The 130,474-nt window shown below is 34.5% G+C and overlaps 8 protein-coding genes and 1 pseudogene across 18 annotated transcripts in view; 3 read left to right on the top strand and 6 right to left on the bottom strand.

Moving 5' to 3' along the window:
* Window positions 1-15,803: 15,803 nt before the first annotated feature.
* LOC110623626 (myb family transcription factor PHL7) lies at window positions 15,804-17,350 on the bottom strand. The gene is made up of 6 exons (XM_021768627.2): window positions 17,014-17,350; window positions 16,826-16,902; window positions 16,687-16,726; window positions 16,526-16,583; window positions 16,376-16,445; window positions 15,804-16,276 (listed from the first exon to the last, which is right to left on the bottom strand). Exons 1-6 carry the CDS (start codon window positions 17,117-17,119, stop codon window positions 15,887-15,889), a joined length of 741 nt encoding a protein of 246 aa, XP_021624319.1. The 5' UTR covers window positions 17,120-17,350; the 3' UTR covers window positions 15,804-15,886.
* Window positions 17,351-19,189: 1,839 nt separating this feature from the next.
* On the top strand, window positions 19,190-26,440 carry LOC110623020 (LIMR family protein At5g01460). Of its 6 annotated transcripts, none has more exons than XR_002489214.2 (15): window positions 19,191-19,762; window positions 19,867-19,952; window positions 20,385-20,500; window positions 20,687-20,797; window positions 21,121-21,219; window positions 21,328-21,450; window positions 21,926-21,988; window positions 22,072-22,136; window positions 24,050-24,159; window positions 24,258-24,372; window positions 24,517-24,582; window positions 25,073-25,183; window positions 25,274-25,340; window positions 25,445-25,686; window positions 26,141-26,440. XR_002489214.2 is itself a non-coding variant. In XM_021767833.2 (14 exons), exons 1-14 carry the CDS (start codon window positions 19,413-19,415, stop codon window positions 25,490-25,492), a joined length of 1,530 nt encoding a protein of 509 aa, XP_021623525.1. In that variant the 5' UTR covers window positions 19,191-19,412; the 3' UTR covers window positions 25,493-25,979. The 6 variants fall into 6 exon arrangements, 2 of the variants coding, with proteins under 2 accessions (XP_043816037.1, XP_021623525.1); XR_002489215.2 differs by having other exon boundaries at window positions 26,134-26,440; XR_002489217.2 differs by having other exon boundaries at window positions 26,108-26,440.
* A 7,343-nt stretch (window positions 26,441-33,783) lies between these two features.
* On the bottom strand, window positions 33,784-34,320 carry LOC110623293 (FRIGIDA-like protein 4a). Its single transcript, XM_021768211.1, has one exon. It carries the CDS (start codon window positions 34,318-34,320, stop codon window positions 33,784-33,786), a length of 537 nt encoding a protein of 178 aa, XP_021623903.1.
* Window positions 34,321-37,310: 2,990 nt separating this feature from the next.
* LOC110622757 (dnaJ homolog subfamily B member 1) lies at window positions 37,311-48,347 on the bottom strand. The gene is made up of 3 exons (XM_021767381.2): window positions 48,067-48,347; window positions 47,517-47,926; window positions 37,311-38,200 (listed from the first exon to the last, which is right to left on the bottom strand). The coding sequence occupies exons 1-3, from the start codon at window positions 48,229-48,231 to the stop codon at window positions 37,762-37,764; spliced, it is 1,014 nt and encodes a 337-aa protein (XP_021623073.1). The 5' UTR covers window positions 48,232-48,347; the 3' UTR covers window positions 37,311-37,761.
* A 2,583-nt stretch (window positions 48,348-50,930) lies between these two features.
* On the bottom strand, window positions 50,931-80,058 carry LOC110622332. Of its 6 annotated transcripts, none has more exons than XR_002489085.2 (27): window positions 79,600-80,058; window positions 79,294-79,453; window positions 78,913-79,005; window positions 78,711-78,816; window positions 78,432-78,600; window positions 78,047-78,221; window positions 77,116-77,244; window positions 76,462-77,010; window positions 75,660-76,283; window positions 74,219-74,287; window positions 73,255-73,371; window positions 72,927-73,169; window positions 70,883-70,930; window positions 70,658-70,795; window positions 68,985-69,143; window positions 68,771-68,833; window positions 68,573-68,680; window positions 68,395-68,478; window positions 68,276-68,323; window positions 56,655-56,729; window positions 53,742-53,837; window positions 53,577-53,657; window positions 53,416-53,501; window positions 52,987-53,031; window positions 52,819-52,902; window positions 51,674-51,777; window positions 50,931-51,573 (listed from the first exon to the last, which is right to left on the bottom strand). XR_002489085.2 is itself a non-coding variant. In XM_021766814.2 (27 exons), the coding sequence occupies exons 1-27, from the start codon at window positions 79,806-79,808 to the stop codon at window positions 51,429-51,431; spliced, it is 3,993 nt and encodes a 1,330-aa protein (XP_021622506.1). In that variant the 5' UTR covers window positions 79,809-80,057; the 3' UTR covers window positions 50,931-51,428. The 6 variants fall into 6 exon arrangements, 3 of the variants coding, with proteins under 3 accessions (XP_021622506.1, XP_043816323.1, XP_043816322.1); XM_021766814.2 differs by having other exon boundaries at window positions 53,416-53,487; window positions 79,600-80,057; XR_002489086.2 differs by lacking the exon at window positions 50,931-51,573 and having other exon boundaries at window positions 51,677-51,777; window positions 53,416-53,487; window positions 53,577-53,650.
* A 4,666-nt stretch (window positions 80,059-84,724) lies between these two features.
* LOC110623171 (probable pyridoxal 5'-phosphate synthase subunit PDX1) lies at window positions 84,725-86,043 on the bottom strand. The gene has a single exon (XM_021768101.2). The coding sequence runs from the start codon at window positions 85,813-85,815 to the stop codon at window positions 84,886-84,888; it is 930 nt and encodes a 309-aa protein (XP_021623793.1). The 5' UTR covers window positions 85,816-86,043; the 3' UTR covers window positions 84,725-84,885.
* A 4,619-nt stretch (window positions 86,044-90,662) lies between these two features.
* LOC110623365 (E3 ubiquitin-protein ligase APD2) lies at window positions 90,663-115,903 on the bottom strand. Its single transcript, XM_021768281.2, has 11 exons — window positions 115,759-115,903; window positions 115,340-115,641; window positions 115,036-115,142; window positions 114,833-114,958; window positions 114,623-114,716; window positions 109,180-109,254; window positions 109,032-109,114; window positions 93,127-93,273; window positions 92,720-92,792; window positions 92,296-92,647; window positions 90,663-91,086 (listed from the first exon to the last, which is right to left on the bottom strand). Exons 2-11 carry the CDS (start codon window positions 115,638-115,640, stop codon window positions 91,011-91,013), a joined length of 1,434 nt encoding a protein of 477 aa, XP_021623973.1. The 5' UTR covers window position 115,641; window positions 115,759-115,903; the 3' UTR covers window positions 90,663-91,010.
* Window positions 115,904-121,563: 5,660 nt separating this feature from the next.
* Window positions 121,564-122,653, top strand: LOC122724644 (annotated as a pseudogene).
* A 7,719-nt stretch (window positions 122,654-130,372) lies between these two features.
* LOC110622927 (LIMR family protein At5g01460) overlaps window positions 130,373-130,474 on the top strand; it is a 7,980-nt gene continuing 7,878 nt past the window's right edge. Inside the window, exon 1 of the mRNA XM_021767668.2 lies at window positions 130,373-130,474. This exon is cut by the window's right edge and continues 524 nt beyond it. The gene's annotated coding sequence lies outside the window, so the exon portion shown is untranslated.

Genomic DNA, 130,474 nt, shown 5'->3' with positions numbered 1-130,474 from the left:
GGCCACCATGTAAAAATGTATTCTTGGTATCTAACTGTGGTAAAGGCCAATGCTGAGAAGTAGCTAGAGAGATGAACAGGCGAACCTAGGTCATTTTGGCCATAGAAGAAAAAATGTCAGAATAGTCAACGCCATAAGTTTTTACATAGCTTTTAGCGACAAGATAGGTCTTAAGTCTCGCTACAGAACCATCTGGATTGACTTTGATGGCAAAAACTCATTTATAGCCCACAGCCTTCTTGCTAAAGAGTAAATCAACTAGTTCCCAAGTATGACTCATTTAGAGCCTTGATCTCCTCAAATATTGTATCACGCCATCCAGAATGGGTCAGAGTCTATTTAACTATATTAGATAAATAAATAGAATCTAGAGAGACAATTAAAGAGGTAAAAGAAAAAGATAAGTGATCATAAGAAAGAAAGTTAGCAACAGAATAGGCAGACTTACACTGTCGTTTATCTTTATGAAGACTAATGGGGAGGTCAATATCACTCGATGGTGGATCTGATGACGAAGAATATTTTGGTGCAGAACATGTATCATTAGGTACTGGTCTCCGAGAGTAAACTTGAACAATTGACGGTTTAACAGGAGGCTGAGTACTAGGAAGAATGTTACCATCATATTGTGCAATAGAAGGTACACACAGAGAGTTTCCACCCTCAGATATGATTCTATAGATGAGCCACTCATCATCCTCCTCTTGACCAGTAGAGGTTTGTGCAACAGGATAAAAAGAAAATTGCTCGAAAAAGTCTACATATGTTGAGACCAGATATTTGTTGAGATCTAGAGAGTAACAACGATACCCTTTTGAAGGTGAAAATATCCCAAAAAAAATACACTTTAAAATTTTAGGATCAAGTTTAGTCACATGAGGTATGGCATCCCAAACATAGCAAGTGCTACCAAAAAGAAGTGGTTCCAGCGGAAATAATTAATAGCTTCTTAGGAAAGAGAATATTATAAGGAGTATTACCGTTTAGTACTGTGGAGGGCATGCAGTTAATGAGGAAGCATGCAGTAGAGACAGCATCAATTCAGAATTGCTTAGAAACTTGCATTTGAAACAACAGAGCTCGAGCAGTCTCAAGGAGATGTTGATTCTTTCTTTCAGCTACCCCATTTTGAGCAGGTGTATCAACACATGATGATTGGTGAAGAATACCATATTGAGTCATATAAGTCTAAAATGATTTTGACATATATTTTTTAGCATTGTCGCTTCGCAAAATTTGCATAAAAACCTTAAATTGAGTCTTGATTTCAACACAAAAGGTAGAGAAATGAGAAAACACTTCTAAGCGATACTTCATAAAATAAATTCAAGTCATTCTACAGAAATCATCCACAAAAGTGATAAAATATATGAATCTAGTCTTAGATCCAACCGAACATGATCCCCAAACATCTGAATGAACTAATTAAAAAGGGGACTTAGCTCATTTATTGACTCTAGGACTTAAAGAGCTTTGATGATGTGTGGTGAAATGACATGACTCACACTCCAATGAAGATATCTCATGAAATTGAGGATATACCTTCTTTAAAACCAGTAAAGAAGGATGTTCTAACCAACAATGTGCTTCAAATAGAGACACGACACTAAAGTAGGCAACAGACTGAGGCACCCATAAATTCAAAATGTAGAGACCTCTAAAGACATATCCTTTACTAATAACCTGCTTCGTCACAAGATCCTGAATGAAACAATGATCAGGAAAAAGAAGACACAATAACTTAGGTATTTGATAAGTTTACTCATAGAAATTAAATTAAAAGCAAGATTAGGTAAACTTAGCACAGATGATAGGGTAAGAGAAAAAGTAGGTTTAACAGTCCTAGACCCCTCAACATCATAGGTTGACCCATCAGCTATGGTAACGGAAAATGATATTTTATTTGATCGAAAGGTTGTGAAAATATGAAGATTACCTGTCATGTGATCTGTGACACTAGAATCAATTATCTATTTGTGTGAAGAGGAGATAAGGCAAGTTTTACCTGTCTCAGCAATAGTAGCTACAGTAGTAGACTTACTACTTGTATCCATGTTAAGATTCACAACAAAAAGAATACCATACAAAAGAATCAAATGTTCATACCTAAACAAGGCATAACTGTAATACCCGGCTAGAGTCCTGCATTGGACTTCCTGTAGTCCGGTGGCATCTCGGATGTCGGAACCCTCTAGAAGGGTAATACATATGTTTTCTAAGGTATTTTAACATGTTTTAATGTTTTAAAGTGTTAAAGGAAAAGAGTTGTTGAATGAAAAGCAATAAGGGAGAAATGCTAATGTTCGGCCGCCGAAGGTCACTTTCGGCCGCCGAACCTTGCATGGTTTCGGAGTCACGTTCAGCTGCCGAAGGTGGTCTGGCCAGCCACCTATAAAAGGGCCAAAGGTCGGTGAGAGGAGGGTATTTTCTCCTCCACTTGCAGCCAGAGGTGAGCCAAAACCTTCTCACGTTGACTTTGATGATTTGTTAGTTTTCCTTCAGATCTTTCAAAGTTTTGAAGGGTTTTATGTTTGTTTTGAAGGTTTTAAGCAAAAGAGCAAAGTTTGGAAGTTTGGAGCTTTGGCAGCTTGGTTCTTCATAACTCCACGTTGGGATCGTCTAATCTCTTGTTTGGAAGAGGTAAGAGAAGATCCTGACCTTCCTTTCTTGATTTTTGAAGGTTTTATGAAGTTTGTATGGGTAGTATGCATGTTTAGGTTTAGGTGAGGTTTTTGATGATCTTTGAGTTGAAGCATGTTTAAGTGGTGTTAGATGTGTTTGTTTGGGGTGTTAGGATAGTTTTAGGCCCCTTTGTGCATATCTATGTGTATATGCTAGTTGGGAGTAGTTGATATGCATGTTGAGTAAGTTTTGGGTAAGTTTTGCATGAAACAGCGGGCAAAAGTCAGGTTCGGCCGCCGAACCCCTTGTGGGCAGTTTCGGCTGCCAAAGCTTGCCCCCGAAACTTGGGACTTTCGTCTCTGGAGGCAAGGTTCGGCCGCCGAAAGTGCCGCCGAAGGTTGAGTTTCGTCTCTGGATGAGACTTTCGGCTGCCGAAGGTGCCGCCGAACATGCATGAGTTTCGTCTCTGGAGAGGGGTTTCGGCCGCCGAACCTGCCGCCGAAAGTGCCCTGTCCAGCTTTCTTTTGCATATTTTCTGTGATTGTTTGAGGATCGTTTAGAGGGTTTTTGGGGAGTTTCTTAGAGATGTTCTTGAGGTAGTTTGGTCCCTCATTTGTGTCCACCTGTGTAGGAACGGACCAGAGGAACCCCAGAGAGCAGCAGTGAGTACAGGGTCAGAACCTGCAGAGTTAGTACAGAGTCAGCCAGAGGTGAGTGGAACTTCCTTGAATGTTTTAATATGAGAAATGGATATTTTATCATGTTTCATGCATCATGACTATGCTATAGGCTGAGTGCATTAGTGTACACGAAGATGATGCATTGCATTTATCCTTGTACTTGGCATTGCTCCTTGTACATTGTTTCTATGATTGTATGGACATAGTACGGATTCAATAGCCCTCGGAGGAAAGACCTGGAACAGCCCTACGGGGACTAGGCATAAAGACCTGGAACAGCCCTACGGGGACCAAGCACAAAGACCTGGAACAGCCCTACGGGGACCAGGCATATGGTATAGAGGGAGTGTTGATCCGTCCATGCTGAGATGTGATTACTTGTGATGTGATACATTGCATGAGAGCATGTTTTATCACCTGTGCTTTATTACTGTTCTACTCACTGGGCTATAGAGCTCATCCCTCTCCCCTAAATCCAGTTGTGCAGGTTCAGCGTTCAGAGGGAGGTCAGCAGGGTACAGGAAGAGTACTTTTGTAATAGCTAGTGTGGACATGTAACTGTAAAGAGATAGTGTATGTGTACAGGATATAGAATGGTGCTTGACTTATAAGAATTGTAATCCCTTTGTAGAGTCACATGATCAGTTGATGTATGTTTGCTTTTATTAGTCTGATTATGAGAAAACCAGGCTTAACATTATGAGTTTTATCCTCCTAGAGCAATGAGGAGCTCTAGTAGGGATTGTGATAGAACAGAGACAGTGCATGCACATGTTAAGCCTTGGAATGACAAAAAGTTTTTATGTTTTACAAACATGTATGATCATGTATGGGATTTCACAGGTACACAGACAGGATAGCAGGCTTACTACGGGTCCCGGCGACCTTAAGTCGATCTGGATCCTAGTGCCGGTAGCAGTTTGATTTCCGGGCTATTACAGATTGGTATCAGAGCATTAGGTTCACATGGTCGGACCTATATAGATAGAGTTGGGCTCAGAGAGGTTTACTGGGTCAAGCATAGTAGGAAGACATGTCCACTAGGATAGGATGTTCGTCCTGTTTATCTGTTGATGTTGTGCACTGCCATGATGCATGTGTTGTTTTCCTCTATGTGTTGCTTATGTGCTCTGTGATGTGTTGTTTTGTAGGAACGGACCAGAGGAACCCCAGAGAGCAGCAGTGAGTACAGGGTCAGAACCTGCAGAGTTAGCACAGAGTCAGCCAGAGGTGAGTGGAACTTCCTTGAATGTTTTAATATGAGAAATGGATATTTTATCATGTTTCATGCATCATGACTATGCTATAGGCTGAGTGCATTAGTGTACACGAAGATGATGCATTGCATTTATCCTTGTACTTGGCATTGCTCCTTGTACATTGTTTCTATGATTGTATGGACATAGTACGGATTCAATAGCCCTCGGAGGAAAGACCTGGAACAGCCCTACGGGGACCAGGCATATGGTATAGAGGGAGTGTTGATCCGTCCATGCTGAGATGTGATTACTTGTGATGTGATACATTGCATGAGAGCATGTTTTATCACCTGTGCTTTATTACTGTTCTACTCACTGGGCTATAGAGCTCATCCCTCTCCCCTAAATCCAGTTGTGCAGGTTCAGCGTTCAGAGGGAGGTCAGCAGGGTACAGGAAGAGTACTTTTGTAATAGCTAGTGTGGACATGTAACTGTAAAGATATAGTGTATGTGTACAGGATATAGAATGGTGCTTGACTTATAAGAATTGTAATCCCTTTGTAGAGTCACATGATCAGTTGATGTATGTTTGCTTTTATTAGTTTGATTATGAGAAAACCAGGCTTAACATTATGAGTTTTATCCGCCTAGAGCAATGAGGAGCTCTAGTAGGGATTGTGATAGAACAGAGATAGTGCATGCACAGGTTAAGCCTTGGAATGACAAAAAGTTTTTATGTTTTACAAACATGTATGATCATGTATGGGATTTCACAGGTACACAGACAGGATAGCAGGCTTACTACGGGTCCCGGCGACCTTAAGTCGATCTGGATCCTAGTGCCGGTAGCAGTTCGGTTTTCGGGCTGTTACAATAACACCTGGCTTCAAATAGGAACTAGAAAATACATATCCAAACAAGGCCTTCAAACAATAGCCAGTACAATTCTAAAAACAGAATAGAAAGGTAATCCGAAAGAAAGATCCTATAACCAGCAAAGTCCGATGACAGACAAGGTACCGACGGATGGTCAAAAATATCGAGGCGATGTTAGAGATTAAACGGGAGGTCCAACGGATGTCCCACGCACGACATGTGAAATTTGTAGCAGAAATAACGAATGACGCGTAAAATCCACTCACTTGCCAGCCGGTCACCGGTCTTTAAGGATCGGCCGAAAATCCTTTTCCTCGTCTTCCTGAGGTGGTGGTGAAATGAGATATTCATCAGAATAGGAGATTCAAACAAAATAACCTCATTCTCTAAGGAGACCTAGAAAAAAAAAATAGAATAAATTCGAAAACCCAAAGTTAGAACAAACCAAGAAACTCTGATACCATATAAAACAACAAGGAACGATTGGATAATATAATGTATCTTCTCTGTTAAAATAAGTGCTTTTACGTACAGATTATAAAATTTTGTTAAGACAATTCTAAAAAATTATTAATCAATTAGTATCAATTAATTTATAATTATATAATTTCTTTTAATTATGTAAATATTACATTCACACTTTAATAATAATTAATTAAAGTGTGAGTTTAAATTTTATGTATCCAATATATATTATTTTAATCTATTTATATAAATAAAAATTAACTTTTTAAAATTTATATTTTATATAAATTATTAAACTTATATTTTTTACAATAATAATTAAATTTAAAATATATTTAATAATTTAAAATAAATTTTAAGATGAATTTAAAGTTAAATATATTAAACGGGTGTGAGTATCCATTGTCTTGGTGACAAAGAGCTATTATTCTCCAAGTAAATGACATTGGACATCTCATATCAAAGTTGAGAGCGGCGATTGGTAAGTAAACGGTTGTGAGCAGCGAAATAATTATTGTTTCTCATTATGGAAGTGGTTAAAATTTTTATCAAAGTCGAGAGCGGCGATTGGTAAGTAAACTGTTTACCTTTAGAATAAAGGAAGTGGTTCTATCTTTTGGTGGTTAAAAAAGAAAAATTAGTTTAAATTTTTAACAAAAATTTAAAAGTTTAATTTTAATTATTAAAGATATAGTTTAACGTCCTTGTGAGCGAGTAGATTGAGGTTACAGTATAATTTGGCGATAGAGGAAGGATTAAATCCGGCCGACATAAGCATAGAAAGTAACAAATTCCATAATTTGGTGAAGCAGAGAAAATAATGTATCTCACGACAAAAGGACGCCGTAACCAGCAACAGGAGCCAGCCGACAAACCCCCCGTGTCCACCTGGCCCCACTTTCCTTTTTTAACTCCTATCCTTCTTCGCCACAGCGCCTGACGAGGTCTTCACAATTCCAATATCTCTGATTTTTAAAAGAGAAATTTTATGTTATGAGAATCATTGAGTTTTAAAAATATATTAAAAATGATTTATTAATTTTAATTATTAAAATTTTTATATTTTAACAATTATTAATTAATTAATTATGTAAAAATTGAGGAATAAATAATATAAATTTAGTAAGTAATTTAAAATTAAATAACGATTTGACTATTAATTTAGTGCACCATCTTTAACACGATGGAGATGGAGTAGTAATCTAATAGCATCCAATAATTTCCCGTTCAAACGTATAAAGTTGCATGAAATCACGTGCTTAAAGTATAGATAAGCATTTGCAAGTTTGTCCTTTAAATTAAAGCATGCTCGCATTGACTTTTTATTATTTTAATTATTTTCCTAAAAACATTAAAGTTAAATAAGCAATTTAAAATACAACTAGAGGACACGAATAGGGATTAGGGTTTTGCCGTCATCTTCCTCCTTTCGGATTTTCTCTATTTCATATCTATCTCATCTTACAATTACGCATTATAAATATTTATCAGGAATTAAAAGATAAATTATAAAAAAATAAAATTTACTATTTACTTTCATTGTATATACATATTCATTAAGTTAATTTTTATTTTTAAAATATATATTAAAAATTTTTAAAAATTATATTAATTAATCATTCTATTAATTTTAATGATTAAATATTTTATTATTTATTTCATACCATCTGTTATTTAAAATTTTTACTTAAATTAATAATTTTAATTTAAAAATTTATAATAATTTATTTAAAATATTATTTTTTATCTATTAATATTAAATAACTTAAAAACTAGTAAGGGATGTATGAAAAATAAAAAATTAATATTATATTAAATTTTCAAGAAGACAAATAATATTAGATAAAAAATTCTATATAAAAATTAGTAATGGGATGTATAAAAAATAAAAATTAATGTTATATTAAATTTTTAAGAAGATAAATAATATTAGATAAAAAAATTCTATATAAAAATAATTATTGCAGCATTCATAAAGTAATATATCTGAATAAATTCAAAAGATTTCATAATAAAAATAAAAATAATTACCGTGGAATAAAAATAATATTATTTATTTAATTAATTATTATAATATAAAAAATTTATGAATTAATTTTTTAATTTTATAAAAATATTTATTAATTAATCCTTTCGTATTGAGGGTGTTTTTAATTTATTATAATATTTAACCTAAAATAAGTAATTAATATTTATTTAAAATTTTAAAGATTTTTAATTTATTTTTTAAAATAAAAAATTTAACTAATAAATTTTTTAATATTATAAATTAAATTAGAATTTATTTAAAAATAATATTCACTTTATTATATGATTTTATTTTTTATTATTATTTTAAAATTATTATATACGTTTTTATATTATAATTATATATAAATTAACTATTATAATTTTATTTTCAAAACAAATTATTTTAAGTTAATATTTAAAATATTTTTAATATTTAATAAAAATTAATATTTTAAAAATAAATATAATTAAGAAGTTTATTTTTTATTAACATATATAAAAAAATAAAATAAATAAAAATTATAAAACGAATAATACTTATCTTATATTTATGCCGCATGATACTTAAAAAAGTGGTAACGAGAGATTTTAGCAACAATCCAATAACATTAAAGTATATAAAATAAAAAATAATTAATTTTTAATTTTTGATACACTTAATAATAAATAAATATCTGCTTTGGAGCGCAGATAATGATCTTGATTTATAAAAGCAAAATAAATTCGAAAGGGACAAAACATGGGGCGCATTACGTGGAGTGACAGTGAGTCGTGAATCTAAAAGGTCCAACACACGCACACACCTCGGCCGACATCAGTTGAGAAACCAAATCAAATCAGTCACAGCCCAAACATTTCTTTTATGTCCCTCCGCAAGCCACGTTTCAAACATATCCAATCGTCTACACTTGCACGTGACATAACTCATATGACGACATCACTTGTCCCTTCTTTTTTTTCTTTTAATATCAAAACTTTCCATAAAAATTCCAATTATCATCTTCTCATTTTTTTTTTTTTTTTAATACTTCAATTTATTATTTAATATTTAAATATTTTAAAATATAATAATTTAATCCTTAAATATTTTAAATATAAAATTCACATTTTAAGTAAAACTTATGAATATAATGGCAAACTTAGCTATGGGCAAGCCTTGCATCATGGGAAGTGAATGGAGCCCTAGTAGAAATCTTGGTCAAGACTTGATTAGGAAATCTAATTTTAGACACTATTGTAGGAAGAGAAGAGCATTTTGAGATCATTCCTTCCTTTCAAAGGAGACTTTCCTTTGTTCCTCTTTAAATTAGAAAAAAACTATTTAAAAACAGACTTTTTAGGTTAAAAACTTTTTGATATGGTTTTTACATTATTGTTGCTGCATTTTTTCTTTTCATGTTGGATTTAGACAATGTACTCTTGCAATTATTTTTTTTTATTTGTCTAAACAATTTTTTAAATTTAATTTGCAATAACCGTTAGATCGAATTAATTTTATTGCTGTAATTTTATTTCTGGTTCTATGTTATATTTATATTCTTGCAATTGTTATTTATTTAGTTAATTTAATTCGATCGAGAATGAATAATATAAAATTATTTAAATTTATTAAATTTATAATTATTTAGTGAATTTGAATTTATGAAAGTAAAAGGATAAGATAGTAATTCCGCATATAAATGTTATTTTCTTTCATGTTTTTAGCTTTAAGGGAAAACAAAATTATTTTCACTCCTCTCATTTTTATTTTCCTTTGATCCAGAAGAATTTTTTTTTATTTGCCTTTCTTATTTTCTTTCTATTCATTAACATTTTACCAAATATAGGCTTATTTTATATATGTATGGGAGACAGTATTATTTTTAAATAAAAAAATAATTAAATTGAATTTATTTAAAATTTTAATTTAATTTTTTTATTATTTTTAATTTAATTCAGTTTAATTTTTATTTTTAAAAATTTTAATTATTTCGATATAATTTAATTTTAATAAAAAATTATAAAATTAAATGAATTAATTAGGAATTAATAATATATTATTTTTTATAATATAAAGAAATTTCACTATAATTAAAATTTAAATATTTTAATTAAATTTTAAAATAATTTGGCTGAAGAAAATTTTCCCTGTTATGATTAGAACAATAAAAAGGAATAATTTTGGTCCATAAATCATAATGAAAAATTTTAAAGAAAAAAAAAAGTATAATTCCTACAGTTCATATCATAATAAGACAAGCAATGGTCTCGTCTCCGAGCCAGTGAGCGAGAGCGTGGCCAACCCAAATCTCGTGGGAAGCCAATCGTGATTCACGCCAAGTCCCATTCTTTTGATCATTACAGACCTAGCCTTCCTATTCTGGACCAAACAAACAACCTTTCAGATTTTTCCACCGCTAAATTTTATTAAATTTATCAAAAAGATCATTTCTTTTTTTCATTTAAATAATAATTAAAAAATTGAAATTTTTTTATTTTATGCGTTATTTATTTATTAATTTATTATTATAATTAGTGAGGTAGGTGATCCAACATTCATTCAATCTCCTATATTCAAATGTGGTGATTAGGGTTGCGATTCACGTTTTCCAGCGGAAATTAAAATCGAAATTGAATGTTGATTCTTCAAATTTTTAAAATTAAAATTCGATATAATTTCAATATAATTTTATTATAATTTTATATATTTTTTTATTTCAATTTCATTTATTATTTTATATTAATTTTTTAATTTTAATTTTAATATAATTTTTTATTATTATAATAAAATATAAACTCAAAATCAAATACTTAAATAATATTAAATTTATTTATATCAAACGAATAATTTTTGAATTTCAAATTTAAAATAATATTAAATATTTATAATATTATTTAATAATTCAATCTATTTATAATACAAACGATTTAAATAGAATGAAATATAATTAATAAATTAAATTAGTTGAATTGTACTTTTATAAATTTTTAAAAATTGATTAGTGACTAAAATATATAATTGATACTACCTAACAATTATTCAAAAATAAAGCTATTATAGCTATGGAGTAGAAATTTGACAAATAAAAAATTAATTTAGCACCAGAAAAAAAAATAGACATCTTAACACTCAAGTTACCATTAAAATACTCGTCATTTTTTAATGTCGACACAAAATTACTGTTATGAAGCACAATTTAGTATTATTTTCATTAAGTCTATGATTACAGAATTTTAACGTATTGACTAGTAATATTCTTTATTTAAAAGATAATCATATCACTATCAGATTATAAAACATATCATATTTATCACCTCTTACTATATAAAAAAAATTATAAATATAAAAGTATACATTTTTTTAATACAAAAATTTTAAATAATTTTTTGCATTCTTTATATTCATCAATATTTATTTAAATGTTGGAATGGCCGTCCATCACCTCATGTTTTTTAATTTGCATATTCTAGATAATCGCAGCATAACTTTTATTCGGCCACATTATCAATTTAATATCCGTAATATTAATAATAATTATATATATATATACATAGAACTATTAATTATTAGTATATCTACACATATCAATTTATAAATAATTATTTCAGTAACTTATATTCTATTAATATAATTCTATTAATATTATGGTAGTAATTTTAATTTATTGAAATTATATTATTATAAATTATTAATAATTGATTAGTGAATAAAAATATAATAATTTTATATTGTTATTATATATAGATAATAATCACAATTATATATATATAATTATTTAATAATTTATATTATAATTCTATAATTTTATTAGTATATATATATATAATCTATTTAAATAAAATAAATTCTAATTAATTAATTAAATTGAACAAATAAAATGGTAAAATTTATTTTAATTATATATATTTAATTTTATTAAAATTATATAATATATAAAATATACCATTAGTACTATAAATTAAAATTATAATATTACTATAAATTATTTAAAATATATATATATATAAATCGATTTTTCAATATAATTTCGATATAATTTTTTAATAAAAAATTAAAATTAAAAGTAAAACTAAATAACTAAATAAATTTAATTTAATACAGTTAAATTTTTAACTATCAATTTTCTTCTCGTTTCAGTTTAATTCAATATAATTTTTAAACTTAATTTGAAACTCCAAACATTATGCAGTAGTGATTGTCCAACCCTCCAGAGTGCTTCCCAGTGGATGCTATCCAATTTTGATATCTGATTCTCTCATCATTTAAAAGAATTTCAATTTTTATTTCAATATTTTTTATTTAAATTAAAATATTTATTAAAAAATAAAATCCTCAATATGTAAATTTTTAATTATATTAATCAATTTAATAATTAAATAATTATCGATAAATCCAAATCTTACACCTCGTACTCATTCTTAAGCCGACTCTAAAAAATAAATATAGTTGAATTTTCATATATTGTATTATTGCGGAACGTGATTTCATATAATAATAAATTTAATAACTAGTAAATGGAATAATTGTATTAAAATTATAAGATATTTAATTTAATAGTTATTAAACTCCCTCCTAATAATACAAGAGATTAAATTTAATTATTTTTATAAAATTTAATTTTAAATAAAAATTAATATTAAAAAAATAAAATTTGAGATATCTCAAATTTACTCAGATACACTCTATTTTAGATTGAGTTTGGGAGCGTTTATTTTTATAAATTTTCATAATAAATACTTTTGTGAGTGTTTATTTTTATAAATTTTCATAATAAATGCTTAATAAAATGAGATATTTTTTTAGTGGGTCTTAATAGAAAGTTTTTTTTTTCATCTTCTATATTAAAATTTTAATTTTATATTTTTATATCTAATTTGAATTTCTAAAGATTTAATTGAAAATATTTTTTTAAATTTTTAATTTTTTTATTTTATAAATCTATTTTCAAAATTAAAATTATACGAAAAAGAAAGGGAATTTCTTTATTTTATAGATCTACTTTCAAAATTTGGAACTGTATGAAAAAGAAAGTAGAAAAATCTTAGTCAAAGACTTTTTTAATTGTACTTTAATTCCTTCTTATTTTGAGGTTTAATCACGCTGTTATTGTGCAAAACATTTTCTGACAAAAAACGAAAAAACGCATATCTCTTTGTTCACAAACTCTTTAGTCAAGGATGTTGTCTCTTTGTTCTTCTTTCTCCAATATTGCATCCATTACTCATGTGAATCAATTGGGTATGAGGTAAAAATAGCTCACATATCTAATTTAGATAATTTTTTTATTAAATAAAATTTACTATTTAATTTTTATAATATGAAAAAATTTATTAATTAATTCTTAATTTAAAAAATATTCTAAATTTTTTTACAATATTAAAAAATTTATTAATTAATTATTTTATTAAATTTAAATGTTGAGTGTTTTACTATTTAGTATCGTAATATAAAAAATTTATTAGTGACTGATGGATTTTATAAAAATACTTATTAATTAAATTTTTTCTATTAAAAATATTTTAATTTTTTTATTTAATTATGATAACATATACAATTTATAATATTATTTTAATTAAAAAATAGGTTATATAAAAAATATATCAAAATATACTCTCTAGTTTCCGTAAAATATATTAGATAAAGTGAGCAGTATTCGGTTCAAATTAAAAAAATTAACTGAACCGAATTAATTTAAAAATTCAGTTTGATTTTTTATTTATTTTGATTCGGTTTATATTTTAATTTTAAAAATTTTAATTATTTTGATTCGATTTATTTTTTATTAGGAAAAAATAAAAAAAAATCAAATCGAATCAATTAGTGATAATAAAATATTATTTTTAATAATATAAAAATTAGATATTATAATTAAAATATTTTAATTAAATTTTAAAATACTAAAAATAAAGTATAAAAAATTTATTAAAAATTTAAATGATCAAACTAAATCAAATTAATTCGATTCAATTTATAATCAAAATTGATTTAGTTAATTTTTTATAAATATTAAAATTTTAAATTTTAATTAATTTAATTTAATTTAATTTTAAATCAAATCTACCGAATACCCACAAACTAAATAAAATATCAGATGACTTCTTTTATTTTTTTTTCTTTTTATATTTGATTTGAATATTGAAAGTTTGGTATTGAAAATATATGCCTGTAAACTCTAATTATTAAGTAGATTTTTTTATTAAATTATAACTTTTTAATTAATTAATTAATATATTAAAATTTATATAATAAATAAACGTATTTAAAAATAAAGTAATTCATTGATTGTCAAGTTTTTTCTTTTTTCACATGTACTCGATTTTTTCATAGCCGCACGAAAATAAGATGGAAAATTTGCCAATTTGTTGACGTGGAGGACAAAAACTAATGCAAGCAAATGCAAAAAAGTCTAAATTGGGTGCATGTAAACAAGTTTTACAAGTAATCTTTGGATGGGATTAATTAATTCATGATAGGATTTATACTCTATTGCTTTGACCAATTAGATGTGAACAAACCCACAACACAATTAATTAATAAAAAATTAACTATTTAATGAAATTAATTCTTTTATTTTCAAAAATACAGTCACATTTTAAAAAAATTATTAATTAATATTTTTAATCGTTAAATATTATAAAAAAAATTAATAATTAAATATTATGAATTTTCATAATTAATTAATTTTTTAGATTGATTAGTATAAGTGGCGTATATTCCTTTTTAATAATTAAAGATGTGTACTAAATTACTATATGGTTGAAGTTGAACTTGACTAGACATTTTCATTTAGGTTTTAAATGATTGAGAAGCACTTTCAAATTTTGAAAATCGTTGAAATTACGTTAAAATAAATTTCGATTAAATTTCATTCCCTTGAATTATAATGCACAGCGGATATAAAGAGTGTATTATCGTGATGCAATTATTATAAAGATATATAATTTATATGAATATTTTAATTTTTTAACTCTAAAATAAATATAAAAATATATTTAAATAAAAATATGTAAATATTATTTTTTTCGTTGACATGTTAAATTTAAATTAAAATTTTAAAATAACATAACGTATTTATTTGCTAAAATATTTAAGAGAGACTCAATATTAATGGAATACGTTTTTTTAAAATTAATTCAGAATAAAATACTTAAAACATTTATAAAAAATATATTACTCTTTATCACAAATCCATATGAGATTGAATAAGAGATTAAATTCATATAATTTATAATATATTTCTCTAAAGTGTGAAATTAGATTAAAAATAATTTAATTTATTATAAATAATTTTCAGATTTATGCCCCATATTATAGAAAATAATTTGTATTTAAAAAATATTTTTTATAAAAAATATTTTCATAAAAAATATTTTCATAAAAAATTATTTTTTATTATTTATTTTTAATTTAAAAAATAAAATATATTAACAAATTTATTTATAGAGTTTAATAAAATTTTTAAACCATAGAAAATCAGTTCGTCATTTAAAAGAGAAGTCATTTTAAAATGACTTAAATTTTCTTTTAATTAAAAAAAATATTTTTATTAATTGATGTTTTTAAAAAATTTAAATTTAAAAAATATAAAAAATTATTTTCTGCTCAAACATACGGAACATTAATATGAATGTTTTGAATTCATGAGCAGAGAGTTGGTGCTTAGGGTTAGTATCACCATTTGATAAACAGGCTAAGATTCCTTTGAAAGGCCATTACTTTGAGATATTAGAGGAGTGTAAGGCCCAACTCCAATAAGCAAACCTTGAAGCCTTTTTGTTGTGGATTTTGAGCCAACCCAGTAAGCCTTCTTCTAGGGATCTAAGGTACAATAACATATTTTAATAAATAATTTATATTATTGTTTATAAAATTATTATTTAATATTATAACAATTTACATGTGATCCAATATCAGCAATGTCCAATTTCGATCTCCTTCAATTTATCTATCTTTACATTAAGCAAGATTTCAACACAACCTCATTATACATATCTTTTATTCATAGATTTTTTTTTTTTTTTGGAAAAAGTACAAAACAGTTAATATGCTAAGCTTTAGAAAAAGCTTGGGACAAGAGGCGATGAACAAGACATATTGCTCCAAGGATACAAGTTGAGTTCCGAGGTTTGATTATTGTAAGGATCCGAGTTGAGTTCTTCGAGTTTGTATCGTGACGGCAACACATCGTTTTCAGTTCTAAACCTCTTGAGAGGTTGAAACTCGTCGTCTTCATTGTAGTGTATTTGATCACTTCTGTCACCCTCGTCGTCTGATTCGAAATCCTTTGCGTTTGATTCTGAATATTCGCAGAGGAATGGCAGTGATGTAGGTGAGAAAGATTGCTTGTGTTTTTGAATGTTCACTGTTCGGTTTCTATGTTCCTGCACAATCCTCTCTAGGAATCTTCCTTGGGCTTCAATTTTATTCTTCAAGCTCTTTTGGACCTTTCAGTAATTTAGATGAACCAGAACTTGTCAGATGGGAATTATCAACACATTAAGATTTACATAACTCTCCAGAACCTAGGAAAAATAATTCAATACCTCAAGTTGATCACTGAGTCGTCTTTGCACTTCCATCTGCATCTTTAATGCTTCATTAAGTTGAGCACCTCTGCAGAAATTTTTACATAAGAGATTAAAGAAACAAGTTCTTTGACAATTAAAGAGATTGAAGAAGATGCAGTAACTTACGACGTTGCACTGAAATTTGGTAGAAGTTCTGATATATTTCTCCTCTCGAACTTGCCTTCTGAAGAGTTAAATTTTTTTTTTCAAAAATTCAATTAATAAACCTCAGATTAATTTGTTAATTGATTAATCAGTACCCAAGTGAAAATTTATTACACACTTACTGTTGTTTGATTCTGGGATAAATTTTGAGATCCTGTATTTCTGAAGAAACAAGGTTAAATAATTAGCTTATTGGTATTACATCGTCTCCAAAACTGAGAAATTTCAAGTTCCAAACATGGATTTGGATGGAGAGAGTACCTGCAAGTGGCTCTTGACATGGTAGATGGTGAGCCCAGGAATGCTCATAGCTTTCAAGATACCCTTAGGGGTCGCCCCTGCAAATTGTACAGATTCAATATTACAAAAAGAAAAAAGAAAATCATTCATAAACTTGTACAGTAAATTAAACATGCATGCATGAGCTCGCCATGCAAATCAAAACTTACTATCAGGACCACCGAGTTGATTCACAGCCCTTTCGAACCGATCATGTAGTTCTTGTGTCCAACGCAACCGCTCCTTGCCGGAGCCATCTGTTCGACTTGAACCCATTATTCTATGGAATCACCTGATCACTTAGCAGCAATCTCCAAGCAATGCCTGAGAATAATGAGGATTATAGGATTATAGGGACAGGGGATCAAATCAAACACAATTATGGAGATAAGTGTGACGATGAGAACTAAGGTAGTTTGGTCGGAAATGATGCCGAATGATGTCTCTAGTTATCGGAGAAAACCAAGTACTTATGTAGAGTCCAAGGAATTTCAAACTCAAGAGTTTGGCCAGCTAGTTTGGTTCAAGTTTGGTGTTCAAATGCTTCCAAAAATTTCACAGCTCACACGTAACTGTTAATTAACCTGTCGGACCCTGGTATTATTTTCTAGCGTGTCTGACCCGGTTTCCCAAGTCAACTATAGTTGACGCGGTCCTCAACCTTCATGCCATGGCAATAGGTCGGGTATTTTCTGAGCTAACCGTCTAATCCAACTTTAATATAACAGGTTTAGATAATTTTATTTTTAAACAGAAATCGAAAACTGAAATAATAAAATTTAAAATTTTTTAGATTTATTTAAATATATTTATTATCATATTAAATTTATAAATATAAAATTTAAATAGTTATAATTAAATTTAAAATATATTTAAATTAAAAAAAATTTATATAGATAAATTTAAATAATTATAATCAAATTTAAAATATATTTAAATAAAAAAATTTATATAAATTCGAATGAAATTTAAATTTTATATATATAGTATTTACTGTACTGAGTTTTTATATAAATAATTAATATAATATAAAAATATTTTTTATATTAATATTTATAATTTTTTATATATTTTTATTTAAAAAAATAAAAATTAAATATTTTAAAAAATATTAAATTTTTTAAATAAAAATTATTAATAAAAAATATTTTTTTATATAAATTATTAATTAAAATATATAAAACTAAATGATTTAAATTTATTCGGATAATAATAATTGAATAATTTAAATTAATTTTTAACCGTATTTAAAATAAATTTAAATATTATTAATAAAAATCAAATTTAAATTCGAATAATTTATTTTTTATAATACCCTACCGATTTACATTGCCATTATTGCAGTCAGCTGACCAAAGATCATTATCCATAGATTGAGCTAACCAAAGATCATAATCCATAGGTTTCTAATTTGCAAAATTCTTAATTATATATATTTTTTTAAAATGAAAAATTCTTAATTATATATACCAGCTAATAAAAAGCTAAGGAAATATATTTATAAGCTTACATTTTATTTATAAATTAATTGGTTCCATACATCCGGGTGTAGGAAAAATTTACAGGGTTTCTTAACAATAACCTTGTATTTGAGGTGAAGTCATTTTCTAAGATATTAGACATTTCCTAAAAGCTTAGGGAGTAAATTAAATTAAGGTTAGGCTAGTTACCTCTGAGTTATGTTCACTAATTGTAGCCGATTAACGGAGGGAACATGGATTATTACAAGAGTCATTTAGTAGAGAGAAGCTAAAACCTTTTTAGCATTTATTATGAACAAAATATTTTAATATATAAAAAATTATACAAGGAAATGATTTTATTATGATGTAATAAATGGATAGAAAATAAATAATTATATAAAAATATTTTTAAAAAAATAATTAGGTATATTTTTTTTAAATTTTACTCATTCATAGCCGAATTATATTTATATAATTGTCCATAGCTCTTTACTATTTAATCATCACTTTATTTTTACCATGAAAAAATCCAGATATTAGGTTTATTTTTCAGATTTTATAGAAATTTTTTTTATTTTAATTCAAAATAACAAAAAATCAAAATAAATTTAATATAAAAATATTTTTTTCATTCCATAATTTTTATATAGATAAAAAATAATTATTTTATTTACATTTATTTTAAAAATATTAAATTTTATTAAATAATAATGGCAGCCTACTTCTTAAAATAAAATAGTAATAAATAGGGGTACATTGTCCTAAGTAATTGAAAGTTGAAGTAAAATGCCTCGTCTAGCCTGTACAAGGCTGTCCGATTAGACTCACGAGGCATAATATGCAACTACTCTTAAACCCAACTCCAGCTTAACCCTCAGAGCACATCCTTGCGTGTCACTGTTCTTTTTTCATTAGGACACATTAGTAATTTTATGCCTACACATCATTCAGCTCTCAACAAACGACCTCACCGGAGCCAAACCTCCTCTTTCCCTATTCTCCTCGAGAAACCAGATCTGCAAAATTCAAACGTTCAATTCCAAGAAAAAAAGCCCTAATTTTCGAATATCTCAGATCGATTCGTCTTCGAATCGACTGTTTAAGCGATGGGCGATTTCAATCTCGCTCTAATTATTGTCGCTATAGTGGTGTGCATTATTGTTTTTATCTTTAATGTGTACCTTCTTGTCAATTACCAACATCCAGATGACAAGAACCAGGCCTATTTCCCCAAATTCGTCGTTGTTTTGGGTCTATCTGTCGCCCTCATTTCAATATTGATGTTACCGGCAGACGTCGCTAACCGGCAGGCCTGTCGCCGCGCGATATACAATGGCGCATGTAATCTCACTTTACCAATGAAAGATCTATGGATCGCTGTCTATATTATCGATGCTTTGCTTGTGTTTTTTGTTATCCCCTTCGCGATGTTCTATTATGAAGGCGACCAGGACAAGTGGGTCTTTTTTCCCTCTTATTGTAATACCCCATCGGTGCCCAACTGCCATAAGTGTTATAATGGAAAGCTTTCTTAATCTCTCTGCGATTTTTTGGTCGCAGGACTATTGGCCAAAGGATGAAAAGCTCGTTATTGTGGGTGATAACGACGGCAATTGTTTGCGGTCTTTTACTTGGCATTCTATATGGTCAGTACTTTGTATTTTCGCACGTTTCATTCTCTATAGCACCTTGTTGCTTTTGTAATTACAGCTTATTAGAGGTGGGATATTTAGCTGAAAATGACATACAAAAATTCATGCTCATAGTTTTGCCTTTCCAGTTGTTATTTAGTTCGAATATGCTCTTTATCTTGCATGTTCTATGTGTTTTGTTAGAGAAATTGTCATTTCTGTTGCTTAGGTATGCAATTTGAACTGCAAAACGAAGTGTTTCTAACTTTTGAGGGCAGACTCCATATTTAATGTCATTAATTGATTTTTAAAAACTTGCATAGATGTGCCACATCAGTTTAGATGATAATTTGGAGGCATCTATAATTTTTTTTTTTATCATTTGTTATGTTGAATTAAACATAATTTTCTTCCATTGAGGTTATATGATCTTTGATGGTTTATCAGGGCTAGTTGGAAAGGTGGACTTCACTGTCATGCACCTCTCTTCAACCACTACCAACTTTCCTAGTAGTTGGGACTTCTCTAGCAATCAGCCATGCATTGGAAGTGGCGTGCACCAGGTTATGTTTCCTTTTATCAGTTCTCTGCATATTGGATTATTAATATAGTAATAGCATGCTGTTCATTCCGCATTTGCTTTTTGTATAATAGTTTTACAATACAATGAAGAATTATTGTCCTCTTTCTTTTGCTTATGTTTTTCCTTGTCTCTTCTTTCTCTTTCCTAACATTTTGACTGGATACAGTGCTCTGCATATCTTGCAAGTCCTTCCTCAGAGAAAACATGGACTATGCGCACCACCTTTCCTGAATATGTTGTTGCGCTGGCTACAATTGTTGGATCTGTACTTTTTTCGGTATATCAATTAATCACTCTGTGTCGATTTTTTTTTAAAATTTTTTTATTTTGATTTAGTTTTGAACTTTCCACAATCACATGTTGTCCTTTATGATATTCATCATCAGAAGCCACTGGTAGAAAACTGTCAATGAAATATGCTGAAAAACCAAAGATTACGTTAGGACATATATAGGTGGTGTATATATGTATCTAATCTTATATATGAACTACTCAAGTGCACAAGGAAGTTAGGATAAAGATGTTTCTAGTGTGGATTCCATCCAGCATTATTTTCTTCACCAGCATATTCCTTACCATTATTTTCTCAATATTTGTCAGATATTTGGAGGTGTTGGTATTGCTTGTTTGCCACTGGGACTTATATTTTCTTTCATCCGGCGTCCAAAGGCTGTCATAACCCGCTCACAGTATATTAAGGTGATCATTTGTTTCACATCATGTGGCCACACAGAACTAGAAAACCAAATATTTCAGGGGTTCGATTTGTAATCTCTGGTGCTTATTAATATTGTTAATATTCTGCAGGAAGCAACTGAACTTGGCAAAAAAGCAAAAGAATTGAAGAAAGCAGCTGATGCACTCCATCAAGAAGAAAGAAGTGGTTCTAAGGGTAGAAAATGGCGTAAAAATGTCAAGGCTGTAGAGAAGGTATATGAAGCGATAGAGTATGCAGTATGGTTTTAGTGGGTAGAGGTGCACTTTTTGCATGACATACACAAGTATAACTTTTGAGAAGTCAAACTTATGTTATCTCCTAAGAGTATGTGGCTGTTTTTTTTTTTTAAATTTTTGTTTGTGTGTTGCATAATTACAAGCTTTGAGACAACTTGTGCATATACTTATGCTTTTTCAATATTTAATAGTTTTGTTTCATGTTAATCAAAATATGAGATTGTTTAAGCGAATTATATACATGTTTAAATATAATAAATTTATTTGGCTCAGTTATGGGTTTTTTCCCCCAATGGACTTGTTCTAATTCACAAGCCTTGGTGCAAGGTGAAGGGTAGAATATGAGTTGGTTGGCTGTGACTTGTTTATTAACTATTTAATAATTCATTTCATCAGCTTCAATTACTTTCATGGTCAGTGAAACTTACTTTGTGGATGCTTAAACTTGTAGGAGTTGCTCCAGTTAGAAGAAGATGTCAACTTGTTAGAGGAGATGTATCCTCAAGGAGAAAAGGTGATGATTTTAACATGCCAATTGTGTGGCAAGAGCATACATTTTTCTATCTCTTTGTTGATTTTTTTGGTCATTCTTTTCAGGCTGAGACAGCTTGGGCTTTGACTGTTCTTGGGTACCTGGCAAAACTTGTGTTGGGGATCTTAGGGTGAGTGCTGACAATCCAGCATCTAATGACCTCCTTAAAATTATGGTTAAAAAAATGCAACTTGATTTTTTATCTATACATTCGGAGTATCTTCTCTCATCCAGTGTTTTCACATATTCAAGTAAAATGTTTTGAATTTGTTCATTTCCATGCAATATATAGGAGACGGTAATTCATGAATTGGAGTTTGTGACCAAGATCCTTGAGAAGTTTTGATCAGAGATCTTTCATTCTGAGGCATGTTAGGGTTTCTAAAGTAAATAAAGGAAAATACTAACAATTGAAAGTCATATAATAGTGGAAGAACAACAGTAAAATTTGAAAAGAAAAAAGCTATTTCCCCAGAGAAAAGTCTGCAGCTTACATTGTTGCATGTGATGTTATGAGATAGTTGTTGATTGTGCAGGTGAGACAACTTGTACATTATTGTTCATTATAATGCTAGCATTACAATTGATCCATTAGGACGTTCCCACACCAATCAAAGTTTCAACTTTTTTTGAGAGATGGATAGTATGAATAGAGCAATTGTGTGGACCCATGAAAAATATGAAAAGCTATATTAGCAGCCAAAACATAGGAAATCCAAGAAGGAAAAATTCTAACATCCGGGAAGTTAATAAACTATTATGTTTTGTAATCTGAAAGATAGTTCAGTTATCCAGTGCATTTGATTGAAGGATTTCAAAACTGAACTGAAAATATTTTTCCCCTTTTCAAAGTTTACTTTGCTTGCATAATAATCTTGCAAAGTAACCAAAAAGTGTTAGTTCAGTAATTTGATTGAACTGAATAAGGCTATCCATATGCTGGTAAATGGATGTTAGGGATTTTAATTGGCAGTAGAGCATTATCCTAAAGTAAATGAGGTACTAAAGGAGAATGATATTCCCTTAAATCTGATTTAAGTGTATATTTTCTAGCTATGTTACTTGGACTCGGATATGGGTGTTAGGAATGGGTGCATATCCCTATTTCTTATTAACTTTCTAAATAGAAAATACGGGGATGTAGATCTAAGTTTAGACACGGCTGTTTGGATACGTTATGTTATATAAATAAACTAGAATAAAAAAATATAAAGTTATATAGTAATAATTATAATTTAAATTGATGATGAAATACAATCAAATACACCATTCAAAATATAACCAAATAACTATTTTTATCTAACTACATGCTCTTCATATAAAGAGAAAAGAATGCTTTGTTGACTATGCATGAATATGTCAATCAAGCATCCGAGTGTACAAATATGTGTCGGACATATATTCCATGTCATATCCTATGAGTGTCGTATCGATACGGGTATGGCGTGGCAAAATGAAGAGTCAGAGTATCAGAGTTTTCTAGGAATGCTGAGTTGAAAAAGACCTTGTGATCCTGCACTAAATTGGAAGTTGGATAAAATGTTAAGGCAAAAGTGATCCATGTGGCAGACTGGTAGTCAAAATGGGACATGGCTCTTCATTGTTAGTTTGCAGCTCTAGTAAAAAGTACAGACATTTACATGCATGTTTCTGCCTAGGATCTTATACATGAAAGGGTATGTTTTGAATCCATGATTTATGAATATTTTGTCTTTATTTTGATTTCCTCATTTGTTGTTGTTGTTGTTTTTATTATTATTATTATTTTCATTTTTATGGCCTAAAATTAATTGGAGAATCCTTTTTTCCCCAGTCAAAATCATCAAATCTATACAAATTTCTTGTGACTTATATTTTAACAATTTAAAGTCTCAGTGGATTGGGTCTTACAAGGAAAATTATTTGTTGCACATTTTGTACTGACTGTTGCTCTCTGGTTATCTTGTCTTATCATGAATTACCCTGTTATCTATTCAGTGCATATGGAGTTTGAGAAGGTCCAACCAAATTTTGTTGACAATATTTTGTTTGCTTGTTTATTAGGTTGATTGTTTCAGTTGCTTGGGTGGCTCATATTGTTATATATCTACTAATTGATCCACCTCTTTCTCCTTTTCTGAATGAGGTTTTCATCAAGTTGGATGATATATGGGGTAAATTTGATATTTTTTTATTTTTTATTCTCTTAACTCTCTTTTCCAAATTTCTTGATGAATCTTATCCCTCGACGTCTGCTCTGCAATTATGCTAGGTCTTCTGGGTACTGTGGCATTTGCATTCTTCTGCTTCTACCTTCTGCTTGCAGTGATAGCAGGGGCAATGATGCTGGGCCTGAGATTAGTTTTCATCACAATTCATCCCATGAAGTAATAAATTTTGTGGAGGCAAAATATATTCGTTACTATTAGTTTTACCATGTGCTGTTTCTAATTATTAATAATTTGTTGGCAGATTTTTTTTATTATGTATTTTTGACGGCTCATTTATTGAATCGTTTTGTTGTCTTACAGGTGGGGAGCCACTCTAATGAACTCCTTCCTTTTCAATGTTGCACTCATTCTTCTTTGCTCTATTAGGTTTGCATCTTTTTTCCCTTGAAAAGCTCATCTATGCTACGATTGTTGTGATAATCTATGAAATTGCCAAAAGTAGCTTGTTTCGAGTAATTACCTAATGAGACAAAAAAACTTGGTAACTCTGATTGAATCCCTCCACCGTTTCCTTAAACCATTGAGAATGGTGATCTTAGCAACTGGTATACTTCTCTTTCCATGTTCCCCATCTCAACATTGATTGAACTCAACACTTGCCTCTCGAATTGGAACCAAATGCTTGAACTCCCAATCATTTTCATCCCTAATCAAGGACAAGGAAAGAAGTAGTGAGCTAAATTCTCTCTCTCTCTCTCTCTCTCTCTCTCTCTCTCTTAACTTCTTCTTGGAGTGATGTTTATTTTTTGCACCTGAATTCTTTAGTTTGTATGTATAAAGCATGGGAGGGATTGTCATTATTATAGCATACTAGGAACTTGATGGTTCCAATGTTGACCTGTTTTTGCAATTTCAGTGTGATTCAGTTCTGCGCTACAGCATTTGGCTACTATGCTCAAGCAACTGCTGCACAGGAGATTTTTGGCCACACATTACAGTCTCTTCGGGGAATTAAATATTTGTACAAGTAAGTTGGAACATAAACATTTTCCATATGTTTTTTATTCTGATTAAGCATGTATACTGATTTTGTTGGATAATGTTTATTGGATTACAGGTATAATGTTTTCCAAATCGCGTTTATTGTTTTAGCGGGTTTGACTTTCGTGTATTATGCTGCCTTCGTAAGTATTGATATGTGATTTATAGACATTATTAGCATCAAGATCTTTTAAACTACTCTATTATTGTCTCTAAATGTTGATCCTCACTTTGGTTTTATTTTTAGGGATGGAGAAGAAAAAAGCCAAGTGGCAGATTCCAACTTTCTTCCTAAAGCACGTTTTTGACCTGAAGTGCATGCACCCATCCACTTGGATTCCTCGAGTTTTTCTGTTGTATCATACCATGGGGAGTGTTGTTTCAAATCTGGATGCATATATATGGCCTAGTTTTGTTTACATTGAAAGGGTAGAGAGATTGGCCGAGATCATCTGAGTAAAATTGGGCGGCTACAGTGCGAGTGGCATGGTGAGTGCTTCTGCTGCTGCTTTTTCTGCTTGTTTTCCACATTTTGTATGTATTATTCTTTGTATGGATGATGTTTATACAATGGCTTGGGCATGTACCGAGTTACTTTTTAGCACGCATGAGTGATGGGTTTGTATGACTTCTCATTATGTAATATAACCATTGAAGACAAAGTCTTACAGTTAACATGATCCTGTTTACCCTTAGTTGTCAATGTTGTTTTTGGTTCATTGATGTACTGGAAGATTTTGAGCTTTATGGAATGATATATTAAAACTAGAGCTGATTGTGCCTGTCCTCGTTCTCGCACTCTAGGGAGGTGATTGTTGTGATAGATGGTTATAGTTCCGAATACTTTTTTCCCAAAGAGATGACATTTGCTTGCATTATTTGCTAATGTTTTTCGCAGTGCTGATTACAGGCAATGCATCCTCTAATGCCTTTCAGATTACAGGTCTCAGGAAGCGAATAAATGGGTTGGGTTGTCGTACCTGAAATATGCTGCAGAGTGGGATTCACTTTGTGTATTATCCACAATTAATCATTGGAGATTCAATCTTTATTTTTTTCTTAAAAAAAAAAAAAGAAGTGTTTGGATCAACGGAATGTGAAATTCTTTATAAAAGGAACTTGTTTCTAAAATGAATATTGTTTCTGTTTGATATCTTGTATGTTAATTGTGGAATTCATTTTAAATTTTTAGAGATTTCACCTATAAAAAATAATAAAGCTATTTTGGTAGAATTGGGCTCAAGTTTGATCAATTTCATACAAGCATCCAATGGTTGAAGAGAGAAAACTTGATTATGGATATTATACCGGGAAAGAAAAAACAAGAGCTTATTAGGTTTGTGGCATTCTGTGGTTCCATGGACTTATAATTCTGAGCGTTCATGGTGGCACCTCTCTGATTGGCACGTTTACATCATAGGTTTCATTTGAATGCCCATATAGACACAAATTCTCCTTTCCTAATTCCGGATAAAAAAATCATCCATTTGTTTCGGTAAAAAATATTTTATGTAGTATTTAAAAAATTTAGTTAATGAAAAATATTTTCATAATTAAAGGAAAAATTAATTCATTTAAAGAAAATAACTTTTAAAAGAAAGCCATTTAAAAAATTTGTTAATAAATTTTATTTTTTAAATTAAAATTAAATAATAAAAAATAAATTATATCATTAAAAAATATTTTTCATATTTTTTAAATATAAATTATTTTTCATAAATAAACAGAATTTTCATAATGTAAGTAATTAGGAACCAAACTCTCAAATTCACTCCAAAGACTCTTTATAAAAAAATTTCATTTTACTTTTCTAATTTTTATGACCCTTCTGGAGAGAAATTTCTCTAGAAAAGGTTTTGTCTCCCTTCGTTTCTCAGTGGAGCCGAGTGTCTTTTAGCAGGGGAAGAGCTTGTTTTTTTGTTTTCTTTATGTGATTGTTAACTCTCTCTAACATCAGATGGCTGTATCTTTCTTTTTGTGTGGTATTTTGGCTCAAATCTAATGTTAAAAGGGAGGTTTTGTTTCTGATTAGAGTGGCCAAGCGTCATCTCTTCTTCTTCACTTGGTTTAAAAGGCGCAAGGACGATGTTTGGGTTTCGGGATGATTAGCTTCTGCATCTCCTTGGTAGTATTTTATCAAGCTTTTGGCTCAAAAGTCTGACCTAATAATAGTGAAGAGGAGAGACAAGAAGTAAGAAAAAGAAGAAGAGAAAGAGAAGAGAAGAGAGAGAGAGAGAGAGAGAGTTAAGAGAAGCCATTGTATAAACATCATCCATACAAACATGCATTGTACACGTTGCTTGGGCTTCCTCTAGGATTGCCCTTTCTCTTCACGGATATGGAAAGACTAGGACTACTACTAGCACTAGGGTTCAGTTTACTTAAGATCACTGAAACCCATAGCAAGAATGTATAAGACTACTACTAGCACTAGGGTTCAGTTGACTTAAGATCACTGAAACCCATAGCAAGTTTGCTATACATCCTGTTACACCTGATGTAATCCCAAATATGATTATAAAACACATAAAAACATTTCCATTCTGTAAACCAAAACTCGACATGTGCATGGAAACATTACAGAAAATATAAAATCATACTAGAGCCCTCATTAAAACTCGATATACTCAAGTATGTTCATCATTACATATATCGGTTTGATTTAAATATAGCTTAGACTTTAAAACTTTTACATAATAAAATCATGAATAAAGGATTATAAAAAAAAGAATCCGGACAAAATACAATTCTAAACTACAAAGGATTACATGTTTACAACTATAACTATTATATAAAAACTTATACCATAAAATACTACTGACTTTTCGAACTAATTTTGGTGCTGCAAGCTTGGGATTAGGGGGAAAGGGATAAAGTGTAAGAGTCTAGTGAGCAAAAACATAATCATAAAATAATTTAATAAAACATATGATCGTATGAATATATCACAACACAAACAATTTTCAATAAAATGAACTTCTCACCAGTAACCCTTCATAATTCTAATAGTATTCGGCTCACAACGGGTACTCCTCAAGACTTCCTCTTAAACATAACATAATATATTGATAGTGTCAAAGGTATAGAATGGACAATCTTGGTCTTTCCATATCCGTCGTAACATATCTTAACATGGTCACGGACTAGTGGATCATCCAACATCCATACACAACAATAATTAATTGTACATGCATCATATTAATGAATTATAATACAAAACAATCTAATCATATACACATAGCATTCATATGCATGAGCATGCTTAAAACATTTGATTTCTTTAAAATAATAGTTTAGTTTAGTTCTACTCACCCCTACTGACGCAAGCCTAACTCAAAAGTAGTTATTTCACTGCTGGCTTCTATGGTCTCCTAAGTCCGATTCTACACAGATGAACTTAAATGAGCGATCAGACATAATTTTTACAACTCTTAGGACTACCCCAATAAACTCTTATAAACCTATAAGAAAACATGCGAAAAATAAGCTGAAAACGGCTGGACAAGAGATTTTCGGTGGTAGGTTTGGTAGCCTAAAATCCCCTTACAGATTCAACAGTTAGTTTCGCAATCAAAGATGGCTGCCTCAAGTGCAAGTTTGGCTGCCAAACCTGGATTTTGACTTCATGCCAAACCCGATTCTACTTCTGCAATCTAGCCCCCCAAACGTAAACAAACCAACACATAGACTTATAAAACTACTCCAAAACATGACTAGGGTCACAAAACAACATAAAAACAATGAAAGTAACTACATGCATTCATTAAAAATGGATTATATCACATATTCAAATTTTAAACCCAAAACACTTAAAAGATCTTACATGCAAAAAATCAAACTCTTGAAATAACCTATGATTTCCTTAAAAAAACTAAAGTAACAGAAAAGAGGTAAGGATTCTAACCTAACTCTTAAAGGAACAATGATCACAACAACCAAGAACTCAGAGAAGGGGATAAGAAGAACTCAGAGGGTCCCAAAAACTAGAATTCGATCCCCAAGTTTGATTCTCCAAAATTTGTGAAGGAGAAGGAGCAAGTGACTCACCTCTGCTCGAAAAGGAGAAAGCTTGAAATGGAGAAAGAACCTTTCTCCTTTTCGAGCTGAGACCCTTTACAGGTGGGTCTGCCAGCCAATATTCGGTTACCAAACTTTGAAGGTTGGACGGCTGAACATTAAAATTTTTTATTATTTTATTTTATTTTTAAAAAAATATTATAAAATGTTTAAAATTTCATTTTATAAAAAAAAAAACTCATTTTATCCTTTTTAAATTTTCGGTTCCAAAATTTTCGAGATTTTGGATTGCAACGAAAATTCTGTTGAAAAGTTGAAATTCCAATACTGAAATTTAGCCGGATATTAAAAATTATAAAAAATTATTTTTCATAATATTTCACTAACCACTATTAAAACAACCATCAATCAGAACAAAAATAGATAATAAAACAACTACTATTATCGAATAGGGTGGTAACAGAATTCATGATTGAAATAAGTTTTTTATTTTTTAAATCCATACTACAAGTATTTTTAAAATATTTTTATGATTAATTAGTCCTTTCCTAAATAGTGATTTGTTTGTTGAAATTTAAATTTGTAAGTTGAAGTTCATAAAAAATGTGACTATCTTTGGCTGAGAGTTATTTATTTTGTTATTATTGTGATATTTGTCTATTAGAGGAGTGTTTTGTGTTATTTTGTTCTTTTTAACAGTTGTGTAAATTTTGCCAATATTCTTTTATTGAAACTTTAGTCTCTGTTACTCCGATCGTTAATAAGATCAGTGAATTCACAAATTTTGTATTTGCATGTGTAATTTCTAATTGATAATTGCCGAGCTCCGGATATCTGAACCTAATGCAGGCTAATTGAAAGGAATCAGACCAGGTAAATGCTAGACATGCAAGCCTTAAAGCATTTTGATTCAAATGGCCATCAGTCTCCATAAAAAGGCATACCCCGCAATACCCAAAATTGTGTACAAGTGGCGTTGAAAGAAATTAGATGGAAGTCTGACGAAGATAAAAATACATTACACCCGTACAAGCTATCCATGTGAATATGGCTGATAAATCTTTTTCTCCTCCTGGTCCATGATAGATCTGACTTTCTTCTTGGTCCACCATATGGCAAATGGGTCTTTCAATGTTCTACTTGATGAAAGGACCTGCAAAATAAGGAAAAACGGTCAGGGGTCTACCAGGGATGCCCCGGTGGAGACCCTCCGACGTTCAAGTCAGATTTTATGGATTAAAGCATTATATTTGGGTAAGGGTTGCAGAGAGAAAATAAAAATGGAGTCCAGGAAGGAGAGGAAGCCCCCGAGAGAGAGAGCCTCCGTTCACGTTTATAGTGTTACCTGTCTGTGTCCTTCAGGCCCGTACGTGCAGACGTGTCAGGCCCTTCTCCAGGCGGCCATTTAATTCACCCTGGCACGCATGGGAACAGGGTTGGTGAGTGATTAGGCCGACTCCCCTATTGGGCTTGTGCTCGTATCTGACCCGGATTGCCCTGGGTCGCTGGCCCAGGCTCGTGAAGTCGAGCTGTCTTTCGAGCGTATGATCTGATGGGCTTTGGACCTGTGGCCTTCTTTTGGATCCGGCCTTATTCCTGGGCTAGGAAAGATTTGGAGGTTATCAATTGCCCCTTTACCTCCTCAGCAGTTATTCCATGACTGGTGAGGGGGTAAATACTTAGGCTCCGTTAATGACCGTGTAGCTCGAGAACGGCTCTTGTCAAAACGTCCTTTACTTGCCCTTTTTATTTCTTTGTCTCTTTACTTTGATGTTTGAATGTATGGCGATCTGGAGATGTGTATTTGGTGATGAATGGTATTTCACCTCGGTCTGTACCTCACTATTATTATTTTTTACTCAGGCTGTCTTCTGACTTCGTCAATTTTACTTAATTGATGGACTAGGCTAGTTGTATTGGAACTTTGTTAGTCGAACTGACCCGGGCTAAGAGCTCGGAGTCTGATTAAGCTTATGACTTGCAATTTTTCTTATTCTCATGAGGGCATTTCTGTTTTTAGCTCATGACCTCGCCAGTGCTACGAGCTCGGATATATAATACCTAGAGGAATGTCTTATTTGCACGACTGCCCCGTTTTAGACAATTTTAAATTTTGTTCTCGCTAAGAGCTCAGACATCTTATCCCTCTGGAGGTAACCTTTTGGTGACTAGTGCGGTCTGAGTTGTGTGCTCCACTAGGATAGGGAGCTCGGTTTTTTATCATTTTCCTCTCCCGGGGTCATCTTTGCTAAGTGTTTGTTTACTGTGAGTTAATCCAAGCTGTGAGCAGGGTCTCTCGCTTTTGTTTAGCCTTTCGTGTTTTTCTGCATTTGCAGGCTTTTTTATGTGGGGAGCTCGGCTCTCTGGTATGTCCTCTATGCTCAGCTTTATTCAGCTTGGTTGTTTACTTGTCGTGAATCCGTCTGTACTGCGGATTAAGGAGCTCGGATTTTTGTTCTTTACTTAGGCTTTTAGGCCTATAACTTGTGATGTTGCCTGTGCTATGGGCTTAGGAGTTCGGAATTTCGCCTTCCTCACTTTGGTGCCCCGAGCTCTTTTGTGAAGTCAGACTTAATTTCTTGCTTTCTTGTCGAGCCTTATTCGGGCTGTGTTTCAGTCTGACTGCTTGTTTGTTCGGTTTTAACTTTTCTTTTATAGGCTTATAGCCTTGCCGGTCCAGATATGAGGCCCCTCCAAGCTTCGGGGGAGATCGACCCTAGATTGAAGAGGTCGGACTATCTGTTTTGGATTTGACCATACTGCGGTTCGATTCTTTTGTATCCTGATGAGTCAGGGCTTTCTACTGCCCCATTCGGTCGTTCAGAATGGTTTATTTGGATTTTTATGTTGCTCCTGTCTCCTTGATTCTTTATCTGAGCATTGGGCTCTCGTGTATGTATCGGTTGGTTAAGTTTTTTGCCCCCGAGTGTTTATGGGTTGTCTGCTCTCGAGCGTTTTGCGGGCTCTTTGCTGTCTGGACCTCTCTTTAGGCCAGCTGAGTTGGTTTAGTGTTAGCGGTCAATTCTCGAGGTCGATGCCTCTTATGATTGCCCCTAATTCTCTGTTTGACCCTGTATTTTGGTACGCATTTTGCTTAGGATTCGCCTTGCCTTAATTCGGTCTGCCTATTGAGTTTACCAGTACCGAGCTCATTTATGCCTCAGTACCTTCTTGAGGTCGGCATGGCACTTTGGCACTTTTGGCTATTGTGCGAGATCAAAGTCTCTTTACCTTGTGACTCGAGCTCATTTGGGAGGTCGGAGTTTAGCTTTTCATTTATGGCCTCGTGCCTCAATCTTTTATGTGAGGTCGGAACTATGTTCTTATGAGTCGTTTTTGCGTGTGGTCGTTGTATACCGCTGTTTGCTGTGAGTATGTGATACTGGAAGACCTCTGAGGATCCTGGTCTTTGTTGCTCCGGGAGATCTTTGAGATCTTCGCCGGCCGTTTTTTGCTCTGGGAGGTCTTTTGAGATCCTCGCCGGCCGTTTTTGCTCCAGAAAATCTTACGGGATCCTAGCCGTTTTTGCTCCGGGAGGTCTTTTTGAGATCCTCGCCGGCCATTTTTGCTCCGGGAGGTCCTTTTGAGATCATCGCCGACCGTTTTTGCTCTAGGAGATCTTACGGGATCATGGTCGTTTTTGCTCCGGGGAGATCTTGTTGATCCCGCTGGCCGTTTTTGCTCCAGGAGATCTTACGGGATCCTGACCGTTTTTGCTCCGGGGAGATCTTGTTGATTCCGCCGGCCGTTTTTGCTCCTTTTTGAGGTCTTGCGCAAGATTCAGGCTCATTGGTCTTACTGTCGCTTCGTTATCTCAGCTGGTTTTGTGCCTAACTGAGGTCTTGGACAAGATTCAGGCTCATTGGCCTTACTGTCGCTTCGTCATCTCAGCTGGTTTTGTGCCTAACTGAGGTCTTGGACAAGATTCAGGCTCATTGGCCTTACTGTCGCTTCGTCATCTCAGTCGGTTTTGTGGTGCCGGGGGCCTTTTGGGAGCCCGGCCACCTACCTCACTGAGGTCTTGCGCAAGATTCAGGCTCATTCTTTCTGCAAAATAAGAGCTTGCACATGGCGTATATAACGAGGATGCTCGTTGTTAATTCAATAATATTCATCAATAAATAATATGTCGCACATGTCACTTTAACTTTACATTTCAGTTTTCAATTTATAAAATATTATGCTTGAACATGTAAAATATTGTGGAAAGTGTAAGTATTATTTACACTTTATAATTCTGTAATCAATAATAACTGCAAAACGATAAATGAAAGTTGTGTAAAAGACTCTTGATTTTGAGGTTTGTCTGGTGGTGATGATGATTAATAATTAATTGCTTGCAGTAGTTGTGGATCATGCATAAGCTAATTTTAATAAATCATTTATGATGACATTATTGTAATATCTGTAAAGAATTTGGGTACTTACCTCCCAGTAATTAAGAGCCACGTCGACCACTTTTGCATGAGTTGTGTTGACGCGTCACTTTATTCCAATCCCATCAAACTCAATCTCAAAAAATTGATAATTTTGGTATTTGGCCGACCTGCTGTAATCTGAGCTCCTCTCCTATCCACGGGAAAAAACCTCTGAGATCGCTTCCAGGGCGAATCTAGCAGGACCCACACATTCCGCTAAAGCCAACGGAATTTGGCTCCTCAAAACATCAAGCTCCTTTTTCTTGGTAATTGCGAACTTCCAGAACTCCCTTGAGTGCATTTTCAAGCAAAAGGATCTCAACAGCTGTAATAGCCCATCACCGTCATCCACCTCGCCATCAGGATGATCGGAGTTCTCGAGGGACTTGAGAGCGGCTTCTCTATGTTCATCCACGCGCTCGAGCGCGATCTCCACGCTTCCGTCAATAGTAACCTCACGCTTCTTGAGAGACGCGAGCTTGGCCTTGATATCATGGCCTAGGATCTGGAGATTGTGCTTGAGAGCTTCCGATTTCTTCTGGAGGTTCTGCTCGAGAGAGGTGATGCGGTAAAAAAGCTCCTTGCAAAGAAGAGTACAGCTTGTCATAAGTGAGGTCTGACGCTGGAAGTCGTCGAAGCTGGGGCAAGTCAACTCGGCTAACTCGCCTGGATCGGGGATCGACCCCATGGCTGGTGAGAAACGGGCACCAGAAGTAACCCAGTGGAATCAAAGTTTGATTTGGTCACGTGCTTCAGAGGGAACGTCGAAGAAGAGGAAGATGAGATGTATGCATTCGAATTTTGAGGGCTGTCTGACCGTTCGACTAGAAATACGAGACCGACTACTTCTTCCGACCTGGCCAATTGATGAATCTGATGGTGTCTGCTTTAATTCTTGAAGGTTGTGGTTTCTTCCGTGTCGTGACGGCCTCACTTGTTGGAGCTCGACCAGACCAGCGACTTCCTCATTCAGGTCGGCACGTCTTTGGCAGCTCGAGCTCTTTCCACTCTTGCTATTTCTTTCCCTTTTTTTTTTAACTTCTTTACCATGTATATGCAGCCGACCTCACAGTTTCACCAAATATATATATTATGCATTCTTTTTTTCCTTTTACAAAAAAGATTAAAATTTATACTCATAAACAAATATTTCGATCTGAAATTTTGCTTCAACAGGTTTCAAAGAAAAAATCAGCCGTAATAAAATCTAATAAATATTAAAACAGACTATCTGAAATACTATCAAAATATTCTTTAACACAGTGAACTTTTCTTTTGGGATATTCGCACAAACTTTTATACCTTATGTGGATCTCAATGAGTGGATCTGGAAACTTGGGAGAGAGTAAAATCTCTTTCGTTCCCACAGACGGCGCCATTTGATAAATCTTTTCCTCCTCCTGGTCCATGATAGATCTGACTTTCTTCTTGGTTCATCATATGGGTCCATCAAATGGGTCTTTCAATGTTCTACTTGATGAAAGGACCTGCAAAATAAGGAAAAACGGTCAGGGGTCTACCAGGGATGCCCCGGTGGAGACCCTCCGACGTTCAAGTCGGATTTTATGGATTAGAGCATTATATTTGGGTAAGGGTTGCAGAGAGAAAATAAAAATGGAGTCCAGGAAGGAGAGAAAGCCCCCGAGAGAGAGAGCCTCCCTTCACGTTTATAGTGTTACCTGTCTGTGTCCTTCAGACCCGTACGTACGGACGTGTCAAGCCCTTCTCCAGGCGGCCATTTAATTCACCCTGACACGCATGCGAACAGGGTTGGTGAGTGATTAGGCCTATTCCTCTATTGGGCTTGTGCTCGTATCTGACTCGGATTGCCCTTGGTCGCTGGCCCAGACTCGTGAAGTCGAGCCGTCTTTCGAGCGTATGATCTGATGGGTTTTGAACCTGTGGCCTTCTTTTGGATCCGGTCTTATTCTTGGATTAGGAAAGATCTGGAGGTTATCAATGGTAAAAAATACAAATGTAGGACAATGATTACATATCCGAAAAGACAAAAGAAATGGGAATAAAAGAAAAGGATGAAAAAATAGAAGTCAAGCTTACCAAATTGACTTGAGACTAAACTCATTTTCGGATTTTAGTCATCGCTAATTAAATTAAATTTTTATTTCTCGGTGAAAAAGTAGTTTATATGTCAAAAATATTTTATGTGAAACGTACATTTTTAAGTGCAATACTTTATAAAAAAATAATTTATTATTTTATTTGTAATTTTAAAAAATAAAAGATATTAATAAATTTTTATATAATAAATTAATAATATTTTCAATATGTATAAAATAACTTCTTTTAAAGAAAAGGAAGTTATAGTTCTTAAAAAGTATTTAATTTTCTTAAGTGTGTAAAATATTAATAAATATAAAAAATATTTTTTAAAAATATTATCCATCAAACCAAGAAACAAAATATGAAAAATTCAAAAAATTGACGGAACACTTTTCACAATACGTTTTTCAATGGTGTATGAAGTTCGAACTCTCTTTCTAAGGGTTTAGAGGAGAGTAGTGAGCTCCGTCCACCTACTGAACGTGGGTTTCCTCCTTTATTCGAGTGGGATTGTAGTTAATTTTTTGATTTGTTTTATGTTTAGTTTTTGTGGCAAATGAGCTAAGTGAGGGAGGTTTTCTTTGGATCCTACCTTGTGTTTGCTTTGTTTTTTTTTTTTTTTTTTTAATCTTTCTTTTCAAATTTGAGCGTCCTGTTTGTTATCGACAGAAGGTGGAATGACAGTAATTCTTTAAGCACTTCCTCCTTCATCGTTGTCTTCTGATTTACAAATTTTTTGCTAGATTGTGTGGTGGTTTCTCGACGCGATTGTGGAAGTCTCTTTTCCTTCCCTTTTCGTGGCTTCGGGATCCATTGGACGATGTTACTAGTTTCTGTTGGTTGCATGTAGTATTTGGCAACTCTTCTCCCATGATGCGGTGGTGTTTTCTGTTTCTGGCACCAAAAGGGGCAAAACACCTCCTTCCCCAGTACGGTGGCTGAGTTTTGACTCAGGGTTCTTCTCCCAATAAAGCGGTAGGTTGCAAGTAAGCCTTCTTCGGAGCTCTAGTTGGTTGGTAATGCATTGGGCAACCGACAGTCTCAAGAGGAGCAAGGGAATAGGATGTTGAGACTACCGGGTTAGGCCCTTTTCTCGAATTGTCTTTCAGGCCTGAGAGTTTCTTTGAGCTTCAATCAGTTTGCCTTTACTGTATTGGACACTTGTCGTCCTTAGTTACCATGGAGTTGGCTTTTAATGGAATTTTTAATGGAATTCTATCTTAGAGAGAGAGAGAGAGAGAGAGAGAGAGAAAAAAAACACTCAAGTGAAGAATGAAGAATCCTATCCTACATATGCTATTTGTATTGCTCTAAAGTTGATAATGCAATCTCGATCTATTTGTTTGAATAAAAAAAATTCAATTAAGTTCTTGTAAAAATTTTAGCAGATCCTTTTTCTAATAATTGAATTAATATTTGTTTTCCTTTTTTTTTTTTTTCTAAAAAGAATTAAACTTAAAAGCAATCAAACTCTAGTTCTTGTATTGTGATTACGCTGCGGCTAGTGTTTCTTTTACAAAGGCTTTAGTTCTTTTTTTTCCCCTGATTTATATATATATATATATATAATTACAACTAAACAAGAAAACAGACTTCATGGGTCTATAAACAATTTAATTTTCCCAAATAAACAAAGCCGTAAAATTATTATCAAAACCATAACGAGTTATAATACAAAAAAAGAATATAGCCAAACACTTTATGGTCCTTCACAGGCTGCATACATCCATAAAATTTTCAGTCATCAATTGGCAAGCTGTTTAGCGGGGTTGGCTCAGGCTGGTTGCCAAAAACAAAATATGGGGGGGCAAAGAGGACCTCAAAGCAGAAGAATAAATCCCAACAGCACAATGAGCATTATAGCTTAATGGGTGATTTTGCAAAAATTAACACTCAGCACTACACTGCTAAAGAATGACAAAAATGAAGCATGGCAAACAATAATTAACTCCTAAATAACTGTTATAATAATGAAAACGCAAATTTTCTTCCTGGATTAGACTAGAAAAGAACATCATTGCAAGCTTACACAGATCTGGGAGATGGTAATGAGAGCACCATCATGCTTTTATGATGATATTAATCGCTTGATCCCTGCTTTCTGCTCCACGGTGAGCTTGCTAGGGAACTTTATGTTAAACTTAATCCTCAGGTTCCCTTTTCTGGAAGGCTCCTTGGGAATCGGCATCCCTTCACCTTTAACAACTTCTTCATAGGTAGGACTGATAATGGAGTTAATGGGGATCGTCAAATTCCTTCCATCAAGGGTTGTTACCTGAGCTGTGTACCCTGTTAGAGCTTCTACAAGAGACACCTTCTGAGTAACTATAAGATCATTTCCATCCCTTTTGAAGACAGTGTGAGGCTTCTCATCAATGATGAAGACTAAGTCGGAAGGTATAACACCTCGTTGTTCATTTCCCTTCTCAGGAAAAGTGATTTTTGTCCCTTTCTTCCAACCTGGCTTGATCTCAATTGTAAGAATTTCTTCCACAGTTGTTGGTCTCCTATGTGAGAAAAAAAAAGGGAACAAGTAAATCTCATGGTTGAACAAACAAGTCTTTTAATATAGATCTAGCCTGCCTGTATCTTGCTAATGGGACAACAAATCACTTGCTTTTCTATTCTTAAACCTGGCTATTCTATTGTTACATATAGGAGGAAAAGATTTAAAAAAAGAGAGGGAAAGAAGGTTATTGGAGAGGATGTTGACTAAACAAGTTGGCGGGAAGTAGTGTGAGCAGCTATTTGTGGGAATTGGAGAGAAAACAGTTAGAACAGGAGGGAAAACAGTTATAGATTGTATAAATAAGAGAGAAAATGTATCACATGATTCATTTAAGAATTTAATACAAAAAATTACCTATTTCTCTAAAAATTCTTTTCTCTCTCTCTCTCCAAATTCTTCTTTCTCTCTTCTCCCTCTCAAATCTCTTATTCCCTTCAATCCAATTTATTCTTTTTCTTAATTCCAAAACCTAAACAAGCTTCCCATTACAATTTGGTATTAGAGCCAGGTTCCGTGAGGAAATTAAGGAAATCCAGTGGATCGGGTGTCGCAATCAATAACCAGATCGGTGATAGTTAGCCAAGATATGGTTAGGGTTAATGAATTGGAGGAACAACTGCATTTGGTGCAAATGCACCGCATCGCGAAGCTAGAAAAAGAGTTAGAAGCAGTAAAAGGGGGAATTCTGAAATCCTCCAATAAGACGGACATGGTATAAGTTAGAGCTCTTATGGCTTGCGATCTAGCAGAAAGGAATAATAGAGACTCCACTAGCAGTGGTGCTGGCGCCAGTAGAACAGAGGGTAGAGCAAGTGCCGGAATTCTGCCCAGTCCTAAGGAATTGCCCTTGGCAAATAATGTTTCCAATCTTGAATCTGTCTTGCCTACGATAGAATTAATTGCTTTTGAAGGAAAAGAACCTAAAAGTTGATCGAGAAAGTGTGAGAAATATTTTGAGATGTTTAAAGTGCCTCGAGATCAGAGGGTGGGCATTGCTAGCTTGTTTTTGATGGATAGGGCTGATACCTGGTACCAAAATTGGTTCAGGGATGATGTAGGGCATAGTTGGGAAGATTTTGAAAATGGATTATATGGCAGATTTGGGGACCGAGGTTAGAGGACGTAATGGAGGAGTTTATAAAAATAAGACAGGATGGGTCAGTAGAGGAGTACCAGGATAAATTTGAAGAACAAGGGTGCATATGGAAAGGGTTATGCCCCACCTTAGGAAAGCATACTTCTTATCTGTGTTCATAGGAGGGCTGAAGGATGAGATTAGATCCATGTTAAGAATGATTAGACCCATAGGAGGGCTGAAGGATGAGATTAGATTCATGTTAAGAATGATTAGACCCATAGGAGGGCTGAAGGATGAGATTAGACCCATGTTAAGAATGATTAGACCCACAACCCTGTCTCATGCCTTTGAAATAGCAAGATTCCAAGAGCAGTTGGTGTCAAATCCCAAGAAAACTCAAAATTTTACTGAAGACATTTACTAATGCATATAGAAATTCCACTTATCCTAATACTACCTCATATTTCCCAAAACCTTATCTTTCATACTCCAACCCTGCTCTTTCTTCCAAAATTGTAGGCCCAGATACCAAAGCTTCTCAAACAGCCCAAAAGACCAATTCTCAAAGCTCTCAGCCGAAGTTCTGTAAACCAAAGTAATCCCAAAACACAATCACAGCTTGTTAACCCTATCTCTAGACCACCCAAACCCTGTTTTAAATATGGGGATAAATGTTTTCCTGAGCATCATTGTAAGCCTAAGAATTTGATGGCAATACAGGGGAGTGAAGTTTGGGATGATGATGGAGAGGAGAATGGAGGGACAAAGGATATAGTTGGGGAGGATCATAGCAGCACTGAAATTACAGAGGATATGGAAAATATGACTCTCTCAATCCATGCCTTAGAGGGAAGTCAGGGGGATGAAACAATAAGGATGATGGGGAAATATAAAAATAGGGAGCTGATAATTTCAATCGATAGTGATGGTACACATAGCTTCCTCGATATGACAGTGGCAAGGAAATTGAAGCTGTCATCAACTCCGGCCACAGCGATTTCGGTGACAGTAGCTGATGGGAGAAAGGTTGCTTGTAATAGTATTTGTGAGGGATTTTCTTGGAAAATACAGCAGCATGAATTTTCATTTGATTTGAAGGTGTTGGAGTTGGGAACCTTCCACATGATACTGGGAGTAGATTGGATGAAGGGTTTTAACTCTGTGATGTTTGATTTCGAGTCCTCCAGGGTTATATTCAGTAAGGATGGTAGAATATTAATCTTGCAAGGATTGACTGACAGTGTTAAACCTAGCTTGCAAGCTTGTGATAGCTTCCAAAAACTTATGTAGAAACAAGGTGGTAATTTCCAAACACCTCTCCTGTATCAATATGAAGGGAAAGAAGGGTCATCTCAGCTAGTCCAAACAGGGATCATGTTCAAGTATAGCTATATCTTTTGAGGAACCTAAAACACTACCACTCTTTAGAACCCACAACCATTCCATTCCATTACCAGCCTCGATCAAATCAATTAATGTAAGACCTTACAAATACCCCCATTTTCAAAAAGCTGAAATTGAGAAGCTTCCAACTGAGATGTTGTCCAATAAAGTAATCCAGCCAAGTAACAGCCCATACTCATCTCCTGTCCTACTTGTTAAGAAAAAAGATGGTAGTTTGAGGTTTTTTGTTGATTATAGCAAGCTTAATTACCAAACCATTAAGGAGTGATTGATGATCTACTTGATGAGCTCCACGGTGCTACAATTTTTTCCAAACTTGATCTCAGGGCCAAGTACCATCAGATTAGAATGGAACCACCAGACATACCTAAGACCACATTTAGGACTCACTATGGGCATTATGAATTTACTGTAATGCCCTTTAGACTAACAAATGCCCCAACAACCTTCCAAGCCCTTATGAACACATATATGCCAGCCCTTTCTCAGACATTTTGTCCTTGTTTTCTTTGATGATATAGGTTTATAGTCCTAACATGGAGGCTCATTTACAATACTTAGAAGTTGTGTTTCAAGGCTTGCAGCAGTAGCACTTATTTGTAAAAATGTCTAAGTGTTATTTTGGGGTTTTGGAAGTGGAATATCTTGGTCACATAATTTCTTGTAAGGGGGTGGCAACTGATTCAAAGAAAGTCCAAGCCATGGTTGAGTGGCCTACTCCTTCAGTTAAAGAGCTAAGAAATTTTATGGGTTCATGTGGTTATTATTGGAAATTTGTGTATCATTATGGTTTAATTAGCAAGCCATTAACGGATTTGCTTACAAGGGTTGGATGGGTGATGCTGCACAAAAGGCTTTTGAAAAGTTGAGGACATAGAGACTGATGCAAGCAGTCAAGGCATGGAAGCAGTATTGCAACAAGATGGACACCCCATTGCATATATTTCTAAAGCTTTTGGGCCTCGCAACCAAGCTTTTTCTCTTTATGAGAAGGAGCTCTTGGCTATTACCTTTGCTGTCTCTAAATGGAGACATTACCTTGAGCAAGGCACTTTCATCATCAAAATTGATCATGAGTATAAAATACTTGCTACAGCAAAGGTTACACAAACTTACAGCAGAAAGGGATTGCCAGATTGTTAGGCTTGAACTATAAGATTCTCTACAGAAAAAGGGTAGAAAACAAAGTGGCAGGTGCCTTGTCTAGAAGACCTGGTATGCAAGCCTCTGTAGCTGCTGCTGTATCTGTGAGCAAACCAGTTTGGATGGAAGCTGTGACTGCTAGTTATGAAGGCGACACTAAGGCTACTGAACTGTTCACTCAGATAGCTATTAGTCCTGATTTTCACTCAGAATATTCTATAAGAAATGGAGTACTGTTATACAAGGACAGGAAGTATGTGGGCAATTGTACTGCTCTCAGGGCAAATTTATTGCAGCCATACCATGACTCAGCTATTGGAGGGCATTCTGGAGTTGAGCCCACTTACCTCAGACTCTAGAAACATTTCTACTGGCCAAGAATGTTAAGTGATGTCATGAGCTGGGTCCAAAAATGTGAAGTGTGTACAAGGTGCATGAGAGAAACTTGTGGTTTGCCAGGATTATTGCAACCTCTCCCTATTCTGGACCAGCCTTGGAAGCACATCTCAATGGACTTTATTGAACAACTACCAAAGTCTGCTGGTAAAGATACTATACTAGTAGTCATTTGCAGAGATTTACAAAACATGATCACTTCTTGGCGCTCTCACCCTTGTTCAACTGCAACTGTTGCTAAACTTTTCATGGACTCTATTTTTAAATTGCATGAGCCCCTTAAACAATAGTCTCTGATCTAGACAAATTGTTCATAAGCTTGTTTTGGAAGGAGTTTTTTAAGCTCTCAGGGAGTCAAATTGTGTTACAGCTCTGCTTATCATCCTCAGTCAGATGGGCAGGCGGAAAGGCTTAATCAATGTATTGAAGGGCATTTGAGGTGTTTTGCATATTTGAAGCCTACTAACTGGTGTAAATGGTTGTCTCTGGCTGAGTTTTGATATAATAGTGCTTATCATAGTGCTATTAAGATGACACCTTTCAAAGCATTGTATGGATTTAATCCATCTCAATTGCCTATACTTCCCCTCTCAGATATTTCTGTAGGGTCTGTGGCTAATAAATTCACCACCAGGCAGAATGTTAATGCTCTATTATGGGAAACTCTCAGTCAAGCTCAGAACAAAATGAAGCATCAGTGTAACAAGAAGAGAATTGAGAGATCATTTGAGGTAGGGGATTGGGTATATCACAAATTACAACCCTATAGACAGACTTCAGTAGCAGTCCGAAAGTCTCTTAAATTTTCTGCTAAATATTATGGGCCTTACAAGGTGGTAGCAAAGGTGGGGACAGTAGCCTACAAGCTGGAACTTCCTGCTTCTTCTTCAGTACATCCAGTATTTCATGTTTCATTACTGAAGAAGAAATTTGAAGACAACATTACACCAATCCAGGAACTACCTGTGACTGAGGAAGACTCTACCTGGATAGTAGCACCTAAATCTTTGTTGAAAACAAGAACTGTAATTAGGGGGGACATGCCTGTGTTGCAAGGACTCATCAAATGAACTAATCTTACAGAGAAAGATGCCACATGGGAAGATCAGAGTTTCCTTCAATCTCAGTTTCCAGATTTTCAAACTTCTTGGGGGCAAGAAGGTTCTAATGGAGGATGAATTGTTACATATAGGAGGAAAAGATTTAAAAAAAGAGGGAAAGAAGGTTATTGGAGAGGATATTGACTAAACAAGTTGGCGGGAAGTAGTGTGAGCAGCTATTTGTGGGAATTGGAGAGAAAACAGTTAGAACAGGAGGGAAATCAGTTGTAGATTGTATAAATAAGAGAGAAAATGTATTACATGATTCATTCAAGAATTCAATACAGAAATTACCTATTCCTCTGAAAATTCTCTTTCTCTCTTCTCTCTTTTGCCTCTCAAATCTCTTCTTCCCTTCAATCTAGTTTCTTCTTTTTCTTAATTCCAAAACCCAAACAAGCTTCCCGTTACATCTATCATGTAGGATGTAAGTTCTACTGGCAGTGCGAGCAAAAGAAAGATGTAGAATTAATACCAACAAATGCAAAAATGAAAACACAAAAAAAAAGGTAAAAAGAATCCATGGACACACTTTTCTTGTACCTAGATGGGACAGCAGTTCAAACACTATGGATTCACAAAAGACCAAAATATCAATAGAAGAATTAAATAGTTTTTTTATTAGTTTTAGACATCTAACTTGATCAAACCAATTGACATCATAGATCCTCATCATATCTTAATATATTAGCTCCAGTATTTTATCATTCTATAAGAAAATTATTCCATTTTACCCAGTGTTACCAGCTAACAAGGATAAAAAAATAAAAAGATTATGCGTATTCAACTTGGCCCAAAAAAAAGAAAAGAAAATAATGCTCCATAACAAAGAAAACTCCATGAATACCTGTGACTGTGATTATCACAAGCTAGATGAATCCAAATCTTCATCATAGACAGATGGTAAAGCCAACAGTATCACAACAAGAACTATAACAGGCTCGTCACCAAACAGAATCTCATCTATTTGGTCACATTTGTGTCCCAGAAAGCCAAGCATTAGGAGAGTGGAGACAGTACAAGGAACCACGGGAAAGGTATAAATAGATAGGAAGATAATAATATCAGCAGATGTGGATTTGACAGTAATAAACATCTAAATGGAGAGGAAAAATAAGTTGGGAGTTTGCACAGAAGAAGATGTTTGAATTCAAGAAATGCATCCTTTTAATTATACTTCAAAGCACCTAATCACCAAGAAAATCTAAAACCATTAGAATTGTCCTTTCTCTTTCCTTTAAAAGGTTAAAAATAAAGCATTTTTTTGCATATGAATATCCTCGCACATTACTAATAGCTTGAAAAAATAGTGCTTTACATCAGCAAGAGAATTTTTATGGTAAACATTCACCTAACAAACCTCAGTATTCATTCCATTGACTATTAGGAACAAATCCTTCAAAAATTTCATCCAACAAACACAAATAGCCTTTAGTATTATGCACAAAAGCTTGAATACGCTGGCGACTGTTGTTCAGTTCCAACAAGGACCAAGGGAAGATTTCATGATAGGCATTCACCTAATAGACCTCAATGTCCTTCTTCCTTGACTAATATAAATAACAAAAGAAACCTAAGGAAAATAATGACTCAGCTAGAAAACCAATTTTCAAGGAAAAGATATCTGGAGACCCAAAAGGTAGAAGAACAACTTAACATAAGGGACTATCCAGGCGACAAAACCTTTCATACTATCAACAGACAATTTCACCCCATTTCAAAGTTTCTCATACAAAGACATGGTAGACCATGCCTCATACATCCGACAATTCATCCATTAGGATTAGTCAACTTTGTACACCAACAATGGTAGTTTGGGCAAGGGCCTTGATCCAACACCAAGACACTTCTCCCGTAAAAAGAAAAGAAAATCCAGCAATTCTGCAAGTTCTCCAAACACTAAACCATATATATCTCTCACATCTGTGATGATTTATTGAATTGCAAACAAGTATGATATATTCATAGACGCTAAGGATGGTTATCATTACTAGCACCCTCATCTCTTCGGGCATGTCAAACAACAACCAAAACATTGAGGATCAAGTCCAAATAATATTCACATAAATTACCGAACCAAAATAAATAAATCTAAGTTACTTGGACACAGATACGAGTGTCCAAAATGAGTGTATATCACTATGTCTAACTTGTCAACTTTCTAAATAGAAAATACGGAGATATGGATATAAGTTTAGTCATGGATGCTTGAATACGTTATGTTATATAAAATAAACTAGAATAAAAAAATAAAAAGTTATATAGTAACAAACTAATAATTATAGTGTAAATGGATGATCAATTACAACCAAAAAAATCATTCAAAATACAACTAAATACCTAATTTTTTCTAAATACATGCTCTTCATCTTGAGAGAAAAAAAATGCTCTATTAACTATGCATAAATATGTCACTCAAGTGCATGTACAAGAATGCTCTATTAACTATGCATAAATATATCACTCAAGTGTCCGAGTGCACGAATATGTGTTGGACACATATTCTATGTCAAATCCCATGAAGGGTCGTGTCGACACGGGTATGGTATGGCATGGTAAAATGATAAGTCGGACTACGAAATAAATAAATAAATAAATAAAGCTTGTAAGTGAATAAAGGAACCTTCCAAGAGGATAAAGGTCACTTTCTATCCAGACATAAGAAATTGTAACACACATTGAGGTGTCAATCATCCTTTAAGCACATGTTGGACATGTTCAGCGGATTTGGACTGGTAAACAGAGAACATAAATCCATGACTTTTTCTCAATGGAATAAAAACCATTATGGATAGATGTAAAGATATGATCCCTATACAACATGCAAAAGGAAAGTGAAGAATGGGAAGAAAAAGTAATATGACGAGAAATTATTCTAAATTTTTCTGCTCCTGCATCAGAAAGTCAAAACTAAAACCATTCATATATCACATGGCCAACAAAACCATTAGCTACTAGTGATGGATATTAAAAAGAAAAGATTTCAGGCTCCCATATTCTGCTTATTTAAGAATTGTTATTTTGTCAATAATCAAGGCACTTGTGACTTGTGTGATAACACCTGGTAATCAGACTAAAAAACATCACAACATAAAACACCATATCCACCTAGTTTCTATTGCAATTCCTACACATATAGCAACTATAGATTAAATACTTAATATTGACAAGATAAGCACCAAAGGACCTAACCATTAAAGGAACTAAATTCTATGTTACTTGGACTCGGATACAGGTGTCCAAAATAGGTGTATATCACTATGTCTCACTTGTCAACTTTCTAAATAGAAAATACAGGGATATGGATCTAAGTTTACACACGGATGTTTGGATACGCTATGTTATATAAAATAAACTAGAATTAAAAAAAAAGTTATATAGTAATAAACTAATAATTATAGTCTAAATGGATGATCAATTACAATTAAATAATTAATTTCATCTATGCCCTTCAATTTGAAAGAAAAGAATGCTCTATTAGTTATGCATAAATATGTCACTCAAATATATGTACAAAAGTATATGTACAAGAATGTTCTATTAACTATGCATAAATATGTCATCAAATGTCTGAGTGCACGAATATGCGTCGGACACATTCTATGCCGTATCTCACAAAGCGTCGTGTCTACACAGGTACAGCATGGTAAAATGAAGAGTTGGAGTATCAAAGACTAAATTTAACAAAGCAAGATTGCAATTAATATCTACTAAGATCCCAATCTCATAAAGTCTAAGGACGGTACACCAGTAGTTTTAACTAAAATTTCACTCAGTTCATAGCCCATATTGTATAAATGTAAGAGGGTAGATGCAGTTGCAATTATGTGACTCAGCAAAGTCTGATGGCTACAAGCCACTTGCATTGTATGAATTCACCTTTCAAGTATTGAACCAATGACTTGGCCCATAGAATTGGCATGTTAACCCCTAGTGTTCAGCCTAATCACATAATGCCTTCTGGATAAGAACAATGAATGAGTTAATCCCTACTCATGAAAATCCACCTCAAAAAAGTAATGGTTAATGTGGGAAAGATAACTTATTAAATTTAGAATTTAAAGCCAAGGTATTTTCAACAAGTCATAAAATTCACAAACCCAAAATGCATGTACCCTCCGCCAAACTGTCAAGTGTCCGGGGAAAAAAGAGCATTACGAAATGTAGTGTTAGAGAAAAAGTAACAAGCTTACCCAGTAGAATCAGTAACATCCCTGGAAATCTTCATCTTCTTAGTAGTTCCCTTGTACAGATCCTCCAAACTACACGGCAACGTCCGTTCTATGGCAGCCCCTTTACGGAGCATATTAGAGCTCTCTCCGGCTGCGCTCCTAAATGAGGAGAAGATATCGTCCCCAAACATACCTCTTGGAAAACCTGACGTGGTGGCGCGGGGGCCACCCATGTCACCCATCCCACCAAACGGGCTCGAAAATCCAAAAATCTCAGAGAATATATCATCCGCACTCCGAGGATTGAACCGGAACGTCGTGGAACCCCCTTCGTGTCCAAACCCGGAAGCACCCGGCGGCGGCACCTGCCCCTTCAAACCCTCCTCTCCATACTGATCATAAACAGCCCGCTTTTGTGGATCGCTTAAAACCTGCACTTAAACAACAAGTGAACAAAATATAAATCATGAAAAGGCAAAAAAATTGGATTTTATTTCCCAATTCTTTCTGGGTTTTTGACTAGTAGACAAATAGTGACAGATAAGATTAGGGGAAATGAGAGATTATTTACATCATAGGCTTCGGAGATTTGCTTGAACTTAGCTTCAGCTTCTTTCTTATTCTTAGGGTTCTTATCGGGATGCCATTTCATAGCGAGTTTACGGTAAGCTTTCTTCAAATCATCGTCTTTTCCATTCCGGTCTACCTGTAAAATTCTATAGTAGTCGACGCCCATTCTTCTCCTCCCCTTCTCCTTCTTCTTCTTCTTCTTCTTCTTCTCCTCCTGCCACCGGAAGTTTGCTCCGGCAGTAATCTCACTGTTCCTTTATAACTGGTTTGCTTTTACGCTTATTAGTGGGTTGGATCCGTTTTATTAATGGGCTACGATATTATAATAATAATAATAATAATAATAATAATAATAATAGGCAGAAACACAAAATTTAGTGAGGTTTTGCATTTGTTTAGAAAGTTTTTAAATTAAATTAATTCAGGCAAAGTTTCACAAATTGGAAAGAAAGAAATTATTCACAAATTAGAAAGAAATTAATCAATCCATCTAAAGAATAAAATATCTTGTGGCTACAGACATCCTTTAAAACAAATAAAAAAATTATAAAAAATTAACCTTAACTTACTATTAATATTTTTTAATTTTATTTTTGAAAAATTTCATCATAAAAAAATTGTAATTTGATCTCCAAAATCATACTTGATATTTTTTCAAACGGTCAATTGAATGTGAGTAGAGAAGGCTAACAAGTGTATTTCTATTTTATATCGTGTTCACATATGATTTAAAATATATTTAATTTTTAATTTTATTATCTTATAAGAGAATACCGGCGTAGGGGATGAGTGAGATTATGTAAATAAATAAATTCTTCTTTTTGTTTGTAGCATATCTATAGTTATCAAGGATGGAAATCCTTTGATTTGCTGTGTTTGGGTAAATGGCTTTGGTTCTTATTTATGCTGGGTCAGTTGCATGTAGGTTGTGGTCTTAGTTGCTTCTGTAAAGATAACTCCTTTTTAGGTACCGATAAAAGTTGGGCTATTCTCGGCCCCAATGCTGCTTGTGTTTCAGTATGCAGTAATTCAATTTTGGCTATGGAAAGGTCCCCTAACTTGGATGTAAAGAATCTTGGGGTTCTATTATCATCTCTGCGGTTCATTCAGGATCTGCTTTGGCTTTAGATCTAAAAGTCTGGTGCTCCAAGATGCTCTTTCTTCTCCTTTGGCAACTTGTTAACCTCCTTTACAGTATGTCCCAAGCAGTAGCTGACGAAAGTCCTCTAGCCTCCTGCAAGGTAGAGTTTTGAGTGGATTGAAATGGGTTTAGACTTTTATCTTATTTTATGTTTTGTATAGCTTATTTTTCTTATACCTGAAAGTCTATTTATTATAGCCTTTTGGAATTAAACCTTAACTCTATATTTCCTATTTGTAACCTTCCCTTATTCATGTGATTCTTCCTTTCACATTCCCGTGTCAGCTTCTCACCATCAAGCCCTTCAACTTCTTCTATCAAGCCTTATCCTTACTCTCCCTTATTTGTAGCTGCATCATCATATCTATTTCCACTATAACACCGACCACACACTATCGCCACCTTCTCACAAATCCAATAACACTGACATCCTTCTCTTAAATTCTCATCAGCGAGCTTCATCCATACTCTTTCTTAACCCTCAATCTCTCGCTACCACCATTTTCAGAATAAACAACACAAAACATTTGTTACAGTTTCACTTGTAAACTTTTTTTTTTTTTTTTTATCAATTAGCTTCAATTGAAAGTTCAAACTCGAAATTTCTTAGCCGTAAAGACGATTTCAACGTAAATAAATGAAAACTTATTAATGCAAACTTCATCTTTATTTTGAAGTTCTAGTGATTTGTCTTTTTTTTAATATTTTGAAAGTTACTTTCGTTATCAACTATTTATTGTAGTCATGATGTTGATCTTCCTTTCACTTATTTTGATCATATGGATATATGATTTGAGCCCCCGACTTTATGTTCTCTCTTGCTTTGGAATTTTCAATTTTTTTCAAATAGTTAAAAATTATGGCAGAATAACCCCAATGTTTATTTCAAAAAATTAAAAATTATGGCATGAAAAATTTATAAATTTTAAAAAGTAAAAGAAATTATTAATTTAGACATTTTTTAAATTATTTTCAAGTGAGACCACGTGACTTTAATTCATATTAGTAATTTTGGATGGCATTAGCTTAAAAGTATTTATTACTTATACATTTTATTTTTTAAATAGAAATAGGAAGAGTAGAATCTATTAAATTTATTTATATACACTTGCCATCAGACTATATGCTGTGAGTGCTTATTGCTCAGACTTTAAAAAGCAGGAGTTATCAATTTGTTGCAAATTTAATTACAGAAGCCTAATTGAAGAAGACTTCACATTTTATATATATATTTCTCTTACATATTTATGTTTTTTATTTTTATAAATTTTATTATTTAATAACAAATTTATTACCTTAATACCTTTCCGATTTGATGAATTCTTTTAGGAAAATATGATAAATCAGTAAGTGAAATTTCCATGAGATTGAAACCTCTTAAAATTATGTTTTGAGAATTATAAAAACTAATAGAGTTTTCTATAACATTGTATTGTATTGATAAAGCAATGCAACGCAAGATCAACAATATTTTTCTTTTTTTCTTCATTAAAAATTTTGGCTTCAATTCTTCGTTTCGTTAATTTTACTATTAAATTTTATAAAAAGTCTAAAATAACTCGGTACAAAAAGATTAATTAATAAATTTTTTTATAAAAATAACCAATCAACTAATAAATTTTCCAATAAGGGACTAAATAGTAACAGAACATCAATCTAAATTCTGATGGGATAACAAGGTGTACAAACTCGTTCAACATTCAAATGAATCAACAAGGAGAGAATAACCAAACTCAAAAGAAAAATTCTTGATTACAATAATGATGGGGTAAGTTTACTACCTTGCAGAAATCATCAACCAAATCGGAAATACTTGATTAAATCAATATACATCTACTAAGTAACATATGTCTTAGAAGAAATGATATTGAAGAGAAAAGAAAAATACACAACTAAGAGTCATTTTTCATTCAACTAACAAAATTTCACTAACTACATGCTTTTGCTTCATCTAGAAAGCTTTCCTAACATCTTTTCCTGATTGTCAAAAATCTTCAGCTAAGGCAGCAATTCCATTTAATGGTATTCTGATGTATAAGCAGTTAGGGGTATAATACAACACGGGGCTACCTTTGGTTCTTAGAAATCCTATTGATTTACAGAGTGAAGATGATGGCATGGTAGTTGAGAACTGGAAATTTGGTGGCACCAAAAGCTACTAACCTTGTCAACTCCCTTGAGGCAAAATTTTCTGATCCAGTAATAATTAATTCTCAGGCATGTCAACTAGCACTAGAAGATTCTTTAGATTTCTCTGCCGGCACGTCCTTATCCGAGTTGCTAGCATCTCCAGTTTGAGTTTGACTTGTTTGTGCCTGACTTGAAGCCTGTGGATCTGGAGCTATTCCCAGAACCACTAGAATAGACCTGAAATGAGAATTCTCTAGTCATGTGCCAGAATAAAATTAGGAAATCTAAAAACTTCTTCATAAAATCAAAGTGAAAAAAAGGCCAAATCTTCTTGAACCTAGGTAGTGAAGATTTGATGTTTGGTTGGCTAGCATGAGCAACCAAAGGAGCTTTCAAAGCAGCAGTTCTATTCAGTGCATTTTCCAGTTGCTGAGGAGGTAGCTGAAAACAAAAACCACAGGTTAATCAAATATGCAAAGGATAAAAACAGCTACAACGACATATTCCACATTCTCATACAGCTAAATAAAAATATGAGACAAGGCCAATTTCTTCCTCATCCTCTCCCCAACCACACACCCCCCTCTCTCTCCCCCTTTTCCAGGTTCAGCTAGGTTGCATTAACTGAATTGAACCCAAACCCTTCCCCTCTTCTCTGTTGGTGATTCTCCACATGCCCCTATGGGGTCAGCATAGTTTCATTACCAGAATTGTAAGCTTCAGTAAGTTTGAGATTTTATGGTAATTGCAAAATCAGGTAACCAGATATATTTTGATTAAAATAATTTGTTTTGCAGTTTCTTGCTTAGTTGAATAAATTCAATTCTAAAATTGAAATTGAACCCTGAATAATGGAATTTTTTTAGCACAATTCTCTCTTTTTTCTGTTTTTTGATGTTCAATATTATTACCATTAAAATATAAATATATGTTTCGCTGCTAGCTACCACAACATTGTTATCTCTAGACTAATTATACGCATATCAAAAGAATAAATTACAAATTCAACAGGCACTTTTTTCAAGGTTAAGAATTTGAAGTGTGTCGAGTTATATTTAATCACAAATTATAAATAAATCAAGAAAATAAAAATGAAAACAAAATGAAAAACAAAATGACCTAAAATGAACCTTTCTTTGGACAGATTATCCATATCAAATCCACGGTCCCATACCACTCTCTAGAAAAATTTAAGGATTTAAGTGATGAGAATCGCAAGAGTCATGAGCTCTTAACCCCATATTTCTCTCACTCTCACTTTATAAATCAACAAGTTGGCTATTCCAACCAAGTTTTCCCTCGTAGTTTTGTATTACAACTATTGTTAGGAAGCTTTCACTAACATATAACATCTTATAAAAAGATAAACTACATATGTGAAGAATCAGAGGGGGGTGTTTATAGCATGCCCTTGGTTGACAATGCAATATAGTTTAAAACGGATATAATCTAAACACAGAGAGAAAATATAACAGAACACACCTGAAGCAACACACTGAATGACTGAGGCTTTGTCAAGAGTGCACATTTCAAAAATCCTACCCACAACTTTGGGTATTTCCATATCTGCAAGAGCCAATTAAATCAATAATAATAAAGAGGATACCTGTGAACCATAAAATTGCCAGTAATATATGATAAAATATTCACCTGCTTGCTAACAAGACGAGAAAGGATCTCCATTATAAATTCCACCTGCAACAATTAAACTGCAGGTTTAATAGGAAGTCCCACGTATCTTCTGCAAATATATTAAATTTAAAAGAGCCAGGTGAGTGTGCCTCTTCGAAAGGAAGGCAACCGAACTTAACTAGGGCCAGTAGATAAAACCTATGACCCAGTTTCTCATTTCCTGAGTAAAGAAGAACATCTTCTTAACCATCTTGAGCATTGGCAACACCATCATGCACACATATTTGTTTCAGTTCGTTTCAAATGAAATGATAACTTCCTCAAAAGGATTTACATTTAACCTGTACCCTTAATTCAAATGCTTTTTCACTTAACAATTACTCAATCAGATTAAAACCATTGATTTTTCCAGAAACCAAAGTAAAACTTCAATTTTAATTTTCTTACCAGTGCTGGGAAAGCACCTATAGCTTGTAATACCGTTCGCATGAATAACAAAGGAAGAGGAATCTGCTCAACCTGCAGTAGAGAGCCTTGTTTTCATCATAAGATCAGCTATAGACAATAGAAATTTGCATTGTGAAGAAAAAAGTAAAAGGTGTACAGACCAACTGATTCAAAACTTTCGCAATAACTTGTTGAGTAAATATTTGCCGTTGCTCAAAACAAGCATTACATGCATCTGTAACCTAAACATAGAAGTAAGTGTCAATTTTGCACTTGCGCAAGTTCATTTGGTAGGACAAAGGAAAAACAAAGGGTATAAGACATGCCTTCTTCAGGGGAATTCCATCTTTGTCAGGATCAATTCCATGAATAGCTATTAACACTTCAGCTGGAGTGAGCACGGGACCAGAGTGAGGTGATCCCTACATCAAGTTGCACAAACTTCAATTGACAATAAATAAGGCCTTCAACTAAACCAGGCAGATTTTACAACCAAGCTTTAATCAAAATCTAGGTAGAGCCAGCTGTATGGATTCTTTTTCGTCATTCAGTTTTATTTGACACCTACACCACAACAATCCATATAAATTTTAGGTCTCTATGTTTCTCTTCCCATTCCATCCACCACAAATTTATCACATCTCACTGGAACATTTGATTCTCTACGCTGGATAATACACTGGTAACATGATCAAACTATCATAATCGATGTTCATCATTCTATCCCCAATGTGTGCTTCATGCCCTCATTGGAAGATGTGACCATTCCTATCTTATTTTTTATCGTAATACAAAACATCCATTTTAACATCCATATCTCTCTCATATGTTATGCCTTAGATTAGATGTTAAACATTCATTCTCATATAACATAGAAGCCTGCACCACAATTTTATAGACTTATATATTTCACTATGTCAAGGATCTTATGCTCGCATATCATTTACCTTGTTTTGATTCTATGAGTTGCAGTCTCATCTATTACTTCATTTTTTTTGGGTTGTGGACCTGGTAACCTAAATATTGGACATTAAGTATCTTCCTTTTTTATCTAAGTGTCTTTTACAGTGTAAATGGATTGAGCAATTCTGTAAAAAGGTAAATATAATAATCAGTGATGGAAGCGAGCATAATTATTTCTATTAAGAATTCATGAAAAATATGGGGGCCATGCACATATTTTACAACTAAAAAGTAGAAGAAAGGACATTAACGAGACTAAGACAGTTGAAAGAAAAACAAAAGAGAAGCTTGCAGAAAATGCTGAAAATTGATAGAAAATGCTTATATGGCTACAAGAAAATAAACAGATGACCGTGAAGAAACACCAATACATAAGCATATGTGTGAGTAATTCCAGTAAAGATGAATACCTTGATATGTCTCCCATTAACTTATGTTTGAACGGAAGAATTTAACATTGAGATATTTGTATTTGATAATACATAGATTGATCAATTCAATTCATCACTGTGCCGGCTTAGAAAAGTATGGAGAAACTTTATTTGAGTGTGTAATACCCAATAAATTTTAAACCCATCTCAAATAAATTCAGAATGAAATTTATCAATTCAATCTTCATTTAGGAATCTAATAAATTAAAGAATGGACCAACTTTCATTCAAAAAAATTTAAACTAAAATTATAAGTAAATTCCTTTCTCGAAAACTTTCATCCAAACATAACATTATAATTTTTCTATCATATGCACATTAACTAGCTCACATCGAGGATCCTTATGTAATTCAGTATAACATAAGAATAAGAAATTCTAGAAATTGTGATTTGGACAAGTTTAATTATAAATTGTCACACAAGCGCAATTATGATTATATTTGGACAAGTTTAATCATAATTGCTATTTGTAATATAAGTACAAATGGCAAGGAGAACTTCTGAGTTGACCAAAAAGTAGAAGATTTAAGTTTATAGATTTACCAAAGGAATTATAATAACAAAATTAAACTCTTATCAATATACAATTATGATTATATTACAATCAAATAATGGAATACTGGTATTGGGCACCCGTTTAAATAATATACAATAGTTTCTTATTGGGATTAAAAGCAATTTATTCATTCTTTCAATTTTCAATAACATTTTTATTAATATATTATAAATTAAGAAGAAGAAGAAAATACTAGATCTAAGTTATTCAGAAGGTATTGGGATTCAATTAATGTCCGATATTAGACTTAACTCTGATTTGGACTTGACCCTGAATATCCTATAAAAACAGCTTTTTGATTAATTTTTCTACCATTGTTTTTCATCATTGTCTCTAAGCGATGTAGCATAAAATATTAAGAGTCATTAATTATAGTGTAATAGTACAATAACTTAGTGATACTATCGTATCTGAACCTAAAACTAACACTCACTTTACCTACAAAGTGTTCACTAAACTCACTAAGGCAAAAGTCATATTAGTCCAACTAATGACGCCAAACAGTGTAGGGTCATAGGAGCTTAATGAGCAAGAGTTGTACAATTGAGTTTTTTTTTTAATAACTTTTGTTTTGTTTATATTTCATTATTTTATAATTTTTTTTATTTATTTTAAGTTTTTTTCCCTTTTTGTTGCTGTCATATTTAAGTTTTGTCTATGCAATTTCTATATACACATACTAAAATTCAAACTTTCATTCATAAATAAAATCTCAATTTGGTTAGTAGAGCTTGGAGTCTTTTTCACTAAAATATAGTTATTGAAAATGCAGATTAATTAAATATTCTATGCTAATATTAAATATTCCATGCTAACAAATGAAGAATAAACATATACAAGAAAGTTAGGAATACACGTATAATATAATTAGCATAACATTTTGGTTGAAAATTTTCATAACTTATATAATGCTTGCCCGAATATCATTAAAAAATTCCTATGGATGCTGTAAACAAGCCCAAAAAAAACCGGAAAGGAAAATAGGCATACAAATTATACTTTGTTTTTTGTTAAGAAAAAGAGGAAAGGAATTTGTAGATTGATTTCAGGGTTTGATAATAGATAGTCTTTTACGTCAATATTTTTTTCCTTTTATTTTTGTACAATGATAAAATTTTTGGATCAATTTTATTTTTATGTTTTTTTGTTTGTCAAGAAAATGAGAAAGGAATTTTGTAGATTGATTTCAGGGTTGACAACAAACAATGTTTAACTTTAGTAATTTTGTTTTTCTTTTACTGTTCTATAATGATAAAAATTGTGGATTAATTTTATTTTTATGAGATACCTGTAGTATACGTGCAAGGGCAGGTTGGAACTTGTCCAGAGGAAGATTCACAAGATGGGGAAAGGTCATCAAAACCTGAAAAATTAGCAACAAAAATAATTCATGGCAAATTCCAAAAATTTAAAACAAAAAAAATCAATGCCAAGGAATAACCTGAAAAGTGTGTGCAATGCAAGAAATAACATTTCAATTACATTAAAGGAAAAGAGAATTGACAGACTACGACTTAATAATATATTATGCGCAACTGGCAGAAAGGCCAACCCAGAAATTATGCAGCATTATTAGCAGAAAAATTGCGCAACTTAACTATCTTAACCTATCCTATTGACACTAAATACAATCAACCCCCAGCATCACAATCGTGAGTGTGAAGTTTCCATGAGTTAAAAATAACATCAAATGGGTGCCCCCAGCGTAGTTGGCCATTTTGAGATACAGACAGCTTGTGGTTATCTATCATGTGGTTAAAACAAAAATTCAGAGAATGACCAAGTTGGTAGTCTCACTCTCACATCAACATCTCCAGATTCTCCACCCAAAAGTTAAACCTCTGGTTGAATTCTCTATCATAGTACCACAGCTGAATTGGTTTGCCAGAACTCCAAAGATATGTTTACGTGCTGGGTTACAGGCTTACAGCCCATCCATTCTTGTTGAGCCAACATCAGAAGGGTAGTTGTGAAATCCCACATGAATATGGTAAAGGGCTTGAAATTGATTCATATTGTGCATTGACCTTTGTATTCTAGATTCTAACAAGGATACCTACCGTTGACCAACATAGAATGTTACTAATTAGGAGGATTCAAATTGGGAATTAGACTTGATTTAAGGGATTTTATTCTTATTGTAAATATTCCTAATTTAGATTGATTCTTTGTTTATAAATACTCAAACCTTGTAAAGATCAATTCAATTAGAATAGAATAAAAAATTCCCCCCAAAATTCTTCACCTACTATCCTTCTGACTTAACAGTCGCCCAAATTTTCATCAGCTGCAATCCAGTTTCTTCGAAAATGTATCCCTCAACATTGCCTTTCCCAATACCAGAAGTAAACAAAATATATTTTCATGAAAACATCACAATATTGACTCAAGTGCAAGAATTCACAATTAATTTTGCTTACCACCAAGCAAGTAATAGGACCAGCACAATTCACTGGTTATCATATTAGACTATATTGTGGTTTTCAAACATTCTTTGTCATATCTACTATCTAGTAGTAGTCATGAAACTCCATTATTCTAATGTGCAGAACTGCCCAGCTACATGTAACTACGTGTAGCCACACTATAGGGATTGCAATGGATAAATTTCTGTATATTATACTATTACAACGATCTTGATATAAATAGATACTATAGTCGTGTCATATTTAGGAATTTATATGCCCTAGAATCTAAACTACAGAGGAGTAAACAATTTACAAATATGCACAGCTGACATTCCATAGCAGAGATCAACTAATGTCGAAGGATCAAATTTACTAAAATGAATCAGAGGTGAGACGGGAAAGTTCAATGGAAAGGTTTTACCTGTCTTTGGACAAATATGAATGTTTGGGGGAAAAAAGGAAAAAAAAAAAGAAAAAAGAAGGAATTTTGAATTAGTTGATCATACTATCGCATAAGACCCAATAGCAAAAATCTCCATGTTCCAGTTAGGAACTAAATTTATAATGCAACAGTTTGCATGAATATGGGGAAGAAAAAGTAAACCATGAAAGATAACAGAAGACAAAACTGTAATGTCATGCATAGAAGCTGTTAGAGATCAGATTATGAACCCAAGCCCAAAGGTCATTCCGCTGAGGGTCTATTACAGGAAATGATTCAGAAATAACAAAGCAAGGGCTGGAAGCTGGGGAATTAGATGAAGAACACTTGGCAGAATAGTAGAAATCAGTTACCGGGAATCTCGGATACAAGAACAGGATAGCTGGTGAGGGTGTGTATAAATAAGTATAGTGAGAGGAGAGAGGCATGCTATGTATTTTCTTCTTCTTTTTGCTTAGGCTGGGGCTAACCTTGTTAGTCGGGAGATACTCCTGGAATCGAATTCTAAGCTCAATACAAATATTTTTCCATTTTTGTCTCTTGCAACTCTTGATTAAGTTCCTAACCCTATCAATTGGTCTGACCTACCGGAGCTCTTCCCCCATGCCCAAAACCAAAACCAGAATGGAGGGACGAGTAGATCAAATGGAGAGGAGCTTACATGATATGGAAGCCCTGTTTGCCACCCTCAAGATCAATCAAGATCAACGTTTTTCCACTTTTAAAGCAGAACAAGAGAAAAGATTTGATAGGCTGAAATCACTCATCATTTCCATGTCTCGTGGGAAAGCTATAACAGAGGATGCTACTACTTCTCACCCTTCCCCGACCTCCGGCAACACCTCTATTCCTCGATAGCAGATTGAACCCCCAAATTTTGATGGCAATGACCCCGTGGGATGTATTGCTTGGACTGAACAATATTTCACTCTTCATCAAACTTCTGAAAATTTGAAAGTCCAACTCATTTTTGTTTGTATGGAAGAGGCTGCATTACATTGGATGCATTGGTTACGCTAATATCATGCCACTTTTTCATGGAATTAATTTATTCAAGAACTCCTACTTTGCTATGGCGGAGATCGCCGTATCAATCCATATGAATGATTGGCGACCGTCCTGCAGCATACCTCCATCGATGACTATATCAATGAATTTAGTTGTTTGACTGATCAACAATATATGAAATTTTTCTTAAGCGGACTCAAGGATGAAATTCGAGTTAGAATCTGTTCTCATGAAACACTCAATATTTCCAGAACGATGACTCTTGCTCAAGATATCGAGACAGAACTGCAATTTTTCCAGCCTTCTCCTATCCACGGCAAGCCAACAGGAGATGGTGTCCATTGGTGGGCTTCTCCTTTTACCATTGAGTGAAGACATAGGTCAATAACTCAGTTTATAAGCCCAACCCAATCACCTATATTTCACCAACCCAGTCCCTACCTTCCCCACATTCTGTCACCCCCTCTACCAAAATCCCTACCACTGCCTTCCTCACAACCGCCTTCCTCACCTCATTCTTCTCGACCTTCTCCTCGTTTCAGGGGTACAAGGCACTATTCTCACTAAGAGTTCCTTGATTTAAGAGCCAAAGGCCTCTATTTACAAATGTAAACAACCTTTCCACCCCATGCATAAGTGCCCAACAAAACCTTGCGAGCCTTGATTGTTAGTGATGATGAACCCACCCCACCAGATTTAGATTCTGATTCTCCTCCTTCTAGTGTTTCTCCCGTGGTCCATATTATCGATGAAGCTAGTTTCTTTGCCATGGAACTTTCTTTCTTTTCGGTGGGAGGTATTTCTTCTCCCAACTCTATGAAATTACATGGGCAAATATCCGGTCATCCGATCTCGATTATGATTGACAGCAGGGCAAGTTATAATTTTATCTCGAGCACCTTGGCTAAAAAATTGAATCTACCTATTGAAGCGACTCCTCTTTTTTGGGTTCGATTAGGAGATGGACCCAGAGTAGAATCCTCAAGAGTATGTCGAGCAATTTCTGTGAACTTGGCAAACATGCAGATTTTGGCTGATTGTTTCATTTTTCCTTTAGGAGGGGTTGATCTAGTTCTTGGGATTGCATGGCTACAAACCTTGGGGGAAGTCAAAGTTAATTGGCTTATCATGGAGATGACGTTAAATTACCAGCACAAATCTATTACTCTCAGTGGCAAGGGTTCTCAAACAAAGGCAAGCATATCTGCATATTACATAAACTGGCAGATATCGAATATTCAGTTTTTTTGTGGCAAAGGACAAATATGGAGAAATTTTGCTTGTTCAACACTGAGATCATTGAGTTCCAACAGACAGAGATTGACTCGCTCTTGGTCAACTTTAATCCACTTTTCTGCAAATCCTTGTCTCTTCCACCAGCAAGGCCTACTGATCACATCATTCCTTTATCTGTGGGTACCACTGCTGTTAATGTCAAGGCTTATCAATATGGGCATTTTCAAAAAGATGAAATAGAAAGGATGGTTACTGAGATGTTGATTGAAGGAATTATTCGCCCAAATTCCCGTCCATTCTCCAGCGTAGTCCTACTGGTACGAAAGAAAGATAAGAGTTGGCGTTTTTATGTAGATTATCACATCTTAAACATTTGATCGATCCCCATACGCTTTTAGATGAACTGATTGGAGCACATTATTTTTCAAAGCTAGATCTCAAATCCGGCTATCATCAAATCAAGGTTTCAGGACAGCCTTTCGCACTCATTTAGGACACTATGAGTTTGAGTTTGTGGTAATTCCTTTCGGCTTAACCAATGCTCCAGCAACATTTCAGGCCACAATAAATTATCTGTTTCGCCCTTACCTTCGACGGTTTGTTTTTGTGTTCTTCGACGACATTTTTATATACGGTAAAACATGGTCATTTAGTCCATTTAAAGACCATCCTACAGCTTGTATTGAACAACCAATTCTTCATCAACAGGAAGAAAAGCTCATTTGGAAGTACTATGATTAAATATTTAGGGCATGTTGTTTCATCCATAGGGGTGGCTATGGATCCTTTAAAGGTTTATGAGGTTCTAAATTAGCCTACGGTGAAGTCATTAATAGCAGTCAAATGGTTTTTGGATTAACCGGCTATTACCGACGGTTTATTAGAAATTATAGGGTGCTTGCCAAACCACTGACTCAACTGCTCAAGAAAGAAGGCCAAGGAAGATTGCAGTGGACAGCCGAAACTCAAACCGCATTTGAAACACTTAAGCAAGCCTTGACTACTTCTCTTGTTCTCGCAATTCCAGATTTTTCCAAACAATTTATGTTGGAATGCGATGCTTCTGGATCAAGAATTGGTGTTGTTTTGATGCAAGAGCATCGACCAATTGCATATTTCAGCAAAGCTCTTTCATCTCATTTCCAAGTTCAATCCACGTATGAAAGAGATCGATGGCCCTAGTCTTAGCTGTACACCATTGGAGACCTTATTTATTAGGCCGAAAGTTTCTAGTTTTCACTGATCAAAGCAGTTTGAAGTACCTCTTGCATCAACATATTACTATTCTAGCACAAAGGAAATGGGCAATCAAGTTGTTGGGGTATGATTTTTCCATAGTATACAAACCTGGCTCTCTTCCAATTCTGCAGCAGACGCTTTATCTCGGAAACATGAAAGACATAGAATTAAATTTACTATCTTCACCTCAATGGATTGCTTGGGCTGTTGTTGTTAAGGAAATTGAGCAGGATACTCACTGTTGACAATCATTCAAAGGCTTAAAAGTCAAACCTCAAGATATACTCCATATTCCTTGGTGCAAGATCGGTTATTCTATAAGGGCCAACTTGTTATCCCTTCATCCTCTTTTTGTATTCCATGTCTGTTGCATAAATTCCATAACTCTCCCTCGGAAGGACACTCCAATGCATTTAGAACATATCAAAGAAATGTAGCAAATTTATATTGGCCTGGAATGATGATAACTGTTTAGAAGTACGTGGCTGAATATTTGGTTTGTCAAAAACACAAGTATGAGACCAGTTCATCGGCGGGATTGCTTCAGCCGCTTCCTATCCCGAATAGTGTATGGAAGGATATTTCTATGGATTTCATCCAAAATCCCAAGGTCCTGATACCATTTTGGTTGTGGTTGATCGTTTTATCAAATATGGACACTTTTTTCCTCCTAGTCATCCCTACTTAGCAAAAATGGTGGCAATTGTGTTTGTAAAAGAAGTGGTCCGACTTCATGGAATTCCCAAGTCCATATTCAACGACCGAGACCCTATATTCCTCAATAATTTCTGGACAAAATTGTTTAGACTTCAAGGCACCCAGTTGGATATGAGCACAGCCTATCATCCAAAATCTGATGGCCAGATTGAAGTGTTAAATAGGGGATTAGAAACATATTTCCGCTGCCTTACTTCGGAAGAATTGGCCCAAGAACTACAAACCAGAGATGAGTTATTAAAGCAGCTTGCTTACAATCTCAGCTGGGCACAACAAAGAATGATCAGGGCATCCAACCAACATCAAAGGGAAGTTCACTACAATGTCGGGGACTCTGTTTTTTTTCAAACTGAGACCACACAGACAAAGCTCTTTGAATGGCCCTATCAATAAAAAATTAGCTGCTAGGTATTTTGATCCCTTCCGTATTATGTATTATTTTCGCAGTAGAACCTGTCGCATATCGTTTGCAATTGCCACTAGAATCTAAAATACACCCAGTTTTTCATGTTTCTCGGCTGAAAAAAAAAATGGCCAACACCCGGTTTTAACTGAGATTCCGAAGGGATTGGAAATAATGGAAGACAATTGTGAACCTGAAGCTATCCTTGATAGTCGCATTCAATCTGGTCAAGGCCAAGCCATACAACAACTCTTAGTTAAATGGAAGAACAGAACTTCTGAGGATGCTTCTTGGATGAACTATTTCGATTATGTTCAATTTTCTAATTTCAACCTTGAGGACAAGGCCGTTCCTCATCAGATTATGAACCCAAGCCCAAAGGCCATTCTGCTGAGGGTCTATTACAGGAAACGATTCAGAAATAACAAAGCAAGGGCTGGGGAATTGGACAAAGAAGGACACTTGGCAAAATAGTAGAAATTAGTTCCCAGGAATCTCGAATACAAGAACAGGACAGCTAGTGAGGATGTGTATAAATAAGTATAGTAAGAGGAGAGAGGCATGCTATGTATTTTCTTCTTCTTTCTGCTTAGGCTGGGGCTTACCTTGTTAATTGGGAGATATTCCTGGAATCGAGTTCTTGATTACTATTAAATTTGGGCCAGATTTAACTCACCCCAAAAGCTAGCTCAAGGGAAGGAGTGCCTATAGCCTATATAAGGGGCACATTACCCCTTTCCACAACCAATGTGGGATTCAACAATTACTAAAAAGCACAATACAAATATTTTTCCATTTCTGTCTCTTGCAGCTCTTCAGTAAGTTCCTAACTCTATCAGAAGCCAATACATTATAGATACAAAGATATATACTGGCATCTGTTGACTTATTTACTAATCCTAGCTGATTTTAGAGATTTGATTTGATTTGATCTGATTAGGATCCTTAATTATCTCTGTAATTATTATTTGATTATTTGCTTCATGTTTAGATATGATTCTCTGTGTATAAATAGTCATGTAGACCAATTGTAAAGATTAAGAGTGAAATACAAGAATACTCTAAATTTTTCCCAAAATTCTTCATGGTATCAGAGCCTTTTCCTGATTTTTTGGGTCCAAATTCAATTTTTCCTCTTTAGGGTTTTAAAACCCTAGATCTACCTTTTTGGTACTAACCCATTTAGGAGCCTCTCAATCTCTCACCGCCGGCACCAGGAGAACCGCCGGACTGCCGCCGGCCGATCGACCAGCTCCGACGCCGGAAAAGCCTGCGCGTGAGGCTCACGCGCCACCCCTTCCCGGCCCGTGACCCGTCGCTTCCCAGCGCGTGACTCATCGCTTCCCGACGCGTGACTCATCGTCTATCACTACTTTGCTGCTCCGATCACTCCGGCGATGATTCCGATCATCTTTCCGGCCTTCCCGTGCTGCTACCCGGTCTTTTTGGTGAATCGATTGGACTATCTTGTGTGTACAACCTTGGATACCTCCTATTCTGTCACAATTTATAAACCTTTATCATGGCAGAAGATAAAAGGGTGTCAATGACAGAAGGTAAAAGGGTGTCGATAGCAGAAGGTAAAACAGTCTCGATTCCTAACTTTGATTCCTCATTCTTTAGTGCCACATCTGACTTTGTAAAGTCAGGTAATGCTTCATCTCTTCATAATATTCCATGGATTATCGATTCTGGTGCGAATAGACACATGACAAGTTCTTCTAAAGGCTTTCTCAATTATTTTCCTTCCCTAACCAAAGATAGTGTCAAAATTGCTGATGGCTCTCTTACTCCCATATCCAGAACAGGTTCTGTTATTTGCACATCCAATATTAAATTATCATCTGTCCTCCATGTTCCCCACTTTCCTGTCAACCTTTTATATGTTAGTGCTATAAAATGCCCTTAATTGTAAAATTGAATTCTTTCCTGATCATTGTGTTATTCAGGATCTTCACACAGGAAAGAGGATTGGCAATGGTAGACTGCATGATGGCTTATATATGTTGGAGGGTGATCCAGGTTCTTCGATATCTCAAGCCTGTTTTGGAGAAAATAAGAATGTCAATCAGGAAATAATACAGTGGCACAGACGGTTAGGGCATCCATCATTCTTTGCCTTAGAAAAACTTTATCCTAATTTGTTTGCTAGAACTCAGTTTGATTCTCTATTTTGTGATGCTTGTGAGTATGCTAAACACACTAGAACATCCTATCCTTTGAGTCATAATAAAAGTCAAATTCCTTTTGCGACTATTGATTCTGATGTTTGGGGGCCTACTCAAACTGTCTCCTTGTCTGGTAATCGATGGTTTGTCACCTTTATTGATTGTTGTACTCGAATGACTTGGGTCTATTTGATTAAAGCTAAAAGTGATGTCTTTTCTTGTTTTCAATCCTTTCATAAGATGGTTTGTACTCAATTTGATACTAAGGTAAAAATTTTGAGAACTGACAATGGAAGAGAATACATGGATAGTAGCATTTCTGCTTATTTGGAGAGTAATGGGATAATACACCAGACTAGTTGTCCTTATACTAGTGCTCAAAATGGCGTTGCTGAGAGGAAAAATAGGCATCTATTGGAGGTAGCTCGATCTCTTATGTTCACCATGAATCTACCCAAAGCATATTGGGGAGATGCAATTCTTGCATCTGCTTATCTTATCAATAGAATGCCTCTCAAGACCCTTGACTTTATGAGTCCTTTGGCGATTCTACAAGGGAAGAATTCATACGTTGTTCCACCAAAAGTATTTGGGTGTGTTTACTTTGTCCATACTAGGACGGCAGGAAAACTGGATCCCAAGGCCCTTAAATGTGTGTTTGTTGGGTATTCTCCAACACAGAAAGGATACAAGTGTTATCATCCTCCCTCTAGGAAATACTTCGTTAGCATGGATGTTACCTTCCGAGAAACTGAACCCTACTTCAGCACCACCCACTCACCTCTTCAAGGGAAGAATAATGAGCAAGAAGAGGTGATCCCGAATTCTGTGATTCTGAATGATATGGTTCAACTAGAAAGTTTGAGTTCTAGTAGACAGGGAGAGATGTCCAATCAGGGAGAGAGTACTGGTCGTTTGGACAAGCCAGATTTGAGAAGGTATTCAAGGAGAGACAAGGCAGAAGAAGCCATTATGCAGTCTACTCAGAGTCGAGAATCTTCTCCTGGTGAGTTACCCAGTCATGAATCTTCTTCTGATGAAGTTACCCACAACTCTTTCTTCTGGTGAGTTACCCACAACTCTTGAATGTTTCAATGACTTAGATAAACCTATTGCACAAAGAAAAGGGGTCAGATCTTGCACTAAACACCCTATTTCTAACTTTGTTTCTTATGAATCTTTATCTCCTTCCTATAGAGCCTTTGCCTTGTCTATTTCCTCTGTGTCTATTCCACAGGATTGGAAGAAAGCTTTTGCAGATCCTAAATGGAAGAAAGCAATGATTGAAGAGATGAAAGCATTGGCTAAAAATGAGACTTGGGAGCTTGTCACTCTCCCACCTGAGAAGAAACTCGTTGGTTGTAAATGGGTATTCACTGTGAAACACAAAGCCGATGGCACAATTGAACGGTTTAAGGCCAGATTGGTTGCTAAAGGATTCACCCAAACCTATGGAGTGGATTACCAAGAGACATTTGCCCCAGTTGCAAAAATGAACTCAATTAGAGTTTTGTTATCTTGCGCAGCTAACTTGGACTGGGACTTGTAACAGTTTGATGTGAAGAATGCTTTCCTCCATGGAGATTTAGAGGAAGAAGTGTTCATGGAAATTCCTCCTGGGTTCGCTGATGAGAAGACACAAGGAAAGGTGTGCAGGTTAAAAAAGGCTTTGTATAGGCTACAACGATCTCCCAGAGCTTGGTTTGACAGGTTTAGCAGAGCCATGCTGTCCTTTGGTTACCAACAAAGCAATGTTGATCACACTCTGTTTATCAAACATCATAAGGGTAAGATCACCCTTCTTATTGTGTATGTTGATGATACAGTGGTGACAGGTGATGACAAAGAGGAAATGGCTCAACTAAAGAGGTTATTGGCCCAGGAATTTGAAATCAAAGATCTGGGAAAACTGCAATATTTTCTAGGTATCGAGGTGGCTAGATCAGAAAAAGGAATTTTCATCTCCCAAAGAAAGTACATTCTGGATCTTTTGGAAGAAACTGGTATGATGGGGTGTAAACCAGTAGAATCTCCCATTGAAAGCAATCACAAGCTGAAAGCAGGAACTGGTGAGTCCGTGGATATTGGAAGATATCAAAGATTGGTAGGAAGGTTGATTTATCTCTCACACACTCGACCGGATATAGCCTATGCTATTAGCTTAGTCAGCCAATTCATGCATGACCCTCGCGAGACTCATATGCAAGCTGTACTTCGCATCTTGAGATATCTAAAGTCTGCGCCAGGGAAAGAGCTTCTTTACTCCAAACATGGTCATCTTCGAATTGAAACTTTTACAGATGCAGATTGGGCAAGATCTCTCGATGACAGGAGATCCACCTCTGGCTACTGCACAGTTGTGGGGGGAACCTTGTCACCTGGAGGAGCAAAAAACAAAGTGTTGTTGCTCGATCAAGTGCGGAAGCAGAATACAGAGCAATGGCCCAAAGAGTATGTGAACTCTTATGGTTGCAGAAGTTATTGGAAGAGTTGAGATTGTTCGAGAGAGACAAGATAACATTGTATTGTGACAATAAAGCTGCTATAAGTATAGCACAAAATCCAGTCCAACATGACCGAACCAAGCACATTGAAATTGATCGGCACTTCATTAAAGAAAAATTAACAGACGGTATCTTGAGCCTAGTTCATGTGACTTCTACGGGGCAACTTGCGGATGTGTTTACTAAAGGACTTAACAACAAGAGTATGTGAACTCTTATGGTTGCAGAAGTTATTGGAAGAGTTGAGATTGTTCGAGAGAGACAAGATAACATTGTATTGTGACAATAAAGCTGCTATAAGTATAGCACAAAATCCAGTCCAACATGACCGAACCAAGCACATTGAAATTGATCGGCACTTCATTAAAGAAAAATTAACAGACGGTATCTTGAGCCTAGTTCATGTGACTTCTACGGGGCAACTTGCGGATGTGTTTACTAAAGGACTTAACAACAAGATCTACCATAATCTGATTTGCAAGTTGGGCGTGTGTGACATCTTTGCACCAACTTGAGGGAGAGTGTTGACTTATTTACTAATCCTAGCTGATTCTAGAGATTTGATTTGATCTGATTAGGATCCTTAATTATCTCTGTAATTATTATTTGATTATTTGCTTCCTGTTTAGATATGATTCTCTGTGTATAAATAGTCATGTACACCAATTGTAAAGATTAAGAGTGAAATACAAGAATACTCAAAATTTTCCCCAAAATTCTTCAGCATCATATGCATAAGATAAGAGAAGATGCATTTGCATTCAGAGTATGAATTGGAGGAAACCTCATCTCTTGGTAGGAATGGCAGCACTGGAATCAGAATCTCTATATCCTGGAACAAATCAAAAGCAAACACATTAACAGATACTACAACTGTACCTTAGAAAACCAAATTTTTAATACCTTTAGTTTTGAATCATATAACTTCTTTATGGTGAACAATAATTCCGGAGGAGGAACTATCCCATCTGTCAGTGTTTGTAAAACCTGATCAAAAAAGAGAGGGGGAGAGAGAGTGAAACAGAGAGTCAATATTATTTCTTTCGTGGGATTGAGTACAATGTACATAAAATTACAATACCTGCGTCAGAAGATTTTCACTTCCAACTGGAGGATCAGAAAGTATTTCAAGAAGTTCAGATGATGATCCCATTGTGCGGACTAGTATGGGAATATGGCGATGAACTGCCTGCACCACACAACTGATAAGAAGATGAAGCTCACGGCAGAGAGCAAAGGACTATAATTCTCTTGTTAAGCAAAACATAAATCAACAAACCTGCTTAACTGCTTTTGAAGTGTTTTTATAAATAAGAAAAATCTCGCGAAATAGGGAGTGTCTCTGTCAATCAGATTACACAAGTCAAACATTAATAAACGAAAGAAACATTGGAGATGATCAGATTTTACAAACAAATACTGGTTACAAACACTTCAACTTCTAATGACTAGAAAGTAGAAATAAGAAGGCAGGCACCAAATAAAAATAAAACCTTTGTGCAAAGGGCAAAGTACAATGACATGCACTGCTGGGCCTCTGGGATTGAGCGAGATGATTCACTTTCTGATGTGAATGATTGATCAGAGGAGATGTCTTTGCCGGTGGCACTCACTGACTGATGGTCATTTGATGTTTTTTCCAAATTGAAATCCTGTTAAATTCAATTCAACTGAACTGAGCAATATGCAGTCTTAGAGGAAAGGAACAGAAAAAAAGGCCCCTGTGACAGGGGGAAGCAAATACAGTAAGCCTAAATTTGGATAGATGTGAATCTCAAAAGATGATGTATTTGAATTTGACATTATGTTGAAATTTACAAATTTTGATTTCAAACACATTTCTAATGCACACTTGTCTAAATTACAATTTCTTTTCAATGAATCACTGCACCATATCGCAATTGAGCTTATCAGCATTCCCATATAGATATTAACTTTGAATTTGTTAGCACCTAAACCCAAGTGTGCAACACACAATATGGTAACAAAGGCTCCAAATGTTCGTGGAAATTGTCTCTTGAAACTTTCTGGAGATATTTTTTTTCCAACTGTTTAGTAGCAACAACAAAAATCAAATGGAAGTTAATGTTTATACTTACAAAGACTTCACATCATATTTACTTTTAATTGCACAAAGTGGCGAAAATGGAAGAAGGAAGAAGGTTGAACAGATTTCAACAAAAATTGGTGGTGACTCACCATTTTATGGTAAATTCCTCATTGTAAAATAAGTTCGTACAAGTCCTGAAAAAAATTAGTTCCAATTTGAAATGCAGGAAGTAATTTTCCTAAAAAATTGCTTTATTTTCTTTTTAATCCCAAAATTTTTTCCAGCAACTCAATTCACATGAACCATCAGCAAATGAGAAAAAGACCAAAAAATATTTTCCACAAAATAAATGAAGCCTAAGCAGTATAATATTTCCAATCACCATTTTTTTCATTAAAACACTTAAAATTTCTGGTCTTTTGAGGATAACTGAGATATAGAAAGGCATTCTCCCTACATTCATACAGCACACCTCCTCTTAAAAAGGATGAATTTTTAAACATAAAGAAGGTACATTTTCATCTTACAAGTAGATGTAAAGGAGCACTTTCAGTGCTTCCTTAAAAAGTGGTGTAACTGGAAAATGGAGAGAGAAAAGAAAAGGATAACTAAAAGATCTTGAGAAAAAACTGACAGAATTTGGAGCAATCTGCATTTGAAAAAGAATAAAAATGAAAGAGGCAAATTGATGCCATAATGAATATAAAACAGTATTCAAATCAGAATAATGAATTCAAAAGATAGAAAAAAGAGCAAGGAACGCAGTTCAGAGGCCACATATTGCAGAACACGTTTGGAGAGTAGTACATCGAAGGACTGGCAATGGATATGATAACAAGTTGTTTAGTTCAATGGGTGAAAGCTGTTCTTATAAAAAATAATAATAATAAAAAAAAGAAGATTTCAAAAGTATTGCCTGTGGTATGGCAGAGCCAACAGAAATATATATAGCAGCTTGTTCAATATTAGCTTTTCCAACAATATAAAAATGGCGCAACACCGTGTATGCTCATTTCCAGTTCACATAAACAAGAATTTTGTAACAGACAAGACACATAATAGTGCAGAGAACAAGTGAAATTCCACTTCCATGATGAATTATGAACAAATTAATACCTTCCTTGGTTCACTGCTCAATCCTTCAGCATCTGTACCTTCTGTCACATCTCTACTGATGATACAGAGCAATTTTTCCTTCGCAAAATCTTCTATTTTTTGAGCTATGGATGATATAGGATAAAGCTTGTTTGCCACCTGTAACAGGAAAACATCTACAGTGGTAAAAGGGATAGCATAACACTCTTTTTTTTGTTCCATCAAAACCAGGTTGAGTGTAGTTACCAGGCGAATTGCCTTCATCCGCACTTCCTCCAAGTGATGAACTGCACTCTTTTAGAAGTAAAAAAATTGGAAGTTAAGAAAGAGGAGTGAACATTGTTCAGCTTAAACAATCATTACAGCTCAAGCTCAGTTTGCAACTTAGTATAAGTCCTCTAAATTTTTTATTTAGTAAGACAATTAGCATTAAACTCAATTTATTGGACAAAATATCAGAACTACCAATTTTCAGCAGGTACACACATGGAGGAATCACACATTAAGGCCGGATGAACAGTTTCTCAAGAGAGAGAAAGAGGAGTACCCTTTTATATAGTGAACGCAGCACCTACCTCAAATAGTCTAGGTCAATGTGGAATAATAACCAATATCTATACACACACATCCAATAATCCAACTTCAACCCACCAGCATGAATACCTCACAAAAATGTATATCTTAAAAAACCAATTTTCGACCAAATCTAATGCTAAAAGGATGGATTTAGCAACATAAATTTGCTCACTGATCAACTCCTATCAAATTTTAAACAACGAATTAATTAATTAGAAAATCATAAACAAGCTATACATGAAACTGCAAATTAGCCTGTCCACAAATATAATCCAGTCACACTTATGTGGTTGTTCATAATCAATTAAACTGAATAATGCATTAATATTCCAATCGTGTTCCTATCATAGTCATCAACAGGCAAAAGATGAATGGCGCACTAAGGCGCCAAAGAATCCAGAAGCCAAGGTGCATGCCTGAGTGAAGTGAGGCACAAAAAAATTTGAAACATAAAAAATTAATAAATATGAACAATAAATCAAAATTCAAATAGCATAAGTAAAATTATTTAAATTTATTTACTTTCATGGTCATAGAACTGCCAACATAATAAAATTTTATCACAAACCATATACAATTAATTGATTTTATCTCTATTAAACAATGTGATAATGAGAAAGTAGTAGTTAAAAAGACAATCATACACTTGTATTATGTCAATTTTATAAGGGAAAAAATAACTATATTTTTATCTAATTGAAAGAATTTAACAATTTCGTAAAGCATATATCCTAAACGTATTAATCACTAATCGGTTGTGCCTAATTTTGCAGAAAATAAGCACCAAGCTTCATGGTTGGCAAATCAAAGTAAAAAAGGCAGCATGCCAGCAACAAAAAGAAGAAAAATGGGCTGCAGGTCTGCATGCCACACAAGTGGGTGGGAAGAAAAGAGCAGAAAGAAGGGGAAAGTGGAGAACAGGAAAAAGGAAGAAAAAGAAGAAACTCGCAGAGAATAGGAAGAAATAAATAACAAAGAGAGAAGAAGAAGAAGAAGAAGAAGAAGAAGAGGTCAAGCAAGAAGACAAGAAGAAAAAGAAAGAAAGAAAGAAGGGAAAAAAAGAAGAGGAAAAAAAGACCTGAGAATTTTGCCAGCCAAATGCAACAGAGAAGGTACGATTTCTTCACCTCCCATTTTTCTTTCTTTGGCTTCTGGGTTGTGATTGCCTCAATAAACCTCGCCTAGCATATAGGGGTGCCTGGCTGTGCCTCGGTGTGCTTTTGGCATATTGCCAGCCTGGATGGAGCTTGACTAGGCGATCATCCATGTGCCAGCTTACCTTGCGACTCAGGTGCGCCTTTGACAACAGTGGGTGCTATATGTGGTTATAAATAATCTAGCGTTCATTTTGTACAGATCATTCAATCCTTCTAAATTTACCAAGCAGCAGTACTGTAATAATCAATTAAAACTAGAAATGAATTAAGAAAAAATTACGTCATCCAGGCATCCACAATAAGACTAGGCGATTTGAAAGAAACACCATCCATATGACTTGAATCGCTTAATAGAACTATGATCAACAACATGCCACACACCCACTTGCCAACAAGGCCAACCCTCAAGGTTACATGTACATTGATTTAAGACTAATGTGAACAACACATGAAGGTTAATGGATGTTACAATAGATGCACGAAAGCAATTTGCAAAGACATACCATTTTTCAGTGCAATGAAATCTGAGAGAGAGAGAGAGAGAGAGAGGAAAAGACCTGCAAAGCAATTCTCAAGCAGACTTCTCGCATAGGAGGCCTCTGCAAAATCAAGCTCCACACAGTGCTGAGACCTTGAGTAACTCGATCCCCACTTGGGAACTCCTTCTCAGCTTTATCATTTCCTGGAGAACACAAGGCCTCCAACAAATTCAAAACTGACTTTGGAAGAGAAGGAGCTTCACCAAGCAATCTACTTAAAGATTTGTCTGAAGGAGGAAAAGAGTCTCTAAGTGTTTCAGCCTGCATTAAGGTAGTTAATGTTGTAATACCCATATACCTCTCAGAAGAAAACAAAAGGAATTTATCCCGAGGAATGAGTACAAACCACATTTAGGAGGAACATTTCATATGCAGAAGCAGCCGTTGTAGAAGAAAAGAAGTCACGTTCCTCTTCCACCTCACCAAATAACCTGTAGAGGACACGCAAAGTCAACTCGTGTCCCTGAAGAAATCCAATTTAGTGTCAGATGCTATAGATTTGAAAACAATATAATGAGAATAGAAGCAATGACAAAGTCTTAACTAAACACCATCATAGATAGCAAGACCAGTATAAGCACAATGGACACAACATAGACCCTCCGCTTGGAATCAAGAATTTCGCAAGAATTCAATTCAATTGATTTCTTTTCTAATAATTTTTTTGTTTGGAATGAAGGAATTCAATTCTTTTTAACTTAAAAGATTTTCATTTAAAAGTAGAATCCTCGCATGATTTTGCAAGAATCCATTTGAATTCTTTTCTTGCAAAATGAATTATGCCAAAAAAAGGGGAGAAGGATTTGGAAAGAGCAAGGACCTCAGACTTTGACAAGTGTTTCTGTTATCATAATGGTATTCATCTTCAAGCTTAAAACATTCTCATTCTGACAGCTGCTGATTGCATCACAAAGCACTAAGTTGTAGTGATCGTCATAGAAGCAAGGAAACAAAAAATGCCTACCTATATAACTACATGATAGAGTATTCTAAACAAAAGCCACATAAGTAGCTCTTTCTAAAACATTTGAGCCCCAACTCATTTGAAGATTTCAAGATGCCTTTAAAAGTCAATGGTCAAATCTAATCATCTTAGATACCAGAAGAAAGTGGATACATCTGTCAGAATCCCCTCATATGCACATGAGAAGACACCATAGAGGCATAGACAAAGACACAGGGGGAAGACAACAACCATCATTCAGGGTAAGTTGGTTTCCCATATCCAGCTCAAAAATAATGATTACAGAAATTGGCATCCATTCAACAAGAAAAAAATATTTAAGCAATAAAAGGAAATACTCATTTACCTCATGACCCGTGTAATCTGACAATACGTGCTTCTGGAGGAGTTTCCATGGGTCTAACTCTGACGGAAACTACAATAATCATAAAAAGCATTAAATTATAAAAGTTAAACTTGCTGAGACAAGACAAATAATGCCAACTGAATAGAATAAGGTTATGGCCAATGTTACATTGCGTACACTCTGAATAATATCTGTGAATAATCCCAATAGAAACTCTTAAACTTTACACACACACAGAGACACATATATATATTAAAATAATAAAAATAGATATATATATTTTGCCTTATTCATATTAAGTCTTTAAATTATCAATTTCCAATAAACTTAGTTTAATTTGTCCAAAATTGGCTCTTTGTGTCAAAAATTTTGTTAAATAAACCAAAATTGAGAAAAAGGAGAATTGGATTACATATCAACAAAAAAAGAGCGATAAAATTAGACTAGAGATGCATATATTTTTCCTGGAGATAGTAGTAGAAGTATATATTTAGAGGACTATGCCACTAAGCCAAGGCACAAAGAAACCAAGCAAGTGTTAATAAACAAGTAATATAAACCCAACATCAATGGGAGTATAACTTGAGACCTCAAGGTTTTTACAGCCTTAGCATTGCCACTAGGCTAATGCCTCATGGCAATTAGAGATGTGTATATCAATAGATAAATTATATATATTATATGAAACATTTAATTGCAGTACATTAACAAGACAAGATAGCATGAACTGCCATGTTATGAACAAATTATATTCTCCCAACAACAAAATATATGTGAATAACTTAATAGGTTTTTTCTTTAGAATACAGGGTTTTGTGTATGATCATTCCTAATATCTATACAAATATTTCATGTGTTCAAATTCCTATGTATTGTACATCCAAATTGGATTAAATTTACACAACTAGGTAAAAATAAGATAAATTAAAGAGGAAAAACCAGAAATTATTTTTGCAGTGATTTTGATGCAAGAAAATAGTGTACTTTGCATAAAATTAAAGTTTAAGGATTAAAGGAGGCCTCATGCTTCCCAATTGCCACATAAGATTAACATGGCAGAATCAAAGGATATCAAACCTGCTTTGACAACATGAAAAGGCAAGTATTTATGAATAGTATCTACAATAACACTACCAAACAGTTAACCTTGAAAAACAAAAATCAAATATGCATAAGTGAGGCTGAAAGAATATTACTCGCATACATTCTTCAACAAGTTTATTGACCAGTACAATTTTCATGAATGCTTGAAATGAAGTGAAGACCACAAGAATTACTTCCAGCTAAAGAACAAGAAAATGCAGATAGACTTGGTAAAAGCAATATAATTAATTAGGCAAACCATTGCCAAGCAATCAAATTACCAAGTATAGGCAATATTATACACATTGCAAATAGCAGTGCAAAGGTAAGAAACATCCTTAAATGGTAGAATTAATACCTCAACTCCTAAATAAGCAAGCAGAGAAAAGCGGACTTGAGAACCCCCTGCAACTGCTATTTGCTTATATGCCTCAACAATGTGCATAAAGGCCAAATTTTGCAGTTCATCCTTCTGTTCTTCTGCAAGGTCGACAACAGGTGCTGACATTTTTGGCAGGACAAAAGTACAAGGCAAACCCACAGTAGTTGCTGTAGAAGAGATTAAACAATTAGACTCTGCCACAGCTGCCTTTGGACTAAGCTCATCTGACCTATCTGTTGATACTGCCGGATGCAAATCCAGGGTTGAACTTCCATCCAAACTTGTAACTTGCTCTTGACTGGCATCTTCCAGATCAGTAGAGGCTAATGATAAAGTGCCTACAGTTTCTGAACATCCATCATTATGAGCAGAAGAGTCTAAGCCAGGTATCTCACTCTCCAAATCCCCTAGACCAAGACTATCAGATGGAATATCCATCCCTGTTCGAGATGACATCACATTTGTAGGTGACGGTAAACTGGCTGGCAATGGTAAACTAGCAGGAAACATTTCATTTTCAGCTCCATGACTTATTCCAGAATATACAACAGTACTATCAGCCACAGGAACAGCATGAAGTTCTTCTACCCGTGACATCCTCTGTTTTATTAATAAAAAGACTTTAGAATAACAAATCTAAAACTAAAAACAATTTTTTTCTCAAAAAGATGAATGGAAAGAAGTCAAAATAGATAATTACAATTCATTCATAATTGGATGTGGATGTCGAAATTAAAAAGGAAAAGACCCAAGATAAGAAAGAAGATAAAATGCATACCTCTATATCATTGGAAGCTGAATGCTGAGCATTTAGCTGTGAAGCTATAGGTGGGAAAGAAGTAGAAAGAGAAAGGACATTATTCAAAAATGATGATGGATACTTGGCTTGAGTGTTACTGCCAATTATAGTCATATTCACTAGTGATTCATCGTCTTCTTCAGCTTGAGGATGGCTTGTAGGAAGGTAGCGCATGTTAGCCATCACAACTTCAGCTAACAAGTCAGCAGATATACTTGAAATAAGAATCTCCAAAGAACCAACAGCTTTTTCACCTTGAGCAACCAAGGCTCCGAACATTGCAACAAGTTGCTGTACAGGTCCAGTATCATCTTCTCCATTTACTGTAGGTCCATCTGAAGGAACATCATCCTGAGACCCAGAAACATTCCTATTCAATTCTTTATTTGGCTCCTCTGAAACACTTGGCATTGGTCTCGCACGTTTTCCAGACACATCATTGGCTTCTGCCAACTCACTACTGTCCTCTGCTCCAGATCTTTTGCTTCCCAATTTACCTTGTGCGCCATCAGATGTTTGAACCTCATTCTGTAAATGTCCAATCATTAAAAAGAAGCACCAAACATATGTGTGTTTCCCTACGTACAAAAAAACACGTCACAGTAATGGCTGAGGAAAGTACAGAGGTAATACCATGACAATGGTTGAAACTTCTTCCCTCTCCTCAGAACTCCCATTAATCTTGAGAATATGATGTAGGGCTTCATCAGCAACCCCTCCAGCTTTCATCTCTCTCAGGGCACCAACTAATCGATCCCGCCACTACAGAAATAAAAACCCATTACCAGTTGTCCAACAAAATGCTAGACAAAAGCATACATGCGAGAAGTTACTAAACATCAGTTAAGTAGATCATGTTGACACGAAATAGTTCCAAAAGTTGCAGAGAATGCCAAGTACGCAAGTGATGAAAAAAAAAAACTATACACCATTTTTAATTAACACTCCAGCAAACATATAACATCTAAGCTTTAATAACAAACTAGCTGGAGTCAGCTATATGGATCTTTTTGGCCATTCAACTATGTTTGAGACCTGTTCCACACCAATAAACAAAAATTCTAAACCTTTTCGTGACACCCAAGCAAATAGGAAATTAAATTAATGATGAACACATAAAATTTCTTCCCAATCAATTATATAATTACAATACAAAACTTGAAACGAGTTCAAGTTTACCTTAACAACTCTCCCTAACAAAAACCCAACACGTTTCAATTTCTGAAGATCCTTAATGAAAAGCATGACTTAAATAAATTTAATGATGAAAATAGCATATTTACAAGACAGCACAAATAAGAAAGAAGGAAAAATTTTAGAACATAGAATAAACAAAACTAAAGCAATGATTGCACATTAACCTAAAAGAATATTCTTGGCAACCATGTCCTTTGTTCCTGCTAACTGAAACTATTATATCAGCAAGAAATTAATATGGAAATTGATATTAACAGAAGCCCACAACAAATCAACAGTAAAATCAAATGAAAGGACACGGGCTATTAAAGAAAAAAGAATATTCAACCGTTTAATTATTCAAATACACTTATAACTAGCTACATACCGGAGAAGCACCAGGGTGAGTACATTTCAGGCAGGTGAGGAAGGCACTTTTCAAAGCATGATTCGCCCCAGAAGCATTCATAACTTCAATACCAGAACTTGATGGACCCAAACCAAGTAAAACTGGTAGGATGCGTCCATAATATGGGGGCCTTTTCTTTGCAATGGTAGCAAGACTGATAAGAAAAATTAAATTGTAACATTAACTAACAATGATAAAATTCTTCAGGAATACGTCTACTGTTCAGAGAGAAGACTGGTTAATAGCCATATTGTATACCAGCCCTACAAAAAGAGAGAGAGAGAGAGAGAAAGAGAGAGAACAAAACAAAACACTACACCAGAAGAGAAATAGCAAATGCATATGAGCACAGCTGACCAGCTACCTATTAATGAGCACCACAATCACCAAGTTATTGAGAGATTTCACTGTTGGGAGCCTAAGTTGATCTAGCAATAAACCCAATCTTTTGCTGGCCTCAATCGACAAATCTCCAACATTTAGTACTGGGTGGCCACTACGAAGCCATGATACATTGAACTCCACAGGTTCTCCTACAAGAATGATGAGTGTGACAAACAAGCACGTATAAGCAATCTAATGTTATTCCAATTGAGTACTAATGGGTGAAATATTGTCTTTGATTCTGCCTTGGCCCACGTACCTTCATGACGAGGGGGTTCTGGAGAGCCATTAGGATCAGGTGTGTAAAGAAGAATGACTGCTTCCACAAACTTCAATGCCAGCAATCTTACTCCACCACTCCCAGGCTAGAAAGCATGTCATCACAATGAATAAGAACACACAAGAAGGACAAAAAATGGATCTAGTAGTGTCAGTGTGTATTCCTAAGAATCAAGGATTACCTGAAAAGCTATGGAGTACATTTTTTCCTTGAACTCTAACATTGATGACCATGATGACTTGAGCAAATCATCCAACTCACTGGTGTAAAGACCCTGAACATCGACGAAGAAGAAGAAAAGGGAAGAAGAAGCATAAAATTCAACTTATATAATTTAGCAGGGAGCCACTGAAAAGAAAGATAAGTGCTGTAACATTATAATTTGCATGCCCTCCACGAAGTTATTGAAAAATGTAATATGGCTCAGGACAAAGACTATGAAGAGTGGAATCATGATTGGCATATATGGAACTAACAAAGAATAAGATTAGAAGGTCTCATATCATTAATAATACCCAGATGTCTCGGGTCATAGTCATATCAGGTGAGGAAAAAGGATAACCTGAAGTGCAAGTTTTTGGAGGGTAGACCGAAACAAATTAACTCCACAAGTAATGGCTTGTCTAGCAACGGCTGGTGCACGATCTTCCAAAACACTAATTAAAACGGGAACAATTTCAGGCACAAATTCCAAGTGCCTGAGTCCAATTTCTCCAATTATCCTACACAAAATAAAATGCAATAATAATACTGGGTAGAACCAACGTCGGAAAATAGCTAATTAAATTAAACCCAGGAACAAGCTAATATTCGATTCCCATTAACTGAAAAATGTATTTCTATTGAATCTGGGCAAGGGGGATCGTACTGGGCGACACATTTGCGAACCGGGGAGTGCTGATCAGACTGCAACTTGAAGAGACGAGGGAGGAACTCAGAAAGCGAACTAACATCATCTTCTTCTAGCAAATTTTGGTTTAATCGACGCAAATTTTCAAGCTTTGAAGGTATGTCTATGGAAGAACTGACGAGAATGGCAAGCCTGTCTCTCGAAGTGGGGTTCATCATCCCCACCATTGCAGAATCTGAAAGCCCTAATTTTGGCAGGTCGAGGTGAGATGATTAGAGGAGCATATTAACAATTAGTTCTGACAGAGGGAAAAGAGGAAAATTTGAATGCTAAGGCGGTCCGAAGAAAATGATTGGATGAGGTCAAAATCAGAGAAAGGGAATAGCCAACTAGGGTTCAGTTGGGGTTCAGTCACCGATTTTGGTAGAGACAGTAGTTTGGTCGTTAATCTGAAGACCAAACAAAAGAGTAAAAGCTGTAATATTCAGCCGGACCAAATGAGGGCATTGGTAGTGGTTCTGTGCGGCGTGGTTTTCGTACGCTCGTTGAATGCTGCCAAATAACTGGAGGGAAAAGTCTCCCCGTATCGTCTTAGTTGCCGCATAAAAATGATGAAAAAAATTATTATTTATTTCATGTGTTATATGAAAATTAATTAATTATTTACTGGGATTTAAAAATATTTAAAAATATTTGTAATATTTTAAAAATATTTATTAATTTTTAATTGTTATTAATTAATGTATTTTTTAAGAATTAATAAATTAATTAATGAATTTTTTAAACTATATAAAATAAATAGTACTCCAACTACTATTAATAAAAAAAATAATTAGTAAATTTAATATAATAGAAAATTTCACAAAATGAAAAATCATCAAGCGGATATTTAAATTTTAGAAATTTTTATTTTTATTTAATAGGAATCATTTTGTAAAAAAAATTAAATAAATTATTATAAAATTATTCATGATTTTATTTTTATACATGATGAATTTTTTTCAAATTAAAAAATTTTAAATTTTTTATTTTAAATAATTTTTTTTAAAAAAATCAATTAAATTTAATTTTTACAAAATTTTTTATTTCAAATAAAGGATCAGTCTATTAAGAAAATAAAAATTAAAGAAAAGGTAAAAGACAATGAAATTTATTTGAAATACTTGTTTAAGTTTCATTTATTTAAGAAAAATAATTTACATGTGCAACATATATTTTTAAAATGTATATATATTAAGAATTATTTTAGTAAAAAAAAAGTTAAATGTGTTCTTAAATTATACAAGAAAAATTAAAAATATTAAATTTTATTTTTATAATCTATATTTATCTCTAAATTATAATTAAAAAATTGAATAAAATCAAATATATTTAAAAGAGCATATACTTTTAAATTTTTATAAGTGATGATTTTATTTAACACTTTAATAATAATTAAGAAGTAAATTTAAAAAATTAAAGTTTAAATTTTTTTACTCACATTATATAATTTATTAATAAATTTGACTTTTTAATTATATTATTTTTTATTATTTAATTGTGATGATAAAAAAATTTAAAAAAATGTTACTAGGATTAATTTATATAAATCTAATGACATTGATAAATTTTTCATCAGCAAATGGAAAGAGAAACTATTTTTCTGAAAAAATAATTAAATTTTTTTAGGAAAATGTTTTTTATTATGAGTTTCTTTCCCTCCATTTATGAATTTCAGCTTCCTTCTCGATAGTTGAATCTACGATGGCTATACTTGTCGACACAAAGCAAAACAAAGCTTACTTGAAAGACTATTATTACATACGAATAAAAAAAAAAAATTTTAAAATTACTTTTTATATTATATAATTAACAGATTCATTTTTCTATTCTGTCAAAAGTTAAAATTCTTTCATAAAAAATTTCTGTTAATTCAATTATTTTCGTTTGGTAAAAAAAATTTTCTATTAAGTCAATTATTTTCATTTGGTAAACAAAGGAGAATAAATATAATTTCGGAAGAACTCGCTACTTAAAATGTCCTTAATATTTTAAAAAGTCTACTAATTAGTTTTTTTATTGATTTTATCACTAAATATTTTATTATTTAGTCTTTATAGTTTAGAAAAAATTATTAGTTGGTTTCTCAAATTATTAAAAAAATTATTAATTAGTCTTTTCATATCAGAGTATTTTAAATTTTTTTTTATAATACTTAACAACTTAAATTAACGAAAAAACTAACTAGTAAACTTTTTAAAATATTAGAGACATTTTAATAAATTTTTCAAAATAACAAACGGTGATCGACAACAACGAGTAGTATCACAAAAATAATTTATATTAAATTTAATCTTTTTATTTTTAATAATTTAAATTTTATATATTTTAATTTTTATTATTTTTACTGAATTTAAATATTAAATTTATTAAAATTTTTATTTATCTATCAGAATAAGTTTGAGATTTTCTTTTTTGAATTTTGATGAAATTAAACTTTAAAGACTAAAGTGTTAAATTTAAAAAATAAAAGAATAAATTTATTAATTATGTAATATTTTAAAGATAAAAACGTATTTTTTTCTTAAATTTTTTGAAAGAGACCTATAAATTTATAGAAATTAAATTTTAAGAACTAAAGTGTTAAATTATAAAAAGGATAGTTCGATTATTTGTCCTATCATTAACGTCATTTTTTATAAAAAAAACCACTAATTTTGATGAAATTAAATCTCAGAAATAAAAATATTAAATTCTTAAAATAGAGCAACGAATCCATTAGAAATTAAATAATTTTTCCTAATTTTTTTAAATTTAGATATTCAATAGTAAATATGCATCAGGCAAATTTCAAAGCCGAAGCAGCGTCCAATGCGCAGCAGCTTCTACCGTCAGGTGCTATTAAGACCACACCGCCAAAAGGACGCAGCAAGTTGCCCTGAATTCAGAAGCTTTTGTGCTCCTCGGCATCAGACCACCATGGGAGAGAGACAAAGGCACTGCACGAGTACCAAGATCACTACAAGTTCCATTCTTTGTCCATTACACTACAGCCCCTCAACTCTTTTGCAGAATTGGATTCATCTCGGCTACATTGGGCTGTGGACTGGCCAGAAGTAGAACTTCACCACATCAAATCCCGATTTTCTCCGCAGTCCGAGACTGCTGTTCCTGATTAGGTTTAGGATACAAAGCTACTTGTGGCTTGTAGCAAAGGGCAAAAGTAAGAATTTCTAAATGAATCTATTCCACATGACTTAACTGGCCTTGTTTTCATGCAATAACTCAGGAAGGATACATGAATCTCGGATGGTTGGCTTGAGATTCAATTGATTTCCCAGATGTTGAATGGTAAATGAAAAATAAAATGGAGGGATTTGGGAGGAGAAAGAACTGTCAAGTGTAACACTAGACAAGTGGCTCTGAGTGATAAACATTTATATGATGAATCAATTAATTGAGTCTTACAAAGATGTTATGACGGATTTTTCAGCCTGCTGCCTGCATGGGTATTTTAGATGTAAGACAAGACGAGCATTCTGATCAAACCAAAGAGTGGGTGATACCTAATAAAACATTTATACATAACTGTTGCTGCTAATGATCCATACTTCAGAAATCCAAACTGAATTAAAACTGGGAAAGATTTAGCAGTGCCACAAATTCACAAGCACTTGATCACTTTTATTTTTTTAAAAAAAAGAAACGAAACGTTTGATACCCTTTCAGATAATCTCAAAGTCGCTCACTTTCCATCCCCTTCAGGACAAAGACAAGGGTGAAAATCATCTATAATTGGAACTGGCTCTCACAACCCACCCTTGTTCACCAAAGAAAGGTATTCGTCTCCAAAGGCAAGCCTATCTAAATCTCATGGATGCCTGAGACCCTCAGAGCTTACATTCTCACACATGATTAAGTCAAATAGAAAGCAAAAATATTCCATATAATTATGTAAACATCCAAAATGCTCATTTTGAGCTCCAAACAGCTAACTGGGCATAAAAAATTGACAACTGTAAATAATACCTAATGTGTTCTTTAACACCCTCCCCCTCTCTTTCTCCCCAAACAAAAGTCCTCTTTTCATTTTTTCTAGGCCCCTTTATGGTCAACATGATGAGATTAATGTCTCAATCGTACAGAAACTCATATCCAAATAGAGCCTACTGCAATATGAATATAATTTTCATTAAAAAATTCAAGCAATGCTAATTTCTTAAGTGATGAAGAGTCAAGTCAAAACAAAAAACATTTGCTACATCATTAACGTCAAAATAGTTCAAAATACGCAATGCTCAGAATGAAATCAGCTTTGATACTAATCAATCAATATCACAAATCAACTATTCAAGCAATGACATAGCTAGAAAGATATAGTTTTTTTTTTTTTCAAAACAAAAAATTAACTTCAATGCTCAATGGAAGCAATCACCACGGCCAAACACTTGACTACTCATGAGCACAAGGTTTTGTAATTGAAAATTCTACAAAGAGACGTATTACAAATTCAAAACACAAACAAATAATGTAAGCACTTCAGCCATACTTTAGGCAGTGTAAAATAAATATTACAGAAACAAATCTAACTCTAACGTTCGGTCCTCTAGGAAATATCTTCATCATTTCAGCCTCAAAGCCAGACTCTTGGTCCATTGCATTTGGCCTTATTTGAAGGGGATACACAATACATGCATTCTTTTCCCCAAACCAAGCTATACCCTTTTGCATTAGCCATGTTTTCTCTAGAAAATATTTTCTATTAAAACAAGTTATTTTAGATTACTTGGTTTAATTTAAAAAATAAAAGAAATTAATTAAATTCATACATACAGGCAAGTGCAGAAAATAAGGAAAGTATTTTCCAGTCCCATTTTCTTAAAAATGAGGGAAATATTTTTCCAGTCCAAAACATGGAAAATATTTTCCATGAAAATAATGGATCCTTACATCCTAGTTCAATTTATTGTCCACTCAAATATGGGAGAACAAAACCAAACATTACAGGAGACTATAATTGAAATGGACAGTTAAGAGTTTGGGATGAATAAGTCCAGGAACACTTTGAGATTCTGATTAAGGCTCAAACTCAAAGCCATAGCCACAGAATCAAAAGGACTATATAATCACACATGTGTAGGTAAGTGAAAGCTACAGCTCCATATGGGTAATATAAAGAAGTAAAATTATATAACTAATCAAACAATTATTCAATTACAAAGCCATAATCAAATAACAGTTTCCAAAAACTATTAAAAAATAATTAAAAACCATAAGAGTTAACAGTCTTATACTTGACAAACAGCAAGCAAAACAACATAACACCTATTCAGACCTGTTTGCAAACCTTTCAACCTTCTTGTCGTTTAAATTGATCCCCACCATAGCTTCACCTAGACCGCAACTCACCTCTGCAAGCATGTCTGGATCGCTATAATGGGTCACCGCCTGCACAATCGCTCTGGCCCTCCTTGCTGGGTCGCCGCTTTTGAAAACTCCGGACCCCACAAACACACCATCGCAGCCCAACTGCATCATCAACGCTGCGTCCGCCGGTGTCGCCACCCCTCCAGCGGCGAACTGCACCACGGGTAGCCTCCCCAGCTGTTTCGTCTGCATAACCAAATCGTATGGCGCAGCAATCTTCTTGGCGAAAGTAAACACCTCGTCGTCATCCATGTTCCTCAAAACCCTAATATCTCCCATCACAGACCTCACGTGCCTAACCGCTTCGATAACGTTTCCGGTCCCTGCTTCACCTTTGGTTCTAATCATGGCGGCTCCCTCCCGTATCCTTCGTAGCGCTTCACCTAAGTTCCGACAACCGCAAACGAAGGGGATACGGAAGTTATGTTTGTTGATATGATTCTCCTCATCCGCAAGGGTAAGCACTTCGCTCTCATCAACATAATCGATGCCTATGGCTTCAAGAATTTGAGCCTCCACAAAGTGCCCGATGCGGGCCTTAGCCATGACAGGGATGGTGACGGACTGCTTAATTTCTTTGATTAGCTGAGGGTCACTCATTCGAGCGACGCCACCTTGAGCGCGGATGTCAGCAGGGACACGCTCCAAGGCCATGACAGCACAAGCGCCGGCCTCCTCGGCGATGCGAGCCTGCTCTGGGTTGACGACGTCCATGATAACACCACCCCGGAGCATCTGGGCCAGACCCACCTTGACGGAGAAGGGGGACTTCTTAGTTTCAGTGATTGCTCCATTACCGTAAACTGCCACCACCCCAGTTCCTGCCATTTCAATACACGGTGGAAGGAGAAGGCGCCGATATAAATCAAGAAACAGAGATTAGTGGTTTCTCCAGAGAGAGAGGAGGTGGAGGATGGAGGAGAAGAGGAGGAGGTATAAGTAGAGCGGTGGATTGAATGGTTCAGAGTCGTCACTGGTTAGTGAGGGAGGTGGAGGTGACGTGTACTTCATGATGGGGATTCGGGATTCAGATGAAGTAATTGGATCAGACGGCTAAAAAAGAGGGTGTAAAATGGTTATTCGTAGACTGTAGTTAGAGTAGTAAAAAGGACACCACGCATTTTGGCGTATGAGCGGAACCTCGGTTTGAGCAAAATCTGGAGTCTCAGAATTGCATTTTTTTTATACTTCATTGGTTGGGTTCCTGTGTTCCGCGACTAACTGTAACTGACTAATGACAACCAATACCAGTGATTGTTAAGTTGCAGCCTTTCAAATTCTCTTTTTTATTTTTTATTTTTTAAAAAGAAATATTTTTAACTATAAAAGCATAATATATTTACAATTATTTTATTTAGTGTTTGATTTTGAATTAATATTATAAATTTTATTTTATTAATATTGTAACTTAATTTTCGGAAAAAATATTGTTAATTTTTTTAATTTATGTCAAATTTGTATTTCAAAATAGCTGGATGCATTAAAAGAACATGATTTAGTTTCTTAAGCTATATATATATATATATATATATATATTAAGTTATTAAAATTATTTTTTTAAATAATTATTAAACCTAATTCAATAAATTAAAAGAAAATATAACTATATTGATATAAATAAACTGAAGCAATTGTAATTCTAACTATTTAAAATTAAACTTTTAATATGTATTATATTATATTTATTATTTGACTTAAATTTATTTTAATAGTTAAAAATATATTATTCTAATAGATTTAAATCCTTCTATTCTAGTTGATTTTGTCTAAATCTAATAATATAGTTTTAAAAATTAAAAAGCTTCCAATTTAAATATTTAATTAAAATATAGATATATTTAATGTTAAATAACATAAATTGATTATTAAGGTGATAATTAAATAGGCAGGTAAGGACAGAAAAAAAAAAAAAAAAAAAAAAGGGAAAATAAGGAATTAAATCAATGGTAATGGATGGGGCAAAGGAAAGGAAGAGCGCCGCTCATTTGCAATCCTTGTGTAAATTTCTCATCCCTACAAAAAAATATATATAAAAAAGGAAAGGAAGAGAAGAGAAGCTTAAACTTTTCTTCTTCTCTGTTGTTGGTGCAAGTGGGACTTGTAAATCTATGTATTTGTCCAATATTGTGTCCTTTTGCTAATTGCATTGGACAAAAATTCCCCTAATTATATAAAAATTAAAAATTAATTTTACATAAATTTCTAAATTAAATTTAATTCATCGAGAAAAAGACGATTTATATTTTCAAATTTATATAAATAATGTATTTATTGAATATTTTAATAATAATATAAAATTATATTTAAATTAAAAATAAAATTTAGTATTTTTAATTCTGATATATAATTTTTTAATATATTTTTTCGATTTATAATTTTTATTTATTTTATTTTTTATATATATTAAAAAATATATTTTTCATTATTAATTTTTTAATTATATTTATATTAAATTTTATTTAATATTAAAAAATATTTTTATGACCGCTTACCTTTTATATCTGACGATTCGAAGTGAGATCGGATCCTAAAAAGAAATATAAGTTCAAGACCCATTTAGCCATTCTAAAGTGGACCGTCCTAATCTCCTATGTTTCAATTCGGTGATGTGAAGCAGGTCAAACTGACTATATGCATAGATCTACTAAAAGATAATTTAGTTTGGTGACATAATAAGAAATAGGAGAGCAAGTCTAATCATTTCGTAACTCTAAATGACCGCCTAATAAAAAGAAATATGTTAGACACATCCATAAATATGTATTTGAATGATAAAATCGACAATACTGTAACAGAATAATGATTATGTGTCACTAAAAAATAAAAATAAAAAGTGACATAAACTAAACTCCAAAAACTTGATATTAGAATATTAATTTAAAATAAAATTATAATAATTAATTTATATATGTTTTATAGTCTAAGCAGATATTAATTTTGAGATTATTAAAAAAATATAAAAAAAACTATAAAAAAATATATAATATAAAAGTGAGCTGTGATCATCTAACCAAATTATCTTGTCCAACAAGGAACTCTAACTAAATCCTAGTCTATTTTGTTACCCTAATTAATTATAAAGTAAAGCTCTCTCTTTTGTTTCAATATACTTTGCACCTAGAATGGTTGTGGTTCAACTCATTATTACTGTATTTTAGTAAAAACCAAAAAAGACTATGATGTACGCATTACGAGGAATATTATATTACAAAATCTATTTAAAAAAACAAACTTTTCCAAAGCAACAAGAGTAATGAAAAGCTTTTGACCAAATGCATACATTTTTCATTAGAAATTATTTCACTTGTAATCATTAATTTTTATCCCACGAGGCTGCTCATTTCATACCCTTCATTTATAATTATTCATTTTATTAAATAAATAAATAATTTTTTAGAAAATTATGTATTCATTTTAAAATATTTTTTTAAATTCTTTCAATTCAAATTAAAACATAATATAATACTATAATGTTTTTGAGAAAATATTTTTTTTTACTGTTAGACAGCCTCTCAAAATATTATATTAATCTTTTTAATATAATATTTATGTGGCACCACAAGTGGGACTCACCATTGGAAAGAGGGAGTCCCACTTCTCAAAGGGTCCCACTTTATGCTTATGTAGCACATTTTGAACCTACACAAAATTGGACTTGGGACTAATGCATTGGACTTGGGACTAATGTTTGCTCGTAGTAATAGACCATTAGACTTTACGATGATCCGAAAATGACACATTTTTTAATAATGATTTATTTATCAAATTCTTGACATTCTTTTAAGAATTAAGTCATTTGGGTAAGATTCAATGTATTCAGAATGAAAATTATAAAACATGCATAAAAGATTGTTGGTTGCACATTCCTGCGATTTGCAACACTTTTTGCAATGTAAAATGAATGATAAAAGATATATATATATATATATTTAATCATTTCTCACACAACTTTAGATTGGTAAAAACATCGTAAATAAGTAAACACCAAATAAATATTGGAGACTATTTTTAAAAATTTTAAATTTATTTTATGTTATTATTTTCTATTTATTAAGTTACATTAGTATTATTTTGGATCAAACGGTGTTTATATTTATATTTACTTATTCAATTAGGATTAAAATTAATTTTTCTTTTCCAAATAAAATTATCTTATATTTTCATATTTTAAAAATAACATGATTATTTTTCTATTTTAACTATGATTCTTTTTTATATTCCAACTAAGATTTGAAGATGTTTTGCTATAAATAATTTTTATTCTATACATAAGTTAATAAGTTGGTATTTTCTATAAATAAAATTTTCTTAATCGAACTTATATTGGTTTTCTATTTTTCGTAAAGATGATTAGTTAACTTATCAAGTATTTATTGTTCTATTTTTTAGTCAGAATTATCATTTGATTATTTTCGTTTTTAGTTACATAGATTAATTAGGAATGTGACAGAGCAACTAATGAAAATTATTTTTATTTCATTTGTTTTCAAGTTTTGTGATAGAAATTTTTTAACACAAAGTCTTGGGTTTTACATCACATGATTTCTTGATTGATCCAATGTGATTTGAGCATTATGAAGCAAGTTGACATTGATTATTTCTAGCTTCATGGTTTCCGAGATTGTTGATTTAGGCGAGAATGAAGCAATTTTGAGAAGGGTGGTTGTGTAAAATGTTTCGAACTATTGGTATCTAGTATTTAGATCTTTATTTAAACCACTATTTTGAAATGCGTTTCTATTTTGATTTAATGAGTCAAAGCTAAAATACCTTTGGGGAGGATCTTTATATTCTCTAATGGAGCTGACAGATCGAGGTTTGTTCTGCCGGGTTAAGCTGATTCGTTTTAGGACTCTTGAGTTCTCTTGGTTTGTCTTGTGTTGAGTCGTAGACTTTATTCCGTTGAGCTTTCCTGTATTGGCTTTGGACTTATGTGCAAAAGGATTGGGCTTTTATCTACTAATAGGCCGTAGGTCATATACCATACCAATGAGTCTCAATTTTCGAAAAAAAGGAAAATACTCTCTAATAGAATCTCAACTTGGGTTTCATTTTGTATATATGACATTTGCATTAAAAATCACTTAGTACGTTCACTTTTAATTGCACTTCACTTGACACTTCAATTTTATGAAAATGCATGACTATATAGTCATAACTTATACACATTCATCTTTTATTTTACTTTTGCAAAATTCAAAGGTTTGTAACAGTACATACTTTGTAAGTTCAGGGTTTAATAGCTATATCACTGTAAAAATTAATTATCAAATAAGATAAAGATAAAATGAAAATGAAGATGTAAAGCAACTTTTCAAAATAAAGGCTACCAGTCAACTTATATGTACCTTTTCTCTAATGCTCAATATAATTCCAGAAACCATTCTCGATAATTTTGAACATTCAAGGGAAAGTTAAAAAAAAAAGCATAAATATTAACACCATTAATTGGACAGTCAGTAATTAATAGCTAATCCTTTTTTTTTTTTCATTTATCTCTCTCAAAATGTAGCTAATTAATTCAGCAATGTCATTGTAGGAGATTGCAGGGCAGGACAATGGTTTAGGCGGGGAAGCATCTAGGCAAATGACTCCAATCATCCACATAAACAATCTATGAATTACCCTCTAACAAATTAAATAGAATAGAAGGGAATCACCATTGACTGCAACCATAACCGAATGAACGTGTACTGCATAAATTACTGCTCCAAAGAACACTATTTCAAAAGAAATGATCATTAACATATGCATCTTTGAATTATATCAACTTTAAGTACATGTATTCTGAAATTTTATAGCAAAACACAAAGTTACATGATCGTAGGTCTGAGTCGAACAAGTAGGCATGTTTATTTCACCTTGAAAACATTTTTGATCTCCCACCTATAATTTCCTTGGCAAACGCAACTCTATCAAAATCCATCAACAGGGAAGAAATGGAATAATCTTACCAATGAAATAGTACAAGTTACTCAGCTGGGCTGTGCAAGTGCTACAAATAATGCTTGCTTCTTAAAGGCTTAAACGGTAAAAATCTTCCTCACCTTCTTCATATTCCTACGACATATGGGGCAAGTACCAGCAGCCTCCACTATCCTGCAGATAAAAAAATACAACAAATGACCTCACTGGCTTCCTATAGGCCAACTGGCCAAGATAAATGTCACGTGAGAAGTTTGTGCAAATTGACAAGAAGCATGTCATCATCAAATTTTCTGTACAATTCTTACAAGTAACTATAACCAAAAGGACGAAGCCAAATACATGGGAAGTGAGACAAAACACTTTGATGGTTTGGCCAATTAAACTTTTAATTTATCCCTAAAAGCTTGAAAGATCTAAAGTCATTTATAAATTCCTTAGAGCTGTAATTCCCATTATAATAGCCACTGCCTGTCCCCTAATGAATGATAAGGTATGTCACATGTAGGAGGAGGATTAGGAATAAAGGTTAGTAACTGGAGGGAAAGAAGCTGTTTGGAGAGGATTGTTGATGACAATTGTGCAGTTAAGAAGTTTCTAGAAGATTGAGTTGGTTATGAGCAGTTATTCTGTTGTAAAGAATATAAGAAGGGGCCAAGATCCCTTGTAAAGATCATTCCAGATTTTGAATGAAATAATACGCTCCTCTCTATTCTCTGAAATTCTTTCCTCTCATCCTCTGTTTCTCTCTAATTCTCTTCTTCACTCTCTAAATCTCTTATTTCTTCAGTTAGGGTTTTAATCCTAGTAAGGTATTGATTCTGAGTAAGAGATCATGACAGCATAAAAATCTGTCCATAGCCCATCACCACGGCACAAAGATAAACTTGTTCTACGCATATTTGGCTCTATAATGGTGCCCACTGGAGATCTACAAAATCAACTTGAGCTCCAAGTTAGTTCAAGAAGGTAAGAAAGTAAAATCATTATTCATCGATTTTACCTAAAACTTAAATTTAAATGGCATGACATAATTTCACACATAACCAACTAGCTCCTTTATGCCATTACCAAAAGGCCCAAACAAATGGGTTCACAACAAACCAATTCACTGTAAACATTCATGTTATTTTATGCATGCAGTCTTGCATTATTCTTTGAAATATGATGTGCTGAATTCTTCAGAGAACCATGCTATCTGCCAAGCCAATTGCTAATCCAAAAGGTATGGTAGGTTTGGGGTATGGCATGTCCTCATAAGATATAGGCACAGTATACTGTTATTCTCAGTTTGAAATACATAGTTGTATTATAGTCCAGAATAGACCAATTTCCAGATCTACATATAACAGCTAATAGCTAGGAGAGTAAATGAGTAATTACCTTGTTCCGCATGCAAAACAGGAAACGCAGTGCCCACATGGGAGGAAGAAGCAGTCCCTTGGAGCATCAAAGCAAATTGCACACAGACGCCGGGTATTATTGCCATTTTCACCATCTCTTGATGACTTTCCTTCTAAGGAACCTAATGCTAGAAGATCTTCAAGATCCTCTTCATCATTTGAGACAGAATCATAAGAAGATCCCCAGCTTGAGAGATCATCATCTTTATATGAAAGCAATGGAGCTCTCCCAGGATCCACCTCGCCATTCTGAACTCCAGTCCCTTCTTCATGAATGCATCGGAACTTGTTCAAGAAGTGGAATGCCGCCAACATGAGCACAGTCATTGCAGCTAGAGGCAGAAATAAACAAATAAGCATATTATCTCCATATGTAAAAGGTTTGAAAGAAAACAGAAATATACCTATGCCAACAACATATGTTGCCCATCTCGGTCCATAGGACATTTTGACATACCACTCATTACTTGGTGAATCCTGAACGAAATAAGAAAATCATAATAAACAAAAGTTTAGCTTGTCACAACTAAGCTTAATAGGGATTATATTTATTTGGATATTTGGTGAAAATCTGTAAAATCCACGTCACTTCAGACTATTCATTTGTAAATCTGTAACCTCATTCTGGCAGTAGAAGGGTAGAGATGAATCCACAGTATACTAACGTGCAACTATCCTTGGTACAGTCCCAAAATATGAATTTAGGTTTCTTTTTATACATGCTTGTCCCTCTTCAATTCTGTAAATTTTCTTGTTTTAGATAATGGCTCAAAACACATAAAAGCTGAAGTAAACATGTACATAGACTTACATCTTCTGGACCAGGCGAGGTTAAGACAGCAGCATTTCCATTTGGAAACAGAATGCTCAAACTACATATGCCGTCAACGAAAGTACACGAGTAATAAGCTTCAGCTGTATTGTAAAGGAAAGCCTTTATACTGAGGTTTAGCTGCAGCTGTACAATTAAAAATAAACTCGTAAAAAAGTGCAAATGGCTATGCAGAGAGAGAACATGGTAACTGCTGCAGTATCAGTATAACAAGTAACAATCCAAGAGAAAAGTTGTTGATGATTTCACCATTTCTTAAGATCAATGACAACACCATATCTAAATTATACATTATATAAATTGTTTGAATTTGGACATGTTTTTCATGGACCCAAATTGAGACACAAACCAAAAGGTCAGGACTACGACCTAAAGGAATACTTTGTGAGGTTTGTGGAATGGGCGGTACAAACTAGTACAAATATTACATTTTTTTGCATATTGCATTAGTATGAGAGTTCCGGGAAATACATTTGGGTCAGGATTTGAGAGTATTGTGAGGGATTGTATTTTGCCTTTTCCATCAAAATAAAATTTGTTTTATCTCTATCTTGATTGTAGATGAGACCTTACAATTGAACCCATAAATCTTGTGACCATGCTTATTTCTTTCTCTTTATTTTGTGATTGTTGACTGAGTCTATCTTAGATTTGTATGCCAGCTATAACACTATTTCTAACCATTCATTACATTAAGAACTTGAGTTCTTTTAACAAGATCTTCCAACATCATGTGCTCCTCCAACATTAAGATATTGATATGGTAAACCATAAACCCTAACTTTGTTGAAAGATTTTTTTTTCTTTACAAGACAAGGAATAACTGGACAATTTCAGTGTGTTTTCTCTATTAAAGTAAGTGTGTATATATACAGATTACAAAGGTTTGACAAGGTAACTTCTAAAAATCCTTTATCAATTAATTAGCCTATGATTATGTAATCTCCCTTAATTATATATAGATTATGTTCACACTTTAATACTCTCCCTCAAGTTAGAGTATAGATATTTATCATACCCAACTTGTTTTAAAGATATTCTATTCAAGGCCCATTTGGTGAGTAGATCACCTAGTTGCTCTCCTGTCTTCACATAACACATAACCAGTGAAAATTAAATTTTCTTGAATCTTCTTGCAGATGAAATGACAATCAACTTTAATATGCTTAGTCTGTTTGTGGTATACTGGATTGGAAGCAATGTGAAGAGCAGCCTGATTATCACACCAAAGTTTTGCGGGTGATGCAACATTTATACCAACTTCTTTCGGCAGATAATTTATCTACAAAATCTCGCAAGTGGATTGAGTCATGACCCTGTATTCTGACTCAGCACTGGATCTGGATACCATATTTTGCTTTTTACTTTTCTAAGACACTAAGTTTCTTCCAACAAATACATAGTAGCTTGTAGTCGACCTTCTATCACTTTTGGATTCTACTCAATCAGTATCAGAAAAACACTCAAGTGCAGTATGCCCATTATCACTCTAAAGTATACCGAGTCCATGTGTTCCTTTTAGATAATATAAAATTTATTCTAGAGCGGTCTAATGTTTCACCGCTAGGTGCAAATATGGACTAACTTGCGATGCTTATTGTAAAAGCAATATCTGGCTGAGTACCGTAAGGTAGTTCAGTTTTCCAACCAACCTCCTATACCTCTCTGGATCATCATAAGGGTCTCCGTCATCCTTTGTGAGACACATATTAGGAATCATTGGTGTGCTACAGAGTTTAGCTCCCATCTTCCCAGTTTCTACAAGTAAGTCAAGGATATATTTTCTTTGAGACAAGAAAATTTTCTTTTAACTCCTCAAGAGTTCGCCTTCTAAGAAATACTTAAACTGACCTAAGTTTTTGGTATTAAAACTCGCATGCAAGTAACTTTTGAGAGAAAAAATCCCTATACTATCATTCCCTGTAATAACAATGTCATCAATATATACAACAAGGAGAATAATACCAGTATCTGAATTTTTATAGAAGGCCGAATGGTCACACTTGCTTTTTTTCAACCCAAAATTTTGAACAATTTCACTGAACTTGCCAAACCATGCACAAGGATCTGCTTCAAACCATACAAAGATTTCTTCAAACGATAGACTTTTCCATACTCCCCTGAGCAACAAACTCTGGTGATTGCTCTATATACACTTCCTCTTAGAGGTCACCACGTAAAAATGTATTCTTAATATCTAACTGGTGTAAAGGCCAATGCTGAGAAGCAGCTAGGGAGATGAACAAGCGAACCAAGGTTATTTTTGCCACAGGAGAAAAAATGACAGAATAGTCAACGCCATAGGTTTGTACATAACCTTTGGCGACAAGGCAGGTCTTAAGTCTCGATATGGAACCATCTGAATGACTTTGATGGCAAAAATCCATTTACAGCCCACAACCTTCTTGCTAGAGAGTAAATCAACTAGTTCTCAAATATGATTTTCATTTAGAGCCTTATTTCCTCAAACATTGCATCACGCCATTCAGAATGAGCCAAAGCCTCTTTAACTGTCTTACACAGAGAAATAGAATCTAAAGAGACAATTAAGGAAGTAGAAGGAGACAAGTGATCATAAGACAGAAAGATAGCAACAGAATAGGTAGACTTACACTGTCGTTTACCTTTAGGAAGACTAATGGGGAGGTCAAGGTCACTCGGTGGTGGATCCGATGGCGAAGAAGATTCTGGTACAGGACATGTATCACCAGTTTTGGTCTCCGAGAGTAAACTTGAACAACTGATGGTTTAACAGGAGGCTGAATATTAGGAGGAATGTTACTATCAGATTGTACAGTAGAAGGCATATTCGAAGAGTTTCCACCATCAGATATAATTCTATAGATGAGCCATAGAGGTTTGTGCAACAGGATAAAAAAGAATTTACTCAGAAAAGGCTACATCTGTTGCGATCAGGTATTTGTTGAAGTCTGGAGAGTAACACCGATATCTCTTCTGAAGGCGAGAATCCAAAAAAAAAACGCACTTTAAAGCTTTAGGATTAAGTTTAGTCGCATGAGGTCTGACATCCTGAATATAGCAAGTGATGTCAAAAAGTCATGGTTTCAGAGGAAATAATAATTTCTTAGGAAAGAGGACATTATAAGGAGTATTATCATTTAGCACTGTGGAGGGCATGCGATTAATAAGAAAGCATGCAGTAGAGACAGTATCGGCCCAAAATTGCTTAGGAACTTGTATTTGAAACAACAAAGCTCGAGCAGTCTCAAGGAAATATCGATCCTTCCTTTCAACTACCCCATTTTGAGCAGATGTATCAACACATGACGATTGGTGAAGAATACTATGTTGAGTTATATAAGCTTGGAATGATTCTGACATATATTCTTTAGCATTGTCGCTTCGCAAAATTTGCACAGAAATATTAAATTGAGTTTTGATTTCAGCACAAAAGGCAGGAAAAAGAAAAACACTTCCGAACGATGCTTCATAAAATAAATCTAAGTCATTCTAGAGTAATCATCTACAAAAGTGATAAAATATTTGAATCTAGTCCTAGATCCAACTGGATATGAGCCCCAAACATCTGAATGAACTAATTTAAAAGCAGACTTAACTCGTTTATTGACTCTAGGACTTAAAGAGTTTCGATGATGTTTTGCAAAATGACATGACTCACATTCCAGTGAAGATATCTCATGAAATTAAGGACATAGCTTCTTCAAAACCGGTAAAGAAGGATGTTCCAATCGACAATATATTTTGAATGGAGATACGACACTGGAGCAAGCAACAAACCGAGACACACATGCATTCAAAGTGTAGAAATTCCCAGATATATGTCTTTTACTAATAATCTGCTTCGTCACAAGATCCTGAATGAGACAATGATCAGAAAAAAAAAAGGAAATACAATAGTTTAGGTCTTTAGTAAGTTTACTCACCGATAAACTTAGCATGGATGATAGAGTAATAGGAGTAGGTTTAACAGTTCCAGAACCCTCAACGTTATAGGTTGACCCATCAGCTATAGTAATAGGAGAAGGTACTTTATAAGATCGAAAGCTAGTAAAAATATGAAAATTACCTACCATGTGATCTATGGCACCAGAATCAATTACTCATTTATATGAAGAGGAAGTAAGACAAGTTTTACCTGTCTCAGCCGCTACCGGAGACGTTGGGATAATTTTAATAATATAGTTCTTACTGTCAGAAACTATTTCAACCAAAATTCTATATCTTCAAACGAATTAAAGAAAGACAACAGAACCAAACCTAGTGAACAGTAGGCTACCACTAAAGAACACTTGCCAATCAACATGGGATGGTTGGAGTTCCATCAGAAATGTGCCGCAAATGATCAGGCGACTGTTGGGGAAGAAACCGGAAGTCAAACGGCTTGGATCGGCGCGTGAGCACCACTCGCGGAAGCTCCGGTCACCGTTTTCTCAGGAATAGCCGAAAATGATGCTACGCCTCTCCCTGTGCCGGCGGTGAAACCAAACAGACACCCAAACTTGGTGACCCAACAACTAATTTCTCAATTCCAAAAATCCCAAAAAAACAGACACCCAAAATTAGCTCAAAGGCTTTGATACCATGTAACAAGATAAGGAATAATTAGACAATTTCAGTGTGTTTTCTCTATTGAAGTGTGTATATATATACATATTACAAGGTCTTATTAAGGCAACTCCTAAGAATCCTCTAGCAATCAATTAACCTATAATTATATAATCTCTTTTAATTATGTACAGATTATGTTTGTACTCTAACATTCCTAAAAGCACTGGAGATACAGATTGAAATTTGAAGTTGGACTACAAATTGCAAACAAGATAAATTTCAACTAGTGAACACAACCATTTGCCTCCTCATATTCCTATCTTTAGAGGTAAAAAAGTTTCATGAGTGCTATATCAACATGGATAAACACACAAGAACAAGTGACATCTGCAATATTGAATTTGGGCAATAGGTTGCAGCAAGATAAATTCCAACTAATGATAACAATTATTTCCCTCTTCATGTTCCCATCTTTAGAGGTAAAATAAAGTTTCATGAGTGCAACATCAATATAGATAAACATAAAAGAATAAGAGACATTTGCAATACATACACAGACACATCATAATTTATTTTTGTTTTTTATGATTTTTATACAAATAAAGACATGTAGTCTGAGCCTCAAGTTTCACTGCTCTGCCAATCTAGCTCCCACTTTTTCCCTCTCTCTGGCTTTACAATAGGGTACTGGGTTGCTTTGAATTGTAGCAGAGGACCAGTTCCATAATTAAAAGGCTAACCTTCAGATAAAGGCTTAATTTGGGACATGGAACCAAACTTTTCAGTTCCAAATAGTATAAATGCTCTCCAATTTGTCAACAAAAAAAGATTGCAGAATAAGTGCATTGAACAAATATTTGAATAAGTAATTTATGATCACAACATTGACAAGTCAAGGCTTCTTATATATGGTTTGTGTAAGACCCCGCTCGTTCAGACATCGGAATTCCTACCGTCTGGTGGAATCTCGGGTGTCGGATCCTCTTTGGGGGGTAGAGCAAGGGTAAAGGAAAGGTTTTCTAAAATGTTTTTAAGTGTTTTATGGTTTTAAATAGAAAAGAGTTGAGTTTTGAAGAGAAAATACCAAGGAGGCGTTTGCCAGGTTCGGCCGCCGAAAGTGAAGTTCGGCCGCCGAACATGTGAAGACTTCGGGAGCGCCTTTGGCCTCCGAAAGTCTTGTGGGAGCAAGCCAAGGTTCGGCCGCCGAAAGTGAGGTTCGGCCGCCGAACTTGCATGAGTTTAGGGGGCACGTTAGGCTGCCGAAGGTTGATGACCAGGCCACCTATATAAGGCCCTCAGATCGGAAATGGGCGAGTTTTCTCCCCATTCTCGAACTCAGGTGAGTTTCTGCCCTCCCTTGGTTGCTTGTGTGTCTTCTCTTCAAAATCCTTCAAGTTTTCATAAGATCTACCCTTGGTTTGAAGTTTTGAAGCAAAAATAGAAGTTTTGGGAGCTTGGAGCTTTTGGAGCTTGGATTCTCCACGCCTCCGAGTTAGGGATCGCACCAACCCTCGATCTTCAAGAGGTAAGTGTAGATCTTGGTTTCCCTTGAGTTTTCATGAAGTTTTAAGTAAGTTTTATGAAGGTTTTATGTTAGAATGGGTAGATATGCATGTTAAGGGTTTATGTGGGTTTTATGCCCAATGTATGTTATGTGATGATGTGTTGAGGAGTTTAAGTTAGTTTCTTTGCTCTCTATGCTTGTGGGAGTGTGTATGCATGCTTGGGAGAGAGTATGTGAGGTTTGGGGTTGTTTTGTGAGGTTTGGGAGGCTGGTATGCACGAAGGCTGAGTTCTGGATGAACTCAGGTTCGGCCGCCGAAGGTGGTTTCGGCCGCCGAACGTGCCTTTGGATGCATGGTTTGGCCGCCTAACCTTGCCCCCGAAAGTTGAGTTGTGGCTTGAAAGCAGACTTTCGGCCGCCGAAGGTGGTTTCGGCCGCCGAACGTGCCTTTGGATGCATGGTTTGGCCGCCTAACCTTGCCCCCGAAAGTTGAGTTGTGGCTTGAAAGCAGACTTTCGGCCGCCGAAGGTAATGTTCGGCCGCCGAAAGTGTCTGACTTTCGTCTCTGGAGAGAGGGTTCGGCCGCCGAAGGTGCCGCCGAACCTACCCGAGTTTCGTCTCTGGAGGAGACTTTCGGCCGCCGAAGGTGCCGCCGAAAGTGCCTGTCCAGCCTTTTCATGGCTGTTTTCCATGCATGTTTAAGTGATGTTTAGAGGGGTTTTTGGGGAGTTTCTTATGAGTTGTTAGAGTGTGTTTAGTACCTCATGTGAGTCCATCTGTGTAGGATTGGACCTGAGGAGAGGTGTCTAGCTTCAGTGCTAGTTGACCCTGAGTTTATTGAGCAGTGGCTTCAGGTGAGTAGAACTAACTCAATCTTTTACTTTAAGAAAATCTAATGCTTAAAGCATACTCATACATCATGTTATGTAATAGGATGTTTGCACTAGTTCACCATGCCCATGCACCATGTTTATATGTTATAGGATGATTGCACTAGTTTCACGAAGGTGACGCATTGCATAATGTGCTATGTATGTGATGATGAGATGGGTGGACCAAGGCGACCTCAATAGCCCGCAAGTCTGTCAATGAGTCTTTGTCAATCGGGCGAGTACATGTAGGAAAGCCCCATGAGAGCTTCTTCGGGGCCAAGTTTTGACAGAGGGAATGTTGGGGTCATGTCTAACCCTGAGGGGAAGGACGTTACGTGAACCCTCTAAAATCACCCGCAAGAGGAAGAGATTTGCTAGCGTGAACTCAAGCGGGGGTGAGATGTTTGTTGTGTTATAATTGTGATATGACGCATTTCATGAATGCATGATTAAGAAGAATAATAGATTGAATAAAATGTCTTTATAATAAAATACATAAAAAGGGTGGAACAATAAAAGGCATAATAATATACCTAAAAATGGAGGAACTAAATCAAATGTTTTTTCTCTGTTTCTACTCACTGGGCTCTTGTAGCTCACCCCATTCCCTTACCCCCAGTTTTGCAGGACCAGAGTATGTCAAGCCAGAGTAAGTCAGAAGAACTATGGGATAGAAGAGGTTCAAGCATGGGTTGCCATGTTTGGTTGTAACAGCTTAGCTTGTTTTGTTTATGTTTATGTATAAGGAGAGATGCTTATTGTATATGTTATGGAGATAGTGATAGTTATGTAATGTAAGTTGCTAAAGAGATGATATGTTTTGTAATGCTATGTATGTTTGTCTGCTTGTATAGCTTAGTTATGGACATGATGTTATATGGACATGTTAGATGGACTTGATGTATGGTCCTCATGTATGTAAGGGATATGAAAGAATAGAAAGAGTAATGATATAAAGAGATAGAGCCAAGTTAAGAAAAGTATAGATATGCCATGGGTTGTAGCATGAGATGTATAGAATTGTGCTTTGCCTTGAGTGTTGGTTAATCCCTTTTTGTTATGCATGATCTTGAGAAAATGTTTTAATGTTATGAGTTTTCAATGGCCCGTGAGGGAAGAAAGGGTTTCAATCCCTTGACCCAAAGCGGATATGTTTTAAAGCAAGCTTGATGACCCATCTGGTATGAGGTTCTATGTTTCCGCTCGTTCAGACATCGGAATTCCTACCGTCCGGTGGAATCTCGGGTGTCGGATCCTCTTTGGGGGGTAGAGCAAGGGTAAAGGAAAGGTTTTCTAAAATGTTTTTAAGTGTTTTATGGTTTTAAATAGAAAAGAGTTGAGTTTTGAAGAGAAAAGACCAAGGAGGCGTTTGCCAGGTTCGGCCGCCGAAAGTGAAGTTCGGCCGCCGAACATGTGAAGACTTCGGGAGCGCCTTTGGCCTCCGAAAGTCTTGTGGGAGCAAGCCAAGGTTCGGCCGCCGAAAGTGAGGTTCGGCCGCCGAACTTGCATGAGTTTAGGGGGCACGTTAGGCTGCCGAAGGTTGATGACCAGGCCACCTATATAAGGCCCTCAGATCGGAAATGGGCGAGTTTTCTCCCCATTCTCGAACTCAGGTGAGTTTCTGCCCTCCCTTGGTTGCTTGTGTGTCTTCTCTTCAAAATCTTTCAAGTTTTCATAAGATCTACCCTTGGTTTGAAGTTTTGAAGCAAAAATAGAAGTTTTGGGAGCTTGGAGCTTTTGGAGCTTGGATTCTCCACGCCTCCGAGTTAGGGATCGCACCAACCCTCGATCTTCAAGAGGTAAGTGTAGATCTTGGTTTCCCTTGAGTTTTCATGAAGTTTTAAGTAAGTTTTATGAAGGTTTTATGTTAGAATGGGTAGATATGCATGTTAAGGGTTTATGTGGGTTTTATGCCCAATGTATGTTATGTGATGATGTGTTGAGGAGTTTAAGTTAGTTTCTTTGCTCTCTATGCTTGTGGGAGTGTGTATGCATGCTTGGGAGAGAGTATGTGAGGTTTGGGGTTGTTTTGTGAGGTTTGGGAGGCTGGTATGCACGAAGGCTGAGTTCTGGATGAACTCAGGTTCGGCCGCCGAAGGTGGTTTCGGCCGCCGAACGTGCCTTTGGATGCATGGTTTGGCCGCCTAACCTTGCCCCCGAAAGTTGAGTTGTGGCTTGAAAGCAGACTTTCGGCCGCCGAAGGTAATGTTCGGCCGCCGAAAGTGTCTGACTTTCGTCTCTGGAGAGAGGGTTCGGCCGCCGAAGGTGCCGCCGAACCTACCCGAGTTTCGTCTCTGGAGGAGACTTTCGGCCGCCGAAGGTGCCGCCGAAAGTGCCTGTCCAGCCTTTTCATGGCTGTTTTCCATGCATGTTTAAGTGATGTTTAGAGGGGTTTTTGGGGAGTTTCTTATGAGTTGTTAGAGTGTGTTTAGTACCTCATGTGAGTCCATCTGTGTAGGATTGGACCTGAGGAGAGGTGTCTAGCTTCAGTGCTAGTTGACCCTGAGTTTATTGAGCAGTGGCTTCAGGTGAGTAGAACTAACTCAATCTTTTACTTTAAGAAAATCTAATGCTTAAAGCATACTCATACATCATGTTATGTAATAGGATGTTTGCACTAGTTCACCATGCCCATGCACCATGTTTATATGTTATAGGATGATTGCACTAGTTTCACGAAGGTGACGCATTGCATAATGTGCTATGTATGTGATGATGAGATGGGTGGACCAAGGCGACCTCAATAGCCCGCAAGTCTGTCAATGAGTCTTTGTCAATCGGGCGAGTACATGTAGGAAAGCCCCATGAGAGCTTCTTCGGGGCCAAGTTTTGACAGAGGGAATGTTGGGGTCATGTCTAACCCTGAGGGGAAGGACGTTACGTGAACCCTCTAAAATCACCCGCAAGAGGAAGAGATTTGCTAGCGTGAACTCAAGCGGGGGTGAGATGTTTGTTGTGTTATAATTGTGATATGACGCATTTCATGAATGCATGATTAAGAAGAATAATAGATTGAATAAAATGTCTTTATAATAAAATACATAAAAAGGGTGGAACAATAAAAGGCATAATAATATACCTAAAAATGGAGGAACTAAATCAAATGTTTTTTCTCTGTTTCTACTCACTGGGCTCTTGTAGCTCACCCCATTCCCTTACCCCCAGTTTTGCAGGACCAGAGTATGTCAAGCCAGAGTAAGTCAGAAGAACTATGGGATAGAAGAGGTTCAAGCATGGGTTGCCATGTTTGGTTGTAACAGCTTAGCTTGTTTTGTTTATGTTTATGTATAAGGAGAGATGCTTATTGTATATGTTATGGAGATAGTGATAGTTATGTAATGTAAGTTGCTAAAGAGATGATATGTTATGTAATACTATGTATGTTTGTTGCTTGCATAGTTTAGTGGTGGACATGAGCATGATGATAGATGGACTTGATGTATGGTCCTTATGTATAATAAGAATATGATGAATAGAAAGAGTAATGTTATAAAGAGATAGAGCCAAGTTAAGAAAAGTATAGATATGCCATGTGTTGTAGCATGAGATGTGTAGAATTGTGCTTTGCCTAGAGTGTTGGTAAATCCCTTTTTGTTATGCATGATCTTGAGAAAATGTTTTAATGTTATGAGTTTTCAATGGCCCGTGAGGGAAGAAAGGGTTTCAATCCCTTGACCCAAAGCGGATATGTTTTAAAGCAAGCTTGATGACCCATCTGGTATGAGGTTCTATGTTTCCATGCATAGGTCAAGCTGATGTAAGAAAAATAAGTTTTAAAGGTTTTATGAGATCAAAGTTTAAGTTTTATGAAAATGTTGATCATGTATGGGATTATACCTAGAGTTCAGGATGTTTAGAGGCTTGCTACGGGTTCCGGCGGCCTTAAGCCGATCTGAATCCTAGCGCCGAGCAGGTCGGGCCGTTACTAGAGGGGTACCGGTTTCCGGGCTGTTACAGTTGGTATCAAAGCATCGGTTCCTCGAGAGTACGGTGTTTTGATGCGAAGATGCTCAGACATCGGAAAGAGGTTGTGCTAGATGTTAGGAGGGCAAACACATTAAGAAAGATTAAGAGTAAGATCATGTCCACTAGGATAGGATGAGGAGTCCTGTCTTGCTTGATGATATGTAATGCCATGTGTGATGCATGTGCATTTATGTTGTATTATGGATGTTGATAGTCCCTTAGCTGCGAGATGGCATGATATGTACTGATATGAGATGAGCTGAGCGACCAAGAGTGGCCCTTGGCACAGTTGGTCATGGCATGTTCTGCTATGTTGTAGGCTGTAGGTGACAGGTTCATCCATGATATATGTTGCATGAGGGGTCATGTGTGTATCACATGGACCATATGATATGATGACATGCTATGTGTTGTGAGTTCATGTGTTTGTCATGGACCACATGATGTGATGTGATGCTTATGTGTGCTTGTGTGCCTGTTGTGTTTCAGACAAGCTGAGATGCAAGGTGCTAGGAGCTCTATGGAGTCAGATCCATCTGAGTGGGAAAGTGAGCCTTTTCCCCTTGCAAGGTCAGGTGGAGATGACAGAGCAAGCGACCCTGAAAGGTCTGTAGAAGTCTGCAGAGAAGTTATGGTACAGAGGAGGGATGTTAGTTTGCAAGTGAACATGGATGAGGAAAGTATGGAAAAGTCTAAGGATTCTAAGAGTTCAAGTTCAGGAGAAGTTGATCCCTCCATGCTGAGTACAGCTACCAAGAGAGGTAGAAAGTGGGGAAGAGCCAGAGCCCCTAAGCAATGGGGCAGGACTAGGAAGGGTAGGTTGTGGAAGAGGTTTAGGCTAGATGCTGAAGATGGTTCGAGTTTTGGCCGAGGTCCTACAAGATGTTTGAGGTGCGGAAGGTTGCACAGAGGGCCTTGTCGAGTTGGGACAACGGCATGCTTCAGGTGCGGACAGGAAGGGCACTTCGCACGTGATTGTCCTACTGCGCCCAGGAGGGTGTGGTCCCAGCAGCGAGCTTTAGGTGCTGTGGCCCAAGCCAGTGTTCCAGGAAGGGGAGCAGACACATCGAACGCAGTGATGCCAGGTACGCTCACTTGTTCATGTTCTGATGTGTGTGTTTGTGCTCTAGTGTGTTTCCCTTTTCTGTTGTTGCTCTAGGAGCCTTTGAGAGGTTGAGTTGATAGCTTCTGGGTGTAGAGTGTTCTCTCTGGGTTAGTAGACCCGGGTAGGATCCATCTGTGGCTGAGATTCAGGCCAGCGTCCGATGAGGGTAGATGCCTTCCACCCGTGCATGAGGTCCTAGACTTGATTGTCTGGATGTCAGCCGGGGGATGGATTGGTTTTCTACTTGTGGAGCTGGTGATACTTGCGTCTGCAGCGCAAGGTGGTCGGGATCGAAATGCAGAGTGGGTCTGAGGTAGGCTTCAGAGAGGACCGTGTAGGATGCCTAGAAGGTTGATGTCAGCTGTCAGGCTCGTAGAGTGTATCGGAATGGTTAGTAGAGAGTTTTAGTTGAGTTTGAGAGGGCAGCAGGCAGGTCTAGGAACCAGCCCTGGTGCCATAGATAGAGCGAGTGTTCAGAGGTTTCAGGCTAGTGTCAGGTTGGCCATCAATCAGGGAGGTAGAGTTTGGTTCAGAGGTGGTGCTTGGTACCCATAACCATTTCTCTCTTTCCTTTCGGGATGGTACCTGCAGAGAGTAAGAGTATAGCAGAGAAGAGTAAGAGTAGAATAGAAAGCAGAAGAGAAGAGTAAGATCAGTGAAGAAAGAAGAGAGAAGGATCAGAGTAGCGCAGCAGAAGCTTGTGGCGTTCAAGCGCAAGTTTGAGGTTTTGATTGTTTGTTTGTGTTTTTGTTTGAACATTCGGGGACGAATGTTCTGTAAGGGGGGAAGAATGTAAGACCCCGCTCGTTCAGACATCGGAATTCCTACCGTCCGGTGGAATCTCGGGTGTCGGATCCTCTTTGGGGGGTAGAGCAAGGGTAAAGGAAAGGTTTTCTAAAATGTTTTTAAGTGTTTTATGGTTTTAAATAGAAAAGAGTTGAGTTTTGAAGAGAAAAGACCAAGGAGGCGTTTGCCAGGTTCGGCCGCCGAAAGTGAAGTTCGGCCGCCGAACATGTGAAGACTTCGGGAGCGCCTTTGGCCTCCGAAAGTCTTGTGGGAGCAAGCCAAGGTTCGGCCGCCGAAAGTGAGGTTCGGCCGCCGAACTTGCATGAGTTTAGGGGGCACGTTAGGCTGCCGAAGGTTGATGACCAGGCCACCTATATAAGGCCCTCAGATCGGAAATGGGCGAGTTTTCTCCCCATTCTCGAACTCAGGTGAGTTTCTGCCCTCCCTTGGTTGCTTGTGTGTCTTCTCTTCAAAATCCTTCAAGTTTTCATAAGATCTACCCTTGGTTTGAAGTTTTGAAGCAAAAATAGAAGTTTTGGGAGCTTGGAGCTTTTGGAGCTTGGATTCTCCACGCCTCCGAGTTAGGGATCGCACCAACCCTCGATCTTCAAGAGGTAAGTGTAGATCTTGGTTTCCCTTGAGTTTTCATGAAGTTTTAAGTAAGTTTTATGAAGGTTTTATGTTAGAATGGGTAGATATGCATGTTAAGGGTTTATGTGGGTTTTATGCCCAATGTATGTTATGTGATGATGTGTTGAGGAGTTTAAGTTAGTTTCTTTGCTCTCTATGCTTGTGGGAGTGTGTATGCATGCTTGGGAGAGAGTATGTGAGGTTTGGGGTTGTTTTGTGAGGTTTGGGAGGCTGGTATGCACGAAGGCTGAGTTCTGGATGAACTCAGGTTCGGCCGCCGAAGGTGGTTTCGGCCGCCGAACGTGCCTTTGGATGCATGGTTTGGCCGCCTAACCTTGCCCCCGAAAGTTGAGTTGTGGCTTGAAAGCAGACTTTCGGCCGCCGAAGGTAATGTTCGGCCGCCGAAAGTGTCTGACTTTCGTCTCTGGAGAGAGGGTTCGGCCGCCGAAGGTGCCGCCGAACCTACCCGAGTTTCGTCTCTGGAGGAGACTTTCGGCCGCCGAAGGTGCCGCCGAAAGTGCCTGTCCAGCCTTTTCATGGCTGTTTTCCATGCATGTTTAAGTGATGTTTAGAGGGGTTTTTGGGGAGTTTCTTATGAGTTGTTAGAGTGTGTTTAGTACCTCATGTGAGTCCATCTGTGTAGGATTGGACCTGAGGAGAGGTGTCTAGCTTCAGTGCTAGTTGACCCTGAGTTTATTGAGCAGTGGCTTCAGGTGAGTAGAACTAACTCAATCTTTTACTTTAAGAAAATCTAATGCTTAAAGCATACTCATACATCATGTTATGTAATAGGATGTTTGCACTAGTTCACCATGCCCATGCACCATGTTTATATGTTATAGGATGATTGCACTAGTTTCACGAAGGTGACGCATTGCATAATGTGCTATGTATGTGATGATGAGATGGGTGGACCAAGGCGACCTCAATAGCCCGCAAGTCTGTCAATGAGTCTTTGTCAATCGGGCGAGTACATGTAGGAAAGCCCCATGAGAGCTTCTTCGGGGCCAAGTTTTGACAGAGGGAATGTTGGGGTCATGTCTAACCCTGAGGGGAAGGACGTTACGTGAACCCTCTAAAATCACCCGCAAGAGGAAGAGATTTGCTAGCGTGAACTCAAGCGGGGGTGAGATGTTTGTTGTGTTATAATTGTGATATGACGCATTTCATGAATGCATGATTAAGAAGAATAATAGATTGAATAAAATGTCTTTATAATAAAATACATAAAAAGGGTGGAACAATAAAAGGCATAATAATATACCTAAAAATGGAGGAACTAAATCAAATGTTTTTTCTCTGTTTCTACTCACTGGGCTCTTGTAGCTCACCCCATTCCCTTACCCCCAGTTTTGCAGGACCAGAGTATGTCAAGCCAGAGTAAGTCAGAAGAACTATGGGATAGAAGAGGTTCAAGCATGGGTTGCCATGTTTGGTTGTAACAGCTTAGCTTGTTTTGTTTATGTTTATGTATAAGGAGAGATGCTTATTGTATATGTTATGGAGATAGTGATAGTTATGTAATGTAAGTTGCTAAAGAGATGATATGTTATGTAATACTATGTATGTTTGTTGCTTGCATAGTTTAGTGGTGGACATGAGCATGATGATAGATGGACTTGATGTATGGTCCTTATGTATAATAAGAATATGATGAATAGAAAGAGTAATGTTATAAAGAGATAGAGCCAAGTTAAGAAAAGTATAGATATGCCATGTGTTGTAGCATGAGATGTGTAGAATTGTGCTTTGCCTAGAGTGTTGGTAAATCCCTTTTTGTTATGCATGATCTTGAGAAAATGTTTTAATGTTATGAGTTTTCAATGGCCCGTGAGGGAAGAAAGGGTTTCAATCCCTTGACCCAAAGCGGATATGTTTTAAAGCAAGCTTGATGACCCATCTGGTATGAGGTTCTATGTTTCCATGCATAGGTCAAGCTGATGTAAGAAAAATAAGTTTTAAAGGTTTTATGAGATCAAAGTTTAAGTTTTATGAAAATGTTGATCATGTATGGGATTATACCTAGAGTTCAGGATGTTTAGAGGCTTGCTACGGGTTCCGGCGGCCTTAAGCCGATCTGAATCCTAGCGCCGAGCAGGTCGGGCCGTTACTAGAGGGGTACCGGTTTCCGGGCTGTTACAGTTTGGGTTCTCATGTTCCTTTGTTATGGTATCAAATTATAAGTTTTGTGTGGTTCAAGTTGGAATTGGGGTTTTTGTATGTGCAACTTGCTTTGTCATCAGCAGATATTATAATAATAAAGCCTTTTTAGACTCTTTTTTTCTATTGCAAATTCATCTTCTTTTAGCTTTTTCCATAATACAAAAATCACATATGTGGACGCCAAAGAAACACTTTTAATTGTGGTCAGTAATATAAGAAAAAATACATTTAGATCCCAATTAAATTACATGCTTGTGCAACATTCCTGCAAGATGGAGAAACCAATTAATGAAACAAAACGTAGGTCAGGTTTTTTTCCTGCAATTACCTCTACATCCCCTGAGTTCAGGTTCCCTGCTGCAACATAATAACTTGAAGATTTCAGTATTTTCTGGTGGATAATACCACTTCCTGCACAGAAAAAAAAAGAGTTAAAAAAAATGAACATGCATTCTTCTCAACTTCTATCTCCTCACCATGAACGACATTCCATGATAAAGTGGTGTTTGGATATGTTGGGTCCTCCAGCCATTGAGAAAGGCCTTCAGTACCTGCAATTTATGCTTCGGAAATTATGGAAATAAAATACAAAAGCTAATTAATCGATACAAGTTAAAAGAATAAAGTTTATAAAATTTCCTAATATGAACATTAAATTCTAGAGATGGATAATCGCTGAAGCTTTTTTGCACTTATGTTAAGCTTGCTCATATTATACAAAGTCATAAAATATGCAGTTGTATGTAATGGCCATTGCATGAAATATATAAAGGAAGAAGATGGAAATATTGGAAACCTGCTTGCTATAGTTATATTGACAATGAGGTTATACACAGCTGAGTGCTAAATTAAACTGACAAAAGCCATTATATATGGACAAAAAGAAAGGTGCAAGGAGAAAGTTCAGTTTGGCAGACATATCTGAGTCATTGTGGCATGAATGGATTGTGATTTGATGGTTTAATTCAAGCATATCTATTATGGCAATATGTTAAGGAAACTTTTGTATTACCACAGATCTAACTAGCGAAGAGACTCAAATGTTCATGCTTTCTGTCTCATGATCAACAAATAAAGGTGTTGACTTATATGCTAATCCTAACTGATTCTAGGAATATGATTTGATTTAATTTGATTAGGATCCTTAATTATCTCTGTAATTATTATTTAATTATTTGTTTCCTGTTTAGATATAATTTTTTGTATATAAATAGTCATATAAACCAATTGTAAAGATTAAGAGAGAAGTACAAGAATTCTCTAAATTCTCCAAAAAATCTTCATGGTATCAGAGCCTTTTCCTGATTTTAGGGTTCAAATTTAATTTTTTCCTCTTTAGGGTTTCAAAACCCTAGATCTACCTTTTTTAGTACTAACCCATCTAGGAGCCTTTCCTCCTCTCACCGCCGGCACCAGGACTGTCGCCGGCCGATCGCCCAGCTCCGACGCCGGAAAAGCCCGCACGTGAGGCTCACGCGCCTCCCTTTCCCGGCGCGTGACCAATCGCCTGACGCTGCTTCGCAGCTCCGATCACTTCGGCGACAATTCCGACCATCTTTCCGGCCTTCCCGTGCTGCTACCCAGTCCTTTGGAGAATCGATTGGGCTCTCTTGTGTGTACAACCTTGGGTACCTCCTATTCTTTCACGGTTCACAAATCTTTACCATGGCAAAAGGTAAAAGGATCTCGATTCCTAACTCTGATTCCTCGTCCTCCGGTGCCACATCTAACTTTGTAAAGTCAGGTAATGCTTCTTCTCTTAATAATGTTCCATGGATTATCGATTCTGGTGCGAATAGACACATGATAGGCTCTTCTAAAAGCTTTCTCAATTATTTTCCTTCTCTAACCAAAGATAGTGTCAGAATTGCTGATGGCTCTTTTACTCCCATATCCGGAACATTTGTCCTTCATGTTCCCCACTTTCCTGTCAACCTTTTATCTGTCAGTGCTATTACCAATGCCCTTAATTGTAAAATTGAATTCTTTCCTGATCATTGTGTTATTCAGGATCTTCACACAGGAAAGAGGATTGGCAATGGTAGGCTGCATGATGGCTTATATATGTTAGAGGGTGATCCAGGTTCTTCGATATCTCAAGCCTGTTTTGGAGAAAATAAGGATGTCAATCAGAAAATAATACAGTGGCACAGACGGTTAAGGCATCCATCATTTTTTGCCTTAGAAAAACTTTATCCTAATTTGTTTGCTAGAACTCAGTTTGATTCTCTATTTTGTGATGCTTGTGAGTATGCTAAACACACTAGAACATCCTATCCTTTGAGTCATAATAAAAGTCAAATTCCTTTTGCGACTATTCATTCTGATGTTTGGGGGCCTACTCAAACTGTCTCCTTGTCTGGTAATCGATGATTTGTCACCTTTATTGATTGTTGCACTCGAATGACTTGGATCTATTTGATTAAAGCTAAAAGTGATGTCTTTTCTTGTTTTCAATCCTTTCATAAGATGGTTTGTACTCAATTTGATACTAAAGTGAAAATTTTGAAAACTGACAATGGAAGAGAATACATGGATAATAGCTTTTCTGCTTATTTGGAGAGTAATGGGATAGTACACCGACTAGTTGTCCTTATACTAGTGCTCAAAATGGCGTTGCTGAGAGGAAAAATAGGCATCTATTGGAGGTAGCTCGATCTTTTATGTTCACTATGAATCTACTCAAAGCATATTGGGGAGATGCAATTCTTGCATCTGCTTATCTTATCAATGAATGTCTCTCAAGTCCCTTGACTTTATGAGTCCTTTGGCAGTTCTACAAGGGAAGAATTCATACGTTGTTCCACCAAAAGTATTTGGGTGTATTTGCTTTGTTCATACTAGAACGGCAGGAAAACTGGATCCCAAGGCCCTTAAATGTGTGTTTGTTGGGTATTCTCCAACACAGAAGGGATACAAGTGTTATCATCCTCTCTCTAGGAAATACTTAGTTAGTATGGATGTCACCTTCTGAGAAACTAAACCCTACTTCAGTACCACCCACTCACCTCTTCAGGGGGAGAATAATGAGCAAGAAGAGGTGATCCCGAATTCTGTGATTCTGAATGATATGGTTCAACTAGAAAGTTTGAGTTCTAGTAGACAGGAGGAGATGTCCAATCAAGGAGAGAGAACTGGTCGTTTGGACAAGCCAGATTTGAGAAGGTATTCGAGGAGAGACAAGGCAAAAGAAGCCATTATGCAGTCTACTCAGAGTCAAGAATCTTCTCCTGGTGAGTTACCCAGTCATGAATCTTCTTCTGATGAGTTACCCACAACTCTTTCTTCTGGTGAGTTACCCACAACTCTTGAATATTTCAATGACTTAGATAAACCTATTGCACAAAGAAAAGGGGTCAGATCTTGTACTAAACACCCTATTTCTAACTTTGTTTCTTATGAATCTTTATCTCCTTCCTATAGAGTCTTTGCCTTGTCTATTTCCTCTGTGTCTATTCCACAGGATTGGAAGAAAGTTTTTGCAGATCCTAAATGGAAGAAAGCAATGATTGAAGAGATGAAAGCATTGGCTAAAAATGAGACTTGGGAGCTTGTCACTCTCCCACCTGAAAAGAAACTCGTTGGCTGTAAATAGGTGTTCACAGTGAAACACAAAGCTGATGGAACAATTGAACGGTTTAAGGCCAGATTGGTTGCTAAAGGATTCACCCAAACCTATGGAGTGGATTACCAAGAGACATCTGCCCCAGTTGCAAAAATGAACTCAATCAGAGTTTTGTTATCCTGCGCAACCAACTTGGACTGGGACTTGCAATAGTTTGATGTGAAGAATGCTTTCCTCCATGGAGATTTAGAGGAAGAAGTGTTCATGGAAATTCCTCCTGGGTTCGCTGATGAGAAGACACAAGGAAAGGTGTGCAGGTTAAAAAAGGCTTTGTATGGGCTAAAACAATCTCCTAGAGCTTGGTTTGACAGGTTTAGCAGAGCCATGATGTCCTTTAGTTACCAACAAAGCAATGCTGATCACACTCTGTTTATCAAACATCACAACGATAAGATCACCATTCTTATTGTTTATGTTGATGATATAGTGGTGACAGGCAATGACAAAGAGGAAATGACTCAACTAAAGAGGTTGTTAGCCCAAGAATTTGAAATCAAAGATCTAGGAAAACTGCAATATTTCCTAGGTATCGAGGTGGCTAGATCAGAAAAAGGAATTTTCATCTCCCAAAGAAAGTACATTCTGGATCTGTTGGAAGAAACTGGTATGATGGGGTGTAAACCAGCAGAATCTCCCATTGAAAGTAATCACAAGCTGGAAGCAGGAACTGGTGAGTCCGTGGATATTGAAAGATACCAGAGATTGGTAGGAAGGTTGATTTATCTCTCACACACTCGACCGGATATAGTCTATGTTGTTAGCTTAGTCAGTCAATTCATACATGACCTTCACGAGACTCATATGCAAGCTGTACTTCGCATCTTAAGATACCTAAAGTCTGCGCCAGGTAAAGGACTTCTTTACTCCAAACATGGTTACCTCCGAGTTGAAGCTTTTACATATGCAGATTGGGCAGGATCTCTCGATGACAGAAGATCCACCTCTGGCTACTGCACAGTTGTGGGAGGGAACCTTGTCACCTGGAGGAGCAAAAAACAAAGTGTTGTTGCTCGGTCAAGTGTTGAAGCAGAATACAGAGCAATGATCCGAGGTGTGTGTGAACTCTTATGGTTACAGAAGTTATTGGAGGAGTTGAGGTTGCTCGAGAGAGACAAGATAACTTTATATTGTGACAATAAAGCTGCTATAAATATAGCACAAAATCCAGTCCAATATGACCGAACGAAACACATTGAAATTGATCGGCACTTCATTAAAGAAAAATTAACAGACGGTGTCTTGAGCATAGTTTATGTGACTTCTACTGGGCAACTTGCAGATGTGTTTACTAAATGGCTCAACAACAAGATCTACCATAATCTGATTTGTAAGTTGGACATGTGCGACATCTTTGCACCAACTTAAGGGGGAGTGTTGACTTATTTGCTAATCCTAACTGATTCTAGGGATATGATTTGATTTGATTTGATTATGATCCTTAATTATCTCTGTAATTATTATTTGATTATTTGCTTCCTGTTTAGATATAATTCTTTGTATATAAATAGTCATATAAACCAATTGTAAAGATTAAGAGGGAAATACAAGAATTCTCTAAATTCTCCCAAAAATCTTCAAAAGGCAAAGTAATAACTTCTTAGTTTCTTGCTATCTTTAAATAAACTTGCTAATCCCAAAAGTCAACATCAACATTCATGAATCATGATCAAGTGAGAGAAAAATATGGATAAATTAGCCACGTTACATGTTATTCTTGGGTTTGCACAATGATTAAGAAGCCAACAGCATTATAAAAATCAGATGTGTGATTAAAGGTGAATCAACAGAAGATTAGAAGGTTGCTTTCCATTGAATTCACTTCACTTGTGTGACTGCATCATCTACAACATACTTGTGAGCACCATTTGCCACTAAAAGCAATGAGCAATGAGAACCTATGAGAATATATAGTCCTGATGCTTCAGAAATATGAGATTATGCGGATTTCTTTGCAATATTATTCATTAGGATGGCTACTGTACTCTTAGATGTTTCGCTGGCACATAAGGATACATCCAAACTGTATACAGAAAGAACCACCCCCCCCCCCCCCCAAAAAAAATAAAATAAAAAAAAAGAATGAAGGCATTCAACTTCCATGGTTTGATGCTTTCATGTGTATTCCCTAAGAATATGATTTTGTCAAATCTTTATGCATGAAAAAAGGATCAAGCGGTCTACTTCCATAAACTTGGCGTTTTGCATGCCTTCTAAGAAATAGGAAAAAGTAGGGAAGATAAAGAGATAATTTAGCAAAGGATATCTAATAAAGGTGTTCTAATTTCTAAATGTACCTTGGGCAATGACAAGAAAAAGGGAGGAGCTTGGGGAGTTCACACAGTATGAAATATTTATTTGAGATCCCTCATTCAGGAAATATAGCCACTCCTGTAAAGATAAAATGATTCATACTCTATTATCTTATTACTAAAAAAAAAATAAATACATTCAATAATAATTGCATTGACATATTGTAGACAACATTATCTGAAAACTGAACTTGCCTTATGAGAATCTGCTGGAACAGAGACGTTAACAGATTTGGTCCACGACTTCACAACATCAAGTGATGGAGGTTTATAAAAACCATTTAGAATTAGCCCAGGATTATTACTATCCACCTCTTCCACCTAGTGACAGCCTATCCAAATTAATGAAAATTATGACACAGCACCAAAAGGAACTGCAAATCGAAAGGCAAACTTACCTTTATTGACTGCACAAATAAGGGACTCGGTTGAATAAGAGCTGAGGAATTGGGTCCTAAGATTATAGTCACAGAACCATAGACTCCCAAAATCAAAGTCATTGATACTGAAAAATCAACAGGTCATGGTCAAATTATGAAAGTAACAAGCAAATTCAACTTTAAATAATAATAAAAAAAAGAAGAAGAACATGGTCTATTAGTACTGGCCACTCCAAAAATGCACGACTAAGAATCAATTACTTCCATCACGAACTAAACTAAAATTAAAAGGAAAAAAAGAAGAATTCCTAAAAATACCAACCGAAGAACCAAAAGGTGAGGACTACAATGACGCAAGACCAAGTATCATCTCTAATCGCTGATGCACTATTGAAGGCAAAAAAAATTCCTCGAGATAGTCCAATGTGTTGCTGCTCCGACTCTAACTCTCCAAATTGATGCTCTTCTTCGCGAGCTCCAGAATAAGACGATGACGCAGCGCCAGAAGACTCCCCATTGATGGAAGAAGCAACAGAAGGAGAAGCAGCAGCTCCAGAGCCCCTGTCAACTGGACTAAAAGAAGAAGAAGAAGACGAAGCAGAACTTTGTCCTGCTTGGGCCATTCTAAAGAAAGTAAACAAGATCAAAAGTGAGTCGGAGATGATTGGAGTTTTATAAGCAAGACTTGAACTCCCTAACCCTAACCCTAGATGGAAAAAATTGATACAGAAATGAAGATACCTTGGAGTCTCTGCGGAGAAGAGGCCATGTAGCGGAAGGTGAGGAAGCTACTGAGGTTACCGATCAGTCTTCTCTATCAAGAGACTGGTAGTTGTGAGACACTGCCAGTTGTTTGACCTTTCATTTCATGTGCGTGCTGTATTTCTAGTTCGGGTAATTATGCCACTTGGACCAATAGAAATGCTCGAGGATTTACGAATGGACCATTTTGTAAATGAAATTAATACTTTTAGTTGACGTGGTCACTGACTATTGGTTTATTTCCTCAGCCAAAGCGCGCGGGTTTAAGATGAGTGAAATTCGATGGTAGGATTCGAGTTAGTTAAGTTCGTTCTCGTCGCCGACTCCGAGGACAGCTTTCTCAGCCGTTCCATCAATTTTATTAACGGAAAATTATTATCGGATTCCTACCTTAATAAAAAAATTTATTAATTTATTTTTATATCAAAATATCTTAATTTAAATATTTTTTATATTTTATAAAATTAAATTATTTAGCATTTCAATCAGATAAATTAACTTATTTTATTTTAATTAAAAAAATTAAATAGTATAATTAATTAAAATTATAAAAACTCAATAATATATAAAGTTAAAATCATAAAAATTAAATAGTTTAAATATTTAGTATGTTAATTTAATAAAAGAAATAAAGAGTAATTTTTAATTGAGTTAATTTGAATAGAAATAAATTAATAATTTTTTTTAAAATTTAGAAAATTGATAATAATTAGCTCGTTTATTAATTTTCTATTTAGTATGATTTATTTTATAATAAAAATTTTAAATAAATTTTTATAAAATTATATATAGTTTTATTTTTATTAAAAATATAAAAAAATAAATTAAAAGGAATCGAATTATTTATTTGCAAAGAAAATTGATAAAAAATAATTAAATTAAATTGAACTATGTAAAATTTTTTATTTCAAGGCAAAGAATTACTCTTTTTTCCCATTTACTCGACTAAGTGTTTTTTTTTCAGACAAACTTCATGCTTGTTTCTTAATATAGCCTTTTTTTTTTCCCCTTATTTCTCTTTGTAATTAAATTGATTTTAATTCTAATTCTAATTCTAATTAACAACCTAAATTATTATTAATTATCTTAAAATTTTTTATTCTATTAAAGATTAAAAAAATATCGTAGGGTTAAGTTTAAGCTATTTATTTTTATATTTTAAATTATTAAAATATTTTTTATTTTATTAATTGTAAAGTTGACAAGGAACTAAAAAGTCATAAAGCTTTAACATGATAGTAAAATAATAAATTATCTAATAAAATAAATGACATTTTAGAATAAGTTTCTTATGATTGAATTTTTACTGAAATTACTAATATTAACATATTTTAACTTTGTTAATATCTTAATATGTTTTAATTTATTAAAATTAGTAGCAATGGTGTTAAAATCAAGATTATAAGATGTTTGAAATAAATAGTTAAAATGATATTAAAACAGTCGAGGCTGAACTGGCTAAAATAACTTTTGGGTCCACTTTCTAAATGTTTAACCATTTTGGACCAAGTGAAAAGTGGGTCCAAAAGTTATTTGGGTTAGTTCGGGCCCGGCTATTTTAATTGGTATCAGAGCCACCCTGAGTTAGAAAAATTGTGCGTAACTAGTGGGTCTGTGAGGAAAGGGCTACCCATAAGAGACGAGACGAGGTGGAGCCGCCCGAGATACTAGCGAACCACAATATCCAAGAGTCCGGTCTTAGTTAGCAATTGTAGTAGATTCAGTTGCGACGAGAACGTCGCAAAATTTTGCGGAACCGAGTGTAACGGTCAGCTGTCTGCTTGCGAAATTGCGGCAGCCGATAATCTCACATCGAAAGATTATAAAAAATTAGAATTGTATATAATAGCTAGTACAGAACTACTAAATAATTTGGACTAGTATATTTTTTGGTGGACACCATCAGCAAGAAATACATGCGTTTCAAAAAGTATTTTTCATTTATATATATCTATTTCTATTGAGTTTTCTGCTGGATGGTTGTTTTTTATTTTCTTACTTTAACTTGTTTTTGTCTTAGTTGATGCTTGATCGTGTGATAATAGTGGTTTCGCTATAATTTGACGAGTATATGGATGGATAGAATGAACGATAATTTAACCTAATTTAATGAGGACGATTCAGTGCACGACCGATGATAAATGAGACTTTTAGTATATGAATAGTTATACTTTAAAAATAAAAATAAAATTAATGGAATAATCGGAAAAAAAAAATTCAGGTTAATTAATATTTATTTTTTACGTATTAAAAATAAAATAAATCTAAAAATTGTCTAAAATGAGCAATAAAATGATTATAAAATTAAAAAATTTAATTAAACTCTTAATTTTCTGAAAATAATATAAATTTTAATTAATATATATTTTTAAAAAGTGATGAAAAGAAGTGAATGAAGTAAATAGTTATATAATTAAAATTGTCAAATTTTATTTTTATTAAGATTATTATTAATATTTCTTATAATAATTAAATGGAAATACAATTATTAAGGGTCAAATGATTCCAGTATATGAAATTCGACCCTAAACTTATTTTAGTTTTAACTACAAATGGAATTTATTTTGCAGTACAATAATCACCGGGTGAAGATTACGATGGACGATAACTTGAAGTATCAAAGACTAACCTTTTCTTTGAAAAACTAAATTAGAGAATTTAAAGAAAAATTGTATATAAATTTGAGTGTACACGTCAATTTATATATTTAATTAATTAAAAATTAATATAATATTAATATATTAACTCTATCATATTTTGGATATAATTCTTTTTTAATTTTAGATAATATATTAATTTTAAATTAAATAAATATATATATTCGAATGCATGATAATTTTTTTTGAAAATTAAATTAATGAAAAACCAAAACAAACTACAAAGTGAACTCGATCCTAACTAGAAACCCTAGGCAGCCAACTTCATGCTCTTTGCAAGAGAGTCATGGCCATGCAGACCACCTCCTTGCAAGAATAAGGCCAGAGTGAGCAGTATTCGGTTCAAATTGAAAAAATCGATCAAATTGAATCGATTTAAAATTTTGATTTGATTTTTTATACATTTCGATTCGATTCAATTTTTAATTTTAGAAATTTCAGTTATTTCGGTTCGATTCGGTTTTAATCAGAAAAAAACCGAACCGAACTGATTAGTGATAATAATATATTTTTTCAATAATATAGAGAAATTAAATCATATAAAAATTAAAATATTTTAATTAAATTTTAAAATATTAAAAATAAAGTATAAAAAATAAAAAAATTATTAAAAATCGAAACCGATCAAATCGAATCGAATCAGACCGGTTCGGTTCGAATTCTAATCAAAATCAGTTCGGTTTAATTTTTATAAACACTAAAATTTCAATTTTCGATTTATTCGATTCGATTCGATTTTAAACCGAACCAATCGAATACTAACCCGTACCGATGGCATCCTAACTGGAGAAGTAAATGCGACAACACAAATCCCCACCAGAAATAAAAAAAACTACATGTTGAATCCTTAAAGCAATAAGATTGTCAAGGAGGTGACAAGATAAAGCTTGCAGCGTCTAAATATAATAAGATTTCAATTTGAAGCCTAGTTTGGGTATGGTGATTAATTTATGTTTAGGTCTGATTTTAGATTTTTTAATTTTATTTCTCCAATAATTTTATTATCTAAACTAGATTTGATTACGATTTGATTAATGTAAATTAAATCAAAATCAATTTAAATCAAATTTTAAATCGAACTAATTAAATGGTTTTGATTTATAAATCAAATTATAATTGAATTAGAAACTAAAGTCAACTTAGAATCAATGAGTTTAGAATTGCTAATTTCAAACTGAAATCAGCCCAATTGAAATATTGATTGATTTCGTTTATTATAACCAGAAACGAAATAAAAACTTTATTATAAACCTATATTTTGTAACTTTATATATTTTAATGTATATAATGCTTTTAAAAATTTTGAACTGAAATAAATCAAAATCAAAATCCAACCTTAACTCATGTCAAAAAAAAAAAAAATTCGGCCTTAACTATTTTAAACTGTAATTTTTTTTAACCAAAACTATTTTAATAGAAACTATTTCAAACCAAAATCAATTCAAACCGAGAAACTTTACAAACTAGTAATTTTACTTTGAACAGTGTCTGCTCTAAACCTTATAATGCAAACTACATTTTTTTTTATTATAATAATGAAATTTTTCTCTCACTTTTTCATATGAGTCACTCAATATTGAATTTTGAGAATGAGTCTGTAAAATAGAGAAAATGATCAAGAGTCCACCACTACAAAAATGGAGGAGATCACTAACGGACTTCACCAACGGATTAAAGTCCGTTAGTGACACTAACGGATTCACCTACGGACTATTTGAAATATATTCTCCACTAACGGATGAATTCATCCGTCAGTGATCCGTTAGAAAAATACTAACGGATCTTTTACCGTTAGAAATCCGTGGGTGAAATAGTGAATTTATTATTTATTTCGTTTTTTCACTAACGGACTAAGCTTTCCGTTAGTGACTTGTGGAGCCAAATATACAACCCACGAGTGAATTCCTAAATCGTGTGTTTGCTTATTGATGAACCATTCAGCCATTCCTATTCTCTCACTGATTTCCACACCGCCGTCGCCTCCGTACTCCATTAGGCTGCTGCTCACCTCCCGCCAGAGGCACCACCTCCTCTCGCCGGTCACCGTCCACGACAGACGGAGCTCAAGGAACGTTAATCAAGAAACATAGGTTTGACACACGTCGTTGGTTCATTCTGCGGCCCGCTTCATGTTCTGCTGATCTGCTGCAGATCCCGAGCTGCACATGTTTCTGCAGCTCGCCTCTCTTTGATTCGCTAGTCCTGATCAGGTCACGTCCTTAAATGAAATCCCTAATTCCTTAAAATCAAAATCACTGAAATCTGAAGTTGCCTCCAACCTTTCCGTCGTTCACTGCCAAGTGCATCCATCGTCCGCCGCCATCAACGGTTCGCCGCCATCAACGGTTCGCCGCCATCAACGGTTCGCCGCCATCAACGGTTCGCCGCCATCGACCGTCGACAACGGAGCTTATTCTCAGCATCAATATCCACGGGCTCACTGAAATCGGAACTTGGGTCCAACCTCTCGGCCATTCACTGCCCTGTTCATCCAATGTCCACCGCCGTTGAATTTCCCACTCCACGATTTCAAATTTCTTAGATTTTTTGTAATTTTTTGCTTGTTTAATTTTTTGCTTGTTTAATTTTTTGCTTGTTAATTTTTTGCTTGTTAATTTTATGATACATTTATGCTTGTTTAATTTCTTTGCTCAAGCCGTTCCCATCATAGATTTTTTTTTCAAGCCCTTTTTTTTTTCCTTGCATTTTGACATTGCACCTGCTGGTGCACTTGGCAAGTGCACCAGCAGGTGCACAATTGGAAATGCACCAGCAGGTGCACTTCAAATTGCACCTCTGATGAGTATTGATATTATTGATATTATTGCACCTCTGTGGGTTAAATTATTGATATTATTGTTCTCTCTGATGAGTATGGATGTGTTGACTTAAGTAAAGGTATCTTTGAGCAAATCTTTAGAATTAACTAGGTGAATTGGAGTAGTTATTTAAATTATTTATTCTTTTTTTATTCCATGCAACTGTGATATTTTAATTTTTCTGCATTTTTTTTTTGAAGGTTTTCCAGCACAACTGTGACTTAAGTTTTCCAGCAGGTGCACTTGAAGTGTTTACACTGTTATGCTAATTTGTTAATCTTGTTCTTTGATTTCGTAAAGCAAAGTAAAAGTTAACTTCTGGAGTTATTAATTCTTCCACCTGTTCACTGTTTATCTCAACTTACTTTGTTCAGATTGGTGGAGGTGAGGCTCCTGATGAAACAACACTCTTGTGTTCCCGAGGTTCAGACAGGTATGCAGGACGACAATTGCATTGCTTTGCCCTTATCTTGTATCTCATTGGATTTCAGTTTAACTAGGACAATCCGTACATTGCATGTAAGTGACCATGAACTGGAGTTTAGGGATGATGCATTTATTCCAGTATACCAATAGTGAAGGATGATACTTCCTGCATTCTTGACCTTATGCTATGAGCAATATCTTTCATGCTTATTGTGCCTGTTATAGCATCATAAAACATGTTGAAATTAGTTATTATCATAGTTAGTAGCTATCACAAAAGTACCCATTCAATATCATCCTATTACCTTAAATATCAATATTAAGGCTCTGACATGCATGCAATTCTTGAGTAATTGAGATGTGGTTGTCTGCTGCTTGGTTTATCAGACTGATAAAGATTTACATATTTCCATGCCTAGCTCTTCACTGCAAAATTTCGTTCTCCAACATCTTAGAGTAGACTCTTACAGGTCACTATCCTTTAATTTCCATCACAAGACATAATTGGTACTGTTGTTATTGTTTTTGCAGTGCATTGGAGTTCCTGTCCACTTGCAAATTGGCGAACCTAACAGTGAAGGCAGAGCTTGGTTGTTGCTTGCTTCATAGAAGTGGAAGGCTAACTATAGATGGCTGCATCCTTCAATGTGAGTCAAACCCTTTGGACTATCTCTCATGCCCAATCGTGACTACAGCTGGGGGGAGTGAGATTTTCTCCTCCTCTGTGAAGACTAGTTGTGATGGTGTTTCTGTTTCTCAAACTCGGATAGAAGGGGGTTCCAAGGCTGTTGTTACAAGTGGGAAGCTGGCTTTGCAGCGAGTTCGAGTCATCTGTTCTTGAACTTGTGTTTATTTCTGGTTTGATGTAGAAGATAACTGATGACATCTCAAGCTAGCCTGTAACATAATGAACCTAGCTTTTTATTTATTCTCATTGTTGAATTGATTCTGAATATAAATGCTTTCATTCAAGATAATTTCAGGGTTTTAAGAATAACCAGGAGTTACTTTGATGTCTACAAATCAGAGTTTATCTTCATAGTTATTGATTGCCAGGTTTAGGAGGCCAAGTAACGTTACCGGGAACACATAATAATGTATAAAAATAAACGGGTTTTCAATTTTATGGATCACCAACGGATTACCAACGGAATTTCCGTTGGTGACACCAACGGAAATTTCCGTAGGTGATCCGTTAGTGTCACCATCGGAAATTTCCGTTGGTGTTCCGTCACTGTCACCAACGGAAATTTCCATTGGTGTTCCGTCACTGTCACCAACGGAAAATTCCGTTGGTGATCCGTTGGTGTCACCAACGGATAGAAATTTCCGTTGGTGAATAATTTACCAACGAGGATTTTGCAGACGGAATGAATCCGTTGGTGATCCGTTAGTGATATTGATCACCAACGGATTTTCAATGTTTACCAACGGAAATATCCGTTGGTAAACATCAAAATTCTTGTAGTGTACTGATCATCCCGGTGGAAATCTTTCATATTCAAGTCAAATTTTAAACTTTAAGAAGTAGTTTTTAACGGTAGAAGATGCAAAGACAAAATAATAAAAGAAGAAAAAAGAAAAGAAGCTGGAAAAAAAAAAAAAAAGAGGGGAGGCTTTCTTATCAAGATCTCTTGATCTAGCAAAAAGGAGCCGCGCTATACTTTGCCTAATTTATTTTAGTAAGAAATGTGATAATATGTTTTGATATATTTTTTGGTGAGATTTATTTTTTAGTTAAAATAATATTATAATTTTTATATATTATTAATATTATATTTTTAATTTTTTTTAAAGCTAGTGATTGAATAGAATCATATCCAATTAAAATTTATTTCATTTTTAAATATAACGCTTTTATATCATATTATACTAAACTATAATTTTCATAAAATTTTAATAATAAAAGCTTTGTAATCTTTAATTATTTATGTAGTAATGTATAATTGATTTCTAAAACTTAACTGACCCGTTTGTCTATAGTAACATAACAAGCTTATAAGCACAACAAAATAAGTTGATCCTCAACTTTTTATTTTTGTACTTATAAGTTAGTTTAACCAACGGTATTCTTAAAAAAAAAAAAATACAATATATATTGAAAAATCAATTTATATAAATTTATATAATTTTTTTTAGTTATTTTCATAATAAATGTGTTTATAAATAGTTTTTAATTAAACACATTAATTTTTATTTAAGGAGATTTACTATTTAATTTCTGGATATTACCATTATTAATAAATCAGTCCCTACATTTTTAGAAAACTATTAAAACGTCTTTATTTTTTCTCTCCGTCAACGAAATAGTCATTCCGTCATCTTTTCCATTAAAAATAGATAAATAATGAGAGATAAAATTTTTAAAATCCAATTTTTCTCTCAAATAAAACTCCTTATTTATTCATTGGATATTGTTATTATTAACAAGTCAGTCCCTACATTTTCAGAAATCTATTAAAACGTTCTAATATTTTCTCATATCTATTAAAGCGTCTTTATATTTTTTCATATCTATTAAAACGTTCTTATCGTTCATTTTCATCAATGAAATAGTTTCTCTTCCTCCTGCTTAAAAAAAAATAATAAAAAAAAATTTGAAGAATAATCAAAGAAGAATAAGAAGAAAAGGAAGAAGCAAAGAAGAAGAAAGAGGAGAAGGAAAAGAAGGGGGATAATTTGGTCTTTTACTATATTTTTAACTGCAGAAATAGACGAAAATACTATTTTGTTGACTGAGAGAAAAGATAATGACATTTTAATAGATTTCTGAAAATGTAGAAACTGACTTGTTAATAATGGTAAAATTTAAAAACTAAATTATAAATTTCTGGTTTAGTTATGACTTATAGCCAAATATATAAAATATATAATAACTTAAAATTTAAAAATATTTATAAATTCAAATTAGCTTAAGTACTAAATGCTTATAAGCTAAATTTTATAACTAAACCAAGTATCCTCCTATTTAGGTATACCTTATAAAAGAAATTAGCGAATATTCATATCATATAATATTTTGTATATTAATAATTTATTTTAAAATAACAACTTAAATATTATTTATTATAACAATATCGTGTATAAATTTATTATACAAATCAAAAATTAAATCAAAAGTTGACAGATTTGTAACATAGAAAAACTAAATTAAATCAAAGTACGAAAATAGTAAAACAAACTGAAATTATAGATTCATTTCAATTTCAAGAAATCTCAAACCAAAATCAAAATCGCACATCCTGTGAGTTTTACATGAAAACCATGAATGTAACTAATAGAAACCGATCACGTTTTGCATGGTATGTATTTTAGTCAATTGCCCTAAATTAGAAATTTCACTAATAGACAAAATTGCAAGTAAAAATTGACTAAGATGAGATTGTTTTGTCAGTCAACAATGTAATTGCCATAAAAAGATTTGTGATGCCATGCGCATTTTTTCCGTTGGTATAATCGATTTTTTTAGATAATCATTCCGATCATTTAATTAATAAGTCAATATCAAAAATATATTTTGAAAAAAATTACAAAATAAACTATTATTTCTAACGACATATATCTAATTTTGACTCGTAGTTATGAAAATAAAAAATCCAACAAAAAGACAATAACTAACTAATGATATAAATGAAAAAGACGTTTTGTAAAAATAGGAATGGTAAAAAATAGTGCTAAAATTAGAAAATAAAAAATGAATATATAAGAGCATTTCAATCTCAAAATATAGAGAGGAGACTACATCTCTAGATGAAAAAGCTAGTTGCAAGGTATAAATGGAAGGTTGGAACTTTTTGCAAGAGCAAATGGTACTATGTCAGGACTTATCTTCAGAAACCAACGTATTGTCGTCTCAGAGTATCTAAAACTTTTACCAATGCAAATGAGCCTACTAATTCTCGAGTCACACGAAAGCTCATTTGTTAGAAACTTAATTTATTTTTGAATGAGTCGAACTTGAACTCAAGTTTTTATCTCGTTTAATGAATGAGTTGAATAATAACTCATCAATATTAGATTATTTAAGATTTATGGGTTGATTTATTGTATGAGCTCATGAATTGACTTATAGAACAAGCTCACGAGCTGATTTGTTAAATATGCTCGTGAATTAATTTATTTGAAAGCTCATTAAATATATTTAGTGAGCTAGAATGTTTATAAATACATTTATATTAATTGTTATTTTTATAATATAGTTTAATATATTTATTTTACTATGATCGTTCTATAATATAATTTATTATTAATTATTGTTTAAAATTATGATATAATTAATGTCCAATTGATAAAAAAAATATAAACTTTTGCGTTCCTTTGTAATTTAATATAAAAACTTTAATTCTAATATGAAGCCTAGTTTTCAAATTTTGCATAAAGTTTGTCTAAATTTCAAATCGACTTTGGTTAAAATGTGCAGATTTTAGATAACACTCAAAAATATTTGTTTACGGAAAATAATTTATATTTAGAAAATATTTTTCAATGAAATAATTTATTATTTATTATTTAATTTTAATTTTAAAAATTAAATTTTATTAATAAATTTATATATAAATCCTAAAAATAATATTAAAATATAAAAAATTACTTTCTATTTTCAAAATATGTTGTCATTTTTTTTAAAATAGCTTTTTTTATCAGAAAAATATGAGTATCTAAAATACTAAAAAATGTGAATTTTTTTTAATTTTTTTTTAAACACACCAAACTTAAATAATTATTTTTTTAAAAGATTTAATAGTTAAAAGAACCTATACTTTTAATTTTGTTGCAATTATACTATATATATTTTTAATTAAAACATAACGTTTTAAAGTTATTTCAATTCTATCCGGCATTAATTGTATTATTAAAAAATTAACAAAATTTTTACCTCCCACATCAATGGCAGGTTAATAAAATTTAGAATTAATTATAAAAAAAATTATACTTTACTTTTGTTGCAATTTCATAGTATACTTTTGTTTTTCACCAATTAAACCATATTGTTTTAATGTATCGCCAAATGCACCCTATCATTAATTGAAAACTTACAAAATTATCAAAGTTATTTTTTTACTATTAAATATATTTAAAAATTACCATTTTTAATTTTTATTAATAATTTTATAATAATAATAATTTATTTTAATTTTATTTTGACTAAAATAATTATCAACATATTTTTCTTGAATATGTTAAACACACTTACTATTTAGTATTACTTTTAAAACTATCATGAACAAAATAATCTTATTAAATATATTAATTATAAAATATTAAAAAATAATTTAAAATAATATTTCACATGATTTAGTTTTAAAATATTAAAATAATAAAATAATTTTTTAGAATATTTTTTAAATTATTTTTTAACTATAAGGTATAATACTAATCCACCACTTTTTTCTATATTGTACTAATATTTAGAGTAAATTTAAAAAAATTAATAAAATAAATAATTACTAAAAAATTATATACTTTTAGTTTTATTGTAATTTTATTCTACATTTTTAAATTATTATCAATTTTACTCTAAAATTTACTAATGTAGCATTGACTGATAATTTCGTTAATTTTTAATGGTACAACAGAGTAAATTGGACAACTTTAAAAAATTATATTTTAATTGGCAAAAAAAATATAAAGTGTAATTATAATAAAATTAAAAATATAAAAAATTTTTTTACCATTGACTTTTTTTTAATTATAAATATGTGAATTTCATATAATATATCAGCAACCCATATAAAAATTATAGTATGCTTTATTGAAATTAATTTAATTAAGGATGACCTGGGCCACCTCCTGAGCGGCTTCCGACACCGACCGCCCAGCTCGAAAGGCATTCAAAGTAGTATTCATACTCTCCCGAGGCAAGGTGAAGTTCTTCGGGGGCTTGATCTGGTCCATCTTAACATCGGAAGCTGCAAAGACCTAAAATCAAAACAAATTTTCAATAGAAGTCAGTCGAAGATATCCGACCTGCTCGGAGAGACTCAGCTGGGGCAGGTCGTTGCAACCCAAAGGGACATCTTCCCAGGAGAGTTCCACCTCCTAGGACAGACCGGAGTCCTTCTTCAACTCCACCACTACAAATCCCTCTACCCAGCCTTTTATGAAATCCTTGTAACCCGTGAAAATGGACAATCCACCACGAGGGGCAAAGTAATAAAAGCACTGGCTTGCCCTAACGAGACGGAAGAAGGTTACAAGTAGACGCGCCGTGGGCGTTAATCCCCAGCTCAAGCAGATAGATTTGAAAGAACACATAAACAAAATGGAATTGGGAGACAGCATCCGGGGGGTAATCCTGAAGTACCGGAAGACCTCGGTGAAGAAAGGAGTAAAGGGGAAAGTTAGACCGAAGTCTCGTTGTTTAACGAAAAAGACTAGACTACGATTTTTCTAGGGATCTATCAAGCCGGGAGGAGGGGAATCAGGAAGAACGATCTTCTTGTTCCTGTAAGGAGCTCGAATATGATAAAGGGGAGTGTCTAAATACTCCCGAGAAATGAAATTTTTTAAAGAAGAAGGGATGATGCTAGACTTAAGACCAAAGACATCGGGAAGCTTAGGGCTATCCATGGTGAAATAAGAAGCGTACCTTAAAAGTGGTTAGAGCAAAAGGACAGAGCAAGCAAAGCGCACAGAGAACATGGAAGCACAAGGGTTCTGGAAAAGTAGAGAAATTTTGAATTTTGAAACAGTACAAAGAAAGAGAAATGTTTTAAGGGGGAAAGTTCTCGGGTCGCGCGGTCATAATGGATCCTCGGCGTTTGCCCTCCCATCATTCATGAAATAACTGATGAGAAGGTAAAGGGGCAATTGATGACCGCTGGATTTCACTACCCTGGTAAGAGGCCGAGCCCACAATGACAGAGCCAGCCCAAAACCTGCGGAGTCCCACGAGTGAGAAGGTCCAGCCCATTCATCCTTGAGGTCGGGCTTTGCTCAAGACCCAGCCTTCTCTTCCTGAACCCGGCCCGGAAGCTTAGCAAAGTAAGGATCACTGGCCCAGTCCCGAACTGCTCGGTTCACATGAGTGCTAAAAGGGAGAATTAAATGGCCGTTTAGCATATCGCAGAGGCCTGATTCTTGCGTACATACAGATCAGCACAGCAGGGACAGGTGACCCAATGACTAGAAGGTTGTTATACGTCACTGACAGATCAAGAAAAAGAATAAAAGGAGAGGAGCACCTTCCTCTCAGACCAAGCTTACTCAACCATTGTAAAACCCTATTTTCTGGATCTCAGATCATCAGAACTGGTAGAAGGGGATGCCCTGGAATTTTATTTGCCATGATAACAAATGAGCTAGTGTTGGCAAAGATTGTTAATCAGTTCGATTGGGAATTGCCTGGTGGTGCCAGTGGAGAAGATCTGGACATGACTGAATGTCCTGGTCTTACCATCCATAGAAAATTTCCTCTCCTCGCTATTGCAGTTCCAAGGCCTTAATCCACCCATATAATTCAGACAAAGTTAGGGTTTTAAGATTAGAGAAATCATTTTAAAAAAGGATTAAAATAAATTTAGTCTCATGGATTTTGAATTATTATATTAATTTCATATTTTTCAATTTTTTTTGTTTCTACTTTATAATGACCGTTGGGTTTCACTACTCAAATAAAAGGCCGAGCTCACTGTGACAGAGCCGGCCCAGGACCCGCGGATTCCCACGAGTGAGAAGACCCAGCCCATTCACCCTCGAGGTCGGACTTTTTTCAGGACCCAACCTTCTCTTCCTGAGCCCGGCCTAGACGCTTAGCAAAACGAGGATCACTGGCCCAGCCCCGAACTGCTCGGTTAACCTGCGTGCTAAAAGGGAGAATTAAATGGCCATTACGCATGGACCAGATATATGATATTTTCATACGACCGTATCCGTATGGCAGAGACAGGTGGCCCAATGACAGTGAGACCATTACACGTCACTGACAGATCAAGAAAAAGAATAAAAAGAGAGGAGTACCCTCCTTTAGGACCAAACTTACAAATTTCTTGTAAAATCCTATTTTCTTTTATATATATTTAGTATAAAATTGTTGGAGTGCCCCCTGAATGTAAAATAAATTTAAGATTTGAATAAAAATTCTGCAAATTATGGCATTTTTGCAAATTTAAGATTTGAATATAATCCTCTACAATGGGATACAATCCCCTGAAAGATTATGGAATTTGTCTTGTCAAATGTTGATCCTGCAAATGAGGGAGAACCAATTAAAGGTATTAATGGTTGACAAAATAAATAAATAAATAAATATTAAAATAATACATTTAAACATTAAATAATATTAAAACAATAAAAATATATATATAAAATTTTTAAATAATAATAATTATATATATAATAATAAATATAATTCGCTCACATTATAAATTTTAAATAATATTAATTATATAAATATCATTTTGACGGGGAAGTCGGGTTTTATTTTCAGAGTCCATAACTTTTCATCCAATTCTTTGATGGACTAACATATCGTAGCTAAATTCCTTGTTTGGGGAGCGTTTTATCTTTAGATTGGATAGATTATAAATTATCTTATCTTAGGTTATTGTTGTTGTTTATTTTATTGAGCTTCACAATCTTGTAATGCAATTTTATTGCAGCTAAAATAAAAAGGCTATATTGTCCCAAGTGAGTGAAAATTGAAATAAATGCCTCTTCTAGCCTGTACAAGGCTGTTCGATGATGCTCACACGGGCATAATCTGTAATTACTCTTAAACCCAACTCCAGCTCAACTCTCAGAGCACACCCTTGCGTGCCACTGCTCTGTTTTGTGAGGACATATTAGTAATTT

This window comes from Manihot esculenta, chromosome 9 (genome assembly GCF_001659605.2).
Source record: "Manihot esculenta cultivar AM560-2 chromosome 9, M.esculenta_v8, whole genome shotgun sequence".
NCBI lineage: Eukaryota > Viridiplantae > Streptophyta > Magnoliopsida > Malpighiales > Euphorbiaceae > Manihot > Manihot esculenta.
This window is presented reverse-complemented; position numbering and strand designations above follow the sequence as displayed.

Excerpts from the sequence above, each read along its gene's own strand:
- LOC110623626 (XM_021768627.2), bottom strand. The coding sequence starts at position 17,119 with ATGGGTTCAAGTCGAACAGATGGCTCCGGCAAGGAGCGGTTGCGTTGG. Across the intron at positions 16,727-16,825 it reads ATGTCAAGAGCCACTTGCAG|AAATACAGGATCTCAAAATT; the intron begins GTACTCTCTCCA and ends TTGTTTCTTCAG. Across the intron at positions 16,446-16,525 it reads CCAAATTTCAGTGCAACGTC|AGGTGCTCAACTTAATGAAG; the intron begins GTAAGTTACTGC and ends AAATTTCTGCAG.
- LOC110623020 (XM_021767833.2), top strand. The coding sequence starts at position 19,413 with ATGGGCGATTTCAATCTCGCTCTAATTATTGTCGCTATAGTGGTGTGC. Across the intron at positions 20,798-21,120 it reads TTGGATCTGTACTTTTTTCG|ATATTTGGAGGTGTTGGTAT; the intron begins GTATATCAATTA and ends AATATTTGTCAG. Across the intron at positions 25,341-25,444 it reads TCGTGTATTATGCTGCCTTC|GGATGGAGAAGAAAAAAGCC; the intron begins GTAAGTATTGAT and ends TTTTATTTTTAG.
- LOC110623293 (XM_021768211.1), bottom strand. The coding sequence starts at position 34,320 with ATGGGGTCGATCCCCGATCCAGGCGAGTTAGCCGAGTTGACTTGCCCC.
- LOC110622757 (XM_021767381.2), bottom strand. The coding sequence starts at position 48,231 with ATGGGCGTCGACTACTATAGAATTTTACAGGTAGACCGGAATGGAAAA. Across the intron at positions 47,927-48,066 it reads AAATCTCCGAAGCCTATGAT|GTTTTAAGCGATCCACAAAA; the intron begins GTAAATAATCTC and ends GTTTAAGTGCAG. Across the intron at positions 38,201-47,516 it reads GATGTTACTGATTCTACTGG|GAGACCAACAACTGTGGAAG; the intron begins GTAAGCTTGTTA and ends TTTCTCACATAG.
- LOC110622332 (XM_021766814.2), bottom strand. The coding sequence starts at position 79,808 with ATGGTGGGGATGATGAACCCCACTTCGAGAGACAGGCTTGCCATTCTC. Across the intron at positions 73,372-74,218 it reads CAGATTACACGGGTCATGAG|GGACACGAGTTGACTTTGCG; the intron begins GTAAATGAGTAT and ends GGATTTCTTCAG. Across the intron at positions 51,778-52,818 it reads CATTCAGTGTGTTGCTTCAG|CTACCTCCTCAGCAACTGGA; the intron begins GTGTGTTCTGTT and ends TTTTGTTTTCAG.
- LOC110623171 (XM_021768101.2), bottom strand. The coding sequence starts at position 85,815 with ATGGCAGGAACTGGGGTGGTGGCAGTTTACGGTAATGGAGCAATCACT.
- LOC110623365 (XM_021768281.2), bottom strand. The coding sequence starts at position 115,640 with ATGGCCCAAGCAGGACAAAGTTCTGCTTCGTCTTCTTCTTCTTCTTTT. Across the intron at positions 93,274-109,031 it reads TGAACTCAGGGGATGTAGAG|CTGCAGCTAAACCTCAGTAT; the intron begins GTAATTGCAGGA and ends TTAATTGTACAG. Across the intron at positions 91,087-92,295 it reads TGTTTTGCATGCGGAACAAG|GATAGTGGAGGCTGCTGGTA; the intron begins GTAATTACTCAT and ends TTTTATCTGCAG.